Source organism: Mercenaria mercenaria, chromosome 8, assembly GCF_021730395.1.
Source record: "Mercenaria mercenaria strain notata chromosome 8, MADL_Memer_1, whole genome shotgun sequence".
Classification (NCBI taxonomy): Eukaryota; Metazoa; Mollusca; class Bivalvia; order Venerida; family Veneridae; genus Mercenaria; species Mercenaria mercenaria.
The window spans coordinates 52,644,695-52,788,873 of NC_069368.1; the positions used below are offsets into that span (position 1 = coordinate 52,644,695).

Below are 144,179 nucleotides of genomic sequence, written 5' to 3' on the forward strand. Positions count from 1 at the left end.
GGCTTGATTTGAACCCTTAATTCAGTTTCATCATATAGGCTAGATAGTTTTAACACCATACTTTGGTATGCCGCTTTGCAATGCTGTATAACATCATGTCCATTTTTTAAAGCAGAACCCTCCAGATGGGACAAATAACAGGAGGAATTTGAATGAACTTCATTCGTGCAGTAATTACTGAAATGGTATTAATATTAGTTCGTATCTCCGGCTCAGTGGATTGATTTAAACCTTACAGTCAGTTTAACTAAACATGCTAAATAAGTTTTATATCATATTTCAGTGTACTGCTTTACAATGTTGTATAAAATCATGTCTCGTACCAAACATTCTTTTAAAGAAGCCCCTCCAGATGTGACAAACAACAGGCGTTATCTAAAAATACTTCATCCGTAAAGTAATTACTGAAATGATATTGAATTAGGACTTTTGATATTTAGTGATTTAATGTTGTTGTTTTTTAGGCAGGACGTTTACAATAATAAATTTGCTTTTTATAACTCACAACTGTTCAATAAAACAATTAATGATAACGAATATCTAAACAAAATAACGAAAGCAAACAAGTAATGTTTCAATATGTTTAAAATGTAAAACTATTGGGCATGTGTGTCTTGAATTAGTGTCAAAAGAGTAATAAGTTGTTTTTTATGACACTATTCATAAATGTTAACAACATTTAAATATCGAAAGATTTAGAAGTAAATGTCTCGCAGAAGATAACTGTCTCCTATAAATGCCTTGTTAATCACACTGTTAGCTTGTATCTATTAATTTATATATAACATTTTTCTTTATCCGAGGAAGCTTAGTACAAATCAATATGGACGTACATCATCAACTAACGTCATTCACAGACAACTAAGAAAGTCTTTTGTTTACATTAATTTTAACGCGAGGGTTTCAATGGAATTGACAAATAAAGTATTGCAGACTACAACCAATTGCAACGTGTTATATAACAGAAATGATATGGAAATGATTTAGTGTTTTTTCCGAGAATTTGCGCCTTCGAAAAGTAATGCAACTGTTCAGGTGACCGTTACCTTTTTTAATTTGTTTCAGGGTCATATACGGGTAATTCAAAATTATTTTACATCGGATAATACGATGTATTGTCCTGCTTATGACAATTACATTTAACCTTTACCCTGCTATCTTTCTGAAATGGACTGGTCCATCATTTAATCTGGGTAGTATCACTAATCATTTAAAGGTGTGTTCACTGAAAATTTACTGACTGAATAGCGAACAGTGCAGACCTTGATCAGACTGCACGGATCTTGGTCTGAACTGGTCGCAAAGGAAAAATCATTTGCCACCAGTAGGCTAAAGGTTAATCAAATTCTAGGAAAATCTATTTGAAGCAGTTAACAACATATAAATAACAACTTATCTAAATGTTAATGTAAATGATTTAAAGGCATTGTTACTGTTTAACGATATAGATTTGTCTTTATGTGTTCTACTCCAGGATTTTATTTCAACTTTAATAAATGATTTAGTTTAAAAACTGTGAATTACTGCAAGCATCCATTTATCTAACAATATTAATTTACTGTATTGTTATGTTTCTGTCAAAGTATAGATGTACTGGTATAGTATAGGTTTGCCCTTGCCTTGTACGAACGAGATAAGTTTTGATAAAAGTAAAGCAGCCCTATGTGCGCTTGCTATATTTAAGGTGCAAGATTTAAGTTTTAGAATTACTGAAAACTAGTTGACTTAAATCATCTTACTCTACAGCTAGATTTGAAGGTATTAGCATATGAATAACAAACCCATCAAATTTTATTTACATGATAGTTTAAGGACCAACGGCGACCAAACATACAAAACTTATTCTGCAGTGTTCTTGGCTAATCAAATAATTTAATTTACATCGTTTCCAGTAATAGGATATTTGTGTTTACTCGGATCATTCTTTTCGCATTTGAGCCCCTTAATCAATCTAGACAAAACCTCATATAAAACACGAAAATAAAAAAACATAGAAAAAGTGGAATTTTCACATGTCACCCAACACGACAAAACGAAAATGTTGCCGGCTTGGTATATTTGAGCCTGTTCATGGACGGTAGTGCATGCTATCGTCGACACCCTCTAGCCCCGGGATGAAGTCCTTTCCTTAATGATATTAATATAGCATGACATTGGAGATATTGTCTGGTGGCGACTTTTCATGTGCTGACGTCAATAAGACCGGATTTGAAGTAGTCCCTTCTTTTGTACGGGCCGATGAATAGTATTTCTGTAGAATAAAGTTCAGCATAGACACTTCTAACCATTGAACTTCAGTACTTTCATAGTCACCTTTCATCATTCAATCTGGAGTAAATTTATTTGTGGAAGTTTTTTAAATGAGGGCTTAATTTAACATTTCATAAAAATAGTTATAAAATATTTTGCCAGTTTACAGACTTATTATGTCCCTTTTAAACAGATCAAAAGATAATTTAAATATTTACCTTTACTGAATTTTCTAATAATGTTTTGACTAGTGCTATTGCAACACTTTGCCAACAATTACCTGAATGCCAGTTTTTGTATATAATGTAATTCGGGCCTGTGTGTAGATTATCATTTGATTTGCCACTGTTCATAGTTCATAGTTCAGATGCACAGGGATTGAATTATGAACCATAGTAAATCCGACAATAAACCTCAAGATTGTCATGTTTATATTTTCATTTTTATGTACTAATTCTAGCATAAAACTGTTGTTCTTCTGTTTTAACAAAAGAGTAAACGTGTGTTAACAGAGAGATTTTCACGCTCATTTGTTGTCATATCACCTTTTTTATATGTACACGTTCCGTAGCAAAGCAGAAACATATAACGGCCCTATAACGGATAAATCAGAAATAACACCAACACGATCAAACAACGCTGTAATTACCGTGCATTTCATGAACATTTAATGGCGTTGATGGACAATATATTCACTTTTCATTGTGTTTCATGTTTTAAGCTAGAATAGCGTTTACGCATGTTCGTTTCGTGTTAAAACATTTACAGAATCCCTCCGGATACATTGGTTCCCTTGCTATACCGAGCTTGTGCAACAACAAATCTTTCTGGATTCTGCAGATATTATAACGCGAAAAAAAAAAACGTAAACTTTGACATGAAAGTCTGTCGATGGGCTTGACAGGAACCAGTACAATGTTGCCACGACCAAAAATAATAAAAATGTTGTTTCTGTATCTAAAGGTACACATATAATCTCAATCTGTTTCGGATATATACATTCGCGTTAGGCATGTTTTAAATCAACCTCCTTAAAAATATATATATCAATATTCATGCCTAAATTATATTGTTTTTACAATATATAAATAGTATTGAAATCATAAACGTTTTGCAAGAAAGAGTCGCAGACACATTAAACACTAGAAAACTAGAAAGGTAATTGGTTATCGTATTCTATTGTTCGTCTCCATACATAATCATCAATTAAATGAGAGCAATGTGCCGCTTTGGTCTAGCCTATGATGCTCAGTACAAATCAAGATAGAAAGAAAAAAATGAAAGGATTTTAGTGTTGATTCCAAACGGTTTTAAATTTAAACTTGAATGAAAACTACTAAATTAAATACATTTACAATCAAATATTAAGGCCACTTTACTTTACATTTATCATACGTTATGTTGCCGGCTCGGTATATTTGAGCCTGTTCGTGGACGGTAGTGGAAATGCATGCTATCGTCCACGCCCTCTAGCCCCTGAATGAAGCCCACTCCTTAATGAAATTAATGTAGCATGACATTGGAGATACTGTCTGGTGGCAACTTTTCATGTGCTAACGTCAATAAGACCTGTGGATTGGCAGTCAAGCGTGTTACCACTAGACCACCGACCCACCTTTTTTCTTACATCTTCACTATTTTGTTGAAATCTTTGCGTACAGAAAAAAAATCTACAGATATATAAATCTGTTGAGATTGAATAATCTGTAATGTTTATTTCTTTCTTCATAATGAAGCTGATATTTTCTCAGAAAAGCATTTGTCCTCTAGGCTCATCTAAAGTCTGAGATAAGAGATTTTTTTGTTTTCCATAAAGTGCTTTTAAAGAGTATAGAGTATTTTATGGCAGATATTTATTTTAAAAGCCTTAGCGAATGATGCCAGTCAAACTTTATATTTGATTTAAGTCTAATTTGAAACAAATACTGTTTTGTAAAAAAGTGCACTAAATCTTTGACTTAACCTATACCTTCACCACTAATGGCAACAATTCTGTCTGTTTAAATGTTGTCGAATTAGTGCAAATGTTTGTTTTTAATATTGTATGTTTGTATAGTACGGTTAATTTATCAATATTCAAACAAAGATCTTGGAAAAACGTAGAAACCTTGTCCTGAGCAACCATAAGTTGCCGCCTGAAACTATTTGATTGTCATTTCAGTTGCCAATGCTCTAAATACAAATTGCAAACCATTTCATAGTCTATCATGTTAGGGAACATAGAGCTCCATGTAACAGACAATGAAAAAAACTGTCTACTTTATCAGGCAAATTGCAGTTCTGCTGAGGCAGACTAGGCAAACACCATTTCAACAGCATCTCAATAAAAAGCAAGGTTGTCTTTAGCATTTAGTGTTGCAGGTTTAAGGCTTGATTTTGACAAAACATACTATAATATCATTCTTGACGACGTTTGCTGTTGATCTTGAAAAAGATGGTTATCGACAATTATAGTTGTTAAGAACCATAATCCCTGTAAAACTCCAACCATAAAAGTATTGTAAAAAAATAAGAGACAACATCCTGTCAGTTTCAAATACATGTTAACAGCATGCATTAACATATCAAGTCATTTTGCTGAACGGCATATCGTCTTTTTATTTATTAAATTAAGAACAATTTCTATATTTACTTTAATCGTGTAAATAAAAATGTAATGAATTTTTGTATTTTTGGCTGTCATAAATGTAAAGTATGAAATATTAATGTCAAATGAAATTTCACTTTTCAGTACACACTCATAATGAATAAAAAACGACCACAAAACAGATAATGAATTAAGATAGTAGTCAATATAAAATTTTATTACATGTTTTTCAGTTCATAATCTTAATATTTGAGTGAAATTAGGGTAGTATTTTCATAGTGAAAAATATCAAATGCATCTTTCATTGGTAATAAATTTAACTATAAAATGGGTAAATTCAGTCAAAACATGAAATATAAATTGATTGTTTTATATGTAAGATCAAAATATATTTCATTCATGAACACCAGGGCTTACATTTCCACTCGTGTCTATTGCACCTGGTGTTCAATTGTTAAAGATATTTCCGTCTTACACTGAAACAAACAAATATCATCTCTACGTAGCTTCAGCGAATTATTTGAGGGATTGTTCCATTCAGTCTCAAGTCTCGTTGTAATCTGTGAACTTTGGCACACAATAAGGAATGATAAAATAATGCTTGTAAACATATTCAAAATATGGAAAACATTCATTTTCGTGCCAAACGCTTTAAAGCGAGAAGTTGCCAATGAACGGGAAAAAATAAAACATGAAATGTGTACGATAGTTAAAAATTAAATTGAATCAGTTTCACATGGATTATTAGTTTTCCTTAAATCTAGAATGCTATTCCGTTTAAGAAGAAAACATTACCTAGGCAACAATTTCAATGTAAGTATTTAGTTCATGTTTTAAAATCATTGCACCGGTTTAAACTATAATTCTGTATTTTGTACAGTTATAGGGTCAGGCCAACACAACCTTGGTCATTAGAGAGGCTTTCCTTTAAAATATATATTTTACCCTACAAGCGAGTATTAGTGAAGGCCAGGTGATTCGAAGTCATCGACCATAACCATCCGGTAATGAGCTAGATATACGATATAATAACACGCTTGAAAATACAAATTTATCCATGTCATGATGAAATCGCTGTTATTATGAGAAGAATATATAATGAACATTTAAATGAATGTAGCATGAGCGAATAATACCAAATAGTCGGAAATAATTAATATTTCGCTTCCAAAGTATGTCGTTAGATGGTAATGAATGGCTTTTCTAAAGGATGTAAATATTGTATTTTTATGACGAACGTCGTTAAAAGGTAGTTCTCTCCTAATTATCCCTACTTTCTATTGTTATTTGAACTAATTATGACATTTTAATTATTACTATTATATCGCTAGTCTATTTTACAGCTTACTTGAGGAATGTTTTAAGCATTGCATAGCGTCTGTGTGATTACTGGCCGAAAGAGTGTATGAATTAATTTAACGTTCCAGGAAAATGATTCATTATTCTGAAAACATAACAGCAATAAACGAAAAGTTCTAGATATGTTTTGTATAAAAATGTTTTAGCGCAAAATTGTCCGTCCATGCTTTCGAAACTACCATAAAAAACTAAGTAGCTATCATGATGATTTTCTAACTTCCTAGCATTTTTCTAGCATTTCAAGACGATTGTACACTATATAGATGAAATTTTCAGGAAAGTTTGAAATTTCAAGATGTTTTTGAAGGTAGCGAGAAAGCTATCTAGCTAATAAATTGCAACTATGGGCAGTTTCGTAAATATCTCGGGTTTATAATGTAAATTATTGACATAATACTTCCAGGAAACTTCGACTATTGGTAACCCCTTTTTGAGAAAACTTCTTTCCAGATAAGCTTTTTTAAGTATCGCTTTAGCTGTCTAGCTCTCTTGAGTCAGAAATATGCCACTATGCATTTTCTTTACCGTTTTTCAACAGTTTTTCAGTTATGAAACGGCGAGCAGTTAACCAAACCAGTTTTCCTGGATTTCGTACCTGCACTTCCTTGTTACCTGCAAGTACTTCAAGTAGTCAATTTCCAAACATTAATCAGAGGTGATTTAAGCAACAATGTATTTAATCAATCGTCATGAAAAACAAACGCACCACCCGATGAAACTGACTACCCGGCAATCCGCAGATCGGCGTTTTACCTATAGATCTATGCAGAAGAGATGCTGATGAATGATTCGTGAAAATGTAAAAACAAATTAAGGCGTACGAATACACTGAAAGACAAAATGCACTAGCGCTCTCTGAGTTTAATTGTAGCTGCATTTCTAACTTAAATGCTATGGTAATTCTGCACAGTTCGAAAATCCAAGTAATACAATTTATCCGTATAATAAAGAAAGAACATACGGGCACACGGAAACCCCGAAGAAAAAGTATTATTTTTCTTAATTGATAAAGCAGGAAGCTTTTTAATCTGACGTAAGATTAAACATATGACCAAAACTTTTGGCACGTTTAAAGCCATTGAAGGTCATAAAATATGATTGAATACTTTATATTCACTTAATTTTATTAAAACCTACACTGTAGAATTTTACTGTGCGAGAAAATGTTAACAAAATAGCAATATTTGCGTTAACATTTATTTTGAAGAGATTTGATTGTGATATTATTTTTATTATTATTATTATTATACCAGATTTATATAGCGCCCTTTTCATGAAAATACGTTCAAAGGCGCTTTACCTACAGCCAAGGCAGCCACACAGGGCGCAAAATTCATCGTCTACTAGAACATACACAGCGCGATCTGACCAGAGGGACAGGGTGAGATAAAGCCCCCAGAACAGATAGAGATACAGATATGCAGACACAGGCCAGTCCGGCAAACTTAGCCTAGGTCTTTGCGAATAGACAGCCTGGTTCTTTAACGTGCCCGGTGTATAGCACCGATACACGCGAAGCCGTCTTTCCTTTGTCAGTGTAGACAAAAACTACATAACCCTACTCTTGTCGAAAGTTCTTACTATATATAGTATATATTTATGTTTCGAAATAATATATCGTGGTAATAATAATTTCTACACTGTAGACAACAATTGATTTGAATATGCAAAACGAATAATGATAATGAATTGATAAATGTGTCATCAATCAGTATCAGAAAAGTTCATGTCTTTATGATAAGATTTATTTGGGGAATAAAATCAAAACAGAATACGAAATGTATAAAAGTCTACACTTATTAAACATGTAACAGTTTGATATGCATAACGTAAACGCTTTAAATATTTAAAAATACCAGACCTTGCTTTTGACTCATATTATTGCAAACAGTTTTAACAAAACCCAGGCCATCGTCAACTTTGAGTATATACTTTTGCTTAACTTAAAACACTAAACTATTTGACGATAACAGTTTAGAACAAGAAGTTCTGCACGAGTCGTCAGAACATTACTTATATCTATAGTGTATGTATCGATACACAGCTGCAAACAACACAAAGTTAACACATAACTTCTTTGAATAATACTATATTTACGGACTGAAGTGTCCTGGTTATTTCTGTTTTCCCATCTTCCAAAAGGGTTATGTCAGAGGAAATAAAGTTTTTTCTTGTGTTTTGTTTTTACTAATTTCCTCTATATTTCTATTTTACTATACGACCTCTGAATATGTTTATTATACAAAATTATAAACAATATTCAGTGGTATAGTTATGTTGGAGACATTTCTAACCAGTATTTTCAGACCAAATTAGCATTTTGATTAAAATCAATTTACGAGACGAGTTATCTTTCTTAATATTCATATCAATTATCCATTTGTATGGCATTTTTATTATTTTTTTAAGTTGTTATTTGTAAATTTTCAATTATTTCGTTTTATTTAAATGAAATTCATTGATTTGAAAGCATAAACATAAAATAACTATGTACAACTTCTTGATCATGATACCGTGTGCAACCAAAATTTGATTAATTCTGCACATAGAAAAAAACCGGTATAAGGTCAACTACAAAAGTCACATTCAAAGACCTTGGACGGCCATAAAACATACACAGAAAAGGGGTACAGTAAAATGTACATTTACTGAGCATGTACAGCACAAAACCGAATATATGCAATTTTAAAACATAAAAAGGAACCAGACTTAAGCATAAGTGAAGAAGAAACACAGCAAGGCACCGCAGTGGAACAAACAGTGACGAAATCAGCAATGAGGAGTGTATACTTCTTTGCAGGTACTAACATTCACTCTTTAACCTTAACCGTGTATATTTATATTATAAAAATACAAACTTATTTGTCCAAGTAACCATTCCCAAAAAGGCACATTTAACGTCTGAGAAATAATACGCCTAGCATTTAAGTAATAATAGCTAACACTGATCTGATATGCAAAATATTTACGAAATGTCTTTATAAGACTCAATAGACTAGCAATTGAGAGACAAAACCAAATAATAGGTTTATTATTTTAGTTTCTTTTGAATCACATAATTATTTATACCGTATTGCGCATTTTTATTTAAGTTAATTGAGGTTAACCGTAATTGAACTCCCTACCATTATTCCAGAAATACAAAGCCACAACGCTCAGGGTATACGTGCTTCAAAACAAGCCAACAGTTTCAAGTCGACAACGTCTAGACACTAACAAGTATGTTTTCCTTGTGTAGAAATGATTATTGGTTTTGCTATCCTGCATCTTTTCAAAACGATATTATCATATGTATCGACATCATAAGGAAACTAATGAGATTTTATTCATTCGCCTGAATGCTTCATCAAACTTGTTATTCATTTTGGCAAAAACACTAGCTTCAGTGTTTTATTATGATACGAGAAATACAAGTAAATGTATTTTTAAACGAAAAGTCATTTTTTGCGATATCATTTTAATAATTCATGGGCTGAATAAAAGTCAATATACAACATCAGTTATACAGGACATTACAAAAGAAATGTATAATATGAAACTTGAGATACGGCAGACATTCGCAATAAAGCACTTTATCAGAGATTGCTTGATAAAATTCAAATAATATTCTAAACAGTCTCGACAATTTAACGACGTAGCTTATAAAATAATATAAACACAAGCATTTGGCACTGCTACGAATGTCACACACAATAGTTAGAATTTTGTGTTTCATTTTATATTTCAGTGTGGGAGTATAACTAAAGCTATCGCTTTCTGTTTTATGCTAGCCGATACTTTAAAACTAAATTTAATGTAAGAATGCGTTTATGTAAGAAGATATTAAACAGAAGTGCATTTGTTTTTGAATATTTTAGACCATAGTCTATGCTTCAAAGAACATGTTAAACGAAATAAGCGGATGACGAACTGTATAAGATAATAGATTCCATCAATATCAGGACTTAATATCGCCTGGCTTAGGCTGGCGCCAGGGGATGTAATAGGTGTTGAAAATGTCACTACAGCTAACGATCTGGTCAATCAAACCGAAACCGCTATTATTTTGCTCCTCCAAAGCACCTCGTAAATTTGACTGCAATTAAAGACATTTTGTAGTTCTTTTGACGCCGTTTTCATGACAATCTAATATTTAATAACAGTTAAATTTGTTTAGAGAGTTGCAGGCAGTTGTTTCTTAAGACAATAACTATTTACTAGTAATGCCGGGTATTTGAAAAAACAGAAACAACAGCCTGTCAGTTTTACAAAACATGTTACAGCATTAATTATATTTATTTGCTATTTTAACGACATTTAACATTTTTAATTACGCAATCTGAAATCTTTAATACTTAACTTCTGACTTGACGTTTTACGAATTAACATTTTCATTATAATGAGCGTTTATGTTGCTGACGGAAGTAACTGTAAAATAAGAATATAATTAAATTCAACTACTTATGCTTTTTTTACAGGTTTGTGCGAGTTGCTTTTTGCTGTACAGACATCGTGGGTAACAAAGAAAATAGTGTCTACATAGATTATGATGGAATTCTGCAACTTCGTACAATATGATTTTAGATAATCGTCATGAAAGTCAATTTGACCCCTGAAAACTGAAGTTAAAATATCACATTTTGGCATTTTTATACAAACTAACAAGAATACAAATTAAATGATTTTTTTTATTTATATGTTGTTCCTGTTTTTGCAAAAAATTCACTAACCTTGATACTCGTTCCTGTATGAAATACAATCCTCGTCACATGCTAGCAATTGATTCATTGCAGCTATTGTTGTATTGATATGCAAGTGTTCATATGTTTGGCTTGTTTCTTGCATCGTGAGGCATTTAACACAGCAACTGTTGCCCGTCTGTATTTTTAAGTATAACATGAACCAAAATATGTTAATTTGCTTAACATTAATTATTTCCTGTTCTCAGTCACCGAGGGTTAATGTTTTCGTGATTGAGATAATACGATTCAAAATTTTATTAAAGTTGTTATCATTTACTTGAATGCATCAAGGCCAAACCGTATGAATAAGTCGAATCTATTATTTCTCTTTCAGACTTTAAGGGCCATTTAAACAGTTTTCAGCACTTTGTGCCAAACTGTCACGTTCAAATTTAGAAATAAGACACAGATCATGGATTACAGTGGATATATATACTTTAAACTAGTAATATATGTATGTCAGATTCAAGTTTCAGTGGCAAGAATTGAGTTTCAGTGGAGTAGCCTTGACCATAAAATTTTGACGTAGTGACTTGCGGAAGCTAATGCATACATTACTTCACCTAGTTTAAAGTAAAGCTGTCATTTTGACAGGGGCCTCTGGAAAATTGAATATTAAAAAGACGGTACGAATAAAACATGTATATTTCGCTTATTTTGGGATTTTGCAGTTAAATTATAGTGAGATAGCGTGTAGCATTTGGTATTGTCATCTTCGGGGAATTTCCTGTAGCAATTTGAAAACTGGCATTTTAAACTTTTTTCGTGATCAGATTACGCGACTTGTAGAGAAAAAGAGATGTTAGAATTGTATTGCTAATAGCTTGTTATGAGGTACAGACAGTGGTGTTAATATTACAATATTTGTATTTCAGGTGCGTGGTTACAGTTTTATATTCAAGTAGGCAACTGTATTCTGAGAAGCTCTAAAAATGTACTGGATCCTTGGATACTGCAGGATAAAGGCATATTATATTTACATCCAACGTTTTACAACCTACGTCGTAATGAAGTATTACTAAACTAATGCTTCCTTAGCTTGACTTATGAACTTGTTATGACTTTTTCATAACAACATAGCATTCTATATTGATATACCAAACTCGCAAACTATCTAATATTCAGTAAAGAATCTTAATTCGGTGAAGTGGAGAGGCGATTAGGCTCTATTGACTTGAGCACATTAATACAGAAAAAAGTCTTCCTCAATGTGCTGCAATTCGCAGGAAAGTAATATGGTATATATCGGTTTTCTCTAAAGAACTATATGAATGGATAATCTCTGTGCTTTTATCAAGGAATGGTATTTTCAGAAAATTAAGGTACCTGACTGATTCAAGTGCGATATGTGATGGAGGTGAATGTGAAAGAAGTCTAACAGCGTATAGACAAAATTATAGACCCTTCGCCGCATTCATCCCTGGATAAAGAGTTTGATTTAAATCGAATGCCTAAAGATAATTATTAGCCTAATTACTTTTGCACTGTAGCACTTTCTAATGATTTAAGCATGAAACGAGCGAGTCAAAGTAGATAAACCCGCAACCAAAAATGACAATACCTGAAAAAGCGCGACGAGTGATTAATATGATTAGATATATGTGTTTATTTTAATAAATAAACCAGTATATTTTATGATTTGATGCATTCTCAATGTTCTAATGTTTGTTTTAATAATTAGATAATTAGTGAATACCTGTTTTTGTCATGTTTTTACTAAATCCTGATTACTGACATTTCTGAATACATCATTATAGCAGTACTATAATTATTTGCTTATGTTTCAATGTACGCTTCAAAGAGGTACTAGATTGATGTACCCTTAATTATTTTTTTCAGCATAAATTCTTTGCTAGACTTAAGTGGGTTATAAAAAACAATAATCTTTTTTGTGATATTCAAACAAATTTTGTTCGTAAATAACAACAGAATGATTTTGGCAAGAATCTTTGTTCAGACAAGACTGACTCTATACGACTCGGAGTTTATTTCTATATTTCCGATATGCTGTACATTAAAACTGAAAAGTTGACATGTTTCCATTGAAATGTAAATACGCAGATAAAACATCAAGAAATGTAATTAATTGGATTAGAGCACTCACACATCGAAGGGAAAAGAATGCCTAACTACGTGTTGACTTTATATGAAAGTCATGGTTTAGAAAAAAATAAAAGATTAACGGGCCGCAATCGAAAATGATACATTTTGAAATTTAAGGTAATGGCTTACCAAGGTTCACCCATTCAAGTATTTATGGCATCACTTCATTAGAAGATACTATCGGTTTCATCCTAATTATATCAAATTTATGAAACTAATTAAAACAGAAAATGTTTCTGATTTAAGAAAACTTTCAGCGTATGTATACAAGGCGTTTGAAAAACGAAACTTGCTTGTATAGCAGTCATTAATAAATGTTATTAAAAGTCTCTATTATGTTGTAACACTCGATATTTGTAATAATGTTACATAATGTTCTTACAGTCTCTCCCCCTCTAAAAGACGTAACATGCACTTGGTATAAAGTGTTCGTCTATTGATATATTTATTGTTATCTTTCTTACACATCTCGTATATTTTCACTATGATTTATTCTATGATTATGTTATTTTAGTGCATGTACATGGGCCAGAATTGGCTTAATACATAATAAAGTTATATTTATGGCGTCATTTACACATTTTTCAGCAGACCTTCTTTCGAATAGATTATTTCCTACAGTTTAATAGATAAGAATGAAAAACATATTAATATTTTTCATTCTAGTTGTTAAAACTATAGAAAGTTTCAAAAGAACAGTTCAAATATATATCTAAAGTATATCAAATCAGTCATTTTGTTATACGTTGTCATAAAAACAAAATGTCTGTCATTTTTACTAAATATTCAGACGTTAAAAGTGCGTTTACATTTAATCCAATTTCGATAATTCGATAAACAGATAGCAAAAACATTACAAAATCATTCCGTGTGTCTTTAACAGTATAGAAATAAACTTGGTTTACAAGGATGATATAAATGTGTTGAGGATGTAAATCGTGACAAATTTAACATCATAGTACAATTCGAGAGGTAAATGCGAAAGAAGTTGTGGTGTGTCTTTATCTCTATGCATTTAAACACTTCTTTCATATCAGCTTCTCGAATTGTAAAAAATACAAATTGAAATTTAAAAAAAACAACAAACAAAGATATTAGCAAACATGCAACGACGACAACACATAACGTTGTTTAACTACTTGAGCCAGTTGATAAAAATGACCACTGTCAAAGCATCAAAATTGTTCTCCTTAATCAAAATATGATACTGATAACTGATATTTCTAGAAATCGAACAGTATATAAATGTTTCCCTGTAATCTGCTCCTACGCGAATATCATCATTCTCTCATTTTTTAAAATTAATTTCAATTGTGACGTCAATATTGTTACTTCAATGTCTGGAAACGTCACTTATACATTTGTTTATTACTTTTAAAGATGCAAAACCTAACATACAAAATAGATAAACACTTGTTTTACTTTCGAGAGCTACCTAATAGCAGAAAAGAATCAGGGGTTCAGAAGATAATCAAAGGCTCTAACGTTTTGTCTTTGAACCTGTATTTTTCTGTAATTGTGATATGTTCTTCAAGGGGTCAAGATGATATTGACAAAGTACAAACTGAAAAGACAACGCCATTAAGAATGAATGAAGAATAACAATGTGATGATTCAAATGATATGATAATCTTTTTAGATTCTAAATATTAAAATGTTACTTACTATATAGCAAAACACCGTCTTTAAAAAGTCAAAACTATGAAACAATGAAACATTAATGTTTTGAAACTCTCAAATAAAACCGACATTGGATAAATATTAAATACTGATACAGTAGCATAAGATGAAAAGAGATTAAAGCAATCAACTAAAATCTGTTATTATGTAAGAAAAAGGAAACCTGACATTTTGAAGGTTTAAACATATTCAGATTTTATTTTAAATAACTTTATTTGGCAGCAAAGAGGGGACGTTTGCATGCATCGTATGCAAGATAATTAAAAGTAACGGAATAACAGTTAAACTGTAACAGAGCAAGATATAAAAAAAATGCCAGCAAATATATGAATGTAGGATATTCAAATTGATACTTATATTATGCTACTATCAGTTGTTAGTTGCGTAACTATATTATTGTAAATTCATTACTAACTAGTACATGCAAACTGTGTTTACAGCAACTTTGATGCTTTTTCTCGGTTTTGGTAGTCAATGTGCTTTCACTTTCTTAACGAAGATAAAGCTTTCTAAAACAAAATTGTCGTAACGTCCTTTCTAAAAGCGAGTTCAACAATTGAATTTTCAAGTGCAACAAAGCGGACCAGTAATCAATTTCCTTTCTTATCATTTCCCATCATACAAATATACGTTCTAAATGAAATATATTTTGTTGTACAATGTATTTACCAGTTGGATAATTTATTGTAAGCTGCTCAGACTGAATGCTGTTTTTTATGCGTTGTTTGAAGGTCTGGTTTAGTCGCTGATGAATGAAAACGACTTACAGGGGAAACATGAAACTTGCAGTGTCGAAAGGAACAATATTTATTTGATTAAATATCAGTGTTCCATTACGTTTAAGATGATATTAAATGCCTTAAAATGTTGCAAAACATCGGGCATCTTAGCCATTGTTTCATCAAACATGAGCAATAAAATCAACTAATCAGCGTTATACAGAATAATCTTCTACAGGAAACTAATTGTAACAGCAAAAATATCTGTTCTGTCTGTGAAATGTCAATAATTTTAGAGAAACCATTAGTGGATGTTATTGTGTTTTGAGTAATTTTCTAATTTTGTAAATTTCTAATTCTGTGAAAGTCGTGAGGATAATACCATTGATACTACTGACTATTTGGTTGATATGAAAATCAATTACTTAACTGATTTACAAATCAACGGTGAGTGGCATTTTGTACACAATTTCCTGACACACAAGAAACACAATTTCCTGACACACAATAATATGAGTTGCGGTATGAAAAGGTTCCATAACTGTACATACATGTATCAGGTGAAAAGTAGAATATCTACTACTGCACCATTTTTGTGTGATAAACAGAGGTCTGTTGCAAAAAGCTGGAAATAAAATTTCTTTGGAAATGTTGAATGCATACCTAATTACAGCGAAGGCATTCATTATTAAATGTATAGTATATCCAAATTTCAACTTTAAAGACATGAACAATTATTTCATATAGTATTTGTAATTAAAAAAACCCCATAAAATTAACAGGTTTATGCGTATTAACAGTACTATCATAACTATGCATAAATGTTTGTACACATTTTATATCTTCTGCACGCTTAAGCAACAAAATACAATATATAGCGAAAAAAAAGAAAGGAAAACAACTGAACACGATAACACGATATCAATGTTTTATGCCGAACTGTCGACCTCAAAAACACGATGCTATTGGTGATATTAATGTCATACTGTTTATGCGATACCACAATGATAATACAATACGACAGTTTGCCAGTACAATACGATGACGCAATACAGTTGCCGTGCTTTCGAACCGTACTGTTATCGTAATATCCCCATCTACAACGGTCGACATTACGACAGTACGAGGGCCCTATTGCAACACCGTAAATTCCACGTAACTTAACATTGAAAAAAACACTTGTACCAGTAGGTTTACATGAAGGCATCACACTTGTTATTGAACGGTAATTTTTTACCAAATGCCCACATGTGCATCTTGTTTTCTGTGCTTATTGTATCATTTTATCTCACATCTGACTACAGGATTGACTGCTACATGGAAGGAAAATAGACACTTACGAACTAAAATGATGTTTTATTTCTCATTGTTTTCATCAAATACTCAGATAACGATATATCAACAACATGTTTTTCACATTAAAATAAATCAACACTCCTAGAAGAAATGAAATATGGAGAAATAATGACATTGTATCATTGTTTCATGTGTCATTAAAACTGATCTATAAAATATTCTTAATGGATTTCCGACACTGATTATATCCGTATTTAAAATATTTCTGCACGTTTTGAAAGCGGAAGTGATAGCTTAAAATACTTTTCCCGTAAGTCATAGAATTAAGCTAGGATCGGACATCAGGAAGCATAATCTCCAATCATACGAGTACCCAAATGGCAAGCTTTGTAAATTGATAAAGCTTGCAACGCTTCTATCTTGTGTAAGAGCAAAAATATTGATATATGAACACATTAGATAACTTGTAATTAAAACAGATACTTCTACTTTTTGGCCATTATCTAAAACATAAGCGGACTATATAACTTATTTAACAAAAAGAAAAATAAGCAATCAGACTAAAGTACTTGATCTTCTAAACGAAGATCTGAGAATGACCCATTCACATTCGTCTTCTGTATATTTTGGATTTCCGATATTGTTATTTTCATTATCGCAGATCTATTTTTATTTGAACCAATCAGACGACTCGTTTCAACAAGAATTTGGCTGAACCATCAAAATAGCGTAGAATGTCACAGGGTGAGAAAAATGTGCATTTAGTCCGGGGCTCGAACCCCGGACCCCTCGCTTATAGGGCGAGTGCTATACCGACTTATCTAACTTGCTTCCTGACACATATTTTCCGCTTGCGTGACCAAGTCCGTACCGTGACATATGATACCTCTCAAAACACGACGGCGCAGTCATAATAAATATGAAAAACACAGGCTAGATATAGATTTTTTTTAAACTTCTACTCTCACATATAAAATGTTGTAAGTAAGGCTCTGATTTCCTAGCGGAAGGGTCGTCAGAACGAGGCTATCAATAGCACGTCTTCAGATCCAATGTGCGTAGCGTTAATTGGAGATGTACTTTAGTCAGATTGGGAAGATAAGAATGATGTAAATTTACAATTGTTAGATGCTTCTTTGAATTCTATACTGAAAACAAAAAGTGATTTTCCCGTAGGCTCCCATTTAAAACCAAACTTGATAGTGTTCCATATTCTTTGAGTAATTCTAACAAAAATAAAGTTTAGGCCGAATTTCATAAGTATATCTGGATTTTAAAAGAAATCGGGATTTAATCAAATTCTTAAGTGTCGATTTTGTTTACTTTAGCACTTGCAAAATTAACCTAATGAAACACAGTTTCTATTTCTGCAAAATAAGATTACTTCCGGCTCTGTGATTATTTATGCTGAAACACTCTACTGCCTGACGGAAAACAGCGGCAAAAATGGTAATGGTCCATGAGTATGTTTTCGATGTTTTAAGTCTAAACACTTTTTTGTTTTTTTCCAGTTGTTTACAATAAATAAATAATGCTGCAGTTTCGGTGAGCTGTCTGTGAGAAGACTCAATGATGAAAAGATTAATAAGAATTTTTATTTTCAAATATAGAGAAAAAAAAAAGTTATAGTTAAAATTAGAAACTTGTTTTGTTGATGTTTGTTGATTTTAAAAAAAGCTTCCAAAAGTAATAAACAAAGCGAACTAAATTACACTCAAGTGCAGCAAGCGGACAAAAATTGCTCTAGATTGCTCACCAGAGTATCACTGCTTAAACCACAGGTAAATATTTTGCCAGAGCCATCCAAAGAAGGCGTTTCTGCTAACTAACGTTGACGACTGGTATGCAGATTCAAGGGGATTTCCTAAGATTTTCAAAGGCAAGACGCTCCTGGGTAAACTTTTTAAATAAGATTGCTTTAATAATTTCGGTAGAGGGCCAATCAAGAATCATTACTGCGAAAAAATCTAACCCGTGATTAAGTATATGATGCCGTATGATGTTTTTCTGTATGTGGCACCTAGAATGTTTCTTTTCAGAATATTATCCTTTGATTATTTTTTCAGATTGTAAACTTTGTGGCAGTAGCTACACGTATATCTAAATAGGTAATGCCAACTTTAGTTTTTATGTGTATTGCAATTGCGCTCCCTTGCTTTGGCATCCCCTCACATTTTACTATGAGTAAGTTATTGTGCCCACCTTAATTTTGGCTTCCGTAATCCTAAGGCGGTGTCCGATTGTTGCTTTTTTCCTGTTTATATGTATGCGTTTGTGTGCTTGTGCGTCTGTGTGTCTTGGGTGGTGCCCTACAGTGTTGTTATATCATACTTGTCTGTTTATCTATGTATGTTAGTTGTGTGTGTATGTGTATGTATGTGTGTGTGTGTGTGTGTGTGTGTGTGCGCGCGCGATCATCTTTGTACAAGAGTGTCTGCGCTGCTGTGGTTTACGTTATAGTGTAACTGTGATTAAGGAACGTATCATTCCCTTTTGAATATTCATCCTTGTTCCACTTTACCCTTCAACCCGATCCCCCACCCCTTTCTACCCCTTACCCCTTCCTCCCACTCTATCTATATTTTGCATATGATTAAAATGTGCTTGTTGGATTTTTAAAGCAACCCGTCTGTAATATTTTTCCGTTACAGCTTCTTTTTGTAGTGGGCCTACTTTGCAAACGCGTGGCTCTGAGGCTGTGTTTGTGGTGCTCTGTAATTCCGAGAAATATACCCTTACCTATTATCTTTTGTATACATAAAAGAACTAATGAATACATACATTTTCTTGCTGTTTGTGTATATCAATGGCCGATATGGCTATGGCAGTTTTACATCAGCTAACCATCTTTGAATACTCTTGTTAAACAGTTAAACCTGATAATTGCAAGATGTTTGCCTCCTAACCCTCCCCCAATATACCTAGTCATAGACACAGACAAACACTTGAATGGTTCTATAAGCTAAAAACATGTTCATTTGACTTCCGTCTTTTCGGTCAAGACTACATGTATTTTCCTACTTTTAATCTCTATGTTACAAATTGTTTTAGATTCAAACGTTTGTTTATTTAAAGGATTAGTGTTCTTTTGACATAGCTGACATCGATTACAGATGAACACATTACAGTAATTATTACACTCTGTCAAAAAGAAAGAACAGTTGATAAGAAGCCGGCTTTTATTAAATGGTAAGAGGTTCGTAGTTCAAACTGGTGAATTATCTCGAACATTGCGCCATCAGTTATCTCCAACGATTTATAGACATTTGGTCATATTTGAATAAAGTACATCATTTCAAACAAGCTACTATGGATATGGTAATGATGAGTCGGTATTATAGCGCCCACAAGCGGTTATGTTAATAATATAGCTTCGGATTCATTTTAAGTCTCTTACTTAAATTGCTTAATGAGTTCTCTTTCGTCTGATTAATTGATGCATTCTGCGGCTTTACTATTAGTAAGCTATTCAATGTATAATATTACTTTTATTATCTGCATTCATGATAGTAACATTTACGACATTTTCCGGCTATCCTTTCCATGTCATGTTCTTATCTTGATTATAACTGCTCCGCATTCACGAGTGCGTAGCACGAGTGATTTAATTATTCGCATCCGAACTCCTGCCCATGTTTTATTAATTGATAAAATTTTTGGAACATATTTATTATTTCGATTATAACAACGCAAATAATTCGCATTTTACAGTACTACATTTTCAGCGTAATACGTCATTCGGGTCATATGCGGTTACAATTTACCCCCTATGGTTAGAAAGTGTTACATAGCAAATGGAACGTATAGATAATTGTTTCTTTTTTATCAGAATTTTGAGAAGTATTTATAAATTAGTAATCTAACAGCTCGCAAACTAATTATGAACAAAATCATCAAATTAGGCGAGTTGACCCTGTGTTACGAGTGACGAGCTTAATTTTTATATGATGTCACATCATTATGACGTCATACTTTATGTCATACATTTTAGTCGTCACCACTTAATCATAATTGAGCTAACTGAATTCGCTCGTAGAGATCAGAACGTGTTTTACAGTCCTACACATAAGTAGGTATGACTTTTTATCATATTTATGTTTTTGAAATGCTGTTTTCAACCGTTTGGCCCTGAAATAATTCGTATGTAATGGAACTGAAGTAGAATCTCTTATGTCACAATAACAGGGAGTGAAATGTAACAGCCAACCATATGTTATCGTAGATTCATGTATAGGCGATTTCGCTATATGTTTATATAGTAATTGATGCAGATCGTGTTAGAATATATATTATAGTATAGCTGATAAATTTTCTCAGTAATAAAATTAAAGGAAAATTACTCTTATTGTGTAATGATGTAATACAATTATTTGCATCAATGATGTCTTATTGAGTACTGAAGTGAAAATCTAAGAAAATAAAAACGATTTGTCATGAAATTCAATTTATAGTTGCTTTAGTTTTTAGCTTTCAGATTTGAATGCCAATTTTAGACTGGTCATTTTTTATCATGTCCATACCTCAGAAACGGGGAGTGGTAGCAAACACTTTGGATCAATGCTATTGAAAAAAAAATATATTGAAGCAGATATATGTAAAAAATAAAAATCTGTTCAAAGAAAGAAATCTAAGAAACGTTTTTGATTTAAGCAACGTAAATAGTCTAAACGGGTTATCAAATGAAAATCAATGCTAAACGTCCAGTAAGAAATAATCAGTAGAATATTAGATTAAAAAGCATTATTAAAATTAAGATAAGCAAGAAAAATCTATACTTGCAAAAGGACGGCTGATCATATATTGACCACGTGTGGTGCATGTCACGCGGCAAACTTTAACCAGTACACCTTTTATTTCTTTCTGTTACGAGGAGCACATAATAACGGCAAGAAAAAATAATGATGACATCTTTATATTTTCTCATTTTATTTTCATCTACATTTTAACATCTATTTATTACGTTTTGGTTTTGTCATTTTATAATGCAGCTTATTATTTGTAAAAACAAATAGGAAATATCTCTTTCAATACCCCTGTATTTCAGTCATTTTCTGCGACAGGCATCTGCAAGTAAATACGGATTTTCCAGTTACGGACTGGAATAAAACAAACGATATCTAAATGTTGCATTATTTATTCTTGATAAGAAAAACCTTGTTTGTTCTCTTCAGGGATGTCAGATAAAGCATATTTTATTGCATGAATTTATCAGAAAATTGATTTCTGAATATATCTGAATCTGTTGTAGTTTTTTTATGTTGTCAGAAACGTTATTTCTACTAGGAAGGAAATTCACTTTATTCAAACCCACTTAGAATGAGCAGCTTGGTTTTATTTGTTTTCCATTCAATGTTCCGCTTAAAACTACTCTTGAGTGTGCAAAAGTTTTTCACAGTGCGTTGACTCAATCAATTACTTTACATTTGACGTAACTCCGCTTCAGCCGATGCAAGAGAACATGACAAATGTTGCGTTGCCTCTAATTAAAAGATTCAGACAAACCTATGTTGCTATTATTTGCCTTTGATGCGTTCTATGTTTCGAATCATTCGTGTGTGCTTACAATAATTGTTATCACAGTTTCTTCAGTCACACTTTCAACGATATTATTCCAGCTGTTCCTCAGGGGAGGAACCTAGAGCCATTTGATCCTCTTATAAACTATCTTTGCCTTAAGTTGTGGACAAAAACAAAATACTGTCAAAGATTTTGGCTGAGTATATGTACTTGTTTGAAATAAAAATTGATTACGTTTTTCGTACCAACCTGCATTCTATAAATGCCCGCCACACCCCACCACGTTGTAATTGAATTTATGCCAAATCTAATAAGGTGACCTACAAATTTTCTTTTTGTTTTAGATTAGATAGACATAAGCAAATAGATGTGCAAAGTTTGATTTAGTTCTATTATGTGAAACTCGATAAAATAGCAGAAATACCGACTTAAGACTGACAAAAATATGAAAAAATAACCATCGGTCTGCTGGGCAACTATTGTTATTTTTTACAAAGTTAATTTTTTGATTTTTCTGAGCATGTCCCCACTAGAAATATTGTTTTCTGTTACAAAAATGCTTAGATTTCAAATTTATACTAGTTATTGTACTTTACTGAAATACATGGTAGGAGTATGGAAATTTTAAAAAATGTTCAAAATAGCATCGTATCTGAGATTAAATAAAATTGAAACAATGCTGGTGACCTAGTATTTTTATTTCATTTTTTCAATATATCATAACATGATCTTGTAATACAGAACATTTCATCAAAATCTATTATTGCGAAAAAAAAAACTGACGGAACTGTCGCGAGCGTCTTTAAAGCTGAAACTGTGTTCCTAGAATTGACAAGTGTCAAAAACCTTTAATTTTAATGTTAGATAAATAAAAATATATACCTGAAGGTAGCTTTGTTCATTTCTATGGAGACATTAATTTAGTTCACAATTCGCAATTTTCTACTGAAATACATTCAGTCCTAGCATAATGACTGGTATATGAATATCAAGTTATCAATGAAGAATGGGGTAATAGGTAATAAAAACAAATCAAACTGGCAGTGTCCAATTTGTATTTGAAAAAAGACGTGAAATTTAACCTCGCCCCCTATCTTCTCAATAAAGTCAGGTTTTACACTTTGAGCCACGAACACGTGTTGGCATCAGGTCTATGACCGTCACGTCTCTTTAATGCAATAATAGTTGGTACCTTTTTGTTGTGTTGTATTAATCATTTCAGCATTCCGCATTATTTAACCATTTAGCATAACTGTACAAACTGGAATTTAGAAAGGAGATCTGCATATCACAGACACTGCCAGAAAGACAAAATTAAAAAGCAGACACCGTATCAAAGGGGTGATTCAACAATACCCAAAGCTTTTAAAGCGGGAGTATTGGAACAAACCAAGCCGCAATGTTTAAGCTGATCAATGTAACAGTACACTTACACGTCATAAATGTCGTGCTGAACTATCTGAGGAGATCGAAATATAAAGCTCTGATTGAAGGTACGGGGAGACCTTTTACGGCCGCAACACGGCACGAACAATGCTGCTGTGATAATAAAATAGAAAAAGTGGAAAACCACAGGTAGCGCGAAACGACATAAGGGAAAATGCCGCGGGCTCGGTTTGCTTGAGCCTGTTCAAATGAACGGTAGTGGCAATGCAAGTTACAGCGTACGCCCTCTAGCCCCCACCCATGGGTTGAGCTGAACTTAATATTTACACATGTTAGAAGTACCAAACTTTAATTTAAAGACACCCGCAGATGTATTCAAAATAATGCTTTTGCCCTAAAAGAGAACAAGGCGGGTAACTCATTGGGAGACTAATTAAGTTAAACCGAAAGTCATTTTTGCCATCACCCATAACTGCCATTTGGACAAGCTTAGACTAGTTGATGTAACAAAACTATGTCTACAGTTACATAATCAAATAAAACACAATTACTACATATATATCAAGTGACTACTTGAGATCTTAAATAAGTCAAACCTAAAAAACATTTTTTTCATTACGGGACCAAATTACACAATAGATGTTATAAAAATGTATTTACAGTTATAAAATCAAATTAAAAGACAATTACCACATAAAGCGTTACTAACAGTTTTAGCATTTTATTGCTAATTTGCCGGTAAAGATTGTTTTCATTTAATTATAAATCGCTTGGGGTTCGCGTTTTCCTTTGTGACTATGTTTTAAATATCGATTCCAATTAGTTGGATACAAAACGACATCTTTGATTCATGACAAGAATTTAGATAACAAAGTTTCAAACATTTCAAATGTATACCTAATCATCCCCTTTTAATGCAGTTCTTCGATATTTCTAATTATATGTAATTACTAATTGTTAATTATACCCTCGTATAAAAATCTGTACCTGTGAAATAAGGAAGGTTTTCTTTCTTAATGGGTAGTAGCAGTAACAGTAGCAGTAGCAGTTGCATAAATGTAAATTTGCAAAAATCGTGAAATTTAAGTAGCAGAAGTAGCAATAGTAGCAGCGAAAACGAAAACTGGGCAATAGTGACAACAGTAGTAGCAGTAACAAAACATGAACCAATATCTCTTTATCTTTCAACGGCGTTGATCAAGAATATGTACAGCAGACAAACTTTTCTCAAAAACGCCGGAGAATACAAAGTTGCTTCTTACAGGCTTTTGTAAATATGTGGTTTAGTATTCCGTCTATGAGCTGAAACCGTCTATATTTTCAGTGATATCTTTTCTGCGTGTTGCGTCAGCTAAAACATGCGGGATAATACATTATTTTTTCTCGTTAAATATGAATCTGTTTTTTTTAGTTTCAAAGTACAAGAATAAACAACTTACCTGTTTTTGTCTGCCCCATAGTTGAACATATTCACCCACAGTGATCTGTATATATTTTAGTGGTATACGTTGATTTAAATACGGTATCTCCAAAGTAGTAAGAGCTTTATTAGTCCCCAAATTGTTCAAAAATATCATGTAAAATGTAAGTAAGGTTAAGGCTATTATGATGTAGGGACGTGATTCGAAGCCAGAATACCTTTATATAAAATTAATTTGATGTCTAGTTGTTGAGGCATCCTCTGATATTTAACCGAATCATTATCATTAAAACTTTGAATCGAATACCCCTCAACTCCAGGAGTTCGCTACTTGAGGAGGCCATGCCCCTGTTTGCCAAAAGTCAGTGGTTCTATCCAGTTATCATCTGTGCCTCCAGTCATGACAGGAGCTGCACTTGAGAGTCACATCCAGCAGCACTATATGATATGAATCGTTACGCTGTGACTTAATTTATAACATACAAACATAACTGCTTTAACCAACACATATAATTTGTTTTACCTGATCATTTAATATAAAAACATTTGATTAAAGAAAAGAAACACACACTATCGACTGTATTAGTCACAGAGATTTGCCGTCTAAAATGTAACTTCACTTTACAAGATCCAGATATAAACTTTACACCGTTCCAAAAGTATCTGAAGATGATAGTATACTATATACTGTTAAGTTCTGAATATCTTATCTACTGTCAAGTCAATTTCAAGGTTATAAATGTATATCACATTGTAAACATCGGTCAAATTTTCAATTTCAAAAACAATATTATTCAGAAATTTTACATCTTTTGTAAACATTTTTATTTTAATATATCCTAAAATATTTATAAGAATTCATTTACAAATAAATTCAAAAGCAATTTTTAAATCATTTGATGTCGTAAATGTCTAGAATTTTCAAAGGAAACTAATTCAGAAAAATCGTTTTGAACGATGAATTCAAAATTAATAGTTTTTAGATTCTTATCAGAGATAAGTTATCAGGCCTGAATGAGTTAAGCTTCCTATCACCACCATATATGTTCTGTAGAATTATGTAAAATATCAAAAGTATTGCATTTTATAGAAAAAAAACGCATGCTCTTGGAAAGGCGGGTCAAACAGTATCCGACTTTATTTTTTTAATTGTATAGAAAACCTTAAGCACAGAAATCTGTAGTATATAGTAGTGTTTCCAAGTACCCTGAGACAAATAATCACCATAATAAGGCAATGTATCTCGTACAAGAATCATGTTGACAGCGTAAAGGTATGGGCCAGGATTAAACTTTGTTTACATGTCAATGGACTATTACTCATAAGATATATTTTGTGTTTTTGCATCCTATACCAGAGACATCCTCGTCTTATATTTTAAACAGCAATGTAATTTGACTATTTACTCGTAAAGAAACTCTTGTTCCTGTAGCATGTATAATTGTTGAGTTCGGCCCTGGATTTCCACTACCGTCTATGACCAGGCTCAATCAAACCGGGCCTACAACATTTTCGTTTTTGTCGTGTCGAGCTACCTGTGGAGTTTCCGCTTTTTCTATTTCTAATTTATGTCCGTCTAGTCGGAATGCTCTTAATCTGCATTGGCAGAGGATTAATTGTCGCCATGAGTGGCTGCCTTTGAATGTGTTTATCAAGGCAAGGCAGCTATATAAATGAATAAATATTCGTAATGTGAAGATATACGAAACTATTGAGAGAAGTTTGAAGTTTCAGTTGGTATGTAACCTAGGAAAACCTTCGCCATCATTCTCTACTCTACTTTTCTATTAGGAACAAAAGTTACTTTTCGGAAATAATGTAGAAATTCAGCGCTTGTATCAGGACATAGCCGAACTGCTTTGAATGATATAAAATGATACATTGGATATGATTAGGTTTATAGTATATAGTATTTAAATATAAAAAGGCAGTAACATTATGTAGAAAATACTGATAACATATCTGTGTTCTAGTCTGTTTCGTTTAACGTGTTTCTCATGATGTTCTGTTTTCTACAAAGTACATACGTTTTTGATTTTTAAGGTTTGCTTTTTATATCAATTTATAAGAGGATTGTTTGTGTGTTTTACATGTAATACCTTCTAATGCCATTGCGTGTGTTAGGGATTCATCTGGCGAGGATTAAATTTACACTGTCGTGTGCTTTTGGAACATGCAGGGTTAAGAGTGAGGTTAAACCAGTGTAAGCTCCCCAGTGGCGAGTTTTTGACTGACCGGTCCAAGGCGGTGTTCCACTGTGTTCCTTTGTTCCTTTTGTTTTATTTCACAGTCCCAAAGTAAACATACATCACTGTTGGTTTCGTTCTCGCGTGTTTACTTTGTCTGTGTATGTGCGTTCATGTGTGTGTGTCTATAGGTTGCACTTTGGAAGGCTGCGTTCCTTGTTTTTAGACTGTTTACAAACATTTAATTGACTATGAAATCTCTATATTAATAGTTCAAATACGTCATAAGACTATATTACGCAACTGTATTCCAAAGTCATGTTATCTTTTTGGACCAAAGGGGATAATTCAAGATAACACAACTCCCTGTCAGCAACGTTTCTTATGACACGTCACGTCAAAGGATTCAAAGGGGCATATGAATTGGGACACTATGTTAGTACGTCTATTTTATTCATACAGATACAAATCGTATTTGAAATACTCAAGTCGTCCACTTAGTTTACATCAACATTTCTCAGAAACCACACTTGAATATACCCTCAAAATATATACCACTGTAATACCTCGCGATATAGTGCAATTCATATATGTAACCTGTATTTCAGTAGCATTTTTTGATGAGCAACATATGCATTACTTAAATAACCGAATCTTCATCTTTGGACCGGAATGACTTAATTTAATCTGCTATTTTGGTTTAATACTAGTTAGTTTTTTTGCCAGTTTGAATCCTGGCTTCAAGGTGAGCTATTAGTTTTGGTCCGTCGTTGGTTGTCAATCGTCCGTCGTTCACAGCGTCTCCTATGAAACTACTGGTCAGAATTACATCAAACTTTTTTATTATATTCTGGCAAGCTTCTCTCTTTATTCTTTTCATATTGTGTCGCTTTACACAATTAAACGACTCTGTCAAACTTGGTCTTTTCCATAACTATAAGGTTCTTTCACAATTTTGTTCAAACGGTGGCGTTCGGTCCCTATTAATGGTCGCGGCTTGTGCTAGAAATATAAGTACATTTAAAAGGCAGCTAGAGCCAAAGATATACGCACATTTAAAAGTGTTATTTTAAGGCACTCTCCAAAATGTGTCAAAAATGGAGGCACGTTTTGTTGAGTTGAGTTCAGTTTTATAGTACTAGTTATTGTACGACTAATTTAAGCATTGTACTTTTATAATATTCTCATTTATCGAAGCCACCTTTTTTGAAATCGTTTCAATTTATCTAAGGATAGAGGCACAAACCGAAAGACAGTCGGCCTGACAAAACTTTTGGTGATTCTTTTCAGTTACACAAACAGAATTGTATCATATTGCGGCTTTGTAGCTCTGGTAAGGTAAAGGAAGACTCAAGTTGCACGCCCCCCCCCCCCCCCCCCACACCCCCCTCGAATATTATTTCTGACCAAGGCTGGTACCTGGGTAAAATCACTAACCTTTCAATAGCATGCTGTGTGTATTCCTCATAACGGTGAGAGGCAGGTGAACTTAACCACTCGGCGGCGGAGGCCCATCAATCTAAATATCTCCTTCAACGATGATACAATATTATCTTCAAATCATTGTTAGATTTTATTAATACATTTAATCATTAGCTCAGGCAACAAAAAATAACGGAAGAGTTCTTTCCCTTTAAAGTACGGATCAACGAGATAAAATCGTTAATTAACACTATTCTTAACGATACAACCAAAATTAGCTCTATACTGTGGATTTTGCCCCGGTTCATTGTTAAATCCTGTCGATTATATCTAAGGTATAACATTTTCTAACGGCGATATACGCAACTCCTTCGCTTCTGAAATTCTGACTTTTGTGGAGTTAAACTTACACTTAGACTGTTTTAGCATATTACCATATCTGCAGTTGTAGATTTATTTTGTTTTTATTTAATTTATGAAACATTTGCACATTAGTCGTACATTTAACAATAAGTAACTGGTTTCGTTACAACTACTTTAATCTCAGACTATCACAGATAATGAACAAAGAACTGGCAATAAAGTATTTTATACAAATTTTCTCATATTTTTACTTTACTTGTATACCCTTTGTCAAAATATCACACATTTTGTCATTTTGAATAAATCCGCCACTTTATTTGACATTAAAACAACTACTTTCAACTCATATTCAGCACAGAAGCCTATATTGTCATTGATTGTCAAAGACATTGTAAATCATCGTACACCTTTTGACGGTATAATCGACATCCACAAAATAATTTTGTAACATCATTTTCTATAGGAATGTTTCCTCACTGTGAGAACTCTCTGCTGATTCTACATGTGTCGTTTTTGTACAATCCTTGCGCAAACCGGCCCTAAGTTTGCTGTTTATGAACCAAAATACTGGAACTACTCCAGCACTGGAGGCTCCAACCCAGGTCACAACCTGATTGAGACCTATTGACGGAATGCATGATGGAGAATGGCAGAATGACAACAGAAAACTTATACACTGGAATGGGAACCACATTACTGCAAACATTGTATTAACAACACAAAGGGCAACTAGATCGTCTCTATTCTCTTTGGTTTCCATTGTACTTGTACTTGGTAAAGATCGCCGAGTAAAATCACTTCTTTCACAATCGACGTCGTTTTGTTGGTTCTGATAGTTTTTCAAAGACATGCCTGTGCTTTCTAATGTCCCCGGTGTGGTAGAGGATAACTGGATCTTTAACAGAAGAAGTTTAAACGTAAGTGCTATTATACCAGTCAATGGTATGAAAAATGTTATTAATGGACACAGTATTGCCGATTCTTTGCTGATCAGAACGATGCATTCACCGGGTCCATTCTCATATGGAATTGTGCCAGAAGTCCATATTGGAATAACCACTATAACAGCTACGAACCATGGCAAACAAATGATAGCTGTTTTCAGTGTTTTCTGAAATATCCATGAATAAAGTCTCGGATGCATTATCGACATCAGTCTGTCTATATTCAAGAGTATGATAATGGAGATAGAAGAGAATGGCAGCAAGACGTCGCTTATGACGTATATCTTACACAATAACTGCCCTAAATCCCACTCTTGCTTTATGTGGTAAATGGTGAGCGGAAGGACAAACACACTAATCAGTAGATTAGAAACTGAAAGGTTCACTATCTGATTGTAATACCCGACATGTCGAGTTTCTTTGTTGCGCATACATGCTAAGATAACGAGAATATTTACAAGGAATGTCCAGATAGAAAGGAATGTGGCAAATGTCGAAGTATGTTGATGAATACTACTGAGAAATTCCTCATGAATTTCAGCACTGAAATAGTTATAATCGTCATAAATGTATTCCGAACCAGATCCATATTGTAGTGTGCGGTCATAATTTAAATTTTGACCACTTTCTATTTTGTCTGTGCGAAGTGTTCCGTTTGTATTCTGCTGTGACCATCCATTTGTAGATGTATTATACATTTTAAACTCCATCATCTGAAACGATAGATTAAATGTTTTCCTATGCAATGCTTTTCTACTATATTCAAACGAAATAAGATTAAATTCGTGATAGGAAAGAAAACATGAAAGAATAAAATATTTAACCAATTTTAATATACGATTGATATGTTGGATCTTAAGTAAATTTAATTTTAAACAATATACCTGAATTGTGGTTAAAAGTATTTGTAGGGAGGTTAATAAAACACGGTTTATTGGAGACTTCGCAATACTCGCCTCTTGGTTTATTTCGTCTAATATACATTTCTATACTACTGAATCTGTATGGAAAATTATAGAGTCATTGTCTTCGAAAACAATGGAATAATGATCGTGACACCTTAACTACTGCTCAGACTGACCAATAGAAACAATTAGTTAGGCTTAAAGACAGAAGGTTTAACATATCTACTTACTTACTTACTTACAAACATGCATACATTATTGTTTAATCGAAATGATCAGAAAAAGAAACATTGTGGCATCGTATAATCAGCGATTATTTAATCAGAATAAAAATACTGTCATCTCATCACAACAAGAATATCATATTAGGCATTAATCGTAGACGCCTTTTTTATATCAAGAACACATTTAAAAATCCTTGTGTGTCGAGTAAATTTCATGACCATGGAAATACTCTGTAGGGAATCGATCCTCTTCAGGACGAAAATCGGGATCGATCCCTCATTCAAACAGTATCATGAACCTTGCAAATAAAAAGTTCTGGTTTGGACCAATGCATGTGACGATCTCTATGAAACTCGGATATTAGTCCTCGCCTGCCTGCGATAATCTCGGTAAGTGCTAGGAACAATACGTTAAACGTAACCATCGCACAAATAAACTTTGTCTGCGGCACGAAAGTTCTAAGCTGCTAACACCCATAAGCTACAAAGCGATCTTTCGCGGCAAGCGTTATACATTAGCATTTCTAAGCGGTGCCCACGTGTTGAAAATTTTTATACTAAATTTCGACGCCCCAGAATTAGAAGGGCGTAAGTGGAAAATCATAGTTTTCGGCAAAACGAAAAAAACTGTCTATGACAGATACGCCCTTCTAATTCTAAGGGCGTAAGTGGACTTTTCTGGTACTACAGTTAAGTGCAGATACGCCCTTCTATTACTAGGATTCTGAAAAACTTTTCACATACGCCCTTTTATTATTGGTGAATTTGGTCAACACAGCAGTTTGTGACGAAAATTTTTTACAGAATTATGCCCCTTGGTGAGTAATTTCAAAAAATGTATGATTCATAAAAGGGCGTAACTAACTCTTACGCCCTTCTAATTCTGGGGCGTCAACTTGTACTGATGCCCGATTGAGGCCGCCGTTTTTAAAATTTGTGTTCGAATCAGCTATCGAATTTGTTTTCTCATTATATTTCTTTATAAATCACAGTGATTTCAGTGTTATTTTGTCTTTTTCGGAATGACGGGGGTTATTATTTGATGTTTACATTCGATACATGCGTTATGCGGCATGTCTGTTAAAAAGTTGACAAGTACTTGCAGTAATATTGATGTAGTTTGTTACATGTACTAGAGTTTTTTGTAATTTGATGATAACGCAAACACGAGTTGCTAGTGTTTATAAGTTGCATTTTTAGTACAACTTTGCATTGTGAATCGAAAATGCAAGTTATATTTTCATTTAAGGAGTAGAATTATAAGCAGAAAATCCGGCTAAATTCGAACCTTATAAATATATGGGTTATACCGTTGAATGTTTTTACAGGGTTTTCACCCTTTAAGTTTTGTTACTTCGAATCACTTGTCCCAAACTTATTGGGGTTCGAGCCTCGCTTGGCGTAAAATTCTTCATGTGAGGAAGCCATCCAGCTGGCATACGGAAGATCGGTGGTTCCATCCAGGTGCCCACCCATGATGAAATAATGTGCAGAGGAGCACTTTGTGTCTTCCTCCCAAGCAAAACAACTGGAAATTTGCCATATGACCTATAATTATGTCATTGTGACTTAAACGTTAACCAAAATAAACATTGTTCCTATCATGTATCTTCGTGTAAGAAACTGTAAATTTTCTGTTTCGTGACATATGTAGGGACATTAAGACAGCCAAAAGTTCAAACTATAGTATTGTACTTGGTATATTATTGCTATATAAAATACGGTATATATATCGCGTAGACAATTTGTCATGCCGGTGTTAATAAAAGCATTTTTGTTAAGCTGTTTTCATGTCTAATCACGATATTTTAGGTGCTGTTGGAATACGAAATTAGCAGCCAGCTGAGCTTATTAAAGCGCTATATTTCCCTTATTCACTTTATTCATAAACCAAATTGTAGTAAATTGCACGTTCAGAGGAAGGATGAATACGTTTCTATTGGATAATATATCAAACACTCTCCCGTTGTTTATATAAATATACTCATTTTTTAAACATCAACAAGCCTACACTTTTTTATATCATTTTAATCTCATTGTTTTTATTCACCGCGTGGATGAACTTATATACAGTGCAGCAAACAATCAAAATAAATCAATATTGATATTAAACAGATCTCGTACTTAAACACACTTACGCTAAATATATTAGCATAACGTGTGTAGAAAGTCATTTAATTGATGAACAGTAATTAATAACAAAACTCACTAAAGGTCATACAAGACATAACACAGCGGTCTTCGATTGTCGATAGTATATAATATCATTATTATTACTTTTATCCACTGAAAAATAGGTTAAAATATTTTGCAATGATGATTGGGCTATGTGTACAAATATTTGCATATCTGGCGTAATTTCGGACGCTGTTTGGAGTCCAAACAATTCAAAGAAAGTGTGTGCGGCCAGCGCTTATCATGTGAAAGTACTTACAACAAAAACTAACCAGTTTGCATTCTTGTCATTCTCCCCAAGCGTCTTATATTGACATTAGTTCACATTCATTTTTATTTATTTTTTAATTTGCATGTATTAAATATCAATGATATATTACGAATTACCTTGAAGAAATTTTAATTCACCTTTATATTATGGTTATTTTTTTTTATTTTGTGCTCTGCGAACAAGAATGTACGTAAAATATTACAGCTTTTTTATCTATATGATTTTTACAGTAAACGTTTTCACATGCGATAAGTACGGAACATAACACTTTCCTCAATTTAGTTTTCCAATGATATTCTTATCTATCAAAGAAGCTTAAACAGTATATGATAAACCAAATTAAAAACGCACGTGCTGTCAAAATTTTAATAGCTTTCAGACTATGTTTTACGATATTATTTGTACTTGAATGCGACCAAAGGTTTACGTACATAAATATAACGTTATTCTATCTTACAGAGAATTCAAATGTCTCCGACCGTTTATATGAAATATCTTTATCTTATTTCATTCAAATGTAACTTCAGCTATCATTAAATTATCTACTAAAATAACAATAATTCTCGCTTACTTCTGACATTATCCGTACACGATTACATTTCATGCAATAATGTAATATATATCACACATGGAATATTTGGAAAATATAGGGTACGGATATTAGAAATAGCGAACCAGTCTGTATAACACGAAACCATTGTGCAATTTCTTAACTCATTTTCAAGACTCCTAAATTGAGGCTTCCTATTTCTCAAGATAATGAAGCTCTTCGTTATTTCTTATCAAAATATATTATTTTTACGCATCACCTTGCATTAAACAAGCTTTAAAATGACATTTGTTTCATCAACCGCTTAAAAATGATAATAGCTTAATATACTTCCCAACCCCACTCAAAGGTAAACATTTTAGTGTAAAACTTAAATGTTAACAGTGATGTTACATCTGTGCGCCGACCAAAGTGCACTAGAGAAGAATTGTGACCTTCTGCACACTCTTAATTACGCACTAGATGGTGACATCCCTGCACTGTTCTATTTTCGCATAGAAACAATTAACACCCAATGTCAAAGAGATTACCAATTTTACCGCTTTATCGTTTTTATTTAACATATTTCCAACAATTAAGAGAGGAAAACTGTTTCTAAAAATGTGTATAATTAGGGTCGATTCTTAGATACTCTGACAAAAAATGTCCTAATCATCATGACTGTTTACATTAGAAAATATCTCCATTTAATTGTTTTCTGTTTCATAAGTTCTTTTTTTATTTTCACTTTTTAACAAGACGTGTAAAGTTTTAATGAGCATCCTTTTATTTGATCTTTAGCTAAATATGCCGGAGAAAATACGAATGATTTTAAGGACCATAATGTCAAAAGATGTTACTGTAACCTTGCTGCAAATCAGTTGTACATAAGCTCACCCTGTCCGACATTTTCCTTATTTTTTGTTTTGCCCGACAGACATACATGAAATGGTAATGCATTAAATCTGCATACCATTCCATCGATTTCGAATCGACTAATTTGCACAAGAATGAAAGTTAAAACTGACAAATATATGTTTTTGTGAACACCGAGCTTTAATTCACACTAGGGAATGATGAAATGCAAACACTGTGTTTCAATGAATTATTTTCCAATTTTAATTGTGCTTTTACTTTTATCTAATTATGGCAATCGCCTTTTGGCAAAAGCCCTACAACAATCACCCTGTCCTCGACCGGTCCGTCAGTACGTTCAGCGCCGTCTGTCTGTTTCCACGTAAATTTTCATTTCCGGGCCATAACTTTGAAACTATTTTAAGGATTCGTTTATATTTTCATACTGTGAAAGAAGCATTGCCAGACGGTTTATTTCACAAGAACCATAATTGTACCTTGCTATTATTTTTAAAGATAATCTCCTTTTATTAAATTTAATCTTCCTGGCCTTAACGTAATAATTGGTGTGTACTGTGCTTTTTTTAACCTGTCAAATGTGCATACATTATACGCTCTGTGCGTTCGATATAATTATAATATTCGGCCCAGCTTCGGTGCTATCCGTATGTTTTACGGAAATAAATTTTGGTTAAGTGTCTAAATGCCATTTTTAGTACGAGTATTGTAAGTGAAACCCTTATTTGTCGTTCGTATCGATGGCTCAGTTGTTACAACACATGGCTTTTATGCGGGAAATTGCTGATTCGAGCCCATAAGTGAGAACAATTTTTATTTTCATTTTTAATTGTTTTTTGGTTTATATGTTTTAAATTACAAAGGGACACTTGAAAATCAAAATTCACGGGCTTCACGTTCAAATGTGTATCGTACTGAAATTATAGCGATCGAAACTGAATCATGAATATAGCTTGTTTTAATTTATATCTATGAAATTGTAATGTACTGAAATAAACCGTGAATAAAAATGATATTAAAGAAAAGAAATTAAAAAAGAGATAAAAATAAAAATAAATAGTTATAAATATACAATGGGGATATATTAGATAAAAATGTACATGTACAAAGTGTTTGTGAAAAAAGTGCAGATACTGCACGGATTCGATCTTAAGAGCTCGAGGTTATATGCTACTGACAGTGACCACTGAGCTATCGTGACTATCGAACCTCCGTATACACGCTTTAAATATAAACCATTTAAATTGCAGATTACTTTCCGTTCACTGTACGGAATGTACCGAAAATCAACCGAAGATTAAATATTCTGTGCACCGACCATGTAATCAATATGCATTTTGACAGGTCAATAAAATAGTACAATGTAAGCTGTCTGTCCGTTTCCAGGTTAATTTTCATTTTCGGGCCATAATTTTGAAACTTTTTTAAGGATTCGTTTATATTTTCATACAGTGAAAGAAGCATTGCCAGGCAGTTTATTTCACAAAAACCATAATTATACCTGGCTATTTTTCAATACCGGTAATGTCCTTTTATTAAATTTAGTTTTCCTTGCCATAATGTTATTATTGGTGTGTATAAGTACCATAAGTCAATATTGTTTACTTCTTGAATTGTCTTCCTTTATCAAATATGTAATTCTATTTCTTCGCAAATAAAAAATGCTGTTGAAGCGATTCCGATATTTCAAAGTTATTGTGTTATCCCTTATTATGCTAGACACGATTGATTTTGCCTTTGCGGCCAGTGTAGGACATGATCAGCCTATAAATCCGTGCAATCTGATCAGGATCTGCACTGTTCGCCATTCAGTCAGTATCGTTTTGGTAAGCACCCCTTTAACAATTAATTGTACTGTCCCAATTGAAAGATAGACAAGTTCATTATAGAAATTTAGCAGGGTTAGGGTCAGCATTAAACTCTAAGTGTAGAACTCTTGATTCAAATACTGCAATGATAAATTAATGAAATACAGAGGTTTCTTTTAGCTGAGATATTGCAAACAGCATAACTGTTGATAAGTGCAGAGTTAATAACAATCTATATTTAGTTTGACAAGCTTTTATTCATCATTATGAGGATATTTTGAGCCGCGTAGTTTTTACCGGTTATACAATTTTCTCCAACTTTTGACAGGCTATCATAAATATTACAAGACCTACATTTGCCATTTTGTTTTGTAGTCCCGCCGAGTTAAGTTAGGTCTTATGGTGCCTTTTTCAACCTTTTGATGGTGGTGTCCGTCCGACATTTCAGGCATAGACCGTCATTTGGGTAGAACCATCTACCACCCGGATGCAAGCTGGATGGCTTCCTCACATGAACAATTCTACACCCAAGGTGAGGTTTCAAACCCACATCGGGTAATGATCTTAACCGCTCGACCACGGAGTCCCTTTTTATAATAGGAACTAAACGATCATAACTTGAAATAAAATTTACCGCTTTATGCTTTGAAACTTTCTAGTAAGTATTTACTAAAATGTAATATATCATTTTTGCCTAACCATAAAAACAACAATACTAACTTTTTATCCTGCAAAATCCCCCTCATATGATAGTTTATATATACATATTTTTATAGAAATTATAGTTTTAATGGATGTAAGTTTGATTCAGCTGACGTAACCAATATACATTACAAACAAAGTAGTTATACTAGAAAGAAATCGTTAATTTATATAAACTCACCTGTAACGCCTGTCCAAAAACATCGGCTAATGTGTTACAGAACACGTTTGAGCATAATTTCAGTTACGTTTATATTTTTCAGTTTTTGCCCTGTTATTTTTGAAAAACGATAAATATAATAAGCCGAACGCTATCTTCAAATCCAAAACGCGTATTGCATAAGAATAATACAAGTCCACACCCTACAACAAATCTGTTACTTTCATCTTCTTATTTTAATAAACTGTTCTTACATGCATGTGTTCTCACTAACGTTTCTCCTGTATAATATCAGACACGCCAGCAACAGATGCTAACAACGAGAATATATTGGAAACAAGAGCGTTCAGCATTATGTTCGGCGGACGAGAAGATTCTCTGATATTACTGATCTTTAAAATTGCCAATCAAACTCTCTTATACTTAAAATGTTAAATTACTTCCATTCATAGTTATAACATGATTAATTTCTTTTCCCTCCGAATAATGATACAGCCAGACATTAAACAGAGCATTTTTACAGAATTGAAAGTTCATTAACTGAAATGAAAATATAATGGAATAAACTCATCAGACTAGTTGATAATGTTCGAACAACCCAAACTCATTTTACCTAAAAAGTTGACCGTGTTTCCTCATTGAATGTATTAACAATACAGACAAAAAAGACATGATATGTTTAAATATCATTCAATTTTTAGTGTATATGATTCAGTTTTGATGAAGTTTTCAGATATACAGGTAAGATGAAAAAGTTTCTTTTTTTTTAATTTTGGCTTTCGTGACACGGTTCTTTTTTTACTCTGCAGGAAACATTTTTCTCTATTGGTATATTGTAGATTCAGATGTAGATATAAAATGAGATTATGTTTTATAACTCTGACACCAACATTCAAAGATAATGATAAGTTAATGAATTTACAGATGAAAATTGAATTATGTCTTGGCAGCGATATCTGCAAATGTCAATAAAGGTTTCGTATCGTCTATAATACTACATTACACCAATACTACACCGTAACATTGTAACGACGCCATTTGTTTTGCTATAGCCTGTCAAAAGTCATTAGTATTATCTATGAGTTTGCCATTTATACTCAGTAATTTCATATTGTATTAGGAATAAGCGAATTTTATCATGATATCGGTATCTGCGAACATATACCAGAAAATCATCCCTCATTTATACGAAAATATTTCTGTTTGTTTCTAATTCATAAAATAACTCTAATACACTGACAAAAACAAACAATAAAAACAAAAAACAAATAAACAAACAAAACAAACAAAAGAAAAAAAACTAAAAAAAACCCACGAGACTCCAAAGGCTTATATTTAATTAATTTTGAAATTAACATTTTAATATCAGTTATTTGCTACACAACGTCGCTATTCATTAATGAAGCGCAATTTGCGATTTGTCATTTTCGGAATGCAGAACATATCGATGTTCAATGAATATATCTAGGTTTGTTCTCATGTACATGTTACAATCTTTGTCTTCCCGCTATGAAGCAATTTAGCTGTAGTAACACAAAAACATATGGTTTGACATGAAGACATGTTTTAGCTATAGTAACACGGAAAACAAAATTGTTGGATCTGAAGACATATTCAAGTGTATCGTAACGTTCAACGGCCTATTGAGTTTATATATAACGCGATTAAATCATGAAAATATAGCGCTTTATAACAACTAACGTCTAAAAGATTTAACATTTTGTTACATGGTATCACGTGTGGCTGCATTGTGCTGCAGTTTTGCAAGGAATTATTATCGACAAAGGAGAGCATTTGCTCCTCTCTACCTTCTACCCAGTCGTTGCATATATATAGTCTGAAATCACCGGATGGGGGTAACTCTAAGTTCGTTATACTTTGTCAATTTGTTTTGTGTTCACATCATTTTATTTGCACCAATCAATACATATACAACTGTAGGTTTTCGTTTGAGAGAGTGGATTACTTGATTTAATATTTTATTGCAACCATTACAAGTACATAATTTTATTATATGGTAACAAAACATTTATATTTATTTTACAGTACAAAAAGGTTTGCTAAAAGTATTAACAGCATTAGCGACAGCCCTCCCGAAAAAGACACAATTTAGTTTTGAGAACATATGCCCCGAACCCGAAACCTCTCATTTAGTCATTAAATCTTTTGCACAGACGATATAGCAGTGTTGAAAAAAAATGATGAATTAGAAATTTAAATTTAAATTTGAGTAAAAAGGAATTAATTCTGATATTCAAAATCCTAATACTGCAAACAAAATCAGAGAAACGTAGACAGAGTTAAGAGATTTTGAAAAAACGAAGGAATGCCAATATGAACGTGGCGATAACGTTACTTGTGAAGTACCTCCCCCGCGTCGTTGCGGTATAAAACACATGCGTAAGTTACTTTCGATAAAAAGAGATTATTAAGAAATTATTAAGAAAGTTCAAATGGAATTAAGCTATTTAATTAAAGTAGCCTGGTAATTTCAATATTAAATACCAGACTAAAATACTGTCTACAAGAAGTTCACATGTACAAGGATATTTGCATGTCATACAAATGATATGTTTACATATTACAAGTGTCGACTAAATTCTTTGTTTGAAACAACTGTTTGAAATCATAGAAATTACAACATTCTGTGTTTGTTTCACTCATATATTTTCTTTGTTCTCTCAAATAATATTAAATACAATGCCTGACTTAAATACTGCTTATAGGAACAGTACAGAAATATTCGCATGTCATACATATGGTAATAAAAACAGGCCGAGTCACAGTTCCACCGAACGAATAGACTACCTTACAACTTAATTTAACGACCTGTCATGTTGGAAACTCCTTTGTATAATTTCTGCCTATTTGCGAGTATACTATTATGTCCAAAGCACATGAGAAATTTAAAGGCAAGACGCACATTTATTTTAAAACTAATCATAACATCAAAGAGAAACATACAGCCCAAAACCTGTCTTAAAATCTCTATATTCAAAAGATAAATAAAACATAAATAAAGGGAATACAGATTATTCAAAAACATTGTTTTAGTTTGTTTTTGTTTGGTTTAACGTCACACCAACACAGTCAAAGGTCATATGGTAACGTTCCAACTTTCCAAGGTGGAGGAAGACCCCGGGAGCCTGTCTAGGCATTATTTCATCACGGGCGGCCCTGAGTAGAACCACCGACATTCTGAAAGCCAGCTAGGTAGCTTCCTCACATGAAGAGTTCGCACCCACATCGGTGAGGGGCAAGTGATCTGAGGTTAGTGTCCTTATCTACTTGGCAACTTAAGCCCCGAGAAAATCAACACTGATCTCTCCTGTAGTTAAAATGTCGTGCCAACGTCTAACATTGTAACTGATTCTCGTATTTAAAGTGTATTTTTATTCTGTTACTGCTTTATAATACACAGGGACATTTTGTAGTTGTATCATATTTCTAAATACAGAGAGCAACAACCCTGAGGTTCATAGACAAGAATAGATTACAAGCAATCTCTTATATAATATAAAACCTAACATCTAGGTTCCCAGTGAAAATATCTAATAAAACTATTTTTTCTGTTCTTATGTAGAATGTCTCCAAGAAGTACTTGAACTATTTATCATGCAAGAAGTGTCTTATGATAGTGTAGTGGAGGTTTGTCGTGCAACACCCGAAGGACCGTGTTATTGTTTCCTTGTGAAAATTTCATCACTCTGGCACCGAAAGAATTACACCTTTTTTGTCTCAGCCTACTGTAATGCGTCCTTTTTCTTGTTCTCATGTGTATGATGTTTAATTCCCTGTAGGAAATAAAAGACGAATTATCTGAGAAAAACTAATTTACAAGATTGTTTTCACTCGCATATTATTTGTAGCAGACGAGCGGTACTTTCTGTGAGACTTACAGTAGTCAAAAAGCTGTCATAAACTTTTGACATTTACGTGACACTTGTATCTAGTTTCAGCAAAATCATATGTAATACGAAACACAATGACTATTAAAGTGTTTTTAAATAACAACGGTATATTATAAACACATTTAATAGCCTAAGCATCTAGTCTATTTATGGAGGTGGTATACATTTCCACAAGAGATAGTACCTAAATATTCGTAGAAATTCTAAATTTTGGCGGCCATCTTGGCGGCCATCTTTGATTCTGAAAAACGTTCCACGATTTCAGCCAGTCACCTGGTAGATTTTAACACTTCAGCCATTCCTCTAAACATTTTTGGTGAAATTACGAGTGGACCTTTTTTGCACACAAATTTCTCCAGATACTGTACTACGAACAATATTTCAAATTCCGAAAAAAAATTGTTCAGTTCTCACATTTATTCGTACGTACAAACAGCAGAGGTTTGTTCATACTTACGAACAATATTCCAAGTTCCGTAAATTATATCCTTCAGTTCTGACATTTTGTTCGTACGAATAAATCTGTGGACTGTATGCATTTGAAAAATGTCCAAGACATCCAAAGAATTTCCATATCAGTCTTTACTGTGAAAATAACAATAGAATTGACACTGTCTGAAAAGTTGATATAAATTTTATTTATCAAAATACTATAATGTAATTTGCTAGCATGCTTACCAAATAATTCCCCTTTATTTGCAAACCGTTAACTTCTGTGAAACCATTTATTAATGGATTACTTTTCGTGGATTGCGAGGTTAAATCAATCGACGAAATTTAATGTTATAGAATCAGAAAAACTGTCATAAATTGAATGTTCAAAGGTCAAATTCCAAAAATTCATAGCCATGTTGGCCAAATCCACGAAAATTCGTGCTTACGAAATCACACGATTTCACAGAATTGTTTTAAACCGTATGGTATATTTTGGCATTTTTGAGAAAGGTCTTTTGGTCAGTTCCCACATGGTTGCATATGACAAAAAAAAAAAAACACAAAAAAAATGTTATTCAACGACTTTGGTTCACAGAAAGATATAGCGCTGTATAAATAAACTGCCTTATATTTATTAAAAGAGAAAAACATTATATAATATAATATTTTCAGATAAATTTTGGTAAAAGAAATCTTCTTTTGCTTGAAAGAGATGCAAACGATGTAAGAAACAGACATGCATCGTTTCTTCTTTTAAAAAGGTCCATGATTAGTATTGATTTAAGCCAGTAAATATCTGAACATTGTCTTGAACGATAAAGTAACAAGGTATATCTACATATCATTTTCGCGGTGAACATTAATCTTATTGGAACAGAGCGTATTGTACAACCTTTGCAATTGTAAATATCGATATTGACACAAACACAGATTAAAAGTTGTGCTTATTTGTTACAAATTAATTAAATACATGACGCCCTTCTTTCATGACAGTAAAGTTGGTAGGCAGTTGGTAGTTGGTAGTTGGTAGTTGAACATTCGAATAACAAACTACATACTAGTTGCCAGTTGGTTATTCAAAATGTATAAGCAAGTCTGATTACCTTTTAAAACATAATGATGAAAAATCATTCTTATCTATGTTTTGTTCTTTAATATTAATCTTCATTTCTTAAAATGCATTCAGCAGTCTCAAAAAGTACCTTGAGAGCCAGTTGCCAATTCGCGATATGTTTCAGAAAAGCTTCTTTTTTTCTGTCACAAATGGATAAAATCATTCAATATGACATTTTATATGGTCTTTCATATCAATATCCGACACTTTCAACGTAAAGATCAGTCTTGGAAACACTCAGCAGAGCCAGTTGCCAATTCGCATGCAAATAACCAACTGCCTACTGGTAGACAGTTGGTTATTCGACATTTTACATACAGTCAGTGTTTTGGTAGAACATGATAAAAAATTTATTCTAAACCTTGTTTTGTTCTTTAATGATAATATTTATTCCTTTAAATGCATTCAGCAGTCTCAAAAGCACCAGGAGAGCCAGTTGGCAATTCGCGATATGTTTCAGAAAAGCCGATTTTTCAGACACATGTAAAAAAAAATATTCAATTTTACATATATTTCGTTCTTTTGTATCAATACCCGGCACTTTCAACGTATAGGTCAGTCTTGGAAACAATCTGGAGAGCCAGTTGCCAATTCGCATGCGAATAATCAACAGTTGGTTATTCAACATTTTACAGACAGTCATAGTTTTGGTCGAAAATGATAAAAAAATCAGTCTAGTCCTTGTTTCGTTCTTTAATGTTAATATTTATTCTTTTAAATGCATTCAACAGTCTAAAAATGCACCAGGAGAGCCAGTTGCCAATTCGCGATATGTTTCAGAAAAGCCGGTTTTTCAGACACATATGCATAAAATAATTCAATTTTACATATATTTTGTTCTTTCGTATCGGTTTCCGACACTTTCAACGTATAGGTCTGTCTTGGAAACATTCAAGAGAGCCAGTTGTCAATTCGCGTGCGAATAACCAACTGCCTACTGGTAGGCAGTTGGTTATTCGGCATTTTACTGACAGTCATAGTTTTGGTAGAACATGATATAAAATTCATTCTAACCCTTATTTTGTTGTTTTATGTTAGTATTTATTCTTTCAAATGCATTCAACAGTCGTAAAACGCACCAGGACAGCCAGTTGCCAATTCGCGATATGTTTCAGAAAAGCCGATTTTTTCGACACACATGAAAAATATAATTCAATTTTACATATATTTTGTTATTTCATATGAATATCCGACACTTTCAACGTATAGGTCAGTCTTGGAAACACTCAGGAGAGCCAGTTGCCAATTCGCATGCGAATAACCAACTGCTTACTGGTAGGCAGTTGGTTATTCGACATTTTACAGATAGTCATTATTTTGGAAGCACATGATAAAAAAATCATTCTTACCCTGGTTTTGTTCTTTTATGTTAGTATTTATTCTTTAAATGCATTTAACAGTCTCAAAATTCACCAGGAGAGCCAGTTGCCAATTCGCGATATGTTTTAGAAAAGCCGATTTTTCAGACACATATGCATAAAATAATTCAATTTTACATATATTTTGTTCTTTCGTATCAATATCCGACACTTCCAACGTATAGGTCAGGCTTGAAAACACTCAGGAGAGCCAGTTGCCAATTCGCGTGCGAATAACCAACTGCCTACTGGTAGGCAGTTGGTTATTCGACATTTTACAGACAGTCATATATTTGGTCGAAAATAATAAAAAAAAATCAATCTAGTCCTTGTTTCGTTCTTTAATGTAAATATTTATTCCTTTCAATGAACCCAACAGTCTCAAAATGCACCAGGAGAGCCAGTTGCCAATTCGCGATATGTTTCAGAAAAGCCGATTTTTCAGACACATATGCATAAAATAATTCAGTTTTACATATATTTTGTTCTTTCATATCAATATCCGACACTGTGAACGTATAGGTCAGTCTTGGAAACACTCAGGAGAGCCAGTTGCCAATTCGCGTGCGAATAACCAACTGCCTACTGGTAGGCAGTTAGATATTCGACATTTTACAGACAGTCTGTGTTTAGGTCGAAAATGGTAAATAATTCATTCTTATCCTTGTTTTGTTCTTTAATGTTAATTTTTTTCCTTTAAATGCATTCAAAAGTCTCAAAATGCACCAGGAGAGCCAGTTGCCAATTCGCGTTATGTTTCAGAAAAGCCCTTTTTTCAGACACATATGAATAAAATAATTCAATTTTACATATATTTTGTTCTTTCGTATCAATATCCGACACTTTTAACGTATAGGACAGGCTTGAAAACACTCAGGAGAGCCAGTTGCCAATTCGCGTGCGAATAACCAACTGCCTACTGGTAGGCAGTTGGTTATTCGACATTTTACTGACAGTCATTGTTTTGGTAGAACATGATAAAAAATCATTCTAACCCTTGTTTTTTTCTTTTATGTTAGTATTTATTCTTTTAAATGCATTCAACAGTCTGAAAATTCACCAGGAGAGCCAGTTGCCAATTCGCGATATGTTTCAGAAAAGCCGATTTTTCAGACACATGTGCATAAAATAATTCATATAATTACATATTTTTTGTTCTTTCAGTATCAAATATTTTCAACAAGTAGATAGATCTAGCAATTTTTTTTATTTGGTAGATTACCAAATGCCTACTGGTAGAAAGTTAGTAAATCGACATTTTCAAGAAAGTCCATTTTTAGTCTAAAATTATAAAAATGTCGTCTTTGAAGTTTTTTTTTATTTATTAAAATCTATGCATTCAGTAGTCTTTGAAGACATGGAAGGAGCCAGTTGCCAATTCGCAACATTTTTCAGAAAATCTTTTTTTACACACAGAAAACATACAATAATGTTTTAATTATTGTTATTATCTTTTTTTATCAATATCAAACATTTTCACCAAGTAGACCAGTCTTGGGAACATTAAGGAGAGCCAGTTGCCAATTCGCGTGCGCAGTTGGTTATTCGACATCCCGTTAATGTAATTAACATTAGCTTCAAATTCAACGATTTGAAATTTGAATTTTGAACTGACAAACTACTAGAAACTAATTAGGGGTCATGCCTACTTTTAAAACAATTAACTTATCACCATAGCAGTAAAATTCCAGACCCCTGTAGAGTTACGGGGTCACAGGACGTCACAATTATGATATTGTGATGTTTTTGTATCTGGATGATTTTGATCTGAACACGTATTGTTACAGCTTGAATGTGTTTCGGGGATAATGTCGCAAATGAAAGGTAAGTGTTTATATACATATACATCTTATGCGTTTTGTATTTTCTAATTAAACACTGATATTTGATACTATTTATTATCTGAAATATATATAGTACTATTTGAATGTACTTTCAGATTCTATTTTGTCATAATAAACTGCAAAACCAAGATTAAATACATGGTGAGAAATGCATTTTTCCTGTTTGCAGCCTTTTGAAAAACTTGCTTTCTTTTAATTTTATTTTCTTATTGGCTCATGAAAATATGATACTAATGCACAGACAATAGAATTAATATATTTTGAAAATATTGAGGTAAGATTCAAGAGCATTAACATTGTTATAATGTGGCAATACTTTATGTTGATAGATAAATATATTGCATGTGGATTTTATTTTTGTTGGAGGGACAGGGAGGGGTCTGAATCTTGTTTATTTATGTGTAATATACAAGAAAATGTTTCTCGTGACTGTTTTGCTCGGTACCCTCCTTATGTTATAACTATGCAATACTAAATGTAGACATGCCTAGCGAAGGGAGCTGAAAATTTCACACTTTAAGCTTAAATCTCCCAAACCACCAATAACGATTATGTTACGTGTGCTGAAATCTTTGTTTTTCGCCAAGAGTATGGCCTAAGACGGTTAATTTTTAATGGATTTGCGCGCGGAACGAACAAAAAATCCAAACTTGTTGGCTTTTTATCAGCTTTCATTTTCATATGGATATTGCCCTTGTAGTACTATATTATAGTAATAACGAACTATGTATGGAAGAAAGTATGTATTATGCTATGAAAGTTCGCCTTAATAAAGGAGTGCAAGCCTGGCCAGCGGAAAACAAAACATAAATGCATAGGAATATTACATGATTGATTATGCGCGAGGTAAGGAACTCGAAAATATTTAATATCTCCTTTTTAATTGAATAGGAAAAGAATTTGTTAAACGTTAATTGGCAGATTTTAAGAGAAAGCTACATATATAGAGCATTCAAATTGAAACATATATATATAGTTGAAAAATGTATTACCTAGCCACATTAAAGATTTGTCATTTTACCTAAGCGGAATGACGAGCTTTAATATAGCTAAATAAACATACTATGTGCTAGAAAACTGTGATTCAATTTAAACGCCCCATATTATTTTAATAATACATGGCAGTGAGTGTTTTATTGATATTTACGGCTTGGTTTTAAATACAGTTTTCGGGTTGACAATATCAATAACAACCTCATTGCATCTGCTCAGGGTGAAAATACAGTTTTCGGGTTGACAATATCAATAACACCCTCACTGCATCGGCTGAGGGTGAAAATACAGTTTTTGGGTTGACAATATCAATAACACCTTCGCTGCATCGGCTGAGGGTGAAATACAATTTTCGGGTTGACAATATCAATAACACCTTCACTGCATCAGCTGAGGAAGAAAATACAGTTTTCGGGTTGACAATATCAATAACACCCTCACTGCATCGGCTGAGGGTGAAAATACAGTTTTCGGGTTGACAATAAATAACACCCTCACTGCATCGGCTGAGGGTGAAAATACAGTTTTCGGGTTGACAATAAATAACACCCTCACTGCATCGGCTGAGGGTGAAAATTCAGTTTTTGGGTTGACAATATCAATAACACGTTATTCACTTTATTATATAGAAGCAACAAAACAAGAAAAATATAAATAGCAACTGAAATTTTATTATGCAACAAAGAAATACTTGCATATTTGGCATTATTTAAATTGCAAACTTTTTTATATTAAGTGGTTTCATCCTTATATATAATATAATTTCTTTACATGGAGTTCGTTCAAAAACCATTACATAAAGTAAGTACTTCTTTATATAAAGCGGATACTTTTTAAAAAGAAGAAAACGGTCCCTAAATCCTCATACGAAGCTTGCGATGCCGTATAATAGAGTCGTTATTAAATTATATGAAGAGGATATTTGATAATATAATCATCATGTCATTATGCGTAGTGGATTGTTCATTATATAGAGTAGTTATGTCTTTGTGTAAATAGGTCAAATGCGGAAGTGCATTTACCACATCATATATCAGGTCCTAGATTGCTAAGACGATGCATGTCATTAATATTACTCCCAAGTCAATAAAATGGACATTAACACTCAGCAGCGGGACTATAGTTTACGGCAGTGGTCAACTTTGGTAATTACACTGGACAGTGTGTGAAATAATTAGAAGGAATGTGTAAAACAAAAACATTGTTATATGAGCTGTACCATGAGAAAACCAACATAGTGTGTTTGCGACCAGCATGGATCCAGACCAGCCTGCGCATCTGCACAGTCTGGTCAGGATCCAAGCTAGCTGTTCACTTTCAAAGTCTATTGCAATTAGAGAAACTGGCTCTCCTGGTGCATTTTGAGACTAGTGAATGCATTTAAAGGAATACATATTAACATTAAAAAACGAAACAAGGACTAGATTGTTTTTTTTTATTATTTTCGACCAAAACTATGACTGTTTGTAAAATGTTGAATGACCAACTGCCTACCAGTAGGCAGTTGGTTATTCGCACGCGAATTGGCAACTGGCTCTCCTGAGTGTTTTCACGACTGACCTATACGCTGAAAGTGTCGGATATTGATATGAAAGAACAAATTATATGTAATTTTGAATTATTTTATTCATATGTGTCTGAAAAATCGGCTTTTCTGAAACATATCGCGAATTGGCAACTGGCTCTCCTGGTGCATTTTGAGACTGTTGAATGCATTGAAAGGAATAAATATTAACTTTAAAGAACGAAACAAAGACTAGATTGACTTTTTATCATTTTCGACCAAAACTATGACTGTCTGTAAAATGCCGAATAACCAACTGCCTATCAGTAGGCAGTTGGTTATTCACACGCGAATTGGCAACTGTCTCTCTTGAGTGTTTCCAAGACGGAGCTATACGTTGAAAGTGTCGGAAATCAATACGAAAGAACAAAATATATGTAAAATTGAATTATTTTATGCATATGTATCTGAAAAACCGACTTTTCTGAAACATATCGCGAATTGGCAACTGGCTCTCCTGGTGCATTTTTTGACTGTTGAATGCATTTAAAGGAATAAATATTAACATTAAAGAACGAAACAAGGACTAGACTGATTTTTTTTTATCATTTTCGACCAAAACTATGACTGTCTGTAAAATGTTGAATAACAACTGGCTCTCCTGATTGTTTCCAAGACGGATCTATACGTTGAAAGTGTCGGATATTGATACGAAAGGACAAAATATATATAAAATTGAATTATTTTATTCACATTGGCAACTGGCTCTCCTGGTGCATTTTGAGACTGTTGAATGCATTTAAAAGAATAAATACTAACATAAAACAACAACAAAACAAGGGTTAGAATGAATTTTTTATCATGTTCTACCAAAACACTGACTGTATGTAAAATGTCGAATAACCAACTGCCTACCAGTAGGCAGTTGGTTATTCGCACGCGAATTGGCAACTGCTTCTCCTTAGTGTTTCCAAGACTGGTCTTTATGTTGAAAGTGTCAGATATTGATATGAAAAACGATATAAAATGTCATATGGAATAATTTTATCCATTTGTGACTGAGATAAAAGCTTTTCTGAAATAAAAGCTTTTCTGAAACATATCGCGAATTGGCAACTGGCTCTCAAGGTACTTTTTGAGACTGCTGAATGCATATTAAGAAATGAAGATTAATATTAAAGAACAAAACATGGATTAAAATGATTTTTTATCATTATGTTTTAAAAGGTAATCAGACTTTCTTATACATTTTAAATAACCAACTGGCAACTAGTAAGTAGTTGGTTATTCGAATGTTCAACTACCAACTACCAACTGCCTACCAACTTTACTGTCATCCTTCTTTCGTTACTTCACGAAGGTACCTTTAGTAAAGTGGACTCATCACATTTTCCAATAACTTAAGGGGACGCATACTTTGAAATTAGAAAAAAGTGGGTGGGGTATGATAAAATTTACCTGCAAAAAAGTACAAGGTTTTGGTACATGAAATGGATACTGTTTCAACTGTTATAAGTACACAAAGGATTGCTCACTAAAATAAAAATGAGAAAAACTGAAACAAGAATGTTATTGTTGAATTACATAAGACTTATTGTGTCCATTCAAAGTCAACAATTAATACTTTTTTGTGCGAAAATAATAGTGCTTCACCTTGTCCAACCATTTATCAATCTCCTACAGATTCTAATTTAAAGAAAAAAAGTGAAATAAGTTCACTGTCTTGCTTTCCATTTTGCATATGTAAGCTAAAACACATTATTTAGTTTGTTTACAAAGTAGTGCATAAGAAAAGATACAGTGGTCAAGGAATGCCACATTCCAAAACTAAAAGAGTATATTCCCCTTAATACATTAAACATTTATCGTCACAGAAGTCGAGTGGCTTACAATAAGGGCCTAGAAATGTTGCCATTATTAATTTTCAACTTGAAATTCATGAACTACAATGCACTTAAATATCAAAACACATTCAACAAACTTTTGAATATGTATTCTCTTAAAAATCCCTAAAATAAGGTATGAAATTTGGTTGAGAGGTCCAATCAATGTGTATATGTGCAAAAGTAACATTCTAATCTTGTTCACAAAACTTACTAATATACAGCAGGAATGTCAATGATCAAAACTGGACGAATATACAGTTATCCTCACTTTAATGTCATTTATAATTTGTCCTTGAATTCTCCACCATACTTTTCATAACTCTGTTTGCACGAGTTGCACGAGAATGCTGTCATTCACGTAAAAAACGGGGTCATATAAGTTGTAAATGAAATATCATCTAAACGTAATTAATGGATTATGCAGTTCAAGATAAACTTTATCTCATAACGTAATGAACAAGTATAATTTGTAACAACAACTATACTGTTGTTACACTGATGTAAGTAGCAGTCGGTTTATAAGTGACTTTGTGTTTTGTTATTGTTGTCAAAAAGTATAACGGAAGTGCCTCACAACTGAAGCGGAAACCAGTTTGATGCGCAAAGTAGTCCACTGTAAGTAATATTTTTTGATAAATGTCCACAGAAATTAATAATTTTCTAATATTAAAGACGAATATCTGAATAGGATTCATTATTTGATAAGAAATTATAATCATCGACACGTTTTTTAAAAATCATACATGTGCTGACACCTAAGTTGTCTACCGTTGTTTATTAGAGTTACCTTTCGTGCGGCGCAGTAATACTTTTTGCAATGAATCGCCGAGAAGTCGTGGGAAAATTAAAAACCATGTAAATAAACTAAAATTAACCACCTTTTCAAGATGAATTTCAAGTGATCGACATTATGCATTTAACCCGTCTGACCTGTGTAGCATCTTAAATATCTGTTCTAAGGTATTCATTGTGTATAATGTCATGTTATGCCCTTGCAATGCTAATCCCACTCTGATTTTTTTGGTTTACATTTTTTATCAATGAGAAATATGGCGTCCATCCCGAGCTGAAATGACATGGCGTTAAATTTTTACATGTTTAAGCAAACATGGTGTGTTAGAAAGAAAATTCCATCCCTTCAACATTATTTGTAACACTGTTATTGTAAAAAAAAACCTGTTTTTTCCTTATACAAAAGCTTAATATTTTGTGTTGAATGTACTTTCACAAAGGCCTCTGTTTCCCTGTTACATTCATAGTACCACATCCTTATCCACAAAGTACTGAATATTACAGGTGTCCATCAGTATTATATCAGTTTAGGAATATGTATTTTATCTTCCCACCATCGATTTCTTGAATATGCACCCCTTCCTCATTTCTGTATGAACTGTGAATGTAGCAATATGCGTCCCCTTAATTCGGTTTATATACAAACACTGTCAGTACTCATAAAAAATGTAAAACCTTGTTTGCGTTATTGAACCTTGCTATTTTTCTATACATTTATCCTTGAATTTATATATTATTTACAGCATAACTGGGAGAAATGTTTATTCTTTTAGAGGTCTTATGTACACACAACGCTCCTGAAATTTCAGTATTTACATAACGTAATAATACACATACGAAAACATTATGTGAAACGGAGTAACATATGAAAAAGTCCTGTTAAAAGAAATATCAAGTTATTATTCATTAGAAATAATCTTTCATTAACATGTTATAACGTTTGTTCTAAAAGTGTTAACGATGACGTCACAAATATTTGGCACAAGAACCAGGTAGTATCAAGCAACACTCGTTATCTTCGTGTCTAGTACACAAAAGTAATCTACTGCAACACATTAAAGCGTTACACATAATAGTGTGGACATAGCACATAAAATAGTGGCTGTGTCACGAATCGGCACGTGGATTAAGCAGTACAGATTTAGACGTGTCGTCGATTAATCCATTCTAGGTAAATAAAAATGATTTTACCAAAACCGACAGTGTTGATTACAGAACAATTATGTACCACTGAATTTTGATGTCCAATGTATTGTAATATCAGAAACATTCCTTAGTACTTTTTATCATTTGGACGATAATACTGGCGTATGCCAAATGCGTCTTAGATAGAAATAAATATCCATTTAATCCAAACATGATAACTTTTTATAAAAAAACCAAAAACAAAACAAAATCTTAAGTTCTTGCAACCATTTTAATTGCGTTTACAAGTTAATTGCGTTTTCCATATTAAAATTAAAAGTTTAGGCGGTATCATATACTACATTGTAAATATTAGTATTGATTTAATTGATATGTTATTGATAAGCTATGAAGTACATCTTTTTTCACGTTCATTTGCGCGACTAAGGTCAGAAAACGTTGCTGTTGAACATGTTGTTACAAATTTATGCAACTGTGTAAAGTCGACTGCTTGATCAATAACGCAACGTCTAAATGTATAATAACGCAAGTTGTTTAAAATAACGTATACTATGTATGTAGATATTAGTATATATTTTGAAGCAAAACAAGAATGCATTTTTATTATTCCCAATCTTTACACTTACTGCACTTCACAAATTTGACGCAAGTATAAGACTATCGGAAGTTAAGTCTCCGGCGTACGGAAAATATATGTAACCGACGTTACTGATGTGATATCTTCTTAGGTTTCGCATTCATTGATATTTGTAAAAAAAACTCTTGTCGTAAATTTCGATTAGCAATACCTCACAAGTTGTTCGTTTAGAATACTGTAAACGTTATCACAACATATGCGCAACGTCTAGGATTGAAAACGTATCGTATATAGAGGAGTCGCGGAGTGACTTTTATGATGATTCACTCTTATTTTTGTTTTCTTACTTTATATATCGAGAGCTGAGCGCGAAACTATTGTATCTTGTTCTTTATTTATATACAGTTACAATAGTTTCGCGCTCAGCCCACGATATGTCGTTCCAAATGTCAAACTTCATTTTGGTGTAATTTCTGAAAAGTTACTTGTCATTTAGAATGTTAGCAGGCAAATTAAAATCACAGATGTAATTGCGACCTTGCCTGTTAGGCGTAAACAATAACAATTTAAACGTTTTATGCTCTTTACCTATCAAGGAGAAGGTTGTAAACAAACGATTATGACCAAATTCATACGTTAAGAGTGTGGATAACAATGAAATGCTTTTTGAAAGCGGGTGTCTTCGCTGTTTTTAACGTGTCTCGTATCTGACGCATTTCAGCGAAAGTAAGTTTAACCTTTATATCCTTAGCTGCAGCAGTGAATGAAGCCATAAAATACAAAATAGACTTTACATTCAGTATTCTCCTAATAAAGTTGCACATGTGCTGCAAGATGATATAGGCTAAATATATCATTAGACCACAGCACAGCAATAAAATTAAATTGATATTTCAGCCGGTGTAAGATGCATCAAGATACTTTTTGCCGTTCAAGACATTGTCTCAGGTGATTTTGCATCACTAAAACGGAAGCAGGGAATACATATGCGTAATTAAAACAGCTATATATAGAGGAGTAACAACTCGAGTGAAAGTCCACCCATGATTGCAAAACATCAAAAACGATTTCGTTGGCATTTTATCTCTTTTTATATTTAAGGATATAACCGCAGCAAAGTCTGATATATACAAGGGTGGAAATTTCAGTCGAGAACATCACATTTGTAACTTGTTCATGTACCGTTACACAGATCAAAGCCTTACAGTAAATTGAAAAAAAATATCCAAAAACTTGCATTAATCATTGTGAAACACTTAGTGAAAATAAGATTTTAAGAAATGTCAGGGAAAAGTAGAGTAAATGTATTTATATATTTACTTAGCACTTCATCGAAGTACATTTTAAGCCTGCCAATCCCGATGTTTTCATAAAAAAACGAATAAAACTTTTGCTTCAGGACAAAAAACAAAAAAACAAAGAAACAGGAAAAATGTCCCAAATTGCCCAAATAAACCTGTCTCGTATTATCTGAGGATGGTCGTTTCCGTTTCGTGTTACATTTGAAAGCTCAGGTACATGCATGGTTATAGACTCGGTAACTACATCGAGATAGGAAAATCGTTTCAAACATTCATTTACCTTAATATACAACAATTCATCGTCTGTAGGTTATTTTCTTTAAACATCAGAAATAACAAGTTGAATAGAGGTGCCATTCAAATACATCTACCTATGTTTTTATTCAGAATATTCCATTTAATCCTAAACAGCGACACGGCGCGTATATTTAGTTTGAAAGTCAACATGTTTACAGAAAAAAAAAAAAGAATTCATTTCAGCAAACGAAAACAACAGATATTCCGATATAATATCTAATCTTTTAAACAGCTGCGTAGACAATAGCGTCATACAATTGGTATGCCCGCGTCATTTTTTCATGCATTTGTTTTGCATCGCAGATAATAATCGTTCTCAAGCGTTCCATTTATTACAGAAACTTGCTTAGTTTGTAATCTTTATTAAATTCTCGTTTATAAAAATGCAATTACTATCAGCGGTGTGCATTTTCAATCTAAACATGTTCCTGAATCTATTTTTTTTTATTTTGTCAGTAATCAGTTCGTGTTTTTCATTATCATCGCTTGATATTGTAATTAGCGAGATAACGAGATGTCTGAATAATATTTTATCGTTTGATTCAAAGCAAAAGAAAACAAGTCTTAGCTTTTATGAAGAAAGTAATTATTTAATACATGTATGTTACTATGTGTGCTATCTTAACTATTCATACACAACATTTATTTTAATGCACTATAGGCAAAAGAAAAAATGGAAATAAATCATTTTATTCTCGACACTGTGTCCGTCGTAACGTACTTTACAATTCGGCTGATATTTCTAAAAGGATGTAACATATATATTGCAAATTACAGTTATTATATATAATAATGTTAATGATAAAAATTGTAATGAAGTAATACTCTAATTAGCGATATCCCTGTTTTGACTAGTGAACGAAATTAAGTTTTTTTTCACTATAAACTGTATCACTTATCTACTGATTAGAATATTTCAGAATGTTTTCCAGCATATGACAATGAACTGCTGTGATAGATATTAAATTTAAAATGTTGTGGTAGATGACGCACAGATCAATTGTCTTTTCATCAGGAGAAAGACATAAAGACGCTTGAATGTCCTGTGTCCATCTTGCAGTACAGAGTCTAAATATAATTAGCTTAGTCAAGGAAAAAGGCTGCGAAGACTCGAGTAAGATTCATAAACCTCTAAGAGATGATCAAAAAAGTGTTTAAACAATGAAATTTAACGAGAAATGCCTCCTGATTTATGTATAAACGTTTGCAATAACTTCTTATAATTAAATAAATGTAATACGTTATTCATGTTTAATTTGTAAAATTTCAAACGTGGTTCTATCTAGAGAAAATAATACATTTAAGAATTTTTTTTCGATGTTCATGTGAAATGAACGACAGAATAGTATCGGCAAATACATGAATCGCGCTAGCAATTCATGTTTTATTTGCCGATCTTATTCTGTCGTTCATTTTACATGAAGACGGAAAAAGTTACATTTCTTATATTTACAATATATTTCCAGGCTGGTCTGGATCCATGTTGGTCACACAGCCACTATGTTGGTTTTCTCATGGCACGGCTCAAGTTTCTTTTTCTACATTACATTCAGGTCAAGCATTAACTAGTTACAGGAAATTACTGTAACTGCATCTAAAGCATGATTTAACATGAATATAAACTATTGATACTTTTTTGTTTCAAACACTCATTTCTACTTTATTTGCATATTAAAGATGATACATTTATGAAGTTTATTTAGGTATAAAGTTCATTAACACGTCTCCCATTCATCTGGTAATAAAAGTTACTCATTGGCAAGCACTTCATTATACAAACTGTGAATGATATTCTATGATCCAGGGCACTGGAGTCAATCAAGGGTTATGTTACATCATGAACACATTTGCAATGATCTCTAATGAGATGGTGATTATTATAGCGGGGATGAAAACTGCCTAGCTCAGATAGCATTTGTCCAGTCGTAAGAGTCAGAGGTAAGAGGTATTTTTTTTTTTTCAGAAAGTGGTATCAGAGAGGAAAGTGATTTACATTTAATGACTCTAACGACTGATGTGAGTCTATAGTGTTCCGAAAAACTAATGTCAAATCAACTTGTGGTCCGACGGTTTTGCTTTCTTTTACATGGTGTGTGTATCTTCTATATGATGTATATGTTGTGAAAAAAAGGAAGAATAGAACAGTATTTAAATAAAGTGAAGCATTTTTTGACAGTAAAATCTTTTAATTACCGAATATCACGGAAGTGTATGCCTAGAGAGAAGAAATTAAGGACGAGTAACTTGGTAAACATGATTTATTCCCCTTTATCGCTCTTCACAGTAGAGGCTATTTTTTTAAATATAAGAGCTAATTTCATGCGAAATAACATTTACAATTTTGTTTGATCAGAGTGACTAGATAAAAGAATAATTGACTAGTTGAAACTAACGAAACGTTATAGAACATTGATAATCATGTCATGCAATCAGGTCTATATAAATTCATTCTTTGTTATTGGTTAGAAACAGTGGTTAAGAGATAATTTCACTGATTGCAATGAAAAGTTATTTATTTAAGCCCCTTCTCGAGACAACACATAAAATACAAGAATGTAAATAGTTTAGAAAATAAATCAAATATTGCAATAAATGCCATTTATCAGCACGCAATTAAAATGTCAACCAGCAATGTTCAATTAACACATGTACCGAAACGCGAGTAGGACCACAGAACGCTGTAGCGCCCAAAAATAGGAACCCTTACGTAGGAGATTCTATGATTTTTGTCATTGCACAAAATGGATATAAAGAACTTCCACTCGGTCATTTGATGTGAAAAAGTGTCGAAATACAATCTGCAAACATTAGATATATGCACATTATATTAAATATGACGATGCCTATAAATGAAACTGTTTATAGTAATTTCTCTGTTGTTCGCTGATAGTTATTTAGATTTTCTCATCCATCATTAGAATATGCTCATATGACATAGTGTCGAAAGAAAATTGAATTAATGTTATTATTGAGATTTTTAATTTAATTTCCTTCGAGATGACTGTTCTTTACCATTCTGTGGTAGCAAATGACCTTAAAAATATTTTATGGGATATAAACAGTGGCACTTGTTCGTGCTTTATAAGTAGAATAGCCCACGGGTATGCCATTTCAGTAAATTTCAAAGGAAATACAATAGACAAAATAGTGGAAAAGCACAAACCAACATACAGAAATTTATGCTTATGAATAATGCTTTGTATGAAATTCCATGATTCACCTGTCATCGGGACGAATTTAAGATATACAATGGCTACAATGGCCATTTTTCAATAAAATATGTTATATTTAGATATTTACTTTAAATGTATTAAATAATCTTCGAATAAATAAAGTTTGCATATAGAGCTGTATTCATAGTGACAGTTGATTGTCAAAAACGCAGCCATGTATACAGTGTGTACTATTTTAAACCTAATGCATAGTACTGCTAATGTAAATAAACTTGTTAATTTTACGTTTGCATAAACTATATGAAGTAATTGTTAATGTTTTTGAATATGGATTTATAATGAAATTTGAAAAAGGAAACACACGGAGGCATTTTCAGTCGAAACTATAAACGTGGTCATTCAGAATAGTGTGGACTGTTTAAAAGTTAACCTAATATTCTGCAATTAATAATAAAATTATCTAACATCCGGAGAGAAATCTTAAACTGGCAGTGTAGTTAATAGCAAACTAGAATATTTGCGATCTCAGCAGGCACAGCAACGTTAAATCAACGTTGAATCAAAGTTTATGTTCAACGTTGAATTTTGGTTGGATTTATATTTGATTTTGAAAGTTGAAACAACATTGAAGCTTCAACCATTATTAACATTGATATTAAGGTTGAAATAACCTTGTTTCAATATTGTTTCAACGTTGATTTAATATTGAATTTAGGTTGAAATCAACTAGTGGTAAGTATTATCCTAATTAGGTTAACTAATTATTGTTTATTGTTTGATCCTGTGTTGTCAATGGTTAATATCTAGACTTTATATTGAACTATGTTGTTAGATGGTCAAAGACTTTTCTAACTATTAAATTAGCGTTGGTTAACGATGAAATAAGGTTGAGAAACTGTTGAGGATTTATTCGCTTCATATTTGCTTGGTTTTAAATCAAACATAGCGTTCAGTAGATCATAATCATGTGCAGGAATTTCCTGAAAATACAAAGTAATTTGGCTAATCATTGGTAAATATTATAACTAAAATTTCCAATATTTGACTTGGCATTTATTGTATACTTAGTACGTTTAATTAGTTACTTAGGTTAACTAAATACTAGTCTAATAGCCATTATGAATAGAAACAATATCTGCATGTAAATTGCCGAAATGCATCTCAGAATAATATGTACTGTGCTTACCAGTATAAAAAAGAACGAACAGTCTTTCATTTTCCTTCTCACCAACTGTTACAACTATGACGTTAAAGATGAATGGAGCAATATAAACAGGCATGTGAGAGAATGTTGTTTGCAAAGGAGTAATACTGTGCAAGATTAGGAAATCAGAAGATAATTGACCAATATAGGCACAAAGTGGATGCAAATAATACCTTAGAAGGTCACATAATAATCCTGTTTATAAAGAGCATATGGTAGATGCAATTAGATTTAAAAGCCCATGCGTTGTCGTGCTTAAAACATTTAAATTGATTTATTAAACAAGTGACCTACAGAAGAGAGAAATTTTCCGTAATCATTTTTTTAGTTTTCATCAAGCTAACTTCATACAAACGCCAAAGATTATAATTCGTATTTACACCTGTAAAGTTATGCATTTATTTGAGAGAATACAAAAGTGTAAAAGTGGCCTTTTACACGTTTAACAAAACTGATTGTTTTATATGGGTATGTTCTAGTGTACGAGATAATTAGGTCCCTATTGATTTCAAACCAATTTTCAAAGCATTCATTTTATATCTTAACCTTGCAAGAAGATTGAAACATGACCATTATTCAACGTTGATTCAACGTGAGGTAACGACCAAATTGCAACAAGGCATTTCCTATGGTTGCTGATGGTTGAAAATGGTTGATCAAAGTCACGACCAAGTTTCAATGTTGTTTCAACGTTATGTGCCTGCTGGGATGCGGTCGTTTTGTACAAAAATTATTTGGATTCAAACTTTTAAAATATACCAGTACACCGTCATTTCTATTTCACACAACACTAGATGCAAACTCAGGTCCTCAGTCAGATATCAGGGACTTGTTGGAAACAGTGTATGTCAATAAAACATTCTCAATATATTGAAAATACATGTATATAATTTTTCATGTAGATATTGCATAAGCGACATGCTTTCGTACCAAGATGTGCAGCAATAGTATGTTGCTACATAAGTGTATCATTACTTCAGTGAAAGAATTTGTGACCAGAATAAATGTATATGACTCGTAAGTAATTTGTTCGATCTCTCACATTATTTCACTTAGCAATATATAATATTTTACGAATATCTTGAAAAATGATTACTGTACATTTTACCATTTTCTTGAAAAGTGCTAACTGTATATTTCTGAAAAAATGTCAATTACAAGTTGTGTAAGTGCATGTTTTTTATAAATACCATTTCAAAAATTGACATGAAATGTATCTAATGTTTTTCATCTATATATAGTAACCAAATGCAAATACATAAGATATATTTATAAATAATCGAGTATCATAACCATTAATACAATACTATTTTTATCTGACAACAACAATTCAGATTTCTGTGTTTTTCTGTTTTTGCGATTCTACATAAAGAATTTCGTCTTAGTAATTAGTGAGCGAATGAGTGAGTGAGTTTGGTTTTACAGCGAATCGGCACAAAAAGGTAATATATCGCCGAGAACAAGTTTTATGAAAACGTAAATTGTTATGCGTCTCTTAAAAACATACACGTATAACCTATATACATACTTTGTGACCGAGTGGTTAAGGTCGCTGACTTCAAATCACTTGCCCCCCTTTTCGGTGTGAGTTCGAGCCTCACTCGGGGCCTTGAATTCTTCATGTGAGGAAGCCATCCAGCTGGCTTACGGAAGGTTGGATGGTTTTACCCAGGTGCCCGCTCGTGATGAAATAATGCACGGAGGGGCACCTGGGGTCTTACTCCACCATCATATCTGGAAAGTCGCCATATGACCTATAATTGTGTTGGTGCGACGTTAAACCCAACAAAAGATAAAGTGTTAGAAATATCAGTGGCAAGCAATAATATTGCAAGATATGTGACTAATATATTTGATGTTTTGTGATAAATGCCTATCAGCTTTAAAATAGATAACATATTGCCGATTGAAATTTTTTGACACAAATGGAGTCCACAAACTCGATTAAAACATGTTTAGTAGTAAGCGGTGTTTGACATGGTACACATTCACGTTGATCCTCTGTGTTCAGAAGATAAGAATTAGTAAATAAATGAATATTTTGAAACTAAAATTGATAACAGAACAGATAAATTCAATATACTGGTGAAATTTTGATTTGCCGTTACTGACATGCACGTAAAATTTCAAAACCGTACTCTCCATATTTTTATCAAAATGGCCCTTAATAATACACCTGATCTTGACTTTTCTACCTTGAATATATATATTTGATACACTGTATCAAAATGGTAACAAATGTGTTTACGAAAAAGAAAACATGCTGAAATGCGCAAAACATATACTTGTACCAAGACAAGAAATCAATTAAACAAAATATGCTTCAAAATATTTAAAATGTAAAACGATTGGGCATGTGTGTCCTGAGTCAGTGTCAAAGAGTAACAAGTTTTTTTATGACACTACTTAGAAAATGTAAACAACATTTCAATTTCGAAAGATTTAGAGGTAAACGTCTCGCAGAAGAAAACTTTCTCCTACAGATGCAGTGTTAATCACATTGTGTTCTTGAATCTATTTATAACGTTTTTCTTTATCCCAGGAAGCTTAGTACAAATCAATATGGAAGTACATCATCATCTAACGCGAGGATCTTGTACGGAACTGACAAATAAAGAATTACAGACTACAATCAATTTTAATGCGTTATGTAACAGAAAAGATATGGTAATGATTTAGTTTTTCCCCGATAATTGTTTCCTTCGAAAAGAAACCTAACTGTTAAAGTGTCCATTACCTTTTTCAATTTGTTTCAGAGTCATATACGAGTAATTCAAAACTATTTTGTTACAAGAATCCAGCATCAATTGGGAAATATGATGTATTGTTTTGTTTATGACAATTACATTTTATCAAATTCTAGGTAAAACAAATTGGAACAGGGAACGACATATAAATAGCAATTTACCTAAATGTTTATGTAAATTATTTAAAGGCAGTGTTACTTTTTAACGATATAGGTTTGTCTTTATGTGTTCTACTCCAGGACTTCATTTCAATTTGAAAGTTATATTTAATCTAAAAGCTGTGAATTACTGCAAGCATTCATTTATCTAACAATATTAATTTACTGTATTGTTATATTTCTGACATAGTATAGATGTACCGGTATAGTATAGTTTCGCCCTTGCCTTGTACGAACGAGAATAGTTTTGATAAAAGTAAAGTAGCCCTATGTACGCTTGCTATAAAGTACAAGATCTACTAGTTGACTTAAATCATCTTATTCTACAGTTAGATTAGAAGGTATCAGTACATAAAAATAACACACCCATCTTATTTTATTTAGCTGATAGTTTAAGGACCAACGGCGACCAAACATACAGAACTTAATCTGCAGTGTTCTTTGATGATCAAATAATTTAATTTACATCGTTCTCAGTAATAGGATATTTGTGTTCACTCAGTCTGACTTAAGTACTTGATCTTCTAAACGAAGATCTGAGAACGACCCATTTACATTCGTCTTCTGTATATTTTTGATTTCCAGTATTGCTATTTTTATTTTCGCAAATCTACGAGTATTTTTATTTGAACCAATCAGACGACTTGTTTCAACAAGCATTTGGCTGAACCATCAAAATTGCGTCGAGTGTCAGAGTAAGAAAAATGTGCAGTCAATTCGGGGCTCAAACACAGGACCCCTCGCTTACAGGGCGAGTGCCCTACCGACTGAGCTAACCGGCTGTCTGATACTTTACGTGACCGAGTCCGTACCATGACATATAATTTCTCTCAGATCACGAGGGCGTAGTCGCGATGTGGTCGTCATAAGAATTGTAAATATGAAAAACACAGGCTAAATGTAGATTTACAAAATGTTGTAATTAAGGCTCTGATTGGCTAGCGGAAGGGTCGTCAGAACGAGGCTGTCAATAGCTCGTCTCCAGATCCTATGCGTAGCGTAATAGGAGATGTACTTTAGTCAGATTGGTGTTCACTTAGATATTTCTCTTCGCATTTGAGCCCCTTAATCAATCTAGAAGAAACCTGATATAAAACATGACAAAAAAGAAAATGTGGAAACTCTACATGCCGCTCAACACGACAAAAACGAAAATGTTGCAGGCTCGGTTTGATTGAGCATGTTCATGGACGGTAGTGGAAATGCATACTAGCCCCGGATTGAAGTCCGTTCCTTAATGATATCCATAAGGCATGAGATTGGAGATATTGTCTGGTGTCGACTTTTCCTGTTCTAACGCCAATAAGACCGAATTTGAAGTAGCCCCATCTTTTGTCTGAGCCGAGGAATAGTATTTCTGTAGAATATCGTTCAGCACAGACACTTCTAACCATTCAAATTCAGTACTTTCATAGTCACCTTTCATGATCCAATCTGGAGTAAATTTATATGTGGAAGGTTTTTTAATGAGGGCTTTATTTAACATTTCAAATATTTCATAAAAGTAGTTATAACATTTTCTGCCAGTTTAAAGACTAAGCATGTCCCTTTTAAACTGATCAAGAGATAGTCACAGTCTTTACTTTTACTGAATTCTATAATAATGTTTTGACTAGTGCTATTGCACCACTTTGCCAAAGATTTCCTGAATGCCATATTTTGTTTATTATGTAATTCGGACCTATATGTAGATTATCATTTGAATTGCCATTGTTCATAATTCAGATGCCCAGGGATTGAATTATGAACCATAGTAAATCCGACAATAAACATGAAGACTGTCATGTTTATATTTTTATTCTGATGTACTCATTCTTGCGTAAAACTGTGGTTCTTGTGTTTTCATAGAAGAGTAAACGTTTAGTGTGTTAACAGAGAGATTTTCACGCTCATCTGCTGTTAAACACCTTTTAATATGTACACGTACCGTGGCAAAGCAGAAACATATAACGGCCCTAAAACGAAATATTCAAAGGGAAATGACGTCAACACGATCAAACAACACTGTAATTCCCGCGCATTTTATGAACGCTGACGGACAATATATTCACTTTTCAGTGTTTTACATGTTTTAAGCAAGACTAGCGTTTACGCGTGTTCGTTTCGCGTTATAGCATTTGCAAAATCCTTCGGAATATGTTGGTTCCTTTGCCATACCGAGCTTGTGCAAGAACAAATCTCTCAGTATTCTGCAGATATTCTAACGCAAAAAAAACAACTTGTTAATTTAAAAGTCTGTCGATGAGCATGACAGGAACCAGTACAATATTGCCACGATCAAAAATAATAAAAATGTTATTTCTGTATCAAAAGGTACACATATAATGTACACAAGATATCTCAATCTGTTTCGGGTATATACATTCGAGTTAGGCATGTTTCAAATCAACCTTCTTAAAATATATCAATGCACGTGCCTAAATAAAATTGTTTATACAATATATAAACAGCACTGAAATCATAAACGTTTTGCAAGAAAAAGTCGCAGACACATTAAACACTAGAAAAAGTAATTGGTAATCGTATTCTATTTTTTCCCATACATAATCATCAATTAACAATTTATTTTGTCTTATCCTAGGAAGTTTAGTAAAAATCCAGATCGAAATGGTATTAAAAACAGAAATAAAATTAAAGAATTTAGTGATTATTTCAAATTGTTTTAAATTTTAACTTGAATGAAAACTGCTAATACATTTATAAATCAAATGTTAAAGCCATTTAACTTTACAATAATCATACGTTATATTAGACATAGAACGTCTGTCGAGATAAAATAATCTGTAATGTTTCTTTCTTTCTTCATAATGAAGCTGATATTTTCTCAAAAAAACTTTTTCCTCTAGGCTCATCTAGAGTCTGAGATAAGAGATATTTTTTCCAGAAAGTCCTTTAAAGAGTATTTTATGGCAGATATTTATCTTAAAAGCCTTTAGCGAATGATGCCAGTCAAACTTTATATTCGATTTAAATCTGATTTAATTTGAAATAAATACTGTTTTGAAAACAAATGCACATAATCATTGACTTAAATTATCCCTTCACCACAAATGGCAACACTTCTGTCTGCTTAAATGTTGTCGAATGAGTGTAAATATTTGTTTTTAATATTGTATGTTTATATAGTACGGTTAATTTACCAATATTCAAACAAAAATCTTTGAAAACGTAGAAACTTTGTCCTGAGTAACCATAAGTTGCCGCCTGAAACTATTTGATTGTCATTTTTGATGCCAATGCTCTAAATACATATTGGAAACTATTTCATAGTCTATCATGTTAGGGAATATAGATCTATCATGTTACAAACAATGAAAAGTCTGTCTACTTTGTCAGGCAAATTGCAGTTCTGCTGAGGCAGACTAAGCAAACGCCATTTCAACAGCATCTGAATAAATAGCAAGGTTGTCATTAGCATTTAATGTTGCAGGTTTAAGGCTTGCTTTTGGCAAAACATAATATTATATCTTTTTTGACGTTTGCTGTTGGTCTTGAAAAAGATTGTTATCGACAATAGTTGTTAAGAACCATAATCTCTGTAAAGCTCCGCCCCCACAAAAGAATTGTAAAATGTAAGAGACAACAGCCTGTCAGTTTCAAATACACGTTAACAGTATGCATTAAGATATTAAGACGTTTTGCTTAAACGACATATCGTATTTTTATTTATTAAATTAAGAACAATTTCTATATTAGTACTGTAATCGTGTAAGTAAACAATATAATGAACTTTTGTATTTGTGGCTGTCATAAATGTAAAGAATGAAATATTAATGTCAAATGAAATTTCATTTTTCAGTATACATTCATAATGAATAAAAACGACTCCAAAAGAGAAATGAAATAAGATAGTAGTCAATATAAAATTTTATTACATATTTTCAGTTCCTAATCTAAATATCTGAGTGAAATTAGTCTAGTATTTTCATAGTGAAAAATATCAAATATATTTTTTCCTGGTAATAAACTATAAAATGGGTAAATTCAGCCAGAAATTGAAATAAAAATTGACAGTTTTACATTTAAGATCAAAATATATTTCATTCATGAACACCATGGCTTACATTTCCACTCGTGTCTATTGCACCTGGTGCTCACTTGTTAAAGATATTTCCGTCTTACACTAAAACAAAAAAAAATATCATCTCTGCGTAGCTTCAGCAAATTATTTGAGGGATTGTTCCATTCACTCGCAAGTCTCGTTGTAATCTGTGAACTTTTGCACACAATAAGGAATGATAAAATAAGGCTTACATATTCAAAATATGGAAAACATTCATTTTCGTGCCAAACGCTTTAAAGCGAGAAGTTCCCAATGAACGGAAAAAATGAAACATGAAATGTGTACGATAGTTAAAAATTAAATTGAATCAGATCACTTGATGGATCATTAGTTTTCCTTAAATCTAGAATGCTATTCCGTTTAAGAAGAAAACATTACCGTGGCAACAATTTCAATGTAAGTATTTAGTTCATGTTTTAAAATCATTGCACCGGTTAAAACTATAATTCTGTATTTTGTACAGTTATAGAGTCAGGCCAACACAACGATGGTCATTAGAGAGACTCCCTCAAAAGATATATTCTACCCCACAAGCGAGTATTAGTGAAGGCTATGCGATTCGAGTTCATCGACCATAACCATTCGGTAATGAGCTAGATATACGATATAATTAGACGCCTGCAAATACAAATTTGTCCATGTCATGATGAAATCGCTGTTATTATGAGAAGTATATATAATGAACATTTAAATGAATGCAGCATGAGCGAATAATACCGAATAGTCGGAAATAATTTCGCTTCCAAAGTGTGTCGTTAGATGGTAATGAATGGCTTTTCTAAAGGATGTAAATATTGTATTTTTATGACGAACGTCGTTAAAAAGTAGTTCTCTCCTATCCCTACCTTCTATTGTTTTTTTGAACTAATTATGACATTTTCATTATTACTATTGTATCGTTAGTCTCTTTTACAGCTTACTTGAGGAATGTTTTAAGCATTGCATAGTGTCTGTGTGATTACTGGCCGAAAGAGTGTATGAATAAATTTAACGTTCCAGGAAAATGATTCATTATTCAGAAAACATAACAGCAATAAACGAAAAGTTCTAGATCTCTTTTTCATAAAAATGTTATAGCGCAAAATTGTCCGTCCATGCTTTCGGAACTACCATAAAAACTAAGTAGCCATCATGATGATATTCTAAACTTCCTAGCATTTTTCTGTAAACATTAATGCAATAAGTTATATTTGAGGACGATTTTACACTATATAGATGCAATTTTCAGAAAAGTTGGAAATTTCAAGATGTTTCTGAAGGTAGCGAGAAAGCTATCTAGCTAATAAATGGCAACTATGGGCAGTTTCGTAAATATATCGAGTTAATATTGTAATTTATCGACATAATACTTCCAGGAAACTTCGACTATTAGTAACCCCTTTTTAAGAAGATAACAGGTAAGGGTAGATTTCTCGGAAGATAAGCTTTTTTAAGTATCGCTTCAGCTGTCTAGCTCCCTCGAGGCAGAAATGCCACTATGCATTTTCTTTGCTGTTTTTCAACAGTTTTTCAGTTATGAAACGGCGAGCAGTTAACTAAACCAGTTTTCATGGATTTAGTACCAGCACTTCCATGTTACCTGCAAGTACTTCAAGTAGTCAATTTCCAAACATAAATCAGAGGTGGGCGACGAATGATTTAAGCAATAATGGTTTTAATCAATCGTCATGAAAAACACACGCATCACCCGAGGATAAAACTGACGACCCGGCAATCCGCAGATCGGCGTTTCACCTATAGATCTATGCAGGCGAGATGCTGATGAATGATTTGTGAAATTGTAAAAACAAATTAAGGCGTATTAATACACTGAAAGACAAAATGCACTAGCGCTCTCTGGGTTTAATTGTAGCTGCATTTCTAACTTAAATGTTATGGTAATTCTGCACAGTTCGAAAATCCAAGTAATACAATTTATCCGTATAATAAAGAAAGAACATACGGACACACGGAAACGTATATCAAACCCCGAAGAAAAAATATTATTTTTCCTAATTGATAAAGCAGGCAGCTTTTAAATCTGACGTAAGATTAAACATATGACCAAAACTTTTGGTACGTTTAAATCAATTGAAGGTCATAAAATCTGATTGAATACTTTATATTCATTTAATTTCATTAAAACCTACACTGTGACTGTAGAACTTTACTGTGCGAGAAAATATTAACAAAATAGCAATATTTGCGTAAGCATTTATTTTGAAGAGATTTGATTGTGATATTATTATTATTATTATTATTATTATACCAGATTTATATAGCGCCTTTTTCATGAAAATACGTTCAAAGGCGCTTTACCTATAGCAAACGCAGCCACACTGGGCGCGAAATTCATCATCTACTAGAACATACACAGCGCGATCTGACCAGAGGGACAGGGTGAGATAAAGCCCCCATAACAGATAGAGATATAGATATGCAGATACAGGCCAGTCTGGCAAACTTAGCCTTTGCGAATAGACAGCCTGGTTCTTTAACGTGCCCGATGTATAGCACCGATACACGCAAAGCCGTCTTTCCTTTGTCAGTTTAGACAAAAACTACATAATATATAACCCTATACTTGCCGAAAGCTCTTACTATATATAGTATATATTTATGTTTCGAAATATTATATCGTGGTATTAATAATTTCTACAATGCAGACAACAATTGATTTGAATATGCAAAACGAATAATGATAATGAATTGATAAATGTGTCATCAATCAGTATCAGAAAAGTTCATGTCTTTATGATAAGATTTATTTGGGGAATAAAATCAAAAGAGAATATGAAATGTATAAAAGTCTACACTTGCTAAATATGTAACAGTTTGATATGCAGAACGTAAACGCTTTAAATATTTAAAAACACCAGGCCTTGCTTTTGACTCATATTATTGCAAAACGTTTTAACAAAACCCAGGCCATTGTCAACTTTGAGTATATACTTTTGCTTAACTTAATTCACTGAACTATTTGACGGTAACAGTCTAGAACAAGAATTTCTGCAAGAGTCATCAGAACATTACTTATATCTTTAGTGTATGTATCGATACACAGCTGCAAACAACACAAACACATAACTTCTTTGAATAATACTATATTTACGTCCTAGTTATTTCTGTTTTCCCATCCTCCAAAAGGGTTATGTCAGAGGAAATAAGGTTTTTTCTTGTGTTTTATTTTTACTAATTTCCTCTATATTTCTATTTTACTAAACGACGTCTGAATATGTTTATTATACAAAATTATAAACAATAATCGGTAGTATAATCATGTTGGAGACATTTCTAACCAGTATTTTCAGACCAAATTAGCATTTTGATTAAAACCAATTTACGAGACGAGATATCTTTCTTAATATTTATATCAATTATCCATTTGTATGGCATTTTGATTATTGTACATTTTCAATTATTTCGTTTTATTTTAATGGAATTCATTGATTTGAAAGCATAAACATAAAATAACTAAGTAAAACTTCTTGATCATGATACCATGTGCAACCAAAATTTGATTAATTCTGCACATAGAGAAAAACAAAAACGAAAAGAAAAAACGGTATAAGGTCAGCTACAAAAGTTTCATTCAAAGACCTTGGACGCCCTTAAAACATACCACAGAAAAGGGGTACAGTAAAATGTACACCTACTGAGCATGTATAGCACATAACCGGATATATGCAATTATAAAACATAGAAAAAGGAAACAGACTTAAGCATAAGTGAAGAAGAAACACAGCAAAGCACCGCAATCGAACGATCAATGACGAAATCAACAATGAGGAGTGTATACTTCTTTGCAGTTACTAACATTCACCCTTTAACCATACCGTGTTTATATATATTATGAAAATACAAACTTATTTCTCCTAGTAACCATTCCCAAAAAAAGCACATTTAACGTCTGAGAAATAATACGCCTAGCATTTAAGTAATTATAGCTAACAATGATCTGATATGCAAAATATTTATGAAATGCCTTTATAAGACTCAATAGACTAACATTTGAGAGACAAAACCAAATAATAGGTTTATTATTTTAGTTTCTTTTTGAATCACATAATTATTTATACCGTATTGCGCATTTTTATTTAAGTTAATTGAGGTTAACCGCAATTGAACTCCCTACCATTATTCCAGCAATACAAAGCCACAACGCTCAGGGTATACGTGCTTCAAAACAAGCCAACAGTTTCGAGTCGACCACGTCTAGACACTTCCAAGTATGTTTTCCTTGTGTAGAAATAATCATTGGTTTTGCTATCCTGCATCTTTTCAAAACAATTTTATCATATGTATCGACAGCATAAGGAAACTAATGAGATTTTATTCATTCGCCTGAATGCTTCATCAAACTTGTTATTCAATTTGGCAAAAAACACTAGCTTCAGTGTTTTATTATAATACGAGAAATACAAGTAAATGTATTTTTAAATGGAATGTATTTTTTTTTTGCGATATCATTTTAATAATTCATGGGCTGAATAAAAGTCAATATACAACATCAGTTATACAGGACATTACAAAAGAAATGTATAATATGAAACTTGAGATACGACAGACATTCGCAATAAAGCACTTTATCAAAGATTGCTTGATAAAATTTTAATAATATTCTAAACAGTCTGGACATTTTAACGACGTAGCTTATAAAAATAGTATAAACACAAGCATTTGGCACTGCTATGAATGTCATACAGAGTAGTTAGAATTTTGTGTTTCATTTTATATTTCAGTGTGGGAGTATAACTAAAGCTATCGCTTCCTGTTTTATGGTAGCCGTCAAAGAACGTAAGAATACTTTAAAACTAAACTTAATGTAAGAAGGCGTTTATGTAAGAACATACTAAACATTGAATATTTTAGACCATAGTCTATGCTTCAAAGAACATGTTAAACGAAATAAGCGAATGACGAACTATATTAGATCATAGATTCCATCAATATCAGGACTTAATATCGCCTGGCTTAGGCTGGCGCCAGGGGATGTAATAGGTGTTGAAAATGTCACTACAGCTTATGATTTAGTCAATCAAACCGAAACCGCTATTATTTTGCTCCTCCAAAGCACCTCGTAAATTTGACTGCAGAAACAACAGCCTTCAGTTTTTAAACATTTACAACAGCATTAATTTACTATTTATGGTTACAACTTTCAACTGACATTTAACATTTCTATATTTACGTTATTAGTTGAAATCTTTAATACTCACTTCTGACTTGACGTTTTACGAATTAACATTTTCATTATAATGAGCGTATATGTTTCTGACGGAAGTAACTTTAAAATAAGAATATAATTAAATTCAACTACTTATGCTTTTTTTACATGTTTGTGCGAGTTGCTTTTTGTTATACAGACATCGTGAGTAACAAAGAAAATAGTATCTACATAGATTATGATGGAATTGTGCACATTCGTACAATATTATTTTAGATAATCGTCATGAATGTAAATTTGACTCCGGAAAACTGAAGTTAAAATATCACATTTTGGCATTTTTATACAAACTAACAAGAATACAAATTAAATGATTTTTTATTTGTATGTTGTTCCTGTTTTTGCAAAAGAAAATTCACTAACCTTGATATTCGTTCCTGTATGAAATATAGTCCTCGGCACATGCTAATACTAGATTCATTGCAGCTATTGTTGTATTGATATGCAAGTGTTCGTAGGTTTGGCTTGTTTCATGCATCGTGAGGCATTTAACACAGTAACTGTCGCCCGTCTATCGTTTTATGTATACTATGAACCAAAAATATGTTAATTTGTTTAACATTAATTATTTCCTGTTCTCAGTCACCGAGGGTTAATGTTTTCGTGACTGAGATAATACGATTCAAAATTCTATTAAAGTTGTCATCATTTACTTGAATGCATCAAGGCCAAACCGTATGAATAAGTCAAACCTATTATTTCTCTTTCAGAATTTAAGGGCCATTTAAACAGTTTTCAGCAATTTGTGCCAAACTGTCACGTTCAAATTTAGAAATAAGACGCAGATCATGGATTGCAGTGGATATATATACTTTAAACTAGTAATATATGTCAGGTTCAAGTTTCAGTGGCAAGAATTGAGTTTCAGTGGAGTAGCCTTGACCATAGAATTTTGACGTAGTGACTTGCGGAAGCTGACGCATGCATTCCTTCACCTAGTTTAAAGTAAAGCTGTCATTTTAACAGGGGCCTCTGGAAAATTGAATACTAAAAAGACGGTACGAATAGAACATGTATATTTCCGCTTATTTTGGGATTTTGCAGTTAAATTATAGTGAGATAGTGTGTAGCATTTGGTATTGTCATCTTCAGGGAATTTCCTGTAGCAATTCGAAAACTGGCATTTTAAACTTTTTTCGTGATCGGATTACGCGACTTGTAGAGAAAAAGAGATGTTAGAATTGTATTGCTAATGACTTGTTATGAGGGACAGGTAGTGGTTAATATTACAATATTTGTATTTCAGGTGCGTGGTTACAGCCTTTAGTATGTGGTTTTAAATTCAAGTAGGAGACTGGATTCTGAGAAGCTCTGAAAATTTACTGCCTCCTTGGCTACTGCAGGATAAAGGTATATTATATTTACATCCTACGTTTTACTACGTACGTCGTAATGGAGTATACTAAACTAATGTGTCCTTAGCTTGAATTTTTCATAACAACATAGCATTCTACATTGATATACCAAACGCGCAAACTATCTAATATTCAGTAAAAAATCTTAACTCGGTGAAGTGGAGAGCGACTAGTCTCTATTGACTTGAGCACATAAATACAGTAAAATATCTTCCTCAATGTGCTGCAATTCGCAGGAAAGTAATCTGGCATATATCGGTTTTCTCTAAAGTACTATATGAATGAATAATCTCCGTGCTTTTATCAAGGAATGGTATTTTCAGAAAAATAAGGTACCTATCTGATTCAAGTGCGATATGTGATGGAGGTGAATGTGAAATAGGTCTAACAGCGTATAGACAAAATCATAGACCCTTCGCATTCATCCCTGGATAAAGAGTTTGATTTAAATCGAATACCTAACGATAATTATTAGCCTAATTACTTTTGCATTGTAGCCTTTTCTAATGATTTAAGCATGAAACGAGCGAGTCAAAGTAGTTAAGTAGATCATAAAAACATACCGTGTTTATCAGAATATCCCTGCAGGCTGGTTGATATGAAACTGGATAGAAAATTAAGAAGCATTTAGCGTATGCACACCAAATAGATTATATATAACGCTACCACAAAACCATTCTGATATTTTAAGGAATAAAGGATTTCAGCGAACGCCATAAAAGATGCATAAATTCACATCTGCGATATCGAATTCCACAATTTTGTAACGACCTTTTTGTGGAGTGGTTAGTATTAAACTGAATGAAGAAAAAAAAACGTTTTGCACAAAATATATTTGCTTGATACCGTCACAAATATATCCATTTCATTATGAGCATCTGTACAACGACTTCTTCCACTATGCATCTATGTATACTGAACAAAACAGTTAATCGGCCACTTGACACTGTACCGTTATCTTAAATTTTACTGAAAGTACATTTTTGTTTAAGCGTGCATATCACAGGTTCAGCGAAAACAAATTATGCCGTAATATCGTTTTCTTAAAACACAACTTTTACTGTGTTCTTTCTTTGTGACTTTTCAAAGTGAGTTGAAGTCGTAAGATGAATGAAGTTTTTTCAGTTCTTTGAAGTTATTTGTTTTACATTTTATGATGTTGATCTAATTGTATTATTAATTTAGAAAATGCTTTGAACAATTTCAGTGTACTGACAAAATAAGACAAAAAAACTGTACATAGCGCACCAATTCGTATATGGTTATATTTATATTAAAGCACGCGTAATTGTTTTTATAAGCAGCAGCTATAAAGGTTAAAGAAATATTTAAATTTATTCTAATGTAATACTTTCATGTTTTAATCCTAAAGACTGTCGTTTAAGGTAATATTTTTAACTACATCCCTTGAAATGGCGTGTAGATTAGTTCGCAAGGTATAGTTCTTAAATATTTATTATTGATGATGTATTACTCTATTCTACATTTTATTTCTCCTTTAAGTTACTTTACATAACTGTTATTTTTGCGAGAAATAGCCAATGCCAAAGTCAAGGACAGATTTCGTCTTGACATTCTGCAAGAAGATGTTGTTACGTCTGTATTCTAGTGCTTATTTCACTAGGCAGTCTTGTGATGAAGGGCAAAACAAACTTCTAATGAAAACGTTTTTGTTCCTTTGATCAAGGACGTCTACTGTAACTTCAGAAGAAAATACATTATAAACTTAATAATGATAATTGTCTGTTTTGTTTGCTCTATTGCATAAAACAAGATTATTCTAAGACTGACATAATTTTGATTATCTTAGGAATAAAAAAGAACCATTTCAATCTACAAGATTCACCCGTAAAGTAATTATGCATGCGTTCATCAGACAAAAAATAATATTATGCGTTCTCGCGAAGAAAACACAAAATAATTGGGTATTATATTATTTTCTGTGAATTTTGTTTCATACCGAAACAATCTTGTCATATATTTCTTTTCTAAAAGTAATCTTGAATAGAAACCTCAGCGCGATATTTTATCTTAACATCATTCATGTACTTGCAGTTCCAAGGAACAGTGGAAATTTCAACGCAAGTGCGCTGTTTACCTAGACCGTCGAGCATATTAACTTACGTGCGGACTAAATAGTCACCACATACAAACAAGAAATACGGTATCTGTTAAAATGATATAATATTTTTCAACAGTCTAAAATGACTTAGATTCTAAACTTTTCGCATTTATCGTTATTAAATAACTTAACTGAGAAGTTTGGGAAACAGAAATCTTAACGTTTTGGTTTGTTTCTGTGAATTTTCATGTCCTTCAGATTCTGAATTAAAGATAATTTATGGCTTGAAATATGCAATACATTGTATAGAAAAATATAGTTTGGGAGCACGAGTTACGGTAGATAATGTATAATCAAAGTTTAAGTCAGAACAAGGTTGATAAAACCCAATTAACTTAAGACTGTACCCTCCTGGGTACAACAGAAATAAAAACGTGTTTTTGATATTTGAATGCCTTAAATAAAAATGACAATTCCTGAAAAAGCGCGACGAGTGATTGATATGATTAGATATTGTGTTTATTTTAATAAATAAACCAGTATATTTTATGATTTGATGCATTCTCAATGTTCTATTGTTTGTTTTAATAGTAGATAATTAGTGAATACCTGTTTTTGTCATGTCTTTACTAAATCCTGATTACTGACATATCTGAATACATCATTATAGCAGTACTATAATTATCTGCTTATGTTTCAATTTACGCTTCAAAGAGGTACTGGATTGATGTACCCTTCATTATTTTTTTCAGCATAAATTCTTTGCTAGACTTAAGTGGGTTATAAAAGACAATAATCTTGTTTGTGATGTTCAAACAAATTTTGTTCGTAAATAGCAACAGACTTTGGCCAGAATCATTCTTCAGAAAAAGCTTTCATTGAAACCTGTATACGACTTGGAGTTTATTTCTTTATTTGCGATATGCTGTACATTAAAAATGAAAAGTTGACATGTTTCCATTAAAATGTAGAAATGCAGGAAAAGAAATGTTACACACAGTAATTAATTGGATTCAAGCTCTCACATCGAAGGGAAAATAATGCCTAACTACGTGTTGACTTTATATGAAAGTCATCTTTTAGAAAAAAATAAAAGATTAACGGATTGCAATAGAAAATGATACATTTTGAAATTTAAGGTAATGACTTACTAAAGTTCACCCATTCAAGTATTTATGGCATCAGTTCATTAGAAGATACTATCGGTTTCATCCTAATTATATCAAATTTATGGAACTGACTAAAACAGAAAATGTTACTGATTTAAGACAACTTTCATCGTATGTATACAAGGCGTTTGAAAAACGAAACTTGCTTGTGTAGCAGTCATTAATAAATGTTATTAAAAGTCTCTATTATGTTTGTAACACTCTATTTTTCTCATAATGTTACATAATGCTCTTACAGTCCCTCCCTCTCTCAAAGATGTAACATTCACTTGATATGAAGTGTTCATCTATTGATATTTGTCATCTTGCTTACACATCTTGTGTATTTGTACTGTGATTTCTTCTATGATTATGTTATATTGGTGCATGTACATGGGCCAGAATTGGCGTAATACATAATAAATATATATTTATGGCGTCATTTACACATTTTTCAGCAAAGCTTCTTTCAAATAGATTATTTTCTACAGTTTCTTAGATAAAACATTTTTCATTCTAGTTGTTAAAATTATGGAAATTTTGTTTTAGAATTTATTTACAAAAGAGCAGTTCAAATATATATCGAAAGTATATTGAATCAGTGATTTTGTTTTATGTTGTCATAAAAACAAAATGTCTGTCATTTTTACTAAATATTTAGACGTTAAAAATTCGTTTACATTCAATCCAATTTTGAAAATTCTTTCTGTATATTAGACCTAACAGATAACAAAACCATTACAAAACCATTTCGTTTATTTCGTTTATCTTTAAATGAATTGGAATAATTAATGAACCACAGTATAGAAATAAACAGATCAAGAGATGCTTGGCTTACAAGGATGATATAGATGTAAATCGTGACAAATTTAACATCATAGTACAATTCGAGCTGTAAAATGCTAAAGAAGTCCAGGTGTGTCTTTATCTTTTATGCACTTAAACACTCCTCGAATTGTAAAAAATACAAATTATAATTTAAAAAAAAAACAAAGATATTAGCAAACATGCAGCGACAATAACACATAACGTTGTTTAACTGCTCAGGCCAGTTGATAAACAATGTTCTCCTTAATCAAAATATGATACTGATAACTAATATTTCTAGAAATCGAAGAGCATATAAATGTTTTCATGTAATCTGTTCCTACGCGAATATCATCATTCTCTTATTTTTAAAAGTTAATTTCCTTTGTGACGTCAATATTGTAACTTCAATGTCTGCAAATGCCACTTATACATTTGTTTATTACTTTCAAGGAAGCGAAACCTAACATCCAAAGTAGATAAACACTTTGTTTTTTTTTTCGAGAGCGATGACTTTTAAGCGATTAACCCAGCTGGCGAAGAAATATTCCGGTAGTTCTTTTTTAAATACAAAATTGTAGGTCGAAAATTTACTACTTAGAACATTATTTTCTAATGGTCATCATGTTAAAAGTAAAACGTTTATGCGTAAATAAAAAGGGTGAGATAAATGTTACTGCTAAATCCATGGAAAGTCATGCAAAAATCGCCCAAGCAAAAGTATGCCATAAGAGCAGAAAGTTGCCATTTATCAGCTAGATAGCTATCCCAGTACTTGACATTTCAAACTTTTCTGAAAAGTTTGTCGCCATAACCTTGAGTATCAAAGAAATATACTTTTGTATTGTACGATAATGTTTTCTGACATCTGCACAACTGCCACTTTGCTTGAAAGTTGTTGTGATAGCTACCTAGCTATCTCATGGCCGTTTAAGGCATTATGTTTAACACAACATTTTGCGCTAAATACCTTTTGGGAAATAAAAAAAATATCTAGAAAATAGTATTTCCTAGAAAAATGTACACATTTCTTAGAAAGTTCAGAATATTATCGTGATAACTACATTAGCTACCTAATAGTAGAAATACGCCACTATAGATATGGTACGTCTGGAATGGCTTTTTCCTAAACTTGAATGAAATAGTATCTACTGTCGATTTTATTTTTCTCAACACACCGTCGTAAAATGTGTGTTAGAAATATATAAGGTGGTAATAAATGAACTTAAGTTTGAAAAACGTCAGGGGTTCAGAAGATAAATCAAAGGCTCCTACGTTTGGCGTTGACATGTCTTTGAACCTGTATTTTTCTGTAATTGGGATATGTTCTTTAAGGGGTCAAGACAATATTGGCAAAGTACGAACGGAAAAGACAACGCCATTAAGAATGAATGAAGGATAAAAATGTGATGATTCAAATGATGTGATAATCTATTTAAATTCTAAATATCAAAATGTTACTTACTATAAAGCAAAACATCGCCTTTAAAAAGTCAAAACTATGAAACATTGAAACATTAATGTTTTGAACCGACATTGGATAAATATTAAATACTGTTTCAGTAGCATAAGATGAAAAGAGATTAAAGCAATTATCTAAAATTTGTTATAACTTATGAACATTTTGAATGTAAAAAAACATATTCAGATTTTATTTTAAATAATTTTATTTGGCAGCAAAGGGGGGACGTTTGCATACCTCGTATGCATGATAATTAAAACTAACAGAATAACAGTTAAACTGTAACAGAGCAAGATATAAAAATAAAAATGTAGAAAAACATGACCACAAATGCAAGCAAATATATGAATGTAGAATATTCAAATTGATACTTCTATTATGCTACTATCCGTTGTTAGTTGCGTTACTATATTATTGTAAATCTATTACTAACTAGTACATGCAAACTGTGTTTACAGCACCTTTGATGCTTTTTCTCGGTTTTGTTAGTCAATGTGCTTCCTCTTTCTAAACGAAGATAAAACTTTCTAAAACAAAATTGTCGTAACGTCCTTTCTAAAAGCCAGTTCAACAATTAAATTTTCAAGTGTAATAAAGCAGACCAGTGATCAATTTCTTTTCTTATCAGTTCCCATCATACAAATATACGTTCTAAATGAAATATATTTCGTTGTATTTCCCCGTGTCTTTTCTTGGCTAATTTATTGTTAGCTGCTTAGATTGAATGCTGGTTTTATGCGTTGTTTGAAGGTATGGTTTAGTCGCTGATGACTGATACGACTTACAGGGGAAACATGAAACTTGCAGTGCCGAAAAGAACAATATTTATATTAAATATCAGTGTTCCATTACGTTTAAGATGATATTAAATGCCTTAAAATGCTGCAAAACATCGGACATCTTAGCCATTGTTTCATCGAACATGAGCAATAAAATCAAATAATCAGCGTTATACACAATAATCTGCTACAGGGAACTAATTATAACAACAAAAATATATGTTTTGTTTACTTTAGAGAAACCATTAGTGTTGAGTAATTTTCTAATTCTGTAAATGTCTAATTCTGTGAAAGTCGTGAGGATAATACTATTGATACTACTGACTATTTGGTTGATATGACACTCAATTACTTAACTGATTTAGAAATCAACGGCGAGTGGCATTTTGCAACACACTTTCCTGACATACAATAATCACAATAATATGAGTTGCGATATGAAAAGGTTCCATAACTGTACATACATGTATCAGGTAAAAAGTAGAATATCTACTACTGCACCATTTTGGTGTGATAAACAGAGGTCTGGAAATAACATAATTTTATGGGTTTTTTAAATTATAAATAGTATATGAAATAATTGTTCATGTTATAAAGTTGAAATGTGGATATACTATACATTTAATAATGAATGCCCTCTACAACGGTCGACATTACGACAGTACGAGGGCCCTGTTGGAACACCGTAAATTCCAGGTAACTTAACTTTGAAACAAAACTTGTACCAGTAGGTTTACATGAAAGCATCACACTTGTTATTGAAAGGTGACTTTTTACCAAATACCCACATGTGCATCTTGTTTTTGGTGCTTGTTGTATCATTTTATTTCATATCTGACTAAAAGATTGACTGCTACATGGAAAATAGACATTTACTAAATAAAATATTTTATTTCTCATTGTTCTCATCAAATACGCTGCCAGCTAATGATATATCAGCAACATGTTTTTCATATTTAGATAAATCAACACTCATAGAAGATATGAAATATGGAGAAATAATGACATTGTATCATTGTTTCAATATTCTTAATGGATTTCCGACACTAATTATATCCGTATTTAAAATATTTCTGCACGTTTTGAAAGCAGAAGTGATAGCTTAAAGTAATTTTCCCATAAATCATAGAATTAAGCTCGGATCGGACATCAGGAAGCAAAAACTCCAATCATACGAGTACCCAAATGGTAAGCTTTGTAAATTGTTAAAGCTGGCAACGCTTCTATCTTGCGTAAGAGCAAAAATATTGATACATGAACACATAAGAAAACTTTAAACAGATATTTTTACTTTTTTGACCATTATCTAAAGATATAAGCGGACTATATAATTTATTTAACAAAAAGAAAGATAACAGTGATGTAAATTTATAATTGTTAGATGTTTCTTTGAATTATATACTGAAAACAAAATATGATTTTCCTGTAGGCTCCCATTTTTAAAAAAAAAAAAAACTTGACAGTGTTCCATATTCTTTGAGTAATTCTAACAAAAATAAAGCACAGACTTTACATTTTGGGCCGAATTTCATAAGTTTATATGGATTTAAAAAAATCGTGATTTCATCAAATTCTTAAGTGTCGATTTTGTTTACATATCAACTTGCAAAAGTATCCTAATGACACACAGTTTCTATTTCTGCAAAATAAGATTACTTCCGGCTCTGTGATAATTATCTGAAACACCATTTACGCTGAAACAGTCTACTGCCTGACGGAAAACATCGGAAAAAAGGTAATGGTCCATGAGTATGTTTTCGATGTTTTAAGTCTAAACACTTAAAAGTCAACTTGCCTAATTATTAATGTTTACAATAAATAAATAGTACTGCAGGTTCGATGAGCTGTCTATGAGAAGACTCAATGATGAAAAGATTAATAATTTTTTCTTCTATTATAGAGAAAAAAAGAAAAAGTTTCTGTCAAAATTTAAAACTAGTTTTGTTGATTTTAAAAATAGCTTCCCAAAGTAATAAACAGAACGAACTAAATTATACTCAAGTGCAGCAAGCGGACAAAGATTGCTCTAGATTGCTCACTAGAGTACATTTCTATCACTGCTAAAACCACAGATAAATATTTTGTCAGAGTCATCCAAAGAAGACGTTTCTGCTAAATAACGTTGACGACTGGTATGCAGATTCAAGGGGATTTTCAAAGATTTTCAAAGGCAAGACGATCCTGTGTAAACTTTTTAAATAAGATTTCTTTAATAATTTCGGTAGAGGGTCGATCAAGAATCTTTACTTCGAAAAAATCTAACCCGTGATTAAGTATATGATGCCGTATGATTTTTTTTTGTATATGGCTTCCAGAATGTTTCTTTTCAGAAAATTATCCTTTAATTATTTTTTCAGTTTGTAAACTTTGTGGCAGTAGCTACACGTATATCTAAATAGGCAATGCCGACTTTAGTTTTTATGTGTATTGCAACTGCGCTCCCTTGCTTTGACATCCTCTTCCCTTTCACTATGAGTAAGTTATTGCGACCACCTTAAATTTGGCTGCCGTAATCCATAATCCAAGGCAGTGCCTGATTGTTGTTTTTTTCCCTGTTTATATGTTTTTCCTACTTATATGTGTTTGTGTGCTTTTGCGTCTGTGTGTCTTGAGCGGTGCCCTACAGTGTTGTTATATTTTACTTGTCTGTTTATCTATGTAAGTTAGTTGTGTGTGTGTATGTATATGTGTGTGTGTGTGCGTGCGTGTGTGTTTATCTTTTTGTACAAGAGTGTTTGCGATGCTGTGGTTTACGTTGTAGTGTAACTGTGATTCATAAACGTAGCATTCCCTTTTGAATATTCATCCTTGTTCTACTTTCCCCTTCAACCCCCTCCCCACCCCCTTCTACCCCTCCCCGCCCTCCCCCTCTATCTATATTTTAGATAAAATTAAAATGTACTTGTTGGATTTTTGAAGCAACCCATCTTGTAGGGGCTTAGTTTGCAAATGCGTTGCTCTGAGGCAGTGAATGTGGTGCTCTGTGCTTCCGAGAAATGTACCCTTACCTATTATCTTTTGTATACATCAAAGAAATAATGAATACATACATTTTCTTGCTCTTTGTGTATATCAATGGCCGATAGGGCTATGACAGTTTTACATCAGCTAACCATCTTTGAATACTCGTGTTAAACAGTTAAACCTGATAATTGCAAGATGTTTGCCTCCTAACCCTCCCCCACTATACCTAGTCATAGACACAGACAGACACTTGAATGGTTTCATAAGCTAAACATATTTATTTGACTCCCGTCTTTTCGATTAAGATTACATGTATTTTCATACTTTTAATCTCAATGTTACAAATTTGTTTTAGATTCAAACGTTTGTTTAGTTAAAGGATTAGTGTTCTTTTGACATAGCTGTTTATTTGTCCTACAAACGGGGATGATTTTGTTACATGTAAAGGTGTGATTTGTTCAAAACATACTTATTTCAAAACACACATAAACAGGCAAAATTGCAATAAATAATAAATATTACGGTATGTGTACTACAAAAATGTAGATCCATGTATTTTGAGCACCCTTTGTGTACACGAACACTTATATGTTGCTTAATATGATGAATTCTATCTGACATCGATTACAGATGTAAACATTACAGTAATTTTTACAAAAGTTGACAAGAAGCCTGCTTTTATTAGATGGTAAGAGGTTCGTAGTTCAAACTGGTGAATTATCTCGAACATTGCGCCATCAGTGATTTATAGACCTTTGGTCATATTTGAATAAAGTACATCATTTCAAAGGAACTACTATGCATATGGTAATGAAGCACAGAGCCGGTATTATAGCGCCCACAAGTGTTTATAATAAATATGTTATTTCATATAGATTCGTATTCATTTTAAGTTTCTCACTTAGTGAGTTCTCTTTCGTCTGATTTATTGTTGCATTCTGCGGCTTTACTAAGCCCTTCAATGTATAATATTACTTTTATTATCTGCATTCATGATGTTAAGATTTTCGACATTTTCCGGCTATCCTTTTCATGTCATGTGCATATCTTGATTATAACTGCTTCGCATTCTTTTAAAGTTAGACACTTGAAGATATTTGTTCATATATCCTTAGGACGGCCAGCACATTTTTATACAATGTCGCCAGGCATACCTATGTTTTTGACAACACAGAACATGTCTTCGGCTTCGGCTTTTCTTGGAGCTTTATTTGATCAGTGAAGCGGAAATTGACCATATGCGATTTTTCATACCAGGCTGAACTTCAGATCCAAAAGAGTCATAAAGAAATTAAGAAAAAAGACTTTATTCCTATAATTTTATATGTTAAAAAGTGACAGGATTAAATACGAAGGTGTCCTTGATAAAATAGTATAATTTTTAGAAATGTGTTAAGCAGTTCTTCAGACAGTTCGCACTGGTCATTTTCTAAAAACAAGCAGACAATCTGACTTTTCTTATCTAACAGAAAGATGTCACAGGAAAACCATAACTTAGAACAAGTTGTGAGAAATTGCATACTTATAAGAAAAAACTGTTTTAATTTAAAAATCTAAAAAGGTCAGCTTAAAATTTACTATAATTAACATTTTCCAAATATATTTTAAGATATAATTATTAATTAACAGAAAACCAAGGCTGCCTAACATGACAACAGTGAGGTATTGCAGGCTCGATTTGACTGATCCTACTATGAATGGTAGTGAAAATGCATGCTAGCGTTCACGCCCTCTAGCCTAATAATTTGTGAATATGTAAGTGGCATTTTAAGGGAAGAGGTTTACTATTTTAATAGAAAAAATATGTTTTTCTATAGATAAACACACAAACTAACGGTATTTGTAGGGACATGCTTTACTACTATTTTAAAAGTATGCGATATGTTTTTCTACAGATAGACGGACTAACTGTTTTTAAGATGAAAAGTCCTTATATTTGAAATAGCAAAAAACAAAGTCGCATATAACTTTTATAAAACTATGCCACAAATGTACAAATGCCGTTTCCTGAGTGCAAAATGAAATTTTACCCGCAATCAATTGTATTCCGTAATGTAAGCATGACGTGTTTAAGAAAAAATTAAAAGCTTCATTAAACAAATCGTAATCCGTGCTGAAAGAACGTTAAATTTGAATTTCTTTTTCACCAATAATAACATATAATATCAAGTCCACCGTAAAACAAAAGCATTGGTATTATTAATATGACATGAACTGAAAAAAGCATTCACGGACCAAAACAAGTACAAATTTAAAATCAAACATGAATGAATCCATCATTTCATCTAGCGCGTTCCCGATTTATTTTAACATTTAATCTAAATAGCCGATTGAGAAAAGAAAAGGATTAATCAATTCATCCCTATTTATTTGTAGTGATAAATACATCCGTTGATCATCGCCATTGTAAAAATCTAATGCAAGCATAAATTAACTGTTTTTCTGCACATTTCCAACGCTTGTGCATACAATGCAAATATTTATAGAAAAAAAGAGGGACTAATCCATTTATATTTTGTACTGAAAAAGTATATAAGACATGTATTGATACTTAACTTATGAAATCAATTCTAATGTTTTTACAGACGAAAAATAATCGATATAATGTGTCTGCGTCCAAAGATTCGAACAAACGCCTTTCATATGAAATATTTTACTTTTTCTGTGCGCACGTGTTAGCTACCACGTGCGTATGTGGTAATTCACACGAGTGCGGGTGATAACTATCACGTGCGCAAGTGACAGCACGTTATACTACCATGTGCCCATGTGATAACTAACACGTGCGCACGTGTTAGCTGATCAATGAAAAAGCGTGAAAGATCTGCAATTTTTCTAAATGGATGTCTTTCATAAGGAAGTGTTATTTATAGTTAGCTGTTATTTACGAAGTAAGTGTTTCTTGTTTATGAAAAAAGGCTGATATCTCGATTAGTTTCGTTGGTAATATTTCACGTTCGCACGTGTCAGCTAACAACTGCGAACGTGATAGCTATCACATGCGAACGTGTTAGCTAAGATAGTTATTACGTGCGCACGTGTTAATCAACACATTCGCACTTGGTATCTAACATGTGCGAATGTGATGCTAACACGTGTGCACGTGATAAATAAAGTGTTTCCTATGTCCCCTCTATTCCACTGTAGTATACACTGTGGCAGACTATTTTATTTCTCGTGGATGTAGGGTCCTTTAGTATTGACCTAGTACATGTGAATATTTTGTATATTTCCATAAATTCATTTTCAATGTCCAAACATAAATAGCGATACAAATATTACATATATAATTCTTAGTTGATATTATACTATCGCATGTGCAGGTAGCTGGGCGGCAAAGCGTTTAGCTGCCAATATCAGGGTAGTGGGTTCGAGTTTTGGCCATACCTTTTCCCCTAAATTTATTTGCAAACTTTCCACTTATTTGTCAAACGCACCGTGATATTTATGGTCCATTTATTAAAAGTTATCATATTCACCCGTTGTAAAAAAGTCAATTATTTAAAATATTCTAGACAAAAAGAAAGACACATTACCAGTCACAAGCGTACTAAAAATAAATACTTTAAGAGAAAAAATAAAATTTATAAAGATAAAACAGGTAGCGATAACATCACATTACTTTACTTTAAAGCAATGATAACCGTGGTAACGTGGATTGCGTGACGCTGATTGACTGTATAAAATACAAATATTGCTTAAAATTAACGAAAACGCTCGAAAAATATTGGCAAAGATTAATGAGTGTATTTCATTAAATCAAATGATATAAGCATTTACACTGATTTACCCATCTCCACGAAAATAAACTGTACATATAATTTCTGCCGAACAGTTTTACTGCAACATTAATTGATAATAATTGTATGCATATTAACTAAATCAGATAGATAGCCCATGTACCCTAAGCCTGGTAACCCAGTCTGACAATTTCTAACATTTTCTACCTGCAAATTGACAATATCAGAAACTCGATGAATGCCAATTAACACAAATTAGCGCAAATTAATTGGATCTTTAATGCATACAGATATTAGGTATCCAATCAGTTGAGAACACGCTTCGTCACGCTTCGCGCGTTCATATATCCCGAAACGATAACATCTGGCTCAAGTGACCGCACGCGATAATCTGTATTGCATATTTCAAAGGAAAGGAAGTCACGAGTAAGTACTTATTTGATTTATATGTTTTAATTTTTTAAAAAACTGATTTTTTTTTGTGACAAACCAGACCATGAATTATATTTCAATTAATCGGAAAACACGGGTTGCTTTTTATTGCTTTAACAAATTCAGAAGCGTCAAAAAGGTCAGTTTAATTTTGTAATCTTAATATAAAAAAGAAATTCAGATAGCCGTTAAGTAGTTCATTTATTCATTCATTCGATTGATCATTTCTTCACAACTAATCATTTAACTATTATTTCATTCATTCTTTCATCCGATAGTCTACAAGGATGTCAGTCACCAAATGTTGATGTTGCAAGTGTTTGAAATAAAAAAAAAATATCATGCAAAAATCATTTGATGAATACCATTGGGATTAAACGAGATTAAAGTTGAAAGGACAAAAACAACTCCAGATAGAAGTTTTATTTCGTAGAAGCTAGGTAGCCGAGGCTAGCTTTAAGAATGAATAATGCGGCACGCACGTTCATTCATTCGATTAAAACTGGAATCTCGGAAAAGCATTAATAAAGTTAATAATTACAATCTTTTATTTTTAGAAAATGGGTACCGGTAATCTGACAAAATAACGCTTTTTTTCTAGATGGCACTTTTGCAAAAAATTACAACATCTCTTGCCTCTGTCTAGAAAGAAAATGTTTTTCTCTGCGAAAATATCAGTGTCAGTATGAAGAAATTAATACTATTACAGATTATTTTATCTCTACAGACTTTGTAAGTCTATGTAAGCGGTTGTCATGCGTATTTTTTTTTCAAAGTATTATATAAAAAAAGGTTGGTAATAATAACAATTTATATTATGTAGAATTTGATTATTAATCTGAAAGTTATAAGAATTTTATAGTGACCTAAAATACATACATACTATAGATCTTTTGCATTACCAATTTTGAGTAACATCTTTAAAACCGATAAAGCGGGAGAACAAATAATCCAATTTGTCGATTTCCGTACAAAGTGTTGTTGTTGTAACACGGGGGTGGGGGTGGGGTGAATCGATAACTAATAGCTTTGGTCATTATATTTTTCTATCTGATGCATTTACAGGCAAACGGTTTACTAACGATGTACTTGAATGAAGTTTAAATTAATATTAAAGTGAAATGCGGAACAAGTCGAATATGTATATAATACTTTATTTATTGTCAAAATAAAAGTAATATTTAGTAATATGAATATGGTATCTAACATATTTAAAATCGTTACATATTATACATCTAAAACAAACATTTACTTTCAGGACCATACATGTACAAACAATAAGTAATTGCTCAGCTTAGTCTGTTATTTTAAATCGATTTTCAACGGACCATTTTGACATTTTAACAAATTAAAGTTGACGATATTTCCGATTGACTGGTATTTTTTCAGTTCTCTGTTTTACGCCATTTTACAGCTGTAAATCTTCAAATATGACCACAAACGTCTTTTTTTCAGCAGGGCGCAAAATGATGTACTTAACAGGTTAACCATAAAACCATAAACTTTAAAGTACCTATCACTTGTAGTAAGTTGGTTATCATATTTTTATGACCCAGCTTGAAACAACACTGACCGGATATTTCTTATCCCCAGGCAATATTGTAATACACAATGAAATTTAAAGGGTGATTAAACATTTGACACAATTAAATTATCTTATTTTTAGTGTAACTGTATGCAATCTTGGAGTTAAAATAAATTTAAGAAATAACGCAATGTTTAAACGAATACTAAAAAAGACAAGAACAGAAATAAAATATATAATTGAGCCGTGCCATGAGAAAACCAACATAGTCTTAGTTTTCGACCAGCATGGATCGAAACCAACCTGCGCATCCGCGCAGTCTGCACAGGATCCATGCTGTTCGCTAACAGGTTTTCTAATTCCAATAGGCTTTGAAAGCGAACAGCATGGCTCCTGACCAGACTGCACGGATGCGCAGGCTGGTCTCGATCCATGCTGGTCGCAAACCCACTATGTTGGTTTTCTCATGGCACGGCATTATAGTTTTTTAGATATATGGATATTAATGGTGTATAATTATGCTACGTATACTGACAGACTATAATGTTGCGGAAACACATGAGAATTAGATGTTTTAACTAATTTTTACGATAAAAATTGTATATTTAACGCGCATTAAACACTAAACCCTCCCTTGCGTTATAATTGGTAACGACAGTGGAAAACTTCTTTATTGCCGCTGCGGTCAGGGTTCGTTTCCAGGCGCGACCACATGTCATTTTATTCGTCATAATTTTCACATCATTTAATAGATATCATTATCAGTATCCATGAATTGCAAGAGTCCATTTTTTATAACTTTTAATGCGTGCATTTTTTTTTATTCCAGGTTGACACAAGAGTTGTTTACTGGAATCAGAAAACGGGACGACTATTTATTTTCACGATAGAGAATATACTTATGTGTGAAGTTTCTACTAGTTTGATCAACAGATGCAGACAGACAGCCCGGATGAGCCATTCGTTCTCAGTGACATTCGTAACAACAGATAAAAGCTTATACTTATTGAGATCAGGAAACTGAATATTTCCATTGTGGTTCATCATTTGTAACCTGCTTACATATCGTGTTCCAGTACAGAACCAACATGCGTCTTTTCAAAGTACATCTTCGGACATTAGGAGGGGTGTACTGCTCTTTTTAGAAGACGGCAAATCGAAAAGCCTATAGCGGTAATCAGCATTCATGGGAATAACGAAAACATGTACAGACGACAATAGTAAATGATACTCAACTGATTTGTTGAGTCAACCGCGCAGAATTAAATGTGCGAATTGCTAGTTTTTCAATCAGAAATGAACATATAATAATATAAAGAAATGCTTGATGTTATTGATTACTCACATTTTAATTCTGCTTATTTCATTTGGACAAGAAATGAAAATGATTCATAACCGTTTGAAAAACTGATTTAAAAAGTATTTAAGTTGAATAAAATGTTAGTTTAATCTGACATGTCTCCAATAATAACAATATGATTTTTTTCTCATACCCTGTCTTTGTCTTGCTTTTTTCTAACATACCGTATTCTGCTGTAGGTATCACCGACATTCATTTTGTCATCTTTCAGTGTGTGCCCATATACAAAATCAGTTTACATAAAAGAAAAATACGGGATTTGTATACTATACATGCATATACGGGAAAAGTCTGGTAAATGTATCTTTTAGAAATACTAGTCCGTGAATTCCCCGAATACGAAAACCAAATTCAGTCTAAATGTGACACAAATATGGAATCTGTATACTCTGCATATCTTGCATAAACGGGGAAAAACCTGGCCCGTATATCAAAAACTACAGGTTCGTATATCCCCGTATATCAGATGCAAATACATTCCGTATATGACACAAGTACGGGATCCGTATATTGCGTATACCATGCATATACGGGACTAGTCCGTAGCCCGTATAATAAAAAATACAGTTTCGTATTTTTCCCGTATATGACACAAGTACGGGATCCGTATATTGCGTATACCATGCATATACGGGACTAGTCCGTAGCACGTATATCAAAAAGTACAGTTTCGTATATGCCCCGTATATGACAAAAGTACGGGATCCGTATACTTAGTATATCATGCGTATACGGAAAAATCCGAAGCCCGTATATTAGAAAATACAAGTCCGTATATGCCCCGTATATTAGATGCCATCACAGTCCGTATATGACAAAAATACGGGATCCGTATACTAAGTATATCATGCGTATACGGAAAAATCCGAAGCCCGTATATTAGAAAATACAAGTCCGTATATGCCCCGTATATTAGATGCCATCACAGTCCGTATATGACAAAAATACGGGATCCGTATACTACGTATATTCGGAATATACAGGCTCGTATACGTGTTCCGTATATTCTAAAATACGGAAAGTATACGGGAAAAAAAAGTCTCAAGACCTTTCGAATACATGAAAATGAAACTTATGTTAAAGCAGGACACGAATAAACACCATTTCTAGGGATTTTTTAGGAAAGTTCGTATATTGCATATATACGGGAAATATACATTTATGTATATTCGGCGTATACGGGATCCCGTATATGCATGACAAATATACGGACTTCCCGTATACTAGATGTTCCGAATACGGGATCGTATATTAGGTCCGTATATTTGTAATATACATCCCGTATACGCCCGTATTTTCGAAATATACGGGACCGTACACTCCCGTATATTGACCCTTTTTTCGCAGTGTATGTTCTGTAGAATTATGTTAAATATCAGAAGTATTGTCTTTATAAATTAAAAATTCTAGCCCAGAAGACTGTAGTACATAGTAGGGTGTTCAATTATCTTGAGAAAATAATCCTCATAATAAGACAATGTATATCGTGTAAGAATCATGTTGACAGCGTAAAGGTATGGGTCTTTGCGTTTTTGGTTCTTAAAGTTGTTTCTTTTTTATATCAGTATATAAAATGATTTTTTGTGTGTGTCTTACATGTCATGCCTTCTAATGCCATTGTGTGTGTTAGGGATTAATTTACTATCAAATCTCTACATTAATAGTTCAAATACATGTCATAAAACTATATTACGCAACTGTATTCCAAACCCATGTAATTTTTGGGACCAAAGGGGATAATTTAAGATAACACTACTCTCTGTCAGCAACGTTTTCACAGTTTTCAAAGGAACACGTGAATTGGGACACTATATCAGTACGTCTTTTTTATTCATAAATATACAAATTGCATTTGAAATACTCAAGTCGTCTACTTAGTTTACATCAATATTTCTCAAAAACCACAATTTTGAATAAACCCTCAAAATATATACCTCTGTAATACCTCGCGTTATTATACAGCTCATATTACCTGTATTTCAGTAGCATTTTCTGACGGGGAACATATAATTACTTAAATAACGGCAACTTCATCTTTGGATGGGAATGTCTTAATTTAATTTGCTGTTTTGGTTTAATAAAAGTTATTAGTTTCCTTGCCCATTTGAATCGAGGTTTCAAGGTGAGCTATTAGTATAGGCGGGGCGTCCGTCTTTGGTTGCCAATCGTCCGTCGTTCACAATGAACATAAACAGCGTCTCCTCTGAAACTACAGGTCAGAATTACTCCAAATTCGGTCTGTAGCATTCTGGCAAGGTTCTCTCTTTATCCTTTTCAAATGGTTTTGCTTTACACCTTATAGTGGTCGCTAGAATTAAAAAAGAAAAACAAATCATTTAAAGGACTCTTTCTCATGAACCGCTCGATGGAACTTCGTCAAACTTGGTTTATTCCATAACTATACGTTTCTTTCACAATTTTGTTTAACGGAAGCGTTTGGTTCCTATTAAAGGCCGCCACTTGAGCTAAAAATATAAGCACATTTATAAGGCCGCTAGAGCTAAAGATATAAGCACATTTAAAAGTGTTATTTTAAGGTCCTCTCCCAAATGTGCTTAAAATGGGGGCTCTCAGACCCTTTCTCAGGGATCGCTAGAGCTAGAAATACCTTTAACATTTTCTAATAAACCAATTAATAGATCTCTATTAAATTTTGTTTGTAGCGTTGTTATAGCTTCCTCAAAACCGCTAATTTCTATCTGAAAAGAACGTTTCCTACCTTGACCCTTCGTATAGATGTTTGCTACAATAAGAAAAGTGTTTTGGATCTAGTTAAGTTAAGCCATCCCGAATGCATAATGGTAAAAACATGTTAATTTTCTTACTCAACATTTTCTGCTAACAGGATTGTTATACCTTTTTAAAGTATCTTAAACCTGCTCGTTTGTTATATTCACCACTTTTATAGCTTTAGAAACGCCTTTGCCATCACGTCAGGAAGATTACTTAACGGCGGTGGTTCGTACAAATATGCTTCATTGTTTGTACCTCATTTTACAAACAATTACAATAACATGAGTAATCGTCATGTATGTTCCTATGCCCTTTTGTTAAGTTGCATAAAGTATTGTACTACTTGTTATTGTAGGATTACATTTTAAGTAATGTACTTTTGTAATAGTCTCATTTATCGAAGCAACCTTTTTGAAATACGTGTAAATCGTTTCAAATTGTCTATAGAAGATAGAGGCACAAACCAAAAGACAGACGGTCTGACAAAACTACTGGTAAGTTTTGTTAGTTACACGAACAGAATTACATGTTGCTTTGGTAAGGTAAAGGAAGACTCAGGTTGACCATCAGAATATAATTTCAAGCCGAGGCTGGTACCTGGGTAGAATCACTAACCTTTAAATAGCAAGATGGATGGTTTCTTCAAAACGGTGAGGGAAATGTGATCTTAACCACTCGGTCGCGAAGGCTCATATCTCCTTTAGCGATGATACAGTATTATCATCTAATTATTGTTAGATTTCATTAGTACATGTACATTTGTACTAGTCATCAGCAGGCAGTAAGAAAACTACGGAAGAGTTCTTTTCCTTTAAAGTCAGGATCAATGAGATAAAATCCTTAATTAACACTTTTCTAAACGGAACAATTAAAATTAGCTCTATACTATGGAGATTGCCTCGGTGCATTAATAAATCCTGTCTATCACATTTCTACATTGCAATCTCCAAGGTATAACATTTTCTAAAGGCGATATACTCAGCTTCTACGCTGCTGAAGTACTGATTTTCTGGAGTTAAACTTAGGGAGTTTTAGCATAGTACCATATCTGCAGTTCTAGAAAATCATGAAACTTATATTTGTACATTATTTGTACATTTAACAATAAGTTACTGGTTTCGTTACAACTACTTTTATTTCAGACTATCACAGATAATGAACACAGAACAGGCAATAAAGTATCTTTATACAAATTTTCTCATATTTTCACTTTACATTTATACCTTTTGTCAACTTGAATACATCCGACAATGTATTTGACATTTAAAGAACTACTTTCAATTCATATTCAACACAGAAGCCTACATTGTCATTCATTGTCAAAGATAATGTTTATTTCGATGAAATTGTAAAGCATCGTACACCTTTTGACGGTATAATCCACATCCACAAAATAATCTTGTAACATCATGTTCTACAGGAATGTTTCCTCACTGTGAGAACTCTCTGCTGAATCTACATGTGTCGTTTTTGTGCAATCTTTGCGCAAGCCTGCCCTTAGTCTGCTGTTTATAAACCAAAACAATGGAACTACCCCAGCACTGGAGGCTCCAACCCAGGTCACAACCTGATTGAGACCTATTGACGGAATACATGATTGAGAATTGCAGAATGACAACAGAAAACTTATACACTGGAATGGGAACCACATTACTGCAAACATTGTATTAACGACGCAAAGGGCAACTAGGTCGTCTCTATTCTCTTTGGTTTCCATTGTACTTGTACTTGGTAAAGATCGCCGAGTAAAATCACTTATTTCACAATCGTCGTTTTGTTGGTTCTGATAGTTTTTCAAAGACATGCGTGTGCTTTCTAATGTCCCCGGTGTGGTAGAGGATAACTGGATCTTTAACAGAAGAAGTTTAAACGTAAGTGCTATTATACCAATCAATGGTATAAAAAATGTTATTAATGGACACAGTATTGCCGATTCTTTGCTGATCAGAGCAATGCATTCACCGGGTCCATTCTCATATGGAATCGTGCCAGATGTCCATATTGGAATAACCACTATAACAGCTACGAACCATGGCAAACAAATGATAACTGTTTTCAGTGTTTTCTGAAATATCCATGAATAAAGTCTCGGATGCATTATGGACATCAATCGGTCTATATTCAAGAGTATGATAATGGTGATAGAAGAGAATGGCAGCAAGACGTCGCTTATGACGTATATCTTACACAGTAACTGCCCTAAATCCCACTCTTGCTTTATGTGGTAAATGGTGAGCGGAAGGACAAACACACTAATCAGTAGATTAGAAACTGAAAGGTTCACTATCTGATTGTAATACCCGACATGTCGAGTTTCTTTGTTTCGCATACATGCTAAGATAACGAGAATATTTACAAGAAAGGTCCAGATAGAAAGGAATGTGGCAAATGTCGAAGTATGTTGATGAATACTACTGAGAAATTCCTCATGAATTTCAGCACTGAAATAGTTATAATCGTCATACGTGTATTCCGAACCAGATCCATATTGTATTGTGCGGTCGTAATCTAAATTTTGACCACTTTCTATTTTGTCTTTGCGAAATGTTCCGTTTGTATTCTGCTGTTTCCATCCATTTGTAGATGTATTATACATTTTAAACTCCATCATCTGAAACGATAGATTAAATGTTTTCTTATGCAGTGCTTTTCTACTATATTAAAAAAAAAATGATTAAATTTGTGATAGGAAAGAAAACATGAAAGAATGAAATATTTAACCAAATTTGAATATACGATTGATATGTTGGATCTTAAGTAAATTTAATTTTAAACAATATACCTGAATTGTGATTTGTGGTTAAAAGTATTTGTAGGGGGGAGGTTAATAAAGCACGGTTTATTGGAGACTTCGCAATACTCGCCTCTTGGTTTTTTTCGTCTAATATACATTTCTATACTACTGAATCTGTATGGAAAATTATAGAGTCATTGTCTTCGAAAACAATGGAATAATGATCATGACACCTTAACTACTGCTCAGACTGAACAATAGAAACAATTAGTTAGGCTTAAAGACAGAAGTTTTAACATATCTACTTACTTACTTACTTACAAACATGCATACATCATTGTTTCATCGAAACGATCAGAAAAGGAGACATTGTGGCATCGTATAATCAGCAATTATTTAATCAGAATAAAAATACTGTCATCTCATCACAACAAGAATATAATATTAGGCATTAATCGTAGACGCCTTCTTTATATCAAGAACACATTTAAAAATCCTTGTGTGTCGAGTAAATTTCATGACCATGGAAATACTCTGTAGGGAATCGATCCTCTTCAGGACGAAAATTTGGATCGATCCCTCACTCAAACAGTATCATGAACCTTGCAAATAAAAAGTTCTGGTTTGGACCGAGGGCATGTGACGATCGCTATGAAACTCGGATATTAGTCCTCGCCTGCCTGTGATTAGCTTGGTAAGTGCTAGTTACAATACGTCAAACGTAATCATCGCACAAATAAACTTTGTCTGCGGCACGAAAGTTCTAAGCTGATAACACCCATAAGCTACAAAGCGATCTTTCGCGGTAAGCGTTATACATTAGCATTTCTAAGCGGTGCCCACGTGTTGAAAATTTTTATATTTATACTGATGCCCGATTGAGGCCGCCGTTTTTAAAATTTGTGTTCGAATCAGCTATCGATTTTCTTTTCTCATTATATTTCTTTATAAATCACAGTGATTTCAGTGTTATTTTGTCTTTTTCGGAATGACTGGGGTTATTATTTGATGTTTACATTCGATACATGCCTTATGCGGCATGTCTGTTAAAAACTTGACAAGTACTTGTAGTAATATTGATGACGTTTGTTACATGTACTAGAGATTTTGTAATTTGATGATAAAGCAAATACGATCGCGAGTTGCTAGTGTTTATAAGTTGCATTTCAGTTTAACTGTGCATTGAGAATCGAACCTTCAAGTTATATTTTCATTTAGGGAGTAGAATTATTTTGTAGGCAGAAAATCCGGCTAAATTCGAACCTCATAAATATATGGGTTATACCGTTAAATGTTTTTACTGGGTTTTCACCCTTTAAATTGTGTTACTTCGAATCACTTGTCCCTCACCTATTGGGGTTCGAGCCTCGCTTGGGCGTAAAATTCTTCATGTGAGGAAGCCATCCAGCTGGCATACGGAAGGTCGGTGGTTCTATCCAGGTGCCCGCCCGTGATGAAATAATGTGCAGAGGAGCACCTTGTGTCTTCCTCCCAAGCAAAACAACTGGAAATTTGCCATATGACCTATAATTATGTCATTGTGACTTAAACCTTAACCAAAATAAAAATTGTTCCTATCATGTATCTTCGTGTAAGAAACTGTAAATTTTCTGTTTCGTGGCATATATAAGGACATTAAGACAGCCAAAAGTTCAAACTTTAGTATTGTACTCGCTATATTATTGCTATATAAAATACTGTATATATATCACGTAGACAATTTGTCATGCTGTTAATAAAAGCGTTTTTGTTAAGCTATTTTCATGTCTAATCACGATATTTTAGGCGCTGTTGGAATACGAAATTAGCGGCCCCGCTGAGCTTATTAAAGCGCTGTATTTCCCTTATTCACTTTATTCATAAACCAAGTTGTAGTAAATTGCATGTTACAGGAAGGATGAATCCTTATCTATCGGATAATATATCAAATACTCTCCCGTTGTTTATATAATGTACTCACTTTTTAAACATCAACAAGCCTACACTTTTCTATATCATTTTAATCTCATTGTTTTCATTCACCGCGTGAATAAACTTATATACAGTGCAGCAACCTATCAAAATAAATCAATATTGATATAAAACAGATCCCGTACTTAAACACACTTACGCTAAATATATTAGCATAACGTGTGTAGAAAGTCACTGAATTGATGAACAGTTATTAATAACAAAACTCACTAAAGGTCATACAAGACATAACACAGCAGTCTTCAATTGTCGATATTATATAATATCATTATTATTATTTTTATTCACTGAAAAATTGGTTAAAATATTTTGCAATGATGATTTGGCTATGTGTACAAATATTTGCATATCTGGCGTAATTTCGGACGCTGTTTGGAGTCCAAACAATTCAAAGAAAGTGTGTGCGGCCAGCGCTTATCATGTGAAAGAACTTACAACAAAAACTAACCAGTTTGCATTCTTGTCATTCTCCCCAAGCGTCTTATATTGACACTTGTTGACATTTGTTTTCATTTTTTTTGTTATTTGCATTCATTAAATATCAATGATATATTGCGAATTACCATAAAGACATTTTAGTTCACCTTTATATTATGGTTATTATTTTCATTTAGTGCTCTGCGGACAAGAATGTACGTAAAATATTACAGCTTATATATCTATATGATTTTTACAGTAAACGTTTTCACATGCGAGAAGTACGGAACGTAACAGTTTTCTCAATGTGGTTTTCAAATGATTTTTTATCTATCAAAGAAGCTTAAACAGTATACGATAAACCAAATTAAAAACGCACCTGCTGTCAAAATTTTAATAACTTTCAGACTATGTTTTACGATATTATTTGTACTCGAATGCGATCAAAGGTTTACGTACATAAATATAACGTTATTCTATCTTACAGACAATTCAAATGTCTCCGACCGTTTATATGAAATATCTATATCTTATTTCATTCAAATATAACTTCAACTATCTTTAAATTACCTACTAAAATAGCAATAATTCTCGCTTACTTCTGAAATTATCCGTACAAGATTACATTTCATGCAGTAATGTAACATATATCAGACATGGAATATTTGGAAAATGTAGGGTACGGATAAATAGCGAACCAGTCTATATAACGCAAAAGCTTTGTACATTTTCTTGACTCATTTTCAAGATTCCTAAATAAAGGTTTCCTATTTTTCAAGATAATGGAGCACTTTGTTACATCTTATCAAAATATATTATTTTTTACGCATCACCTTGCATTAAACAAGCTTTAAAATGACATTTGTTTCATCAACCGCTTAAAAATGATAATAGCTTAATATTTTCTAAAGAATCAGTCAAGTAATATACTCCCCAAACCCACTCAAAGGTAAATATTTTAGTGTAAAATTTAAATGTTCACAGTGATGTTACATCTGTGTGCCAATCAAAGTACACTATAGAAGAATTGTGCACCTTCTGTACACTCTTAATTACGCACTAGATTTGTGACATACATGCACTGTGCTATTTTCGCATAGAAACAATTAACACCCAATGTCAAAGAGATTAACAATTTCACCGCTTTGTCGTTTTAATTTAACGTTTTTCCAACAATTAAGAGAGGAAAACTGTTTCTACAAATGTGTATAATTAGGGTCGGTTCTTAGATACTCTGACAAAAAATGTCCTAATCATCATGTTTACATTAGAACATAACTCCATTTAATTGCTTTCTGTTTCAGAAGTTCTTTTTTTATTTTCACTTTTTAACAAGTCGTGTAAAGTTTTAATGAGCATCCTTTTATTTGATCTTTAGCTAAATATGCCGTAGAAAAAAAACGAATGATTTTAAGGATCATGAGGTCAAAAGATGTTACTGTAACCTTGCTGCAAAACAGTTGTAAATAACCTCACCCTGTCCGACAGTTTTCGTATTTTTTTATTTGCCCGGCAGACACGTATGAAATTGTACTGCGTTTAATCTGCATACCATTCCATCGACCTTGAATCGACTAATATGCACGAGAATAAAGGTTAACATTGACAAGTCTATGTTTTTTTGAACACCATATTTTATTTCACACTAGGGAATGATGAAATGCAAACACCATGTTTCACTGACTTATTTTCCAATTTTAATTGTGCTTTTATTTTAGCTCACCTGTCACAAAGTGACAAGGTGAGCTTTTGTGATCGCGCGGTGTCCGTCGTCCGTCGTCCGTCCGTCCGTGCGTGCGTGCGTGCGTCCGTCCGTCCGTAAACTTTTGCTTGTGACCACTCTAGAGGTCACATTTTTCATGGGATCTTTATGAAAGTTGGTCAGAATGTTCATCTTGATAATATCTAAGTCAAGTTCGAAACTGGGTCACGTGCTCTCAAAAACTAGGCCAGTAGGTCTAAAAATAGAAAAACATTGTGACCTCTCTAGAGGCCATATATTTCACAAGATCTTCATGAAAGTTAGTCAGAATCTTCATCTTGATGATATCTAGGTCAAGTTCGAAACTGGGTTACGTGCCGTCAAAAACTAGGTCAGTAGGTCTAAAAATAGAAAAACCTTGTGACCTCTCTAGAGGCCATATATTTCACAAGATCTTCATGAAAATTGGTCAGAATGTTCACCTTGATGATATCTAGGTCAAATTCAAAACTGGATTACGTGCCTTAAAAGACTAGGTCAGTAGGTCAAATAATAGAAAAACATTGTGACCTCTCTAAAGGCCATATTTTTCTTGGGATCTGTATGAAAGTTATTCTGAATGTTCATCTTGATGATATCTAGGTCAAGTTCGAAAGTGGGTCACGTGCGGTAAAAAACTAGGTCAGTAGGTCAAATAATAGAAAAACCTTGTGTCCTCTCTAGAGGCAATAATTTTCATGGGATCTGTATGAAAAATTGGTCTGAATGTTCATCTTGATGATATCTAGGTCAAGTTCGAAAGTGGGTCACATGCCGTCAAAAACTAGGTCAGTAGGTCAAATAATAAAAACACCTTGTGACCTCTCTAGAGACCATATTTTTCAATGGATCTTCATGAAAATTGGTCAGATTTTTTATCTTGATAATATCTAGGTCAAGTTCAAAACTGGGTCACATGAGGTCAGAAACTAGGTCACTATGTCAAATAATAGAAAAAAACGACGTCATACACAAAACTGGGTCATGTGGGAAGAGGTGAGCGATTCAGGACCATCATGGTCCTCTTGTTATCTAATTATGGCAATCGCCTTTTGGCAAAAGCTCTACAACAATCACCCTGTCCTCGACCGGTTCGTCAGTACTTCAGCGCTGTCTGTCTGTTTCCACGTAAATTTTCATTTCCGGGCCATAACTTTGAAACTATTTTAAGGATTCTATTACATTTTACATACTGTGAAATAAGCATTGCCAGACAGTTTATTTCACAAGAACCATAATTGTACCTTGCTATTTTTTAAAAAGATAATCTCCTTTTATTAAATTTAGTTTTCCTGGCCGTAACGTAATAATTGGTGTGTATAAGAACCATAAGTCAATATTATCACCTTGCATAAACAAGCTTTACAATGTCATTTTCTCAACAACAGCCAGCTTTATCCACTTAAAAATGATAAAACAGCTTCATAATTTTCCTTTACAATTTTCTTGAGAATCCGTCAAATAATTTTCTCCATCACCCCACTCCAAGGTAACAATTTTAGAGTTAAACTTATATGATAAAAGCGATGACACATCTGCGCACCAATCACTAGAGCTAGAAAGAATTTTCCAGATTTGTAAATATCCCTGCACTGTGCTATTTTCGCATAGATACAGTTAACACCCAATGTCAAAGAGATTACCAATTTTTTTATTTAACGTCTTTTCAACAATTTAAAGTACAAATGTGTATAATTAGAGTCGATTCTTAGATACTCTGACAAGAAGACATCCTTATTATCATGTTTACATTAAAACATAACTCCATTAAGTTGCTTCTGTTTCAGTAGTTCATTTTTTATGTTCAGTTTTTAACAAGACGTGTAAAGTTTTAATGAACATCCTTTTATTTCATCTTTAGCTAAATATACCGGAGAAAACACGAATGATTTTAAGGATCATGATGTCAAAAGATGTTTTTTTTTTTACTGTAACCTTGCTGCAAAACAGTTGTAAATAAGCTCAGCCTGTCCGATATGTTCCTTAATTTTTATTTTGCCCGCCAGACACATATGAAATGGTACTGCATTAAATCCGCATACCATTCCATCGATTATGAATCGATAATTTGCACAAGAATGAAATTAAAATTGACAAATCTATGTTTTTGTGAACACCGTATTTCACACTAGAAAAGGATGAAATGCAAACAATATGTTTCACTGAGTTATTTTTTAATTTTAATTGCGATTTTATTTTATGGCCATCGCCTTTTTGCCAAAGCCCTACAACAATTACCCTGTGCTCGGCCGGTCCTTCAGTCCGTCCAGCTATCTGTCCATTTTCAGACACATTTTCTTGTTCGGGCCATTTCATCGAAACCTTTTTAAGGATTTTGTGAAATTGTCATACTGTGACAGAAGTATTGCCAAACAGTTAAGTATACAAGAACCATAATTGTACCTTGCTAACTTTTAATAATCTCCCTTTATTGAATTTAGTTTTCCTTGACGTAATGTAATAATTTTGTTTGTTTGTTTTGGGTTTAACGCCGTTTTTCAACAGTATTTCAGTCATGTAACGGCGGGCAGTTAACCTAACCAGTGTTCCTGGATTCTGTACCAGTACAAACCTGTTCTCCGCAAGTAACTGCCAACTTCCCCACATGAATTATCAGAGGTGGAGAACTAATGATTTCAGACACAATGTCTTTTATCAAATAGTCACGGAGATAATTGCTGTGTATAAGAACCATAAGTCAATATTGTTTACCTCTTGAATTGTCTTCCTTTATCAAATATGTAATTCTATTTTTTCGCAAATTTAAAAAGATGCAGTTGAAGCGATTCCGAGATTTTGAAAGTTGATCATTATTGCGTTAAGTATTAAACTCTAAGTATACGCTTGATGCAAATACTGATATGATAGATTGATGAAATACAGAGGTGTCTTTTAGCGAAGATATTGCAAATAGCATACCTGTGAAATGCAACAGTGAAACAGACAATGGAGTTGTGTACAAAAAATCTCTTCAATATGTGTTAATAACAAAATATCTTTTAAATTAGTTTGACAAGTTTTTATACATCATATGAGGACATTTTGAGCCGCGTAGGTTTTACCACAGTTACACAATTTACTTCATCTGTTGACAAGCTATCATAAATATTACAAAACCTTTTTATATAAACATTTTTATAAAACATTTTTTATTTTGATTTTTAGTCACGCCTTGATAATTAGGTCTTATGGCGCCTTTTCAACCTTCTGATGGTGAAGAAAGACCCCCAGTTGCTCCTCCGATCATTTCAGGCATAGACGGGCATTTGGGTAGAACCACCAACCAACCGGATGTTAGCTAGATGTATTCCTCACATGGAGAATTCTACACTCCAAGCGAGGTTTCAAACACACATCGGTGATGGGCAAGAAATTTGAAGTTAACGACCTTGATCACTCGGCCACGGAGGCCCCTTTTAAAATAGTAACAAAATTATCTAAACTTGAAATAAATATTACAGGTTTTGAAACTTCCAAGTAAGTTGTACTGAAATGTAAGTATTATTTTTTCCTAACAATAAAGACAACAATATTGAATTTTTATTTTTGAAAAATCATTCACATGTGATATATAGTTTATATAATTATATATAACTAATATTTTTGATTGATGTAAGTTTTCCCGTCAGCTGACTTAACAGATAAACCTTACAAACTAAATAGTCATAGAAACAATTATATATATTTATCTAAACTCACCTGTAACGTCTGTCCAAAGTCACAAGCTAATGTTTGTGCATAATTTCAATAATGTTTTTTCTTACATTTGTTACTTTTTAATTTTGAAAACAAATAAAAACAATTAGCAAAAACTGTTTTCAAATCCAAAACATCATATTCCAAAAGATTAATACGAGTCCACACCCTACAACAAATCTGTCATTTTCATCTTCTTATTTTAATAAACTGTTCTTGCATGCATGTGTTCTCACTAACGTTTCTCCTGTATAATAACAGACACGCCAGCAACAGGTGTTAATAACGAGAATATATTGGAAACAAGAGCGTTCAGCATTGATGTATTTATGTTCCGCGGACAAGAAGATTCCCTGACATTACGAACAACCTTGACTCGTCACAATCTTTAAAATTGACAAACACAGTCTCTTGTTATACTTAAAATGTTAAATTACTTCCATTTAGAGTTATAACATGATTAAGTTCTTTTCTCTCTGAATGATGATACAGCCAGACATTCAACAGAGCATTTTACAGAATTGAAAGTTCATTAACTGAAATGAAAATATAATGGAATAAACTCATCAGACTAGTTGATAATGTTCGAACAACCCAAGCTCATTTTACCTAAAATGTTGACCGTGTTTCCTCATTGAATGTGTTAACAATACAGAGAAGAGAAAATATTTTTAAATATCATTTAATTTTAGTGTATATGATTCAGTTTTGATGAAGTTTTCAGATATACAGGTAAGATGAAAAAGTTTTTTTTTTTAATTTGGCTTTCGTGACACGGTTCTTATTTTACTCTGCAGGAAACATTTTTCTCTATTGGTACATTGTATAGTCAGATGTAGATATAAAATTAGATTATTGTCAAAAAGTCATTAGTATTATCTATAAGTTTGCCATTTATACTCACTAATTGTATATTGTATTAGTAATAGCCGAATTTTATCATTATATCGGTATCCGCGAACATATACCAGAAAATCATCCCTCATTTATACGAAAATATTACCGTTTGTTTTAATTCATACACCGTAAAAACAAACGACAAAAAGAAAACAAAAAAAAAACAACAACAAATAAACAAACAAAACAAATAAATTCATAACAACAACAAAAAAATGCCCTAAAAACACGATACTCCAAAGGCTTATATTTGATGAACTTTGGAATCAACATTTCAATATCAATTATTTTTATACACAAGAAAGTCGCAGAGAGTACAGGCGTAAAATTATATTTTCTATTCATTAATGAAACGTATTTTGTCATTGTCGGAACGCAAAACCTTCGCACTTGACGATATCCATGTGCAATGAATATTTCTAGTTTTGTTCTCATGTGTACATGTTACAATCTATAAAGCATTTTAGCTGTAATAACACAAAAACATATTGTTTGGCCTAAAATATATTTTAAGCTTTATTTTAGTAACGTTCAATAGGCGTAACAAGTATATATATCACGCGATTGAATCATGAAAATACAGCATTTTATAACAACTAAAGTCTAAAATATTTAACATATTGTTACTTATGTAAATCCCCCTGGTATCACGTGTGCTGCAGTTTTGCAAGGAATTATAATCGGTAAACGAGAGCATTAGCTTCTCTCTGCCTTCTACCCACTCATTGCGTATATAAAGTTTGACCTGACGGGAGTTACTTTTATTTTGTTATACTTTGCCAATTTGTTTTGTGTTCGCATCCTTTTTAATGCGCCAGTCATTACATAAACAACTGTAGGTTTTCGTTTGAGACAGTGGAATACTTAGTTTAATATTTTATTGCCATTATTACAAGTACATGTATGGTAACATAACATTTGTATTTATTTTACAGTGCGAAAAGATTTGCTAAAAGTATTAACAACATTAGCGACAGCCTTCCCGAAAAAGACACAAATTAGTTTTGTGTACATATGCCCCGAATCCGAAACCTCTCATTTAGTCATTATATCTTTTGCACAGACGATATAGCAGTGTTGAAACATAATAGGAGAAAATGTACCCCCTCGCCCCCCCCCCCCCCCCCCCCCCTACCAACAACAGTAAATACACTAGAAATTCAAATTTGAATTTGAGAAAAAAAAGGAATTAATTCTGATATTCAAAATCCTAATACTGCAAACTAACGTCAGAGAAACGTAGACAGAGATAAGACATTTTGATAAACGAAGGACTGCCGCTATGAACGTGGCGACAACGTTACTTGTGAAGAACCTCCACCCGCGTCGTTGCGGTATAAAACATATGCGTAAGTTACTTTCGATTAAAAGAGATAACTAAGAAATAGTTCAAATGAAATTAAGCTATTTAGTTAAAGTAGCCTGGTAATTTCAATATTAAATACCAGACTGAAATACCGTCTACAAGAAGTTCTCATGTACAATGATATTTGCATGTCATACAAATAGCAATAAACAACTGATATGTTTACATTATTACAAGTATCAACTAAATTTTTTGTTTGAAACAACTGTTTGAAATCATAGAAATTACAACTTTCTGTGTTTGTTTCACTCAAGATGATTATATATTTTCTTGTTCTATCAAATAATATTAAATACAATGCCTGACTTAAATACTACTTATAGGAATAGTACAGGAATACTCGCATGTTATACATAGTTATGGTAATAAACAACAGGCCGAGTCTCAAGTCCACCTTTAGTAACGGATAGACTACCTTACAACATAATTTAACGACCTGTCATGTTGGAAATTCCTTTATATAATTAGTACTTTTCATGTTCTAAAAGTAATTGATGTTTAAAGGCACGACGCACATTTATTTTACTAATGATGAAATCAAACAGAAGCATACCCTGTTTGTAATAATTTGTATGAATTAGATACATTAACATGCGGAGGAAAGTACACATACAATGTCTTTGTTTGAACCTTTGCTGATGCTGACTGTTGTCTTTTAGGCCTACAATCTGTATCCTTTCTTAAAATTTCTATGTTTAATACATACAGTGAGTATAGATTTTTCAAGAAAATAAAGTTTTGTTGTTTGCTTTTGTTGGGTTTAACGTCACACCTAAAAAGTCATAGGTCACATGGCGACTTTCCAACTGTTCATGGTGAAGGAAACCCTAAATGCCCCTTCAGGCATTATATAATCACTGTCGGGCACCTGGGTAGAACCACCAATCATCTACGCCCCAAGTAAGGCTTGAACCCACATCGGTGAGGGGCAAGTAATTTGAAGTCAGTGACCTTTATCACTCAGCCCCGAGAAAATCAACAATGATCTCTCCTGCAGTTAAAATGTTGTGGTAACTTTTACTTTTCTCGTATTTAAACAATAATATTTTCATTTTATTTTATATTTCTTATGACAGAATTTTTTGGAGATACTGCTTTACAATAAACAATAATTTTGTAGTTTTATCATATTTTTGGATACAGAGAGCAACAACCCTGAGGGTAATAGACCAGCATAGAGCACAAACAAACTCTTAAATAACATAACACTGAACATCTGGTTTCCAGTGAAAATATCTAATAGACTGTATAAAATTTCTATTCTTATGAAGAATGTCTCCAAGGAGTACTTGAACTATCTATCATGCAATAAGTGTCTTATGATAGTGTAGTGGAGGTCTGTCGTGTAGCACCCGAAGGCCCGTGTTATTGTTTCCTTGTGAAAATTGCATCACTCAGGCGCCGAATGAAGTACATCTTTTTTGTCTCAGCGCCTTTTTCTTGTTATCATGTGTATGAAATTCGCTGCAGGAGAGAATTGAGAAAAACTAATTTACAAGATTGTTTTCAGTCGCATATTATTTGTAGCAGACGAGAGGTAATTTCTAGTCAAATAACTGTCATAAACTTTTGACATTTACGTGACACTAGTATCTAAAACAAGAAAGCAGCAAAGATTAAAACGTCTTATCAATGTAGTACGAAAATTACACAACATTAACCAGTTTCAGCAAAATTATACGTAATTTTACACGACACACAATGAAAATTGAAGTGGTTTCAAAATGACAATGTATATTAAAAATAAATTTAATAGATACTTTAGCTTTAGTCTATTTAAGGATATAGTATACAGTTTCGCAAGGGTTAATCCCTAGCAATGCATTGAAATTTATTATTCTTCATGTAATACAATTTTTAACTGCTAAAATCTCGCATGTTTGCTTGACCCTGTTCCATTTAGTTATTATATAATTGTTTTTTCCGAGTTTTGAAGTAAATGATTCTGTAAGGCTAACCCCCCTTTACTCAATGGAAACCTGTTTAACGAATTATTTTATCAAAGGTATTTCAATGCAATGGAAGAGCACTGTATCTATGTTCAACTCTCAAAAGCGGATGACACGGTCATGCATCTTACAGTCTTCAACGTCTTTCATGTGATTTTCACAAATTTCCTGACGTCTGTCCCATACCTTTACCATATTTATAGGTAGTAAAGACCTTTCTCTTCCTACCAGAAACTTTATTAACAGATTTCACATTGTTAAATTCTGTAGGTTTTAATTCTATTACAAAATCGTATTTTTGTTGACAAATTATCAGTATTTCTCCATTTTATCGTTACATATTTTCTTCTCAATTCAAAGATCACTGAACAATTAAAGCTATACGAAAATCCATCTAAAGTAATTATGCATTCTTGTCCCATGCCTAGAGATAAATCAAAGCCCTAAAATAGCCAGTGCTTATTGAGTGATATTTCTACCGATACACCTGAAGAATCAACATTTCATTGTGCATAGACCGGTGTTGGTAGAGGTCCACTAGACAATGCTACATGCCAAATATCTAAGTCCTGTGCATTGTGGTTCGAGACAAGAAGCTTTTTAAAGGTTTTTTCTATACAACTCTATGTAAAACTAAGTTTGCCCTAGGGTGGGGCCAATTTCAACCCTAACCCTAGAGCGGATTGATTCCAAATATTTCGAATGTGAATATAAAGTTCATAATTATTCTAGAATCCGTTCCTGCTTGCTTTTTTTGTTGTTCAAAACAGTAGTCCTCACTTGCTTACACAATACCAAGATTATAAAAAATAAATATGGGACTATTTTTTTTACACGCCCAGAATATTTGTGTGATGCGGTCACATAGAAATAGAAGGAAAACTCAAACGACGCGAGGTTGAAACTTGGTAGTTGATTTAGAGCTATAGCCAGTTGCTTAAGCACTGGCTAAAAACTGCAAAGTATGGAGACAAGAAGTACACAGTAACTTAAGTCTGCAGTAAAGTTTTAACTTAGTTGTCTCCGATTTTATTTGGTATTTCTTAAAAGAATATTACATCATTTTTCTCCAGTTTCATTTATTTTCAAAAGTGTTATTTCTTATTTAAATGAATTAATTATAGCACCGCATCCGACTCTTTATATGGAAAGGTAAAAGTAAAAGGTAAAGGTAAGCATTTCTTAACGTCGCATATAATGAACAGGCGACATGAGCTACATAAACTAGATATCCAGTAACAAAAAAACTCATTTGCTAGCAATTATTATTCTTATGGATTTTTTAAAATACAGTTAAAATGCCGATACTGGGCTCCTTACATATATGAGTTTCAAAGCATTTGAGAGTTTTTAAGAGTGTTGTTCGTTTTCATGGTAACATTAATTAAATTCACAGTATCAATTTTTCTCTATAGAAATAAGAACAATTTAAGCATAGTAATAATTATATGAATACCCAATGTTTATAAAAAGGAAAATGACAATCCGTTTGCAATTTCAATAACAGGTTTTAAAGGTGGTCAATCACATTTAAGTAAAATTTAGTGACATTTTTTACTTTTGTATATTCTGTTAGAGATTTATTTAAGAAACAAAAATACCCATTACTTAGAGTTAGATCCCTGTTAGAAATAATTACTTTATTGATTTTCATAAAAATTTGTAATTACTCCCCTTTAATATGAAAATATTTAAAATGCTTGGTATTCCTTTTTATTTCAATATAATTCCGAGTTTTACAATCGCATTGGATAGATATACCAAATATTTAACAATATGAATCAAAAGGTGGGTTTTAAAATGCATGTAGCTTCTGAATTTCATTTTTTTCCATTCTATCTTGGTTGCGCAACCAAGATAGGCAAAGGGAGGTAATAATAATTTTTCAAACTTGCATTTCTAATGAATTCAATCTATATATGTAATTGTTAATGCAATTATTGTTAGAATATAATACAATATATCGGTTAGTTATACATTCTTAGGTAAAGTATGTTTATCACATTTATACTAATGATAAAATAACTCGATCTTGGTTTGGCAACTGCAATAGGAAAACCAATTATTAAAAATATCTACAGTGAAAACCTAACTTGTATTAAGCGCTAACTGAACATAAATGAGTGTAAATGATCAGATGTTAAAGTTTAAAACAAATCCGATACTTAGCCAAAATCTGATTTTCCACCTTTAAAGGGTAACAATGACCTTGTTTAAAATTTAGCAACCACACTATTTGTTTTGATCATAGAAAATATCAAATTTTTGTTAAATCTTACTTTCGGTTATTGTTTCCTCGATTTAAATATCTGATTAAACAAGAAGAATCTTTTACTTGAATAATCTTCCTTGTTTTTACCGACTGTTTTACGTTTACTTTTTTTATTACTCTGTCCGTATAAAATCACGTGCAAAATTGAGTGTTTTGCTGACCATGTCATTATATATACTCTCTATTTCAACGGCTGTTCTATCTGTTATTAATATTAAAAACGCCTTAGGTATCTTTCAAGATGAAAACAATAATGTTCATTGTTTAAAACTGAAGATTCAGGAAAAGATATTTATTTTTAAATTTCATGTTTTAAACCATCTATTAAAGTGCTAAATATCACAAAGAATTAAACTTATAGTTTTCGCGATTACACACATTGTTTAATGACGCATATGACGTCATACTGACGCAATAATGTTTTGTAGCTTTCCATTATTTCAGCCAGTTTTTACCATTTAGCATAAAATCGGAAACATGTTAATGCAAATGACTAGAAGAATGAATATTCAAACACATTTTGTTTGTCATAAATTCAAAATCTGCTTCTGCTTGGACATGGACTTACTGAAATTTTATGGCATACTAAGGTAGTTCTGCAAATTTGAAACAAATATTGTTTTAAAATCTGAACTTTTCCTAACCCATATTTTTCCATCAAAGCATCAATGTACCCAAACGAATTTAAGATTTCATGATTTGCTTTTAAAAGCTATTATAATACGCTTACCTGTTTTTAATTAAAAAGCCAAATTAAATGTATAGGCACGTGTCTTTTAATGTTCACAATTCGCCAAATAGTCATTGAGGTCTTTACATTGCTGGCTGCTTTTTTATGTTATTTTGAATTATTTTATGTCAAAACCCATGTTTTGTTACAATAACGAAACACAGTAATGACAGTTTAACTAATGTTAATTCATTCGGTACAACAGATTCCCGGCAATAGTGGTGCTACACGTAGAATGGCTACCAGACATTATTCTAGGTATTCCGGATAAATAACGTTTCGCCTTCTCTTCCAGGCAATCAGACACTCTGAACTACCTTAATACAGTTCTGATCTGTTGTCATATTGTTTATAAGCTAGCTACTTTAGTTTCTTTGTTGACTTAGATAGAAAAAGAAATGATTATGGCTTTGCTTTTGTATCGCTTTGAGATGCACGTGTGTGGTAAACATTAGATGCATACAAAAGAATAATTGTGACAATAACAATAGAATTGACATCGTATGAAAATGTGAAATTATTTTTAATTCATCAAAATGCTACAATCAAATTTGCTAGCATGCTTACCAAATCATTTGCCTTTATTTGCAAACCGTTAACATCTGTGAAACCATTAATTAATGGATTATTTTTCTTGGATTGCGAGGCTGAATCAATCGACGGCATTTAATGCAAAATAATCAGTTAAACTCATGTTCAAAGGTCAATATCACGTAAGTTCGTGCTTACAAAATTACTGGATTTCATACAATTGTTTTAAAGCGTCTGATATATTTCGGCTCTTTCGGACAAGTCATACATGGTTGCATACAACCAACTGTTATTCAACAATGCATTTGCTAGACTACTGCGGTTATGTCATAGCGCTGTATACAACAAACTGTCTTATATTCATTAAAAGTGAAAAACATTGTTATATAATATTTTCAGATAAAATCACTGTGTATTTTGGTAAAAAATCTTCTTTCACTTGAAAGACTTGCAAAGAATGTTAGAAAACAGACATGCATTGTTTCTTATTTAAAAAGATCCATTATTAATATTGATTTAAGCCAGTGAATATCTGAACATTGTTTTTAATGATAAAGTAAAAAGGTGTTTCTACATATCATTTTCGCGGTAATCATTAATCTTGTTTATTGACAATTTCAGGAAAAGAGCACATATATTTTTGCGCATACTGCACAACCTATCACTGATGTGAGATATATTGACATAAAAACAGATTAAAAGTTGTGCTTATTTGTTACAAATTGATTAAATACATAACGTCCTTTCCTTCTTTCCTTACTTGACGAACAAAAATACTGCCAGTTCTCACAAAAAAAAAGTAAAACCTTGGTTGCTTTATTGAAACTTGCTATTTTTTCTATACATTTATCCTTTGTTTTATATGTTATCACAAGTTCAGCATAGCTGGGAGAAACGTTTATTCTTTTAGAGACCTTGTGTACACACAACCTCCTGATGTTTATGTAAATTATCAGTATTTACATAACGTAATAATACACATATGAAACAATTCTGTTAAACGAAATAGCAAGTTATTATTCATTCTAACACGACCAGCAAATAACCTATATGCACATAGAAGAACATCATGTTTTAACTTATGAGTTGTAAGCTACAATATAGAAGACCCATTTTTAAGAAAATCAAACTGGAAGTTAGAAATAACAGAAAAGTTTTAATTAGGTCATGAGTCATGCACCTGTCAAAATGTGTCATTAGTTTTCACGAGCTGTCAAAATTATTTTTATCTCTCCATTCTGCAAATGCATTGTTTTTGTAAGTATCTTGGCAGGACATTGTAGTGTGTAACTTAATATTTGTGCTTAAACTATTGCTTTGTTGAGCTCATCGAACTCACGTAAGAGTTTCTATTGTTTTAGTTTAATGTCTGTAATAAAAGTACCAAACCTAAATATTAAGATATAAGAATTGTTCCTTCCTGGTAGACAAAGGAAACTATTTGGTTGAATCATAACATAACGGTTTTTGGAAAAAACTGAATATTCTTTGGTTTTTTATCATTCACCGGAAATTCAAAACGTGATACCACCTTAAACGATCTATGCGCTTTACCTACGAAGGAAAAGGTTGTAAACAAAAGATTATGACCAAGTTCATACGTTAAGACTGTTGATAATAATGAAATGCTTTTTGACAGCGGATGTCTTCGCTGTTTTTAACGTCTCTCGTATCTAAAGCATTTTAGCAAACGAAAGTTTAATCTTTATTTCCTTAGCTGCTGCAGGGAATGAAGTAATAAAATACAAAATAGACTTTACATTCAGTGTTGTCTAATGAAATTGCATATGTGCTGCAAGATGATATAGGCTAAATATATCATTAGGCCACAGCACAGCAATAAAATTAAATTGATATTTCAACGAGCGTAGGATGCATCAAAATGATTTTTACCGTTCAAGACATTGTCTCAGGTGATTTTCCATCACTAAAACGGAAGCATGGAATATACATGCGTAATTAAAACTGCTATATATAGAGGAGTAACAACTCGCCTGAAAGTCCACCCATGATTGTAAAACATAAAAACGATTTCTTTGGCATTTTACCTCTATATATATTTAAGGATATAACCGAAGCCAAGTCTGATATATATTGTTACTTAAGGGTGGAAATTTCAGTCGAGAACATTACAACTTGTAACTTTTTCATGTACATGTTACAGAGATCAAAGCCTAACAGTAAATTGAAAAAAAAAAATCCACAAACTTGCGTTAATATTATTGCGAAACAGTTAGTTAAAATAAAATTTTAAGAAATGTCAGGGAAAGGTAGAGTGAATGTATTTAATATATATATTTACTTAGCACTTAATCGTTTTTCATTTTAAACCTGCTAATTCCGATGTTTTTATAATAAAAACGAATAGCAGTTTTACTTTACAGGAAAAATGTGCCACAACTAAAGAAACCTGTCCCGTATCATCTCCAAGTGACTGACCTAAAACGTATAATAAAAATTATATAATATATATAATAGCATGTGACCAGATGAAAATAATGGTGTATTGGCAAGAAAAGAGTCTCATAACCGGTTAGAATTTCTTTCGCAAATTTTAGGTGAATCCATATCAGAGGATGGTCGTTTCCGTTTCAAGTGACTTTTGAAAGCTCAGGTATGGTTATAGACTCGGTCGCTACATCAAGATAAGAAAATCATTTACTTTACACAACAATTAATCGTCTGTAGGTTAATTTCTTTAAACATCAGACATAACAAGTTGAATAGAGGTGCCATTCAAATGCATCTACCTATTTTTTTAATCAGAATATTCCATTTAATCCTAAATAGCGACACGGCGCGTATATTTAGTTTGAAAGTCAACACGTTTACAGAAAAAAGTTCTATTCAGCAAACGAAAACAACAGATATTCCGATATAGTATCTAGTCTTTAAGGTTTCGATGGAGGCCTTGAGAAACAAAAATCAAACAACACCAAATCATAGAAAGAAAGAGTTGTTTAACATGAAAATTGAACAGCATGTAAACCATGTATATTATTTTACGAAACAAGTGTCAGTATACTGATGTAAACATTGAATTCCGGAAAAGGGCTGCCTAAAGGGGCTCCACTTCCGGACAGTTAAACGCCTTTAAAAACTCACCATTTTCAAAGAACAGTTACACATGCTCGTTTTGATGCATTTGCAATAGCGTGCGAGTGGTGAAATTTCGCATAACAAGGTGGAACACAGTTTTCAGCAATTGTTTATCTTTATTTATTTACAAATGGCTTTCATTTTACAAGGGAGAGACAACTGTTCCCGATTATTTATAAGACAAATGACAATTCATATTTTCAAAGTGAAAAAATTTTATTCGATCATTATTTTAAGTAATTTACTGAGCAAAATCGTTTTTCATTTTAACTGAATTCCGATGTTGTATAAAAAAACGAATAGCAATTTACTTCAGGAAAACATGTTGCCACCTGAAACTGTTTCACTCATGACTGACCTAATTAAAAATGCATCAAATATAAATACATGTGTAAAAGTTTTGAAAATTTGGTTAGAATTTCTTTCCAAATTAGGTGATACTGTCCGGAAGATGGTCGTTCCTTTAAGGACTTTTAAGCTGGTATGTATAGTTGTAATAAATAGATCATTACTTTACCACATTTGTTTGTAAGGTTAATTTTTAACATCGATTAACATTGAATAGATTTCAATCTTCATTTTAATCAAATATCCATTTATCCTTCACGACTGGCGTTAGTTTGATTTTGTTTTCACAACGCACTCCATCGATAAACCTTTAAACAGCTGTGTAGACAATAGCGTCATACAATTGGTATGGCAGCGTGATTTTTTCATGCATTCTTTTTGCATCGCAGATAATTAATTAATCGTTTTCATCTGTTACATTTATTACAGAAACTTGTTCAGTTTGTAATCTTTATTAAAATCTCGTTTATAAAAATGCAATTACTATCAGTGGTCTGCATTTGCAATCTAAACATGTTCCTGAATCTATTTGTTTTTATTTTGTCAGTAATCATTTCGTGTTTTTCATTATCATCGCTTGATATTGTAATTAGCGAGATAACGAGATGTCTGAATAATATTTTATCGTTTGATTCAAAGCAAGAGGAAACAAGTCTTAGCTTTTATGAAGAAAGTGATAATTTAATACTACTCTATTTATTCGTTTAAGGATTTATATTTTTTACCAACACATCACCGGAACCAAATACCTCATAAGGGCTAGACTGGTCCCCTGCGAACTTCAAAAAAGTACGTCAGGTAACTTCCAGCGACTTCTGTAACCTGCTTGGCTGATGGGATTTAGGTAAACAAATATGGCGGCGGCTGCGAGGTAAGCTACCGAGAGATTTTTATTTTCTGATGAAATGTAGATTTGTTTCAAATCAATACAGGCAGTTACAAATCCCATTTCATTTAAATGTTATAGATTTATTGTTCTTCATTGTTTGTTTAATGTTAAGTAGACGAAGGTCTTAAAAATACGCGTAAATGATGGCATACTGCCGATTCGCCCCCAGGCAACTCGCTCTTTTTTTGACAGTTCGTCCCCAAATAATTGATTTAATCATTTAATTAATAATCTAAGTTCAAGACTAACGCCTCATACTGTAGATACTTGTTTTTCATACAAATGTATAGATTCTTTAATAACAAATGGAAAGAGGCAATTTTGATGGTAAGTTTAACTTACTTCAGCTTTTCCCAATAGCAATTACCTGTAAATTATAACATACCCAGACTGGTAGACATAGGGTCAAGGGATCCGGTTACCACATCCGTTTGTTTATAAATATGAAACATATTTTTAATTTTGACACTTATAGATTCAACAACAACGAAATTCACTTTCATTTTAGCTGCACAATGAGATTGAGAAGACCAAAATATATTCATAGCTTCTATGCCATCTAAACAGCTGATCGTATGTATTTTATCTGACCAAGGCCCGACAGGGGTAACCGAATTCAGAGATCTATGTATAGATCTAACCAAAATAGTGATTGTGCAACCAGCATGAACCCATACTGTTCACTAACGGTTTCTCTAATTGCAAGAGGCGTTGAAAGCGAACAGCATGGATTCTGAACAGACTGCACGGATGCTGGTCGCAAACACACTATGTTGGTTTTCTCATGGCGCGGTTCATTTTGCTATTTTTACATGTACATACTACCAAGTGTTGCTAATTTATCAGCACATATCACAACAGTTTGTTTCATTGAAATATTTACAAGTATCACCGTCACATATATAATATAGGTTGCCGTTTTGTATTTGTCTTTTCAGTTATCATCTGTTATTGCAGATTTGGGAATTAATTGCACTTTTATATTATATATAAATGAAAGTGTTAGGATGCTCTAAAATGTCTGTGTTGCTATGGGGTTACTTCTTGTAGTGTAAGGAAACAAACGTACTTCTGTAAGAATTCTAGGTTCAAATCCTAGCAGGAAGCCCTGGCATACAGAAAAAATTGTATTAACTATTTACTTTAACTTATTTCTGTAGAATGTAATAATGTATTCATTATTATCCTAAATATTGACAGCTCGAATTTTCTTTGTCTGTATTTTTGTCATGTCTGTGTTGGCAGAAATGGGGGAAAAGCATCTATATCAGATCACTGCAAACAAACAATATTTTTTATAATTTTTATTATTAAAAAAAACAACAACATTTTATTTTCCCTTTATAAGTCATTTTGGTTTTAATATATGTGCACTGCAGGCAAAGTAATTTTTGAAGAAACTTAGGAATGCATAACAGTATGTAATATATGGAAAATAGTGGAATAGGTTTTTTTTCTTCTTTTTTTGCAGCTGAGACATAAAAATTATTTTGGATTTTCTATGATTTCTTGGAACTGATGCCAGTTGTATAAGAATATGCCTATTTTTCATTTTAAACATGTTTCTTAAATGAGATTAACCAAATGCAAGTTTTTCATTGGAGAACACCAGAATGTGTTGACCAATCTGTTACTTATGTAAACAGTTAATATATACTCTGAGTGAAATTTAAAGGTTATTGTGCCAAAATGTTTTCAAAAATTATATATTTTCCAGTTTGAAAAAAATGCCTGCTACACTCCACACTCCATAATTGTAAGAATGTAGGAAGAGGCCTGGTTTCACAGAAATCCAGTTTTCCCCATTTTTCATTGAATAGGTATAAAAGACTTTTTACAATTACTCAGAAAATAATACTACTTTAAGCCCATACTTTGCTGTTTGTCCTTTCCTGACATGTCCTTTTTTTCTTGTATATCATGGTTCAGCACAGCAACATAAAAGTAAATTTTACCCAAAAGTGTATATTTATTCATACAGAAAAGTCTCAAACAGATAATTTTAGTTAATTTTGTTAAAAACATTTTTTCCAGAGTAAATAGCATTAAAAATTCCTGATTTGAAATAACACTGAGTCTCCAAATTTCACAAAAAGGAAATCAACTTATATGTGAGGTCTAAGCCTTTGTATATGAGAAATATTTATTTGGACTTCCAATTTACAAAACATTGTGGGTTTTTTTGTCATTAATTGTGTATTTCTGTACAATTTTGTTTTGGTATACACAGAGAAATAAAATAGATAACCATAAAACATAACAGGCTTTCTCTAAATTTCCCACACAATAATTTGTTGGTACAAGGACAATATGAAAGACTAATATACAGTACATGATAAATTCAAGATCATATACTTGCATACTAATCACCAAAATGTACATTATTGTCTCAATACATTTTTATAACAACTAAGGGATCTCACACCATGAAATGTGACTGTCCTCATTGCATTATGTACCTTAATAAAATTATTGTTGCTTTTCTTTATCTTAAAAATGTACAAGTACCAAATATTTGTGATAGATAGTTTAAAAGTACCTATATAGATGTATTATAGGTATTACTGAAATGAAAATAACTGTAAATATACAGAAACATTTTTTTTTACTTTGACATATTGACTTACATTCTGTCAAGAGACAGTTTTGTTAAATCTTTTAGATATGGCCAAGTCATAATTATTAAATGAATAAAAAAATATAAAAGAAAAATACTCTTTGAAGTGATAGTCAAGACTGCAAAATTTGTTCAATAGTTATAGCTGTGCTGTAAGTGCACATCTCACTGTGATGTTTATTGGGGGAAGCATGGGCTGATCTGAAAGGGGCCAAAATACAAAAAGCATTGATTTTTGACAGCCAAAAATTAATACATCAATCATTTTAGACAAAAGTTCAGCTGGCTTCATTGAATCACTCACAGAACTTTATTTACATTACTCTTTTTTATTGCTGACTGTCAAAGCAAAAAGCCATTACTTTAGTCAAGTTGCTTATATAGAAAATTTACTTGTGACATTTTGTAAAAAAACAAAATCATGCTCAAACTGCCTCAAATATAAGTCAGTTTGCACCATTTCAGGTATGATTACACAATGTTCCAAGGGGTCATATGCTTGGAATCCTCAAGAAACTTTGCAACTTCATAAACCAAAAAACTGAATGTGGCCCTTATAGCAGGTATCACATTATGATAAACTGCATTCCATTGAAAATTGTCAGTCTTCAGCCTTCATGTGACATGCACATTCCTGTAGTGAAGATGCATGACACACATAATGTAAGCTATGGGTGTATTTGGTCATGACTAGTGATTCTAGTTGAGAGTGATTTAATAGTACATGAACATTTAATTGGCATTTTATGCAAAATATGTATTTTAAAGTGAATGGTCATTCAGTATTGAAGACAAGTCATAACTGCAAGTCCCTGGTTTTGTTTTGAAGGAGACTGGGGAGGAGATTTATTGCAGGTGTAAATGAAAATAAATATTAAAGGGTTTTGTCACATTTTGGCAAATATAATTTATAATGATTATAAATGTTGGGAGACTGTTTTATGCATGAACAACCTGACAAGCTTTGGCTTTGCACATTTATCAATGAATTTATTTTGAAAAGACAAGACTTGTAAATATCTAATATAATAAATTTTATTGGGCAAAATTCAAGACTGACAAGAGTCAACATGTGTCACTGGCATGCTTATTTTTATTTATTTTTTTTGGTTTGGGGGGGGGGGGGCTAGAATGCACTTTACTGCTAGGATTTTAAAAGGCAGGACGTGCTCATTACAATCATTTAAATAAATTGTATCAATAATTTATTCATTAAAGAAAAAAGACGGGGCTGTGGGGGCAGTAGGAAAAATGGGGTGTATTTATTAAATGTGCGTACCGGTAAAGTGCAGGTGTCCCTTTTTGGGCAGCATTTTCTGGTAGTTTCAGCTTTTCTTCATTTGTTGAACAAAGACATTATTACTTGAGGCATAAATTGTGTTTTTCTCTGATGATCATGCATAAAATATAACGAAATGAAGTACTTTCGTCATAGAAATTCAAATTTTTCCGAATGAATCGAGGGAAAAAGTTTTCATGTTGTTGTTGTCGATATGTCATTCTTTATTTACCTTGGAAACAAGGATACGATTTCATTGGTTGGTAAATTCTAGGACACTATCTCATTGGCCGAGCTATTCAGGTGCTCGACTGGTATATATTTTGATTACGGAATCAGCTTTGTTCAAATATTATTATACGACGCAGTCTGTTAGCCACAATTTTGGCTATTTTGCTTAGTGGTTACCTGATCCAATAATTGGAAGCCATTTTGAATGGGAACCAATATTGGACAGGGAACCAGATTACATAAGGGCCTCCTTAGATTTCTTTTTGTGTAAGAGAGTTTTCAAGGGAGACAATTCATCATCTTTATAAGTAAAGCGATCTCTAGAACTTTCTCTTTTCACGACAGCTCCATTGCAAGGTAGACATAAAAAATTATTTACATTTCTTAAATTGTACGTTTAATATTCATTTCATTTATAAAACAATACAAATGTTTATTGATGTTCTTTTATCAATTATTAACATTTTAAAAATACTTAATTGATACGAAATAATTACTAGTTACAATTTCTGCTTTATTTTAATCCGAAGCACATGGCGACCGCATTTTCAAACAGCGCCATGTTGATTTTAAAATTTTTTTTTTTTTAACAATCGTTTTTACTCAAATAATTAAGAAATTTGACTAATTTATGAGAGGAAAAATGTATAATTTAGTTTCTCATATTATCTAGATCTAATCTTGTCATTCTTGGCGAAGAAGACGTCGACTTTTGCGTTGACTAAGTGACCACGTGGTATTTCATTATTTAATTCTAGACGATATTTTGGACCCTTTAAATCTTCCTCCCCGTCCCACAATAAAATATTAACGACAACGTAAGATAAATATTGATATTTCAGCTTGATATGAATTTAATCAATCGAGCGACTTTACAATAAAGCGAAGATGACGTAATGTCTGTGGAATGTGTAGTTCACACGCACTGATTGACCTGCTGCGGTAGATACATTTAGGTCAAACCAAACAGTGAAACAATTGTTCGGTGGTATCGGTCTCAACAAAAGATATTTCTGTTATTTTCAATATATATCTTAACCATTATTTTTCTTTTCTTTTTCTGATTAGTTCCAGAATACACTTTATTTACTTTTCATAATGAGTTTAATGATCAATATTAATCTATATAAATAATTATATCTTAAACTAGCTCTTGATAAATCTTTACTGACATTTATGTTTTCTTTTTCATATTGAACCATGTCAAAATCACGCACAAAAACAGCGAAATCCGCCGGGACCTCACGTCGACGGGTCGCAGACGGAAATATTGATCCCCCACAACCTGCAACACTATCTGGAAGGCGGGCTGGCTATGGTGGAAAACGGTCTCAAACTGTCAGTAACAGCGGGAACCAGCTACCGTCTAACCTTACGGCTAATAATCAACATCCGGGAACCCAGATTCTTCCACAAGGGAATCAGCTCCCACACCCTCCTCTTAACCAAGGAAACCAGGTGCAACCACCATTTCAGACAGAAAACGGTCCTCAACCTCTTGGTAAGCAGCTGCCACTCCAGCTTCCTCTAGATAACAATCTGCAAGATATCCATCAGAGGGCGTCGTCGTCTGCAGACACGATTCTGCAGCAGCAGTCAGCCACAGGTGATATTTCTTCTAATACATTAATGATTAACACTTGTTCAAGTACAATGCTTGCCGCTCATGTTTCTTCAAGTTTAAAGGAAAAGATATGGAACAATCAATTTATTGAATTGCAAACTTTATTACCAAAAACGGTGACGCCAGAAGATTCAATTTATAGATGGTGAATTATATTTTTTAAAATAAATGAGTCTAAAATTACAGTTTGTTAGTTTTAATACTTTCCGGTTTTGTTGTTGGATAAATGTGTATATGTTTGCTATCATAACTATTCATATACAACATTTACTTAAATGCATTATAGGCGAAAGATAAAATGGAAATAAATCATTTTATTCTCGACAATGTGTCCGTCGTAACGTATCTTACAATTCGGCTGATATTTCTAAAAAGGGTGTAACATATATATTGCAAATTACAGTTAATTTTAATGATAAAAATTGTAATGGAGTAATACTCTAATTAGCGATACCCTTGTTTTGACTTTTGGGACGAAATTAAGCTTTTTTTTGCTATACTGTATCACTAATCTACTGATTAGAATACCTTAGAAAGTTTTCCTGCATATGATAACGAAATATTGTGAGAGATAATAAATTTAAAACTGTAGACACAGGCGCACAAATAAATTGACCTATCGTCTGATGAATGAATAATACATGACAATCACAGAAAGACATAAAGACGCATGAATATGATAAATTGTTGTCCTTTGTCAATCGTCTAAATATGATTAGCTTAGTCAATGAAAAGGCTGCGACTACTCGCGTAAGTTCCATAAACCCGTAACAGATGATCAAACTATTGTTTCAACAATAAAAGTTTAACGAGGAATGCCTCACGACTGTAGAAACTTTCGCAATACTTTCTTATAATTAAGTTAATGTAATACGCTATTCATATTTTGCAAAACTTCAAATGTGTTTCTATCTAGAATAAAAAATACATTCCAATATATTCAAAAATTGCTTTTCAAACAAAGGTAACACTTACACCAAAAAGGAATAATGGCTTCATTTGATGTGTAATCAGCTCGTCAATTTTGTCATAGAACCAAACGGATATAAAGAACTCCCTCTTTGGCCATTTGTTGTGAACAAGTGTCGAAGTATAATCTGCAAATAACATTAAACATATATATCATATTTAAGATACGATGTCTATAAATAAAACAGTTTTTGGTTAATTTCTCTGTTGTTCGCTCATAGCAATTAAGATTTTCTCATCCATCATTAGAATATGCTCATATGACATAGCATCGAAACAAAATTGAATTGATGTTATTACTGAAATTTTTAATTTAATTTCCTTTGAGACGACTGTGCTTTACATTTCTACAGCAGCAAATGACATTCAAATACTTTATGGGGTATAGACAGTTGCACTTGTTCGTACGTTATAAGTAGAATAGCCCGGATGTATACCATTTCAGTTAATTTCAAAGGAAATACAATAGACAGGAAAAGTGAAAAAGCACAAACCAACATACAGAAATTTGCTCTTATAAATATTGCTCTGCATAAAATTCCATGATTCGCTTGTCATTGGAACGAATTAAAGATATACAAAGACTACAAAGGCCATTTTTCATTAAAATATTTTACCTTTAGATATTTAAATGTATCAGATCCTCGAATATACAAAATGTATAAATAAAGTTTGCATATAGAGCTGCATTCATAGTCAAATGGCATGTAGTAACAGTTGATTGTATAAAAGAAGTCAGTTTTTAGTGGCAGTACACTTTTATAACCTGTTTATCTATACATGTATACAGTGTGTACTATTTCAAACATAATGCATAATACTGCTAATACATATAAACATGTTAATTTTACGTTTGCATAAACTATATGAAATAATTGTTAATGTTTCTGAATATGAATTTATAATGAAATTTGGAAAAGAAACACATGGACATTTTAAGTCGAAACTGTAAACGTGGTCATTTAAAATAGTGTGGGTTGTTTAAAAGATAACATAATATTCTGTAATTAATAATAAAATTAGCTAACATCAAACTGGCAGTTCTTCCCAGCAGGCACAGAAGCGTTGAATCAAAGTTGATGTTCTACGTTGAATTTTGGTTGGATTTATATTTGGTTTTTTGGAAGTTGAAACAATGTTGAAGCTTCAACCATTATTCAATATAGATTGATTTTAAGGTTGAAATAACGTTGCTTCAATATTGTTTCAACGTTGATTTAATATTGAATTTAGGTTGAAATCAACTACCGGTAAGCATGATCTTACTTAGGTTAAATAATTATTGTGTATTGTTCGATCCTGCGTTATCGTTGGTTTATGTCTAGACTTTATATTGAACTATGTTGTTATATGGCCAATGACTGCACTAACTATTAAACTAGCGTTGGTTAACGATGAAATAATGTTGAGAAATTGTTGGAGACTTATTCACTTCATATTTGCGTGGTTTAGAATTAAACTACATGAGTCCAAATTTATGTCCAGTCATTCTCAAACTGAATTAGCATTCAGTAGATCATAATCATTTGCAGCATTTTCTTGAACATATAAAGTAATTTGGCTATTTATTGGTAAATCATTATAACTAAAATTGCCATTGTTTGACATGGCATTTATAGTATACTTTGTTTGTTTAATTTGCTACTTAGGTTTACTTAATATCATTCTAATAGCCATTATAAATAGAAACAATAACTGTATGTAAATTGCCGAAATGCATCTCAGAATAATATGTGCTTACCAGTATGAAAAAGAACGAACAGTGTTTCATTTTCCTTCTCACCAACTGTTACAACTATGACATTAAAGATGTGCAAAGGAATATAAACAGGCATGTGAGAGAATAAGGAATAATACTAATAATAGTAAATCAGGAGATAATTGACCAGTAGGCACAAAGTGGATGCAAATAATCCCTTAGAAGGTCACATACTAATCCAGTTTATAAAGAGCTTATGGTAGATGCAACTAGATTTAAAAGCCCATGCGTGGTCGTGCTTATAACATTTAAATTGAAAATATTTTTTTTTGATCTGGCGGCCTCCAAAATCAGTCAAGGGAAACCATTCGAACAAATCTGAGAGAGAAACTTACAAGGATACAACAGATCAATTTTCGCTATGGTAAATACATTCAGTCGGTGTAAAAACTTCAAACTAATTATAAAATGAGTTGGCTGCCACCAATTATGGCAATTTGATATCAAAGCTGTGTAAAAACATTTGCAATATTATGCTAGTTTAAAACTGTATTTAATTACTGTCCTGTGTTTTAGTACATGTTTGTGCCCTCAACCCCATTGCTGTTTTTGCTTGCCCTTACGTTTGCCCGTCCGCTTTCATGCCCTTGCGTCCGGATTTGTGTCGTGTATATCTAAAAGAATATTTCACCACCTAGAGTCCTCAAAACTCACAGGCATGTTATTAATTTTAGTTCGTATCTCCGGTTCAGTGGATTGATTTAAACCTTACAGTTAGTTTCACTAAACATACTGGATATTTTTTACATCATAAGTCGATGCACTGTTTTACAATGTTTTATAAAACATGTCCTCGTACCAAACGATTTCTAAAGAAGCCCTCTCCTTTTGATATTGAATGACTTAATGTTCTTTTTGAGGCAGGACGTTTATATTAATAAAATTGCTTTATATAACTCACAATTGTTCAATACAGCAATTAATGTTAAAAAATCTACACAAAGTAGCGAAATTAAACAAGAGTGAGTGAGTGAGTTGGTTTTACGATTCGACACAAAATGGGCATATATCGCCGAGAAGAAGTTATATGGAAACGCCAATTGTAAATCATAGCTAAACTCATTTATGTAAAAATGTAAAGCATATCTAAAAGCATTTATGTAAAAATGTATATCCGTATGTGTTAAAATATCAGCTGCAAACATAATAATATTGCAAAAGTTGTGAATAAAAATATGAAATGTTCAGATTTTTTGATAGATACCTATCTGCTTTAAAAACGATAAAATATTTCCGCTTGAAACTTTTTCAAATAACTCTTTCAAAGATTGAACGTCATAGTATGTAGTGCGTTGTGTAGCAAAGTCCACACATTCGATTAAAACATGTTTAATAGTTAGCGGTGTTTTGACATGGTACACACTCGGGTTGATATTCTTTATTCAAAAGATAAGAATGAGTCAAACGGGTATGACCTATTCGACAACGAGAAAGAACAACTTCCTCCCTGTGAACAGATCTGTTCCCTTGGTGCCATTCCCCTAGAGTAGGTTTAATATCATGAACTTTATTGAATGAAGCATTGTTTTATGACGATTGCCATTTAGATAAAAGACATGTTTCAATATGTTTAAAATGTAAAACGATTGGGAATGTGTGTCTTGAGTCAGTGTCAAAAGAGTAATATAAATGCTTTGTTTATCACATTGTGTACTTGTATCTATTTATTTATAACATTTCTCTTAATCCCAGGAGGCTTAGTACAAATCAGTATGGAAGTACATCATCACATAACGTCATTCACAGATTGACAACTAAGAAGGTTTATATTTTGTTTATATTAATTTAAACGCGAGGAACTTCTGTGGAATTGACAAACAAAGTATTACAGACTACAATCAATTTTAATGCGTTATATAACAGAAAGGATATGGTAATGATTTAGTTTTTCCCGAGAATTTTTGCCTTCGAAAAGTAACCTAACTGTTCAAGTGACCTTTACCTTTTCTAATTTGTTTCAGGGTCATACACGAGTAATTCAAATTTTAACTATTTTGCTACAAGAAACCAGCATTGATTATATTGGAAAATATGATGTATTGTCCTGCTTACGACTATTACATTTAACCCTTACCCTGCTAAATTTCTAAAATGGACTTGTCCATTATTCAATTTGGGCAGTACCATTTATTATTTTAAGGGGTGTTTACTGAAAATTTACTGACTAAATAGTGAACAGTGGAGGCTGATCTTGGTCTGCACTGCTCGCAAAGGCAAAATTACCAGCAAGCTAAAGGTTAGGTAATACGGTTTGGAGCATTGAACGACATATCAGTAACAACTTACCTGAATGTTAATGAAAATGATTTAAAGGCATTGTTACTGTTTAACGATATAGATTTGTCTTTATGTGTTCTACTCCAGGATTTTATTTCAACTTTAATAAATGATTTAGTCTAAAAACTGTGAATTACTGCAAGCATCCATTTATCTAACAATATTAATTTACTGTATTGTTATGTTTCTGTCAAAGTATAAATGTACCGGTATAGTATAGGTTCGCCCTTGTCTTGTACGAACGAAATCAGTTTTGATAAAAGTAAAGCAGCCCTATGTACGCTTGCTACTAAGTGCAAGATCTAAGTTTTAGAATTACTGAAAACAAGTTGACTTAAATCATTTTATTCTACAGCAAGATTAGAAGGTATTAGTATATAAAAATAACACACCCATCTTCACACTGGGTATTCGGCTACCTACTCGTTTGACCGATACTGCCCTCGTGTGCTTTATATACATGTAGGCTGTTTAGGGTAAATAAAAACAGTGCCAATGTATGACACATATTTAAGGATGGCGAACATTTTATAGACAGATTCTTCCGAGGCAATGCATTAATTCGTACTGGCGAAAATACCAGTCATCAATAATATTGTAATGACTATAAAATTTGAAGAAATGTATCGAAATTCATGTATTTTGACGTTTTGAGACGTATTTTTCTTTGGTCAAAGTTCAAATAACTGAATTTGCCGCTCTCTTTGGTAGAACTATACATACTCAACTACAAAACGTATGGATCCTATACCTGCAATTTATTTTTGTTGATAAAATTTCAATTATATGCACCCTGCCGCTGTTTTTGATGATACCTCTGACGATGGATGAAAATAAACAAAGATAAGATTCTGTCTCTTCCTAAAAACGACAAAACTTGTGAACGCATCTGTGCGTATGGTAAGACATTGCTTTTCTTCCCGAAAGGGAATTCGTACCCTCTCCTGATCTGCGCATGTATGCGTATAGGGAGAGGCTTCGGCTTCATCAATTTGCCTAACATCGTATCGGGCAATTTTCGCCTTTGTTTATAGGCGCACCCTCCATTAAGGTAGTGCTCATTACGCGACTTATTTACAAATGCATACAATATACACTGCAGTGTATATCCTATAAGTGTCTTACAGGTGAATACTAACTGATGAAACAGAAGCAGATATGGAAATCCGGGTATCAGACCCTATCTCTTCTTGAATAAACCCCTTAGTGTTTGTTCACACACTCCTCACAGCGGTTACGTCACGCTACCACGCGTACGACAAGGGAGGTAATCTTTGAGATTCAAGATTTATTCAAGAACTAGGCCCATATGGGCATCCGCCTTGTGAAGGCAACATTTACATGCAAATACATGTACATAGAACAAAACGTATACATGCTAAAAAAATACATTGCAGATACTATAATATCTTACTGTAGGTATTTAACAGATTTGTTTGTTCATACCTTAGATTCATAATACATGTATTCACAACATGACGACAGACGCCAAAACAGGAAAGATGATATTTTAATAAAGTTTAGGTATCAGACGAACTCTAATAACCTTGAAATGATATACAAATAGTTACTTTGAACAAGCATAGTGTGGATCCAGGATTTTTATCAATGGGGCCCGCCAAACTGCAAAAAGTATATAGTTTCAGCAAAAGTTCTCGTCGTTTTCACTTTTGTTTCATTTCCCACCATTTTAGGTCCGATTTTCAACATTTTGATAATTAGAATGCCTGCAAACCTACTAGAGTGGGTAACAATGAAACATTGTTGTTACTGTCAGTCTCAATTTCAATTTCTTCAGGGTCTACGGTCCTAGGTCTCTTCGGTTCATATGGGCGTAGGAACTGGGGCGGGGTCAAGGAGGCACGTGTCCCCCAATCCTGGCCAAAATTGACAAATTTTCTTAATTTAACACTGAAATTTTACAATTTTTTTTGGTAGCAAATTAGAAGAAACTATGCAAGAAGAAGTTTTCTTCGGATTCTTATTAGGCTGCTTCCAGTAGCTGAAGGGTATAGAAGACCCCAAGTTTTATCTTTATCTTGGTTGGCCATTGCATATTATCGCTAAATTTTAGAAAAGAGGTCTGCGATTTCAATAACGAGGACGGTATCCGCTAGATTGACATAAACAACGAGGATGGTATCATGATACATCGTCAGAGGTATCCCTTTATCTACACAATGTCTTCGAAAAAAGCTCTCTAATTGTAATGTGCTTCCAGTTTTAGTGAACGAAAGCAATGGATAACACACAGAAGCGTTTCATTTTCTTAACAAAAATTCCTAATATAATCCTAAATAATACCATTATTTATGCAAATAGATAGCATCGCCCTAAAATATTTTCATTTTCGCGACAAAAAACTATTTTTTCACTATTATTCATATCATATGAGAAAGAACTTTTACATGTATATAGTTACGGTATGATCTTACACATTCAGTACTAAAACTTTTCAAATCTTCAGTAAAATACGGAATAAATAACTGTTTTAGATGTGAAAATCCGGTACACCTACATGTATATAAATCACACGAGGACGGTATTGCTCACACGAGTAGGTAGCCGAATACCCAGTGTGATCTTATTTTATTTAGATGATAGTTTAAGGACCAACGGCGACCAAACATACAGAACTTATTCTGCAGTGTTCTTGGATGATCAAATAATTTAATTCACATCGTTCCCAGTAATAGGATATTTGTGTTTACTCTTCGCGTTTGGGCCCTTTAATCAATCTAGACAAAACCTGATATAAAACATGAAAATAAACCCATACAAAAAGTGTAATTTACACATGTCGCTCAACACGACAAAACAAAAATGTTGCAGGCTCGGTATATTTGAGTCTGTTCATGGACGGTAGTGGAAATGCATGCTACCGTCCACGTCCTCTAGCCCCGGTTTGAAGTCCGTTCCCTAATGATATTGATAGAGCATGACATTGGAGATAGTTCTGTGGCGACTTTTCTTGTGTTAACGCCAATAAGACCGGATTTGAAGTAGTCCCTTCGTTTGTCAGGGCCGAGGAATAGAATAAAGTTCAGCATAGACACCTCTAACCATTCAACTTCAGTACTTTCATAGTCACGTTTCATCATCCAATCTGGAGTAAATTTATTTGAGGAAGTATTTTTAAATTAGGGCTTAATTTAACATTTCATAAAAAATAGTTCTGAAATTTTCTGCCAGTTTACAAACTAATCATGTCCCTTTTAAACTGATCAAAAGATAATTGAAGTATTTACTTTTACTGAATTCTATAACAATGTTTTGACTGGTACTATTGCATCATCTTACTAACAATTACCTGAATAACATTTTTTGTTTATTATGTAATTCGGGCCTGTATGTAGATTATCATTTGATTTACAACTGTTCATAGTTTAGATGTACAAGGTTGAATAATGAACCATAGTAAATCCGACAATAAACCTAAAGACTGTCATGTTTATATTTTCATTCTAATGTACTCATTCTAGCATTAAACTGTTGTTCTTGTGTTTTAACAGACGAGTAAACGTGTGCTAACAGAGAGATTTTCACGCTCATCTGCTGTTACAATACCTTTCTTATGTACACGTTCCATGTCAAAGCAGAAACATATAACGGCCCTATAAAGGATAAATCAGAGTGAAATAACACCAACACGATCAAACAACACTGTAATTACCGCGCATTTCATGAACATTTAATGGCGTTGATGGACAATATATTTACTTTTCATTGTGTTACATGTTTTAAGCTAGAATAGCGTTTATGCGAGTTCGTGTCGTGTTATAACATTTACAGAAACCCTCGGGATACGTTGGTTCCCTTGCCATACCCAACTTGTGCAACAACAAATCTCTCAGGATGCTGCAGATATTATAACGCGAAAAAAACATGTTAATTTTGACATGAACGTAAGTCTGTCGATGGGCATGACAGGAATCAGTACAATATTGCCACGATCAAAAATATTAGTTCTGTATCAAAAGGTACACATATAATGTACACAAGATATCTCAATCTGTTTCGGGTATATACATTCGCGTTAGGCATGTTTTAAGTCGACCTCCTTAAAAATTATATCAATATACGTGCCTAAATAATATGGTTTATACAATATTTAAACAGCATTTTGCAAGAAAGAGTCGCAGACACATTAAACACTAGAAAAGTAATTGGTTATCGTATTCTATTTTTTTCTCTCCATACATAATCATCAATTAACAAAGAGCAATGTGACATCCTGTTTTAGCCTATGAAGCTTACTACAAATCAAAATAGAAAGAAATAAAATGAAAGGATTTTAGTGTATATTTCAAACTTTATTAAATTTTAACTTGAATGAAAACTACTAATACATTTACAAATCAAATGTTTAGGCCACTTTACTTTACATTTATCATACGCTATATTAGACCTATAAAGTCTGTTGAGATAAAATAATCTGTAATGTTTATTTCTTTCTTCATAATGAAGCTGCAAGTTTCTCAGAAAAGCCTTTTTCCGCTCGGCTTATCTAGAGTCTGAGATAAGAGATATCGTTTTTTTTTTCCAGAACTTGCTTTTAAAGAGTATTTTATGGCAGATATTTATCTTAAAAGCCTTTAGCGAATGATGCCAGTCAAACGTTATATTCAATTTAAGTCTAATTAAATTTGAAAAAATACTGTTTTGAAAAAAGTGCACATAATCTTTGACTTAACTTATCCCTTTACCACTAATTGCAACACTTCTGTCTGTTGAATGTTGTCAAATGAGTGTAAATGTTTGTTTTTAATATTGTATGTTTGTATAGTACGGTTAATTTATCAATATTTAAACAATTATCTTGGATAAACGTAGAAACCTTGTCCTGAGCAATCATAAGTTGCCGCCTAAAACTATTCGATTGTCATTTGGAAACTATTTTATAGTCTATCATGTTAGATGCTCCATGTAACAGGCAATGAAAAGTCTCTGGCAAATTGCAGTTCTGCTGAGGCAGCCTAAGCAAACACCATTTCAACAGCCTTTGATAAACAGCAAGGTTGTCATAAGCATTTAGTGTTGCAGGTTTAAAGGATTGCATATAATATATTATATTATACTATATTATATTATATTATATTATATTATATTATATTATATATAATATAATATAATATAATATAATATAATATAATATCTTTTTGACGTTTGCTGTTGATCTTGTACAAGATGGTAATCGACAATAGTTGTTAAGAACCATAATCCCTGTAAAACTCTGCCCATAAAAAAGTGTAACATATAAGTGACTCCAGCCTGTCAGTTTCAAATACATGTTAACAACATGCATTAAGATATTAAGTCGTTTTGCTCAAACGTTATATCGTATTTTTATTCATTAAATTAAGATCAATGTCTATATTAGTACTGTAATCGTGTAAATAAACAATATAATGAACTTTTGTATTTGTGATTGTCATAAATAAAGTATGAAGTATAAATGTCAAATGAAATTTCGTTTTTCAGTATACATTCATAATGAAGAAAGAACGACTCCACAAGAGATAATGGAATAAGATAGTAGTCAATATAGAATTTTATTACACGATTTTCAGTTCATAATCTGAATATTTGAGTGAAATTAGTCTAGTATTTTCATAGTGAAAAATATCAAATATATTTTTCATTGATAATAAACTATAAAATGGGTAAATTCAGTCAAAACTTGAAATAAAAATTGATAATTTTACACGTAAGATTAAAATATATTTTATTCATGACCCTCCTAGCTTACATTTTCACTCGTGGCTATTGCAGTTGGCGTTCACTTGTTAAAGATATTTCAGTCTTACACTGAAACAAACAAACATCATCTGTACGTCACTTCAGCAAATTATCTGAGGGATTGTTCTCTTCTATTCACTCTCAAGTCTCGTTGTAATCTCGTTGACATTTGGCACATAATAAGGAATGATAAAATAAGGCTTACGTATTCAAAATATGGAAAAGATTCATTTTTGTGCCAAACGCTTTACAGCAAGAAGTTACCAATGAACGGAAAAAAATGAAACATGAAATGTGTACGATAATTAAAAATTAAATTGAATCAGGTTGGTGGATCATTAGATTTGCTAAAATTTAAAATGCTATTCCGTTTAAGGAGAAAACATTACCTTAGCAACAATTTCAATATAAGTTATAATCCACATATTTCGTCATATTGTATTTGATACCTGTCGTATTATTGATATACAAACTTCAATAGGGTCAACTACATTTTTTTCTTTATTATCCTTCTTAACAGTAAATCAACGTGTAGTCATGTCAAGCATTTCAATGAACGTAATTCATATATTACAAGTAAACTTCTTCAGCAAGGCTACCGTTATTACAAATTGCGTAAATATTTTACTAAATTTTATTATCGTAATTCTGATTTAGTTTTAAAACTCAATAGTAATTTAAAGACACTTCTGTGAGAAGGTATTTCTAAATCCGTTTTTATGGGGATGTGGTTTACAAACTTCGTAAGATCTTGGGTCATGGTAATTTTCCAAATGTATTTGAAAAGATTATCAAACGTTTTATTAAAAGAGGTTACGACCCAACTGTTTTGAGACATACCGCATGTTTAGTGTTCAACCCGTTTACAGTTGGACACTACGCTTCCCTCTTTGATTGCGTCTGACGGAAGAGGGGGAGGACTCTATGATGAGCAGTTTTTAAATCCTACCAGGACTGAACTGTTTTGATATTTGTCTTCTGGCCTGTTTCGTCGGGCCCTTAAGGGTGTTTCTCTTGTTGCCCTGTCTTCTGAAAAGGCATTAAGTACATTACGTTTTTGGTTCTTAAGGTTTGCTTTTTATATATTTATACACGAGCATTTTTGTGTTTTACATGCCATGCCTTTTTGTTTCCATTACGGGTGTTAGAGATTCACCTGGAGGGGATTACTTTTATTTCACTCTCCCATGTCTTTGGAACATGGTGGGTAAGAGTGAGGTTGGATGCGCACCATAAACCGGTTTAAGCTCCCCAGTGGTGTTTTTGCCACTGACCGTTCCAAGGCGGTGCCCAACTGTGTTCCTTTGTTTGTTCGTTTTGTCCTTGTGTGTTGACTTTGTGTGCGCGCGTGTGTGTATGCTTATTGTTCGTCTTGTCCTTATGTGTTGGCTTTGGGTGTGTGTGTGTGTGTGTTGTTCGTTTTGTCCTGATGTGTAAGCTTCGAGTGTGTGTGTGGTGCACGTGTTTGCGTGCTGGGGGGTTCGTTTTGAGGAGGCTGCGCTTTTGGTGCGTGGCACTCCCTGTTTGATATTTTTCTTTGTTTTTTTCTTTGTATAAAAATGATCATTGGTTTTGCCATACTGCATCTTTTCAAAGCAATATCAGATTTAAAATGGTAAAGAAACTAATGATATTGGATTTATTCCCCTGAAAGACATTTCATCAATTTTAAAGTGTTACTCATTTTGGCGAAAAAAAAACAGTCTCAATGTTTTATAATAACAAGAGACATACAAGTAAATGTATTTTTAAATTTAATGCCATTTTTGCGATATCATTTGAATAATTCAAGCGCTGAATAAAAGTCAATATACAGCATCAGATATACAGGCCATTACAAAAGAAACGTATAATATGAAACTTGAGATATGGCAGACATTCGCAATAAAACACTTTATCAGAGAATGCTTGATAAAATTCAATGAATATTCTAAACAGTTGGACATTTTAACGACGTAGCTTATGTTAAAGTATAAACACAAGCATTTGACACTGTTGCAAAGGTCATACACAGTAGTTACAATTTTGTGTTTCATTTTATATTTCAGTGTGGGAGCATAAATAAAGCTGTCGCTTCTTGTATTGAACATGATACAATTTATGCTAGCCGTCAAAGGAACGTAAGAGTACTTTAAAACTAAACTTAAGTAAAAATTCGTGTATGTAAAAACATACTAACCAAATGTATTTGAATATTAAACAAAGTAAGCAAATGACGAACTAAATTAGATCATGTATTCCATCAATATCAGTATGTAACATTGTTTCGCTTAGGACGGTGCCAGGGGATGGAATAGGTGTTGAAAATGTCACTACCGCTAACGATCTAGTCAATCAAACCGAAACTGCTATTATTTTGCTCCTCCAAAGGACCTCGTAAATTTGACTGCAATTAAAGACATTTTGCAGTCTCTTCGACGCCGTTTTGTTACGCCGTTTGCCTCTGGGTCTAAACCACGACAATCTAAATGATACTTAACAACAGAATGGTAATGGAGTTACAAGCAGTAGTTTCTTAAGAAAATGACTATTTAATGCCGGGCATTGGTAAACAAAGAGACAGCAGCTTGACAGTTTCACAAAACATGTTAAAGGATTAATTATATGTATTTGCTATTTCAATGACATTTAACATTTTTATTTATGTAATCTGAATTTTTTAATACTCAACTCCGGATTTCACGTTTTACGAATTAACATTTTCTTTATAATGAGCGTTTTTTTTTTTGTTTCTGACGGAAGTAACTGTAAAATAAGGATATAATTAAATTCAACTACTTATGCTGTTTTACATGTTTGTGCGAGTTGCTGTTTGTTTACATAGATCGTAGATAACAAAGAAAATAGTATCTACATAGATTATGGTGGAATTATGAAACTGCGTACAATATGATTAATTTTAGCTTATCGTCATGAATGTCAATTTGACTCTGGAAAACAAAGGTTAAAATATCAATTTTTGGCTATTGTTTTATACAAACTAACAAGAATGCAAATTAAACTTTTACTTTTGATTTTTTCTTTATATGAAAAGATATATTTGGTTTTCGTCTTTTAAAATAAAATGACATTTACACAAAACAAATAGTTCATGTTTTCCCTGTAGTTGGTAGCTCACACATATTAACTGCCGTCTCCTTTATTAGCCACTGTCTAACTTTTAACATAACAAACTCACATTGCCAAGTGTGACCTTAGCAAACTGTTGTAATTTTGGTAAAGTGTGATGGAAGGAAGGATTCAAACGAATTGTTTAATGCTGTTCCTATTTTTGCAAAAGAAAATTCACTAACCTTGATATTCGTTCCAGTATAAAATACAATCCTCGTCACATATTAGTACTTGATTCATTACAGCGTTCATAGATTTGGCTTGTTTCATGCATCGTGAGGCATTAAACACAATAACTGTCGCCCGTCTGTCTTTTTAAGTACATCATGAACCAAAAAATATGTTCATTTGTTTAACATTATTTATTTCCTGTTCTCAGTCACCGACGGTTAATGCTTTTGTAATTGAGATAATACGATTTAAAATATGTTATCATCGCATGGGAATATTGGTTTAAGGTGTTATAAATTAAGTGAAAACACACTTTACATTGATTTTTCTGATAACTATTGTAAGTAGTTATCATTTACTTGAATGCATCAAGGCCAAACCATATGAAAAAGTCAAATCTATTATTTCTCTTTTAGAATTTAAGGGTCATTTAAACAGTTTTCAGCGATTTGTGACAAACTGTCACGTTCAAATTTAGAAATAAGACGCAGATCATGGATTACAGTGGATATATATACTTTAAACAAGTAATATTTGCCAGATTCAAGTTTCAGTGATAAGTTGAGTAGCCTTGACCATAAAATTTTGACGTAGTGACTTGCGGAAGCTTATGCATGCTTTCATTGACCTAGTTTAAAATGAAGCTGTCATTTTGACACGGGCCTCACTAAAAAACGGTACGAATAGTACATGTACATTCCCCCTTATTTCGGACTTTGCAGCTAAATTGTAGTGAGATAGCCTGTAGCATTTGGTATTATCATCTTCAGGGAATTTCCTGTAGCAATTTGAAAACTGACATTTTTAACTTTTTTCGTGATCAGATTACGCGACTGGGAGAGAACGACATTCATGGCTTATAAACTGAAAAATGTTAGAATAAGTTATTAATGAGGTACAGACAGTCATGTTGATATTGCAATATTTGTATTTCAGGTGCGTGGTTACAGATTTAAAATTCAAGTAGGCGACTTATTCCGAGAATCTCTGAAAAGTTACTGCCTCCTTGGCTACTGCAGGATAAAGGTATATTATATTTACAGCGTACGTCGTAATGGAGTATTACTCTACTAATTGTCCCTACCTTGACTTATATACTAATTATGACTTTTTTATTACAACATAGCATTCTTTTTTGATACTAGTATGCCAAACGCGCAAACTATCTAATATTCAGTAAAGACTCTTAACTCGGTGAAGAGGAGAGGCGATTAGGCTCAACTGACTTGAGCACATAAATGTATTTTTCCTCAATGTGCTGCAACTCACAGAAAGTAATGTTGTAAATATCGGTTTTCTCATAAGTACTATATGAATGAATAGTCTCTGTGCTTTTGTTAAGGATTTTCTTTTCATAAAATTAAGGGGTACATATAAGTTCGATATAAGACGAATGAAAATACTGAGAGGACTGGTGAAAAAGAGGTCTAACAGCAATAGACAAAAACATAAATCTTTAATTCGCATTCATCCCAGGATAAAGAATTTGATTTAAATCGAATGCGTGACGATAATTAATAGCCTGATTACTTTTGTATTGTAGCCTTTTCCTGTGATTTAAGCATGAACCGAGTTAGTCAAAGTAGTTAGGCAAGTCAAGAAAACATACCATGTTTATCTGAATACCCTACATTGTCACATTCGTTAAGCAGGCTGATTGATATAAAACTGAATAGAAAATTAAGAAACATTTTGCCAATGCACCCAAAAAAGATTATATATAACGCTACCACAAAAACCCATTCTGATATTTTAAGCAATTAAGGCCATAAAAGATACATAAATTCACATCTGCGATATCGAATTTCACAATTGGTAACACCCTTTTTGTGGAGTGGTTATTATTAAACTGAATGAAGAAAAGAAACGTTTTGCACAAAATAGATTTGCTTGATACAATCACAAAAACTTCCATTCCATTATGAACAACTTTTTTTGTTCCTTTGATCAAGGATGTCTACTTCAGAAGAAAATACATTATAAACTGAATAATGATAACTGTATGTATTGTGTGCTCTATTGCAAAAAACAATATTATTCTCTAAGAATGACATGACTTTGATTATCTTAGGAATAACAAAGAACAATTCCAATCTACTAGATTCATCCGTACAGTAGTTATGCGTGCGTTCATCAAACAAACAAAAATTATGCGTTCTCGTGGGGAAAATACAAAATAATTGGGTATTATATTATTTTCTGTGAATTGTTTCATATTAAAACAATCCTGTCATGTAGTTCATTTCTAAATGAAATCTTGAACAGTATTTTATCTTAACATTTTACATGTACTTGCTGTTCAAAGAAACAGTGAAAATTTCAACTCAAGTGCGCCCTTTACCTAGACCATCGAGCCCGTTTAACTTACGTGCGGGCTAAACAATCACCACATACAAACAAGAAATACGGTATCTCTTAAAATGATATCATATTTTTCAACAGTCTAAAATGACTTAGATTGTAAAATTTTCGTAATTATCGTTAAAAGATAACTTACACTCCTTATCATTGGTTGAGAAGTTTGAATAACAGAAATCTTAACGTTTTGGTTTGTTTACGGTGAATTGTCATGAAAGATAATTTATGGCATGAATTATACAACACATTGTATAGAAAAATATAGTTATGGAGCACGAGTTACGGTAGACAATGTATAATAAAAGTTTATGTCAGAACAAGGTTGATAAAACCCAGTTAACATGAGACTTTACCCTCCTGGGTACAACTGAAATAAAAACGTTTATTGATACTTGAATGCTTGAATAAAAATGACAATACCTGAAAAAGCGACGAGTGATTGATATGGATAAGATATATGTGTTTATTCTAATGTCCCCCGCCGATGAAATCGGGAGGGGATATTGAAATGGCGTTGTCCGTGTCCGTCCGTCCGTGCGTCCGTCCGCGGCCATTTCTCAGTAACTAGCAGGTAGAATTTCATAAGACTTGAAGTAAACATGAAGTAACATACTGCGATAATGCCCGTCAAGTGTTCTTTGGATTGGTCAATTTCCCTTAGAGTTATTGCCCGTTATTTAATGAAAAATGCCCAAAAATGTCCGTCCGCAGCCATTTCTCAGTAACTAGCAGGTAGAATTTCATGAAACTTGAAATAAACATGAACCAACATACAGCGATGATGCCCGTGAAGTTTTTTTTTTTTTTTTGGATTGGTCAATTTCCCTTAGAGTTGTTGCCCTTGATTTAATGAAAAATGCCCAAAAAATGTCCGTCCGCAGCCATTTCTCAGTAACTATCGGGTAGAATTTCATAAAACTTGAAATAGACATGCACCAACAAACTGTGATGATGCCCGTCAATTTTTGTTTTGATTGGTCAATTTTCCTTAGAGTAATTGCCCTTTAATTGTTTAAAAATCTAAAGATTTGTACATAACAAACCAACCAATTGGTAGAATTTCATTAAACTTCTTTCATTCTTTTCCATGAACATTTATTATAAACATATGAAGTTGTGTACCCACACCTGGCCACCTCCTTGCCTTGGTCACCCCCTCCCCCTCCAAAACCCCTCTCCCCCCCCCCCCCCCCCATCCCCCCAAAAAAAATCATTCCTTTGTTCAAACCTTCCATGAATATTTATCAACATGCAAAGTTGTGCTGTTCCCCCACCTCACTCCTCCACCCAGCTGAGTTATGCCCACTATCCCGACCATGCACCCCCGCCATTTTTTTTTCATTTTTAATTGTCCATCAATATTTATTATCAACATGTGATGTTTCGTACCCTCACCCGGTCACCCCCGCTGCCCGCTTTCACCCCCCCCCCCCCCCCCCCCCCCCCCCACCAAACAAAAAAAACATTCATTTTCTGTTAAATTGATTTTGACTTTTGAAATTATTTGCTTCTTCGTAACATCTTTAACTACTTTTTTGCCGGATATATTTTTTGCCATTCCTCACCACAAACCCTATCGGCGGGGGATACCAATGAATCGAATTTGCTTGTTTTTTATGTTTTGATGCATTCTCAATGTTCTATCGTTTGTTTTGATAATAAGATAATTAGTGAGTACCTGTTTTTTGTCATGTCGTACTAAACTCTGATTATTGACATTTCTGAATACTTCATTATAGTAATGATATAGTTATTTGCTTTTGTTTCTCTTAAAAACTTCAATTTTCGCTTCAAAGAGGTTCTAATTGATGTACTCTTAATCTATTTTTTTTTTCAGCATAAATTCTTTGCCAGACTTAAGTGTGTTTTAAAAGACAATAATCTTGTTTGTGATACTAGTATTCAAACAAATTGTGACCAGAATCCTTGTTCAGACAAGACTTACACTGAAACCTCTAAACTCGGAGTTTATTTCTATTTTTGCGATATGTTGTACATTAAAATTGAAAAGTTGACATGTTTCCATTGAAATATAGAAATGCAGAAAAAACACCAAGAAATGTAATTAATTGGGTTAAAGCACTCACACAATGCCTAACTACGTGTTGACTTTATCATTTAGAAATAAATAAAAGTTTAACGGACCGCAATAGAAAATGACACATTTTGAAATTTAAGGCAATGGCTTACCAAGGTGCACCCACTCAAGTATTTATGGCATCAGTACATTAGAAGATACTATTGGTTTCAGCGTATGTATACAAGACGTTTGAGAAACGAAACTTGCTTTTGAATTGAATGTAGCAGTCATTAATAAATGTTATTAAAAGTCTCTGTTATATTGTAACACTTGATATTTGTCATAGTGTTACATAATGCTCTTACAGTCTCTCCCTCTCTCAAAGATGTAAGTGTTCATCTATTGATATGTTTATTGTCATCTTGCTTACATATCTTTGCACTGTGACTTCTTCTGTGATTATGTTATATTGATGCATGTACATGGGCCAGAATTGGCTTAATACATAATAATTATATTTATGGCGTCATTTACACATTTTTCAGCTGACCTTCCTTCAAATAGATTATTTTCTACAGTTTCTTAGATAAGAATGAAAAAATAATTAATATTTTTCATTCTGGTTGTTAAAACTAAGGACATTTTCTTTTAGAATTTATTTACAAAAGAACAGTTCAAATATATATCTAGAGTATATTAAATCAGACATTTTGTTTTACGTTGTCATAAAAACAAAATGTCTGTCATGTTTTACTAAATATTCAGACGTTAAAAATTCGTTTACATTTAATCCAATTTTGATCATTCTTTCAGTATATTAGACATAACAGATAGCAAAAACATTACAAAATCATTCCGTATATCTTTAAATTAATTAATGAACCACAGTATAGAAATAAATAGATCGATAGATGCTTGGTTTACATGGATGATATAAATGTATTGAGGATGTAAATCGTGACAAATTTAACATCATAATACAATTCGAGGGGAAAATGCGAAAGAAGTCCAGGTGTGTCTTTATCGTTGTGCACTTAAACACGTTTTCACATTCACTCCTCGAATTGTAAACAAATACAAATTAAATTAAAAAAACAACAACAAAGATTTTAGCAAACATGCAGTGACGATAACACATAACGTTGTTTAACTGCTCGGACCAGTTGATAAAAACAACCTCTGTCAAAGCATCAAAATTTTTCTCCTTAATCAAAATATGATACTGATAACTGATCTAGAAATCGAACTGTATATAATACATTTTTTCCCTGTAATCTGTTCCTACGCGAATATCATCATTCTCTCATTGTTTAAAGTTAATTTCTTTTGTGACTTCAATAATGTAACTTCAATCTCAAACACTTATACATTTGTTTATTACTTTGAAAGATGCAAAACCTAACATGCAAAATAGATAAACACTTTGTTTCACTTTTGAGAGCGATGACATCTAAGCGGTTAACCTGGCTGACGAAGAAACATTCCGGTAGTTCTTTTTTAAATACAAAATTCTAGGTCGAAAATTTACTACTTAGAACATGATTTTCCAATGGTCATCATGTTAAAAGTAAAAATAAAACGTTTATGTGTAAATAAATAAAAGGTGAGGTAAATGTTACTAATAAATCCATGGAAAGTCATACCAAAATCGACCAAGCAAAGGTACGCCATAAAGGCAGAAAATTGCCATTGATCAGCTAGAGCTTGTCACCATAGCCTAAAGTATAAAATAAATATACTTTAGTACGATGATGTTTTCTGAAATCAGCACAACTGTCACTTTGCTTGAAAGTTGTTGTGATAGCTATCTAGCTAGTTCGTTGCCGTTTAAGTCATTAAGTTTAACGCAAAATATTGCGCTAAATACCTTTTTGGAAATAAAAAAAATATCTAGAAAATACTGTTTACTTTTGAAATCTTTTAAGAAAAATGTACATATTTCCTAGAAAGTTCAGAATATTATCGTGATAGCTACATAGCTACCTAATAGTAGAAATACGCCACCATAGATATGGTACGCCTGGAATGGCTTTTCCTTAAACTTCAATGAAACAATATCTACGGTCGTTTTTATTTTTCTCAACACACCGTCGTAAAATGAATGTTAAAAAGATATACGGTTGTAATAAATGGACTAAAATTTGAAAAAAAAAAAAATCAGTGGTTCAGAAGATAAATCAAAGGCTCTGACGTTTAGCGTTGACATGTCCTGAACCTGTATTTTTCTGTAATTGGGATATGTTCTTCAAGGGGTTAAGACGATATTGACAAAGCAAGAACTGATAAGACAACGCATTAAGAATGACTGAAGGATAAAAATGTGATGATTGAAATGATGTGATAATAATTTATTTATATTATAAATATCAACATGTTACTTACTATATAGCAAAACATCGTCTTTAAAATGTCAAAACTATAAAACAATGAAACATTAATGTTTTGAAACTCTCAAATAAAACCGACATTGGATAAATATTAAATAAGATGAAAAGAGATTAAAGGAATCAACTAAAATCTGTTATTATTTAAGAAAAAGGAAACCTGACATTTTGAAGGTTTACACATACTCAGATTTTATTCTAAATAACTTTTTTTGGCAGCAAAGAGGGGACGTTTGCATGCATCGTATGCAAGGTAATTAAAAGTAACAGAATAGCAGTTAAACTGTAATAGAGCAAGATATAAAAATAAAAATGTAGAAAAACATGACCACAAATGCCAGCAAACATATGAACTTCAATGTAGAATATTCAAATTGATACTTATATCATGCTACTATCAGTTGTTAGTTGCGTAACTATATTATTGTAAATTTATTACTAACTAGTATATGCAAACTGTGTTTACGGCACCTTTGATGCTTTTTCTCGGTTTTGGTAGTCAATGTGCTTCCCCTTTCTAAACGAAGGTAAAGCTTTCTAAAACAAAATTTTCGTAACGTCCTTTCTAAAAGCGAGTTCAACAATTGAATTTTCAAGTGTAACAAAGCGGACCATTGATCAATTTCCTTTCTTATCGTCTCCCATCATACAAATATACGTTCTAAATGAAATATATTTCGTTGTATTTCCCCTTGTCTTTTCTTGGATAATTTATTGGTAGCTGCTCAGATTGAATGCTGGTTTTATGCGTTGTTTGAAGGTCTGGTTTAGTCGCTGATGAATGAAAACGACTTACAGGGGAAACACGAAACATGCAGTGTCGAAAAGAACAATATTTATTTGATTAAATGTCAGTGTTCCATTACGTTTAAGATAATATCAAATGCCTTAAAATGCTGCAAAACATCGAGCATCTTAGCCATTTTTTCATCAAACATGAGCAACAAAATCAACTAATCAGCGTTATACACAAAAATCTGCTGCAGGGAACTAATTATAACAGCAAAAAATATATGTTATGTTTGTAAAAAGTCAAAATCTTTAGAGAAACCATTAGTGTTGAGTAATTTTCTAATTTTGTAAATGTCTAATTCTGTGAAAGTCGTGAGGATAATACTATTGATACTACTGACTATTTGGTTGATATGAAACCCAATTACTTAACTAATTTAGAAATCAACGGTGAGTGGCATTTTGCAACACAATTTCCTGACACACAAGAAACACAATTTTCTGACACGCAATAATATGAGTTGCGATATGTAGAGACCTACCCTAAGCCCTCTTTACACAAGGGAAACAATCTGTTTATATAGTGACATTGTTTAGTGAACACCGTTTGTTAATCCTAATCCTGTCCATGTTATACCAATGCAATGGAAAAGTAATCCATCTATGTTAAATGCTATGCATGATAAGACAGTCATGCATTGAACAGTTCTGAAATTGATTTTTCTCCTATTTCTAGATGTTTTTCCAATACTTTGACGCATATATATTGATAGAAGAGATTGTTCTCTTTCTAGCAGTAACCTTTTCAATATATTTTACCTTGTGAAATTCTGTGGGTTTTGACTTTTTCAAAATAATCGTCTGTTTGTTGACAAATTTCACCACAGAAAATGTCACACTTTCCCCAGGGCATTAACTTATTTGATCTTTACATAATTTTCTATTCAGATTGTTAATCCTTATGGCAATTATGCATAATTATGCGTGCTTTTTTCCTGCGTAAAGGTAAAAAGTGCATAGTTCGCATGGGGTACTAGGTCAATAGCCACCTAAGCCTACAGTAAAGTTTAAAGGAGTTGTCTCCAATTTTTCCAAATATTTTACCCGGAATCATTTTTTTAGCTCAAATAACTCTTTTTTTTTCAAAAATTATATCCGAAATATTTTTTCAGTCTACATACTTTGATTCAGTTAGCTACAAATATATCTGTAATATATAGTCCTTACTTGAAGTTTGTATTTTTAGTTACAGTGCCTACGATATGAAAAGGTTTACGTTGTAGTGTAACTGTGATTAATGAACGTAGCATTCCCTTTTGAATATTCATCATTGTTCTACTTTCCCCTTCAATCCACTTCCCCACCCCTTTCCCCTTCCTCCCCCTCTATCTATATTTTGCATAAAATTAAAATGTACTTGTTGGATATTTTACAGCTTCTTTTTGTTGTTGGCCCACTTTGCAAATGTGGTGCTCTGTGCTTCCGAGAAATCTACCCTTACCTATTATCTTTTGTATACATAAAAGAACTAATAAATACATACATTTTCTTGCTCCTTGTGAATATCAACAGCCGACAGGGCTATTACAGTTTTACATCAGTGAACCATCTTTGAATACTCGTGTTAAACAGTTAAACCTGATAATTGCAAGATGTTTCCCTCTTTACCCCCCCCCCCCCCCCCCTCCTCCACTCCCCCGCTATACCTAGTTATAGACACAGACAAACACTTGAATGGTTCTATAAGCTAAACATGTATATTTAACTTCCGTCTTTTCGATCAATACTACAGTATTTTCCTACTTTTAATCTCAATGTTACAAATTGTTTCAGATTCAAATGTTTGCTTATTTAAAGGATTAGTGTTCTTTTAACATAGCTTTTTCTTTATCCTACAAACGGGGATGATTTTGTTACATGTAAAGTTGTGATTTGTTCAAAACCTACTTATTTCAAAACACACATGAACAGTCAAAATTGCAATTAGTAACAATAAAATAATACGGCATGTGTACTACAATAATGTAGATCTAAACCATGTATTTTGAGCATCCTTTGTGTACACGAAAACTTATATGTTGCTTAATAGGATGAATTCTATCTGACATCGATTACAGATGAAAACATTACAGTAATTATTACAAAATTTGACAAGAAGCGTGCTTTTATTAGATGGTAAGAGGTTCGTAGTTCAAACTGGTGAATTATCTTGACTATTATGCATATGGTAATGATGCACAGAGCCGGTATTATAGCGCCTACAAGCGTTTATGTTATTTAATACAGCTTCGTATTCATTTCAAGTCTCTTACTTAAATTGCTTAGTGAGTTCTCTTACTTCTGATTTATTCTTGCATTCTGTGGCTTTACTAGTAAGCTCTTCAATGTATAATGTTACTTTTATTATCTGCATTCATAATGGTAACATTTACGACCTTTTCCGGTTATCCTTTCCATGTCATGTGCATATCTTCAGTTTTTAACTGCTCCGCATTCTTTTAAGATTTGACACTTGAAGATATTTGGTCATATATCCTTAGGACGGCCAGCACAGTTTTATACAATGTCGCCAGGCATGCGTATGTTTTTGAC

General features: G+C 32.7%; 2 protein-coding genes across 3 annotated transcripts; both read right to left on the reverse strand.

Annotated features, from left to right (window-relative positions):
• Window positions 1-28,687: 28,687 nt before the first annotated feature.
• LOC123566328 (5-hydroxytryptamine receptor 5A-like) lies at window positions 28,688-71,987 on the reverse strand. 2 transcript variants are annotated; one of them, XM_053549985.1, is made up of 2 exons: window positions 71,673-71,987; window positions 28,688-30,666 (listed from the first exon to the last, which is right to left on the reverse strand). In XM_053549985.1, the coding sequence occupies exon 2, from the start codon at window positions 30,664-30,666 to the stop codon at window positions 29,467-29,469; it is 1,200 nt and encodes a 399-aa protein (XP_053405960.1). In that variant the 5' UTR covers window positions 71,673-71,987; the 3' UTR covers window positions 28,688-29,466. The 2 variants fall into 2 exon arrangements, with proteins under 2 accessions (XP_053405960.1, XP_045216239.1); XM_045360304.2 differs by lacking the exon at window positions 71,673-71,987 and adding an exon at window positions 37,622-37,918 and having other exon boundaries at window positions 28,689-30,666.
• A 20,811-nt stretch (window positions 71,988-92,798) lies between these two features.
• Window positions 92,799-102,493, reverse strand: LOC128559044 (5-hydroxytryptamine receptor 5A-like). The gene is made up of 2 exons (XM_053549986.1): window positions 102,239-102,493; window positions 92,799-94,287 (listed from the first exon to the last, which is right to left on the reverse strand). Exon 2 carries the CDS (start codon window positions 94,285-94,287, stop codon window positions 93,091-93,093), a length of 1,197 nt encoding a protein of 398 aa, XP_053405961.1. The 5' UTR covers window positions 102,239-102,493; the 3' UTR covers window positions 92,799-93,090.
• Window positions 102,494-144,179: the final 41,686 nt, after the last annotated feature.

Bases quoted from the DNA above. Each gene is read 5' to 3' on its own strand.
- LOC128559044 (XM_053549986.1), bottom strand. From the start codon at position 94,287: ATGATGGAGTTTAAAATGTATAATACATCTACAAATGGATGGAAACAG.
- LOC123566328 (XM_053549985.1), bottom strand. From the start codon at position 30,666: ATGATGGAGTTTAAAATGTATAATACATCTACAAATGGATGGTCACAG.